The 144179-nt window shown below is 44.8% G+C and overlaps 3 protein-coding genes across 3 annotated transcripts in view; all 3 read left to right on the top strand.

The window, feature by feature from the left end:
- The window catches only part of LOC115092868, a 17454-nt gene extending 14194 nt beyond the window's left edge, over positions 1-3260 (top strand). Inside the window, exon 7 of the mRNA XM_029604244.1 lies at positions 1975-3260. Within this exon, the coding sequence (XP_029460104.1) occupies positions 1975-2229 (255 nt within the window). The 3' untranslated portion in view covers positions 2230-3260. The remainder of the gene's footprint in view (positions 1-1974) is intronic.
- Positions 3261-36175: 32915 nt separating this feature from the next.
- Positions 36176-42917, top strand: LOC115092867 (interleukin-1 beta-like). Its single transcript, XM_029604242.1, has 7 exons — positions 36176-36215; positions 36508-36572; positions 37008-37056; positions 38346-38562; positions 39187-39366; positions 40448-40587; positions 40896-42917. The coding sequence occupies exons 2-7, from the start codon at positions 36529-36531 to the stop codon at positions 41127-41129; spliced, it is 864 nt and encodes a 287-aa protein (XP_029460102.1). The 5' UTR covers positions 36176-36215; positions 36508-36528; the 3' UTR covers positions 41130-42917.
- Positions 42918-64393: 21476 nt separating this feature from the next.
- On the top strand, positions 64394-143908 carry CKAP2L (cytoskeleton associated protein 2 like). Its single transcript, XM_029604241.1, has 9 exons — positions 64394-64550; positions 81962-82037; positions 82248-82314; positions 95152-96350; positions 116937-117135; positions 122936-123091; positions 136121-136184; positions 138311-138515; positions 143628-143908. The coding sequence occupies exons 1-9, from the start codon at positions 64511-64513 to the stop codon at positions 143851-143853; spliced, it is 2232 nt and encodes a 743-aa protein (XP_029460101.1). The 5' UTR covers positions 64394-64510; the 3' UTR covers positions 143854-143908.
- Positions 143909-144179: the final 271 nt, after the last annotated feature.

The following is a 144179-nucleotide window of genomic DNA, read 5'->3' as shown; positions in this document are numbered from 1 at the left end:
AGGAAACAGAAAGTAGTACTAAATAATCAGCTCTCCTAGTAGAGAAAGGAGGAATAGTAGAGGGCCCCAGGGAACCTGTGCTGTTCAGCTTATTCATGAATGATCTGGAAAAGGGAGAGACGAATGATGCGATCAAGTTTGCAGCTGATACTAAAATGTTCGGAGTAGTTGAAACACAGGCATATTGTGAGGAATGGCAGAAGGGCCTTGCAAGATTGGAGAAGTGGGCATCCAAATGGCAGATGAAATTTTAATGTGGGCGAGTGCAAAGTGAGGCCCGCAGGGAGAACTAACCCCAATTTTAGATACACATTGCTGGGTTCCACATTAGGAGTAACCACCCAGGAAAAGGACAGTACGTCGAAATCCTCAGCGCTGTGTGGGGCACCGGTCAAAAACGCAAACAGAATGCTAGGAATTATTTGGAAAGGAACGGTGAATAAATCATAAAACATTTTAATACCTTTGTATAGGTCTAGGGTGCAAGCGCATCTTGAGTACTGGGTGCAGTTCTGGTTACCCCATCTAAAAATAAAAATGTATAGCGGAATTAGAAAAGGCACAGAGAAGAGCAACAAAACTGGTGGAGGGGATGGAAGAGCTCCCTTATGAAGAAAGGCTAAAGAGGTTAGGGCTTTTCAGCGTGGAGAAGAGACGGCTGAGAGGAAATATGAGAGAGGAGAGTAGGGTGGAAAAGATAAAAGGGGAACAGTTAGTTACCCTGTCAATAAATACCAGGACTAGGGGACACTCCTTGAAACTAACAGCTGATAGATTTTAAACAAACTGGAAGCTGTGGAATTTGTGGCTGGAGGATGCGGTCACAGCAACAGATACAGCAGGATTTATCAGGGGTTTGGACAAATTCCTGGAAGGAAAGTCCTTAAACAGTTATTAACTGACTCTGGGAAATGCAGTACTTGTTACTGGGAGTCAGCAAGAAGAAATTGGATCTACGTTTTGCAATGGGCCCTGTCACAGACAGGATGCTGAGGTTAATGGACCTTGATCTGGCATAGCACTTATGTTCTCAATCCCACTACTGCCGGGCATTTTTGACTCCTTGAGGGGAGGGAGGCAGAAATGTCCCTTCAGAAAACTGTGTGACTGATACGTACAAACACACCATGAAGGTGGCCCCTCTAGACAGAGCGACTAATGTGGAGAGCTTCGGTCTTCAGCTTTGTCAACCTGGTACCATTCACGAACACCAAATTCACGAAAGAAATGTAGAAAGAGAAAACATAGAAACATAGAAATGACGGCAGAAGAAGACCAATCGGCCCATCCAGTCTGCCCAGCAAGCTTTGCACATTTTTTTTCTACTTATCTGTTACTCTTGGCTCTTAGTAACCTTTTGGTTCTGTTTCCCTTCCACTCCCACCATTAATGCAGAGAGCAGTGTTGGAGCTGCATCTATGTGAAATATTTAGCTTAATTGGTTAGGGGTAGTAACCGCCGCAATAAGCAAGCTACACCCATACTTATTTGTTTTCCCAGACTATGTAATTCAGTCCTTGTTGGTTGTTGTCTGTATATAGATCCTCTTTTCTTCATTCCCCCTGCCATTGAAGCAGAGAGTTATGCTGGATATGCACTCTGGAAGCCTTTTTGCCTTTCCTTCGGCAAACAAGTGTCATTTAAGAGTAGAGAAGCACTTTAAAGATGCAGGTTTTGTTTATTTTGATTTTATTTTTTGAAACACCCCCAAAACAAATAGAGTTCCCTAATGTGCTAAGTGCCATGTAGAAGAAGACAGATACGTTAAAAAATTATTCTATAATCGCAGGACATGCAACATTAGTCTAAAAGTACAGCTTTAGCATTATTGGTACAATTCTGCAGCTTTTAAATAATGTTGTTTCACAATTTTGCTTTTTACTGCTGATTTTCTGGTGCAGCTGTATCTCATGATGCAGGTTAGTCTTTGCTACACCTTTATGTATACTGACCAACTTTCCTTTTCATATCTAGATGATCCCCAGTCTTCCAAATTCTCTCAGCGGAGATATGGAGCGCTTTATCTTTTGGAAGTCAAATGTAAGCCCACCCATCGTTTATTCCTTTGAGTCACAATCGAATAAAGGTTTTTACATTGCCACATCCCAGGATCAGTCGAAGCAGCCAGTCAAGATGGTGAAAAGCAAGTCACAGAATGACATTATGGAATTTAAAGTTATTGATCCATCTGTCGTGGAACTTTTATTTGTTTTGGTTATTTCAATTTAGCAAAACAAGCAGTAATACTATAACAGGTTGCAAGGTGCAGTAATCTGCTATCAGAAGTCTCCATTTGCTTTGCTAAACATTACAGGCCGAGACCCAGGTGCAACCAACAACAGGAGCCAAGCATCCTTAAATTATATTTCAAGAAGGAATCAAACAAGCAAATTTATGCTCCTCCCACCAAGTCCTCTCTCCATGCCCCCATAAGGAAACGCGCCTTCTCCACAGCGGGACCTTCCCAATGGAACACATTACCCCCAGATTTACGCCAAGAACACTGCCCGCTGACTTTCAAGAAAAAACTTAAGACTTGGCTTTTCAAACAAGCGTTTCCCTAAAGAGCAGCAGTTCTCTCACTGACTCTAGTTGCGGCCCAGCACTTGCCAGAATGTTCTAAGATTCCCTAATTAGTGACTCTCATGGCTGCCCGGTCCTTTCCAGAATGTTGTATGATTCCCTAGCACCATATTATAATGGTCTTTAGCATCATGTTATAATGGTCTTTAGCATCATGTTAATCTTTAACACCATCCCCGTGTTCCCTTACTCTTCCTCTCCAGCACCATGTTATAATGATCTTTAGCATCTTGTTATAAGGGTCATTCGCATCATGTTAATCTTTTTACCATCCCCGTGTCCCCTCACTACCCCCCCCCCCCATCCTTCCCATCTCCTGCACCCTTCCTTGCTATTAACCCCCTCTCATCCCCCCTCACCTGGTCCCCCATCCCCGGCACCCCCATCCCAGGTACCCCCTGCCCTGTGCTCCCTCTCCCTGCTCTCTTCCCTGCTTAAGGTTTAAGTAATTGTGTTTTAGCCCTTCCCTTCATGTTTCTCGCTTTTGTTTCTACCACAGTTATCCCAAATGTTTCTCGCTTTTGTTTTTACCACAGTTATTCACTTGTTATTACTTATTCTTGGAATCTCACCCTGGTCACCCATTTTGACCATTACTACCTCTTGTTCATGGCAGTCCCCTGTTTGATGTAACCCTTGTTCGATGTAATCTAACCTTGGTTCGATGTAAACCGATGTGATATGTCTTTTCATGAACGTCGGTATAGAAAAGTTCTAAATAAATAAATAAATTCTATGAAAAACACAAGAAGAAGCATAGCATATTTTGCTATAAAGCATTGTTATGTAATTTGCAGATTGATGGTATGTTTCTTGGTGGCCCAGGGCCTATGGTATTGACAAGCAAGAAAGCTGATACATTTCAGATAAAAGGTCAAGGATAGTAGCTCTAATTGCAACCAGGAACCACAGAAGTCTCTCCAGAACCCAATTAACATAGGCTCTAAGTTTGGCCTCTAGCTGTCACCATTGCACAATGGCCAATCTTCCCTGCTCCCATCCCCAGAGGCTATGAACACTGCCTCCACAGCTGTCTGGGGAAGCAGAACCTGCTCTAGTAATCAAACACAGGTCTTTCGCATAGCAGTGAGCCACTGAGCCGGCTAATCCACCTGATTTCTAACGTATTATGTCTTCTCGGTAAAGTAACTAAGAGCCAGATTTACATTTCAGGCAAATTATAGCCGCCTAACTTTAGATCAACTCTATGGCCCGACCAGATTTAGCTGGCTAAGTTCTCTGGCTAACTCTGAATATTGGAACTGGCAGGTTAACTTAGCTGGCTAACTCAACTCCTCCCAGTTATGTCCCTGGAAACCCCCTAAATTCTAGCCGTCTAACTTATTAGGCGGCTAGAATTTAGCAGAATATGTGTCCAAATATTCAGTTTGCAGACTAACTGCTGAGTTAGCTGGCTAAATGCTTTTGAATATGGACCTCTCCATGTTTAGAGACTCAATGCCTGTTCTCAGGGAGTGCACGCAGGATCTCCAGATCTTAAAGGTCATTTTACTCTCTCGAGCATGATGGTCTTTTTTGCTAATATTTGATGAAGACTCAGCAGGTACTAGGACCACCTTAGAGACAGGCAGGAGCTGTTACCGCCTTTCCTCTCTGATTGGATATTTTCGCTAAACAGAGCCAATCAACAGTGAGAGGAGGGGCCAGAATGGCTGTAGGGGTAGGAAGGACTTTTCCCCTACTGGTTTTCACAATGACAGCACTGACCAAGGGGATAATGGAGAAGAGAGAAAGAGAGAGAGAGACTGTTTGTCTGTGTGGAGGCAGTGAGAGGAGAGAGAGCACAGGAAGGGGCAGGGGAGCCAAGAGTGAATGTCTTTGAGAGGGGAGACCCAAGCACTGGGGGAGGGAAAAGCAAGGATGGGAAAAGAGAGGGAGCACGAATGGACAGAAAGAGGGGACAACAGAAGTGATAGTAAGGGTAAGAAGACAGCTAAGGGGGAAGACAGATAAGGGAGGAGGAAGTTAAAGAGGGAGAGAAAGGACCAAGGATGGCATTATCTGAATTATCAAGAAGATTCCTCACCCAGTAAAAATGTTACTCGCAGTAATTTGTGATGGCTTTGACAGTTGCTTGGTTTTGATTGCAAATATTACTAGCCTTATCATAAGACTTGGGGGTAGCTGCACGGTGCTGCAGTTACTAAACTTAAGAAAAACATGGGGTAACCTGCACGGCGCGGCAGTTTCTACCATAAGAAGCTTGCTGGGCAGACTGCATAGACCATTTGATCCTTTTCTGTGGTCATTACTATGTTACTATATATGTTAGGAGATGAGAAGGAGAGGACCCTGGAATGGGAGTGGGGCTCCAGGGAGATAATGGAGGAGGAAGGGGGGAAAAGAATGGAGGAAAGAGTGCAGAAGAAAGAGGTGGAGAGAGGAGAGAAGGCAAAAAGCAGAGAAAAAGAAAACAAACCAGAAAAAGGAGTAGAGGCAAGGGAAGAGAACAAGAGAGATGCTGAGCCAGAGACTCCAAAGGTAGGAACTATTTATCTGACAGAGAATATTAGTTAAGAAGAAAGTAGTTCCCTGGGAGGAAGGAGAGGAGGAAGAGAAAAAGTCTGTACTGCGATGTCCTGCTGCCCCCAACCCTGTGCTCCTCTCGGGTTGAGCAGTTCCCAGGTATGAACATAACATAGCGCTGCATTACTCCAAAACTGGGTAAGCAAACTGACCTGTAGGTGTTTTGTGGGGGTTGGGAAGGGTTTGCTCAAAACCAAATACAAATTCTGAAATTGCCTCTAAACTTCTGAGACCTAAGGCTCACCAGGCCTTGTTCAAAACTGCTCAACACCTCAGGTGAAACTGTCACTGCAACATACTGTGATCTAAATCCCTTGCTGATGTTTTGTCCATTTGCTGCTGGTTAAAAAAAAAAGTAAATAAAATAAAGAGGGCACTTTAACGTGGACTAATTCTTTCTTTTTCTGAGACCTTGGATAGTATTAGTAATGCAAACCCTTCTTGGCTTGGGGCCCACCTAACGGGAGGGCCACAGCAAAGTCCCTGGCCCACTCTTTCTCTCCCAGATCTCTCGCTTGCTCCAAACGCATCACACTTCAGCCATGGGTGTCGGGGTTCACCAGCGGGGGGGAGGAGGTATACAAATCCGGGGCCCTTGGTGCATTAGTGGGAATCTGTACCACAGTCATCTGCTCTCATACAATTCACAGTCACTCACAGGTAGAGGAATCCTCTTGATGGAGTAAGCACAGCATGGAGTCAGATGTTATGTTCAACTCAAAAATGTACTCTTCCGCGCTGAACTGATCTCCGGAGGTAGCGGAGTATAAGGAATTTTAAATAAAAATAAATAAAATCAAGTTGTAAAAAACAAAATTCAAACTAGGATTGCAAAAATCATAATTATTCATGGTGCCAGATCTTACAACTCCTCTACCTTCCTCTGAAACATTGTCCAAGCCAAAACCCTTCCCAAGAAGGGTGAGAAAGGTTTTCTTCCTCTACCATGTCTTAGAAGGGAACTGAAATAGAAAATTCTTCTCTCATCAGGTGTTAAAAAATCTCTTTCCAAAATAGCAGTCTCTAGCAGTTTCAACCCACTGTTGAGTGACTCTGGGAATGCAAACACCATCAAAAATGCAGTCCTGAAAAGATGACTTGTCAAAGAACAATCTCCAAGTGCCAATGCATCTAACCCCACTCTTTATTGGTCATGGAGTAGATTCACCTGTTCTCCAGCCCTTCCACACAGGGAAAAACTGACCTTTGTGTCAGACACTGGTGAAAAAAAACAGAATAAACTCCATGCTCTCAAAAACTCCTCTCAATAGCACTACATAGTGAGCAGAGACCCACCAAAAAGGTCTTCTCCTCCAACCTAGAAGTGGCTCTTGACCTTCATAGAAACATAGAAATAACGGCAAAAGAAGACCAAGTGGCCCATCCAGTCTGCCCAGCAAGCTTTCACACTTATTTTTCTCATACTTATCTGTTACTCTGACCACTGAGGTCAGGGCCCTTATTGATAACTTTTTGGTTCTAATTTCCTTCCACCCCGCCTTTGATGTAGAGAGCAGTGCTGGAGCTGCATCAAAGTGAAGTATCAAGCCTAATTGGTTTGGGGTAGTAACCGCCGCAATAAGCAAGCTACTCCCATGCTTATTTGTTTACTTAGCCTGTGCAATTTAGTCCTTGTTGGTTGTTGTCTGAATGTAAATCCTTTCTTCATTACCCCCTGCTGTTGAAGCAGTGAGCTGTGCTGTATGGGCCGGATTTTAAAAGGGTTATGCGCTTAAGTTAAGTGCGTAACCCTTAAAAAAAAACCCTGTGTGCGCCGAGCCTATTTTGCATAGGCTCTGCGGCACACGCAAGCCCTGGGACGCAAGTAAGTCCCAGGGCTTTGCTAGGGGAGCGTATCGGGGGGCGGCGCGACGTTCGGGGCGTTCCGGGGGGAGTGGTGCCAGCCCAGGGGCGTTCTGGGGGGCGTGACTGAGGCCTCTGGACCAGCCCCCAGGTTGGGTGATGGCACGGCAGTGGGCCATCGGCGCCTGCTTCAAGCAGGCGTAACTTGGGCGATAAAGTTGGGGGGGTTTAGATAGGGCCGGGGGGGGGGGGGGGGTTAGGTAGGGGGGAGGGAAGGTGTGGGGGGGGTGGAAGGAAAGTTCCCTCCGAGGCTGCTCCAATTTCAGAGCTGCCTTGGAGGGAACGGGCAGTGCGTGCAGGGCTCGGTGCGCTCAAGTTGCACAAATGTGCACCCCCTTGCGCGCGCCGACCCCGGATTTTATAAGATACACGCCACTACGTGCATGCAGGTTTTTAAAATGTACCCCAATATGTATTCAAAGTGAAGTATCAGGCTTGATTGGTTCAGGGTAGTAATCGCCATAACAGGCAAGCTACTCCCACGCTTATTTATTTACCCAGCCTGTGTAATGTAGTCCTTGTTGGTTGTTGTCTGAATATAAATCCTCTTTTCTTTATTCCCCCCTTGCTATTGAAGCAGAGAGCTGCTTGGCTATGCATTGAAAGTGAAGTAGCAGGCTAATTTGGTTTGGGGTAGTAACCGCCGCATCAAGCAAGCTACTCCCACACTTATTTGTGAATGCAAATCCTTTTTCCCACATTTCCTCTTGCCGTTGAAGCATAGAGCAATGTTTGAGTCGCATTAACCATGAGTATGTTTATTGAATAAGGGTATTAATCATCCATCATTCCCGCAAGCCACTCCCATGCCTCTGCTCTTCATTCACATCCTCTAAGTCTCATCAAGCTGGCCTTCCCTATGAATCTGAGCATGCTCACATGGGCATATCACTAGGAAGGTAGGGAAGGATCAAAAATGAAAAATCTTCCCAAAGCTGGCCAGAGGGAAAAACATTTAGTAAAAAGAGGCAAAGCCCTCTTTCCATTCCCCATTAACTTTGAAAAATAAATCTTTAGCAGGAGACTGATTCAGATTTTTTGCTGAGCAACAGCATTATGTCACACAAGACATCAATAACACATTCACAGAAATGCAGATATAATATATTCTAACAACCACTTGGGGGGGGGGCACTAAACCCCAACAAGGCTATGGTCAGCATAGAATAAAATGGAATTGTATCACAATGGTAATACATATTCAGACAACATTGATCACGCGACAAACAGCACTTTTTACTGGCTCTCCTGGAGAAAAGCCAAAAGCCCACTTTTTTACTTTACATGTAGGCTCTCAGAGAACAGCCTAACCATCACTTGTAATATCCACAAACAGAAACTAAACAGGTTCCTTGGGGAAAACCTTGCCAAATATACAGGCACAGAGAGGCCTCTTCCACTCAGGGTGTGGGGAACAACAAGCACACTAGGGCTCTTTCCATCCAATAGAGTGGAGAACACTGGGCAACAGCCCCTTCCACCAATCCATTACAGAGCAACCCACAAATTAAGGAGAGGACAGTTCTACCTATGGAAACACCCCAAACTGGCAGGGAATATTTACAGAAAAAAGGAACACCACCTCCAATGCAGTCCTTTGGGAAGAATGCTACGGAAAAAAAAGCATTTCTTCAAGTTCTGTACAGAATCCCCCTTGAGGAGAATACTTACGGAAAAGTCCTGTATGAAACCAGTACAGGAGCTCCCCTTTGGGAGGAACACCAAAATATTTCTCCAAAGACTGTACCAAAACCACTCAAATCTCCAAAGGGAGCATGGTGGAAAAACCTCCAAACTTTGCCACCTAGTGCATCACTGTGGAATATGCAGTGACACGAGTAGTACATTGGCAACTATGAATACAAGAGTAAAGGGGAAACACACTTACGGAGAAGTTTCCACTCACTGGAGAAGGGTGAACCGAACCACTAGCCCATGGCTCCGGATCTTTTTCTACAACGCAAATCAAAAATAGCAACATAATACCATTTACTAGGCAGAAAAACGGTCTCAGATAAATGTACTGAACACCAGAAATAATTTTGCAGGCTTTCAAGTTTTGTTTTTTTTGTTTTATCTTTTATAACTAAACCATCGAGTTATCAACTTTATACATCATTACAATTAATGCCATCTGTGTTTTAATTTTATTTCTATGAACTGTTCCCATAATTTCAAAAACCACCAATTAACAATCATCTGTGATTTTACCTTCTCCGAATGACTTGTGTTTAGAACCAGATATTTCAAAAACAGTTCACTAAAAGATAATTAACATTCCCATGCACATATGAAAAGTCAGTTAGTGCTCTGACTCAATCCTGATATAACAGTAACTTCTCCTTCGAGCTTCGAGGGTGCTTCTAGCTCAGGTGCCAGTTGCTTGAAGTCCAAATGGATGGATCTGTAAAAGACACAAAAACAAACCCAACACCTACCCATAGGAGGCATCAGCAAAACAGTGCAATAAACTTTTTCCAAATTTCAAAGAGTGCAGAAATTAGCAGCATCGACTCAGTTCAATACCAAGTCAATCAGCTTACGTGATGCCACCCGGGCAAACCAGCAAAATGCCAGCTCATCCTGGCAGAGGGTATTCACCCCAACAGACTGCAGCCAAACCCTCTGCCAGCAATCCTTCTCCATTGCTCCCTCGCTGAAAGCAACTGGTCCAACTTCCAAGCTGTCGGTGGCAGCAGGAGGGTCCTGGGGACAATTTCCACACTCCTTTTGTTCCTCCAACATCTGCCATCTCAGGCTAGGTGAAAAATGGGAACTCTTCTCTAAGCAGCAAGGTAATACATTCCTCATCCCTGTTGTCTCCATCGTGATCTCGCCCTTTTTCAGAAGCCATAATGCTTTGGGAGCTGCTCCTTTAAGAGAGGGTCCTCGGCTGTCTTCTCTCAATGTCTCAGGCCTTGCTAAGGCTCCAACCTTCCATAGCTGACTTTCTCTTCTGCTCCTGGGAAACCGTGGACAGATGCTGTTCCTCCTGAACTTCCACCAGCACTCCTCCTCTTTGCCAGCATCCTGCAAGAGCTCTTTTCCAGTGGCAAATTTAGGCCCCACAGCCATGAGGACAGCACTGTACCCCAAGAGGAACACCTGCTGCTGCCTTTCCTCAGCCACCAGGTGCCCTGTGGCTTCCCCCTTTGCCAGCCCCACTCTTCTCTGGCAGCGCCGGCCTCTCTTCTCACCATAGTGCCAGGCTTGATAACCCTAACCCAGTTCTCTTTTAGTTCAGTGGCAGCCCAGTACAGCAGAGACCTTCCTTCGCTCTGTGCGGGTCAAAAAAAAAACCAATAGAATAAACTCTAAACTCTCAAAAACTCCGCTCAAGAGCACTACACTAACACTTCATTGGTGAGCAGAGACCAGCCAAAAACCTCCTCTCTCTTCTCTAACCTAGAAGGGTCTCCAAACTCTAAGTCTCTTAAAGCTTGCCTTCCCTTTGAATCTGAGCATGCTTATCTAAGAATATATAGGGAGCGAGATCCATCCTGACAAGAGACATGGGCATGGGCACTAGAGAGGGATCAAACATGCAAAAATCCTCCCAAAGCTGGCCAGTTGGCATCACGTAAAAATATTACAGTAAAAAAAAAAAAAAAAGACGCTTGCAAAAAACTGGTAAACTTTAAACCGAAAGTCAGAGTCTCTAATGGTTGCGATGCTTTTTTTTTGTTTTATTTAATTTTATCATGAGAATAATAACAAGAGCAAACTAATGTATACAAGCAGAACAATTAGCAAAAAACCCCCAAAAAAAGCCATCATCTGTACAACTGTAGTCAACTATCAAATTCCCAAGACTATTTTACATGAACAAAAATAGAGACGCAAGCATCCACAATACAAGACAACCAGGCATACCAAAGCACAACAAAATAAATTAAAATACAGACAATTCCACTATCAGCACCATCGAATAATAAACCCCAATGGTCCTTAAGTGAGGTGGACAGAAGATTACAGAAAGATGTCCAAGCCTGTCTAATAATCAGCAGATAGTATACAGTGCGTGGGTCGTGCATCCAATTTTTCAATATTCATCCAATCAGCCATGATACTTAACCAGGATGCAAATGGTGGAGGCGCCAACTGGATCCAAGATTTCAAGATACAGAAAAATGCTACCAACAAGGCAACATAAATACATTTCAAAAAGCCCCTGGAAACTGGTATACGGAATAAAGAAGACCCCCAAGAATAAAAATTGACCAACAAATGAAAGTTGTATCTCAGTGACTTTATGGATCACAGAAAAAAATCTCCTCCCAATATGAGAATATCTTATGACATAAAAGAAATTTATGAATTAAAGAGCATCTTATGAATTCAAGAGCATCATTCAATTCTGCATCTAGGACAGACATCCAACTGTGGTGTACCAAATTTGCAGGTCTTAATATTGTCATTATAATTTCAAATATAACTCTTGAAATTTACCATCCAAAGATATATTTTTGTGCAATATTCAAAGCAAAGACTAACATTGTTAGGAGATATAGCAAGGCCAATTGTCTGAGACCAGGAGTGTGCAAGATCAGTTAGCAGAAACAGGTTCATTTTAAACAGACGTAGTTTGTACCACCAAGACTATCTATTTGACTTTTTCAAATAGATTCCAGTATCACCACCAAACAGTATGAATGGAGAACCCGGGAAACATCCATTGGCTTACATAATGTCTAGCTTGTAGAAAGACATAAAAATAAGGCATGTAACCAATTGATAAGGGAGGACGTTGACTTGGCATCCGCTAAATTAGGGGTACAGAAAGCATAAGAAGCAGTAATCCATTCCCATAAAAAACGTAGTTGACAGGCTACATTGTAAAATCTAATATCTAGTAAATTAAGACCTCATATTGTTTTTGGACATGTCAATTTATCATATCCAATCCTAGCTCGTTTCGCCTGCCATAAAAAATGTACTATTAAAGATTTTAAATTTGCTATATTCTTACTTGGAATCCAACATGGTACCATCTGCATCCTATATAGCAATTTAGGGAACAGTACCATTTTATACAAAGCACTCCTACCAAACAGTGGAAGTGGTAAATCTAAGCAAGTTTGAAATTTGGAATGAAGTTCTGTAAGTAATGATCCTATATTAGCAAAATAAAACATAGACTTGTCCCGAGTAATCCGAATTCCCAAATACTTTAATTTATTTTGTGCCCAACTAGCAAAATTCCCCCCACCAATTAGTCCAGAGTCGTTTATTGCCAATGCCTCAGATTTTGTAAAATTAGTCTTTAATCCCGCAAAGCTACCAAACTTAGTAAAAAGATTCATTATGTGAGATAAAAATGTAGATGGATTACTAAATAATCCTCTTCAGGTCCTGATGCCGAGGCAAAGAGGGCGCCTGGGAGCACCAGCGCGCTCCCAGGCGCCCTCTTTGCTGCGGCATCAGGACCTGAAGAGGAACTCTAGGATCCGGGGTAGAGCTGGGAGAGGGGCCCCGCGGCGATCGGCACTTGAGCCCATCGGGATAAGGCCATTACTCTCGCCCTACCTCCGTGGGCCCCCGCACCAACCACGTGGGAAAACTTGCTCCATCTTCGTTCCTCTTCCTCTCAGACAGGCCCTCCCACCGCGAGCTGACCTAACACCAAAGAGCCTATCATCCTCAAGTCGCACCACTTACCTCACCAAGATGCGACCGCACAAGAATTTAAAGCACCGGCGTGCTCCCAGGTGCCCTCTTTGCCTCGGCATCAGGACCTGAAGAGGAACTCCAGGATCCGGGTAGAGCTGGGAGAGGGGCCCGCGCAATCGGCGTTTGAGCCCATTGGGGTAAGGCCATTACTCTCACCCTACCTCCATGGGCCCCCGCAACGACCACGTGGGAAAACTTGCTCCGTCTTCGTTCCTCTTCCTCTCAGACAGGCCCTCCCACCACGAGCTGACCTAACACCAACGAGCCTATCATCCTCAAGTCGCGCCGCTTACCTCACCAAGACGCGACTGCACAAGAATTTAAAGCACCGGTGCGCTCCCAGGCGCCGCGCGCCGGGCGTCGCGTGCCGAAGGAGCGCGACAAAGGGGCCCGCCCCTTTGTGCGCCCTTTTGTACGGCGCCATTTTGTACGGCAAAACGATTCGAGTGCAGGAGGTCGCTCCCGGACCCCCGCTGGACTTTTGGCAAGTCTTGTGGGGGTCAGGAGGCCCCCCAAGCTGGCCAAATGTCCCTGGGGGTCTAGCGGGGGTCCGGGAGCGATCTCCTACGCTCCTGACGTCGGGGGACAAAAACCAAAATGGCGCCGGCGCCATTTCTACAACGCACCGGAGGCCCGAGAGTAAAAGATCACACCGGGACCCCCCCCCCCCCCCACTGGACCCCAGGTAATTTAAGGCATTTGGGGGGGGGGGTTCGGGAGGGTGGGGGATTTATTTTAAAGGGTCAGGGTGGGTTTTAGGGTTGTTTTAGTGTGCCGGTTTTCCCACCCTCCCCCTTCCCCTTCCCCCGATTTACAATTTTTGACGATAAATCGGGGGAATTCCTATTAAATATCGCCTCTAACGATTTTTGACGATTTAAAATATATCGGACGATATTTTAAATCGTCAAAAAACAATTCACATCCCTATTCATTATTATTGACTCTGACCTTGTAGAATATGTTGTGTAAGAAAGACTTGAACCAGCTAAGAGCCGTGCCTTTGATTCCGATGTCAGCTAGTCTGTCCATGAGTATTGTGTGGTTCACCGTGTCAAACGCGGCTGATAGATCAAGGAGGATGAGTAAGCCGGGTTGTTTTTTATCAAGGTTCCAGAGAATGATGTCTGTTAAAGAGATTAATAGAGCTTCAGTGTTTCGGGCTTTTTGAAAGCCGAACTGAGAGGGGGCTAGTATATTGTTATCGTCCAGGTACTCCAAGAGTTGCTTATTAACTATTTTTTCTAGAATTTTGGAGATGAAGGGGAGTTTAGCGATTGGGCGATAGTTGGCTGGGTCATCTGGGGACAGGTTGGGTTTTTTCAGCAGTGGTTTCAGAATTGCGAGTTTCAGGGGGTCTGGAACTACTCCTTGTATTAGTGAGCAATTAATGATATCAGCAATCGGTTTGGCGATGATTTTCGAGATGGAGATGAATAAGTTGGGGGGGATCGCATCTGTAGGGTGCGAGGCAGGTTTGATCTTCTTTAGGACTGTTTCAATCTCTAATGTTGATGTCAGATCATATTATTCCAGGCTTGTGTTCTGTGGAGTATATGTGGAGTGATTGGGTGGAGGAAGAGGAATGTTATTGGCTTTTAAAGGTCTGATCAGATCGGAGACTTTTTTCTTGAAGTAAGTTGCTAGTTCTGATGCTTTGGTAGCCGCTTGATCGTCTGGGATGGTCGTGGGGGAAGGTTTGGTGAGAGATGAGACGATGGAGAATAGTGCTCTAGGGTTGAATATGAAATGGTGAATTTTCTGTGAGAAAAAAATCCCTCTTTGTTTGTAGGATGGAAATCCGGTAGCGGTGCATGAGAGCTTTGTGAGCTTCCAGGTTAGATGGGGACGGATTTTTTCGCCATGCATGTTCCATTTTTCTAAGCTCTTGTTTCAGGGTTCTTAGTTGTGGGGTGTACCAGGGTTTCCTGTTTTTCACGTTAGATTGGAGGGCTTTTGTGGTTAGTGGGCAGGTCATGTCTGCAACATTCTTAGTTATTTTGGTCCAGGAGGACATGGCAGAATTAGCATCTGAGAGGTCTAATTTGTCTAACGCTGTGGAAAGGTGCTGGCTGAGGGTTTCTGGGTTGCATAATTTCCTATATTGTATCGTGGTTTTTTGTATCTGTTGGTGGATGGGTTGGATGAATTTCAGTGTTGTAGAGATCAACCGGTGGTCCAAACAGGGGATTGGAGAGCAGTTCGTAGATGATGCCGAGATAAGGTTTTCATTAATGAAAATTAAATCTAGAGTGTGTCCTGCTTTATGTGTTGGATCATTAATGATTTGTTTGAAACCCATAAATTTGAGTGTGGTAAGAAAGGTTTCACAGCTGGAGGATTGAGGTGTTTTGTCCACGTGGAGGTTGAAATCTCCCAATATTATAGAGGGGGTGTCTTGAGTTGATGTGTTTGGCTAGTAGTTCAATTAAAGGGGATGGGTCTGATTCTAGGCTTCTTGGTGGGGCATACGTGAGGCAGATTTGAAGGTGTTTGGATTTGAATATCGCTAATTCTAGGGAGGTTGAAGAGTTTGTTAGCTGTATGGATAGGCCTAGTTCTTTTTTTGCGGCTAATAGCAGGCCGCCGCCTCTTTTTTTTTTAGGTCTGGGGATAGAGAAGACGTCGTAAGCGTGTGTGGGGAGTTGGTTAATTAGAGCCGTGTCTTCAGGTTTCAGCCATGTTTCTGTAAGTGCGCAGCAGTCTGGTTTTGTTTCTATTAGATAATCGTTGAGAAGATGAGATTTTTTTGAGAGAGATTGTGCATTAAGCAGGGTTAAGGATAGAAGCGAAAGTCCCAGTAGTTGGTTCAATGGTGATGTCATGATTGGAATAATTCTTTTTTGCCGGAGTTTGGGAGTGTTGAGGGTTTTTACGAAACGTAAAAAAAATGGCGCCGTACAAAATGGCCCCCCCAAGCTGGCCAAAAGTCCCTGGGGGTCCAGCGGGGGTAGCGCCGGCACCATTTCTACAACACACCGGAGGCCCGAGAGTAAAAGATCACACCAGGACCCTCCCTCTGGACCCCAGGTAATTTAAGGCATTTTGGGGGGTTCGGGAGGGTGGGGGATTTATTTTAAAGGGTCGGGGTGGGTTTTAGGGATGTTTTAGTGTGCCGGTTTTCCCGCCCTCCCCCGATTTATGATTTACACGATATTTAAAAAAACAAAACCGCGACGATCCGATTCCCTCCCCCCCAGCCGAAATCAATCGTTAAGACGATCGATCACACGATTCACATCTCTAATAATGAATCACACCCAGTCTGCGCCTCTCTGGGAGTCCCCCAAGGCTCATCCTTATCCCCCACCCTTTTCAACATTTATCTTCTACCGCTCTGCCAGCTCCTCTCTAAGCTAAAACTAACACACTACATCTATGCAGACGATGTGCAAATATTCTTACCAATCACCGTTTCTCTACAAAATACCCTAGAATTCTGGAACAACTGCCTCCAATCCATCAACAACCTGCTCATGAGCCTTAACCTAATTCTTAATACCAATAAGACGGAAATACTCCTCATTTCACAAGACGGTAAATTTACTATGTCCAACTCGCACACCAGTCAACCATCCTTTTCCACTCAAGTTCGAAACCTCGGAGTCATCTTAGACAATCAATCAAACCTAAAAAGATTCATTAATAATACCACCAAGGAAGGCTTCTTTAAACTGCAAATCCTAAAGCGGATCAGACCGCTCCTCCACTTCCAAGACTATCGTGCAGTTCTCCAGGCAATCATCTTCTCAAAAATCGACTACTGTAATTCTCTTCTACTCGGCCTCCCGACTAATACCATTAAACCCTTACAAATGCTCCAAAACGCATCAGCCAGGATTCTGACTAAGACCAACAAAAGAGAACATATTATACCCGTCTTGAAGAACCTACACTGGCTCCCAATTAAGTATAGAATCACTTACAAAGTGTTGACTATCATACACAAATCCATGCACAACCTCATCCCTCTGGACCTCAATATACCTTTTTGATTTCACATACCATCCAGACCGGTAAGAGCAGCCTATAGAGACTCTCTCTTCACTCCACCCATCAAAACCTCTCTAAACAAACGAGCTCTATCCACAGTGGGCCCCGCAGAATGGAACTCTTTACCGCCAGAACTAAGGCAAGAAAAATGCCCGAACACTTTCAAAAAGAGCCTCAAAACCTGGTTATTCGAGCAAGCATTTAATTAATGCCAAGTAATTACTCTTACCTTACTTTACCATCCGTCAGACTACCCACTAGTTTATCGATCAGATTATATATTAGATTAACACTCCAACTCTATATTCTTCATCACAAATAAATGATCCATAGTCCGTATAATTTATTAACCTAATTCTCACCCAGAGCTATAGCCAATCTTTCAAAAGAATCGCAGTATTACTATTATTTTATAAGTTATGGTTTTATTACCCTGTTCACTCTTATCCTAGTTTACTCCCCTGTTTTAATGTAATCGCATTCTTACATGCTTGTTATTGTTATAATGTAAACCGAAATGATTTGTAACTTTGCTACATGAATTGCGGTATATAAAAATGTTAAATAAATAAATAAATAAATAAATAAATAAATAAATAAATAAATAAATAATAAACGACAGCATATCATCTGCAAATAAACAGAGTGTTTGAAATTCAAGAGTCCCGGAGATGATTGAGACTGGGAGTGTCAGTAGAGAAGAGGTTAGACCTAGGAAGAGTCCTCTAGTGGATCCTAGGTCTGCATGTTTCCCGGACAGATGGGTCAGGAGTGAACAGCACGGCCAGGTTGTCTGCAGTACATACAGAGACCCAATCTTTTACGATAACGCCTCTCCTTGGCGGTTAGGTGGCTGCGGCCTAATTGCATGGATTCATCTTCATCAATGGTGGGCGAAGCTATGGTCTGGGTTACAGGTGCTGGACATGAGCGCATACTCCCTGATGGATGTTTCTTAGGACTTTTCACCTCCTGAGAGCGCTCATGCAGGCGGCGATCAATCCACCCTGCGAGGTCAATAAGTGAGTCCAAGGTGTCAGGCAGTTCACTAAGGTGATGGCCGAGTACATTAAGGAAAACCTAGCCAAGGGCTTTATTCGGCCCTCCTCCTCACCTGCGGGGGCGGGCTTCTTTTTCGTAACCAAGAAAGACGGATCCTTGCACCCCTGTATTGACTACAGGGGCCTCAAAGCCATCACCCGCAAGGATAAATACCCACAACCCTTAATCAAAGAACTCTTTGACCGCTTGCAGGGCGCCACCGTCTTCTCCAAACTCGACTTGAGAAGTGCCTACAACTTGATCCAGATTTGCCCTTCAGACATCTGAAAGACCACCTTTAATACAAGAGATGGGCATTACAAGTACCTCGTGTTATCCTTCGGCCTTTGCAATGCGCTGGTGGTCTTCCAGCAATGATGAATGAGATATTCTGGGATCTCCTCTATACCAAAGTACTCGTTTATCTGGACGATATCCTGATCTATTCCCGGGACCTACAGATGCACCATCAGGATGTGCACCAAGTCCTTCAGTGCCTCTGTGATCATCACTTGAACACCAACTAGACAAGAGTGTATTCAAGAAGCTGAGCCTACCTTTCCTCAGCTACATTGTTTCCAAGAATGGCTTCACCATGGACCCCAGCAAGCTCCAGTCGATCTGGGACTGGCCTCAACCATCCAACCTAAATGCGCTCCAGCGCTTCCTGGGGTTCGCCAATTATTATCGCCAGTTCATGGCCGACTGCTCCCTCATCGTGGCACCCCTCACGACCCTGACCTAGAAAGTCGCAAATCCAAAGAATTGGACGCCCAAAGCTATCTCAGCCTTTAAGGCCCTCAAAGAGACCTTTCTCAAGAAGCCATGCCTGCAACACCCGGATCCCAATCGGAAGTTCATTGTCGAGGTGAACGCCTCCTCAGTGGGAGTTGGTGCTATCCTCAGCCAATGCTCTCCCAAGGGCAAGCTCCATCCGTGCTCTTTCTACTCCCACAAATTCTCGCCCATGGAGAGTTACTATGGAGTCGGCGATCACAAATTGCTCGCCATCAAGTTGGCGCTGGAAGAGTGATGTCCCTGACTCAAGGGAGCCCAACACAGTTTGTTATTTACACCAACCATAAAAACCTCGAGCATCTGAAACAAGTCCAGCGTCTCAACACTAGGTAGACCCACTGGTCACTCTTCTCACGTTTCAACTTTGATCTCAAGTATCGCCCGGGAGAGAAGAACCTGCAGGTGGACGCACTTTTGTGCTCATTTGAACCTAAAGATGTGCCTGATACATCACAGCACATCATCGACCCTGCATGCATTCACATGCTTGCCTCCACACCGGTGCCCATCAGGAAGACGGTAGTTCCTTGCAGGCTCTGTGAAAATGTCTTGCGCTGGGCCCACGATTCCTGACTTGCCAGGCACCCCGGGCGAGCCCGCACCTAAGTTTACTCCAACATACTACTGGTGGCTGAAACATGATACAGAACGCCCGAGCCTATGTGGACTCTGTGCCACATGTGCCCAACAGAAAGTTCCCTTGGGACAGCCTCAGGCCTTCTCCAACCTCTACCTGTTCCAAAAGCGTCGTGGGTTCATGTCTCTATGGATTTCATGGTGGACCTTCCCAAATCCGATGACCATATCACAATTTGGGTAATCATGGACTGCTTCTCTAAGATGGCCCATTTCGTCCCTCTTCCCACTCTGCCATCTGCTCCCGAACTTGCCCGCCTTTTCGTCATCCACATGTTTTGACTACACAGCCTGCCCAAATACATCACCTCTGACCATGGACCCCAGTTTGTAGCCCGATACTGGTGGGCCCATTGTCAAAGGTTCGGCATGAAGCTATGCCTCACCGCTGCATATCATCCCCAAGCGAATGGCCAGGCAGAGCATACCAACCACTCCTTGAAGACCTTCCTAAGAGCATACTCCAATGAGCGGCAGGACAACTGGTCACAACTTCTACCCTGGGCGAAATTTTCACATAATTCCCATGTCTGTGAATCCACTGGAGCCTCACCCTTCTCCATTGTTTTACGGCCAACAGCCGCAACCTCCTCTGCCTGTCTGACATTTTGTCTCTTCTCCAGTGGCCCAAGCCACCGCTCAAGCTGTACATACGGTGTGGATCCATACGACCAGGTTGCTCTAGGAGGCTGCCAACCACGCCAAGAGGACAATGGACACCCATCGTAGACCAGCCCCAGGGTTCCATCCTGGAGATAAAGTGTGGCTAAGCCACACGCCACATACGTCTGAAACTGCCCCTCTCAACAACTGGATCCGAAATACTTCGGCCTCTTCTTTGTCGCCAGATACTTGGGACCAATATCCTATAAACTTCATCTCCTGCGTTCCTTAAGGATCCACAACACATTTCATGTGTCTTTACTCAAGCCGCTGGTCCTATCGTGGCCTTCACGCAAGCTTCCTGAACCTCCTCCGCTTACGTTGGACTCGGATCCTACCTGCCAGGTACGAGAAGTCCTTGACGTCCAGAAGGGCCCAAACTCACAACAATGCGCTTTGACCCACACTGGCTGAAGGCCTTGAAACACTGAATCTATAGCTCTGGAGCAGTTTTTTAATCAGCCTAAAATTAGAGTGAATATCAGTTTAAACCAACTATCACCTTTGGAAAAATCCAGGAATTTATGGGTGAAAATTAGATTAAACTGAAAAAGAAGGACCCTAGCTATGACACTGAAAGTGGAACTCAGGTGAATCCTGTTTCCATTGATCATCCTTGAGATGTTGCTCCAACATGATTGAGTCCACTTGTGATAAATTCAATTGATTGGACATGATCTGAAAAGGCACACACCTGTCTATATAAGGTCCCACAGTTGACAGTATATATCAGAGCAAAATCAATAGCATGAAGTCTAAAGAATGCCTGTAGACCTCCAGGATAGGATAGTGTTAAGGAACAGATCTGGGGAAGGGTACAAAAAAATTGCTGCAGCATTGAAGGTCCCGAAGAACACAATGGCCTCCATCATTCTTAAATGGGAGAAGTTTAGAAACACTAAAGAGCTGGCCAGCCACCTGCCTAAAGTGGCTGGCCACCTAGAGCTGGCCAGCCACCTGCCTAAAGTGAAAATTCAGGGGAAAACCATTTGGGTTCTTGTCAGAGAAGTGACAAGAAACCAATGGTCACTCTGACAGAGCTCCAGAGTTCCTCTGTGAAGATGGGAGAACCTTCCAGAAGGACAACCATCTCTGCAGCACTCTATCATTCATGCCTTTATGGTATAGTGGCCAGACAGAAGCTACTCCTCAGTAAAAGGCACTTGAGAGTCCACTTGGAGGTAAAAGACTCTCAGAGGATGAAAAACAAGATTCTCTGGTCTGATGAAACCAAGACTGAACTCTTGGGGCTGAATGCCAAGCATCATGTCTGGAGAAAACCAGGCACCACTCATCATCTAGCAAATACCATCCCTATGGTGGAGCATGGTGGTGGCAGCATCATGCTGTGGGGATGTTTTGAGCTGCAGGAACCTGAGAGAAAAATGAATGGAGCAAAGTACAGAGAGATTCTTGGTGAAAACCTCCAGAGCACTCTGGACCTTAGACTGGGATGATGATTCTGCTTCCAACAGGACAACAACCCTAAGCATACATGTAAAATGGTTGAATCCATCATTCTATTTGTACACACCTACAGGACATTAAGATCAACTAATAAAGTCTTTTGCAGATTCCATCAGTGTTGGGCGCATATCTGAGAGAAGTCAGAGATAGATCTATTTCAGTAGCAGGATCAAGGTTATAGAACACCATGCCAGTTGAAACTGAGAATGGAACCAAATACTAAGCTTTTTTTAAAAAGTCTGAAAATCTGGCTATTTTGCAATACATTCTCAGTCACAAACAAAATATAACAGCAAGCTTAAATTAGATTGAAGGTCCTGGAAATTGAAATAATGGTCTTTTTATACTCTATGATATTGCGATTCTGTTTTATGTAGAAACAGATTTATGTATTGGTAAATTTTGATTTTATTGTAAACCGCAAAGATTGTATTACAGATTAACATTCACATCCAGGGATTTTTGGCCTGCACTGTCTTCCATGTCATCCTCTCCCTTCAAGAATCACTACCGTTTCTGCAAACGAAAACCATTTAAAATCTACCAATTTTTTTTTTATATTTCTGAGCCTTAAGAGCCCCAAATTTGAACATCAGATCTCAATAAGGTGATAGATGTCTACGAATCAGAGAGATTTATGCTTGCAAGGATCAGAGCAAGTCAATCAGGCTGCCACAGAGGCAGATGACATCACTTTTCCCTTGAAATATTTTTATTAGTATTGTTTACTTTCAATTGATTTTATATTTCTTGATTTTGTTTTATGAGGAATGGTGATATTTCAGTTTTTGCATTATTTTACCACATATGAATTTAGCTTGTAGTGGTTTCCAGTTTAGTTTTTTTCTCTCTATATTTCTATTTATACTTTAAGGCCTTTTAATTCTTATTTGGAGAGGGTCTATCTGTTCATTTTTTGTGACCGAGAAGAGGTAGTTTGCTAGTCGTGAAAATGCCTTGTACCTCTTGGGTTGAAGGTTTTGCTGATTTTTGGTAGAGGCTAGGATCCATGATTGAAGAGGCTCCTTGGATGCTAAAAATATTGGTGCATAAGCCTGATGGATGCTGAAATGCCTGCAGCAAGTGCTGGGGGTTTGGATTGTTGTGTCAAGGAGCTCCTCAGCCCTCATTGCAGTTGATAACTTGCGATGTAGCCCCCGACACAAAACCTTTGCCCACTCCTGATCTAGAGGACCTGGAGCACCGAGATGTAGTTTCTTCTCAACATTCAGTTTGAGATTCTACTTCCGCGAAATAACCAGGTTTTCAGACTTTTATCACGCCCTTATTATATGTAACTTTTGTTTTCAATGTAAACCGGCATGATGTCCCTACAAATGTTGGTAAAGAAAAAAAACCTTAAATAAATAAATAAATAAATAAATAAGATTCAGAGTGCTATGTGTAATACTATAAGCACAGCAAGTAAACAAGCAATGAGCCAGCTTAGATCCACTTACAGAAGCTATCAACTCCTGTCACAAGCATACCTCACTTCTTAACACAGATCAGTTCAGATGAAAGCTTGCAGGAGCATGATCTTCAGAAAAATATTGATCAGAGATTTGACAGTTTGATCATTGCTTGTTTACTTGCTGTGCTTGTAATATTACACATAGCACTCTGAATCTTATTTATTTATTTTATTTAAGGTTTTTTTATTTACCAACATTCATAGGGACATCATGCTGGTTTACATTGAGACAGGGTAACAAATGGAAAACAAAAGTTACATATAACAAGGGCGTGATAAAAGGAGAGATGATCAAGAAACAGGCATAGCAAAATATACGAACGAAAGCAGTAATATTAAACAATAATAACATTTCAAGGTCTAGGGGGAGAGGAATCAGGATCTAAGGGAGGAGATTCAAGATCTATGGGGAGAAGGATTCAAACTCTGGGGAAGAAATAAAGGGGTGGGGGGGGGGACTCCATTGGCAGGGGGTTAGCTGTGGAAAGACTAAGATACGCAGAGGTTAAGGGTAGGCTTGTTTAGCCATGTTTTAAGTTTTTTAAAAAATGTCTATGCACATTGCTCCTGTCTTGAGTTCAGGTGGCATGGAATTCCAGGTGTAAGTGCCTGAAATGGAAATGGTACGCTCTTTTGTGGAGTTGAGGTGGGAATGTTTCGGAGAGGGAGTGTGGAGGGTACCTTTATATGAGGATTTGGTAGGTCTGTTAGAGGTGCGAAAATGAAGCGAGTCTTTCAACCAGTGCATGTTCTGGTTGTGAAGAGATTTATGTATGATAGTGAGTGTTTTGTATGTTATGCGGTGGTAGATGGGGAGCCAATGCAGATCTTTGAGGATAGGGGTGATGTGGTCAATTTTGCGAGAGTTAGTGAGTATTCGGGCGGCGGCATTTTGGAGCATTTGAAGGGGTTTAATAGTGGCTTTGGGTAGACCAAGTAGGAGGGAATTACAATAGTCTATTTTGGAGAGAATAGTGGATTGCAGTATCGTAGGGAAGTCGCTAAGGTGGAGGAGAGGAGAGGCTTTATCTAATTTCTTGTGATACTGGCCTCTGACAATTTCATAGTTTTCTCTGGCCTTCTGAGAGACAGTTACAGTCTGCATAGGCCTTCCACTTTCCTGAATTTGCTGAGGCAGGATGTCAGGTTCTGTGATTTCTGAAGAAAGAATAGTGCTGTCTGTGGGCTTAGGTTTTTCCATGATGCACTTGCTTTTGAGACTGTAGCACCGGTAACAATTTAAAGGTAATTACCTTGCAGCAGGGATGAAAGCTGACAGAGTTCAGATGGCACTACTTAGTGTCTTGTTGTGGATCAGCTGGATACTGAGAGAAGGAACAGAGGTCATTGGAACAGTGTGGTTAGAGACTGCACTCCACTCTGGGATTTGATTGTATGTCTGATGTGCAACCATGAGAAGAGGCCTGGCGATAGAGACATAACCACAGGAGTGAATCTGCTGTGAAAGCATCAAGGTGCTGCTTCTTTTCTAACCCCATGGTTTTAACCTCTCATTTTACTATTCTGTCTCTGCTATGCACTTCCTATGCACAGCTTAAACATATAGCTTAACTCAGTCCTTACTTGCAAACAAAGGCCACATCTTCATTCCAGTGGGAGCATTGAGAGGAGATCATCTTGTAGTGGCTGAAAAGGATCACTAAGTATTGCTTTGGGAAATCTTAGGGGTAGATTTTAAAAGGTTGCGCACGGGCGTACATGTGCACGCGCTACCCTGCGCGCGCACACATGTACACACAATTTTATAACATGCGTGCGCAGGCGAGCGCATGTTATAAAATCCGGAGTCGGCACGTACAAGGGCTTGCGCGCGCCAAGCCGCACTGCCTTCCCACGTTCCCTTATCCCCACCCCACCTTCCCTTCCCTTTCCCCACTACCTTTTTTGTTTTCTTTTTGTTGTTTCCAAATTTACTTCAGCCCTGGGGCTGAAGTAAGTTGCGCACGCCGGCCAACTGCCAGCACGCGATCCCACGCACAGCGGCAAATGGCCGCTGGTGCCTGGAGCCTTGGGCCCAGCCCCGCCCCCAGACTCCCAGCTCCAAGAGACCTTCATACAATAGGACACACTTGTTTGCTAAATAATTGATCCATACATATAACCGGGAACATTTATAACAATTTTACTCTCTTAGCTCAGAATCATAAGTCTCAAATGTCCATAACTTTTTTCAAAATACTTATATTTTTAATTTTAAAAAATGTTTTAAAGCGCATGAAAACAGTCATCTTGCAAATGACACATTTGTTCCTTTTGTTGCGGAGCGCTCGGAGAGCGATCCCACTTCCTGAGAGAGGTGTGTCCTTGGGCCACGGCTCGACCCCAGAGGATTCCGAAGAGGGCCGCGGGAGGCGTGGCATGCCCGAGCATAGGTAGGACGGAAGCAAGACTGGAGTGATGACCAGGCGACAGGCCCTCCTCCGGGACCTGCACGCCTCGGAAGACCCAACAACGCAATGTTGGTCTTGTGAACAGTCCTCCGACCGTTCCCAGCCCTTTCGGACCTGCCGCAGGGTACGGCACGAAGCGGCAGGCCGGACAGAGGCCAGGACAGCGAAGGCTGGAACATAGATTCTGACGAGACTCAGGAACAGGTACTGGAAGTGCAGACGTAGACTCAGAAGCAGTGAACTGGGAGTGCAGACGTAGACTCAGAAGCAAGATACTGGAAGTACAGACGAAGACTCAAAGACAAGATACTGGGCGTGCTGACAGACTCAGGAACAAGGTACTGAAGGTGTAGAGGTAGATTCTGAAGTGAGGTATTGAAGATGCAGAGGTAGGTTCTGAAGCGAGATACTGAAGGTGCAGATGTAGACTCAGGAACAAGGACTGAAGGGAGACTTGAGCACAGTCCTCAGGGTACCCTGCTCAGACCACTCCTGGGACTGAGGACATAGGCCACCCTGTCCCACGCATCCCCAACACTGCCTTGGAGCACAGGTCACGGACCACGCAGAGAACGGGAAAATGCAGGAGAGAACCAGGCGAAGCGAACTCCGATGCTGGGATACTGACATCCGAAGCCCCGTCGGCTGGCAGGAAGGGAAGCTCCAAAGCGCAGGGGACGAATCCCACCTGTTGGCCACTCCAGGGCCCAACAGGCCAGAAGGCTCAGGAGCCAGACAAAGACGAAGGGCAAGAACATATGGGACTGGATCAGGAACTGGATCTGGCACCGACATCAAGGCAACAGGGAAGAAGCTGGATTGCTGCACACCGGCAGCCAAGGCAGGAGACAGGGTCAGGCACAAGGACTTCCCAGAGACTTAGAACGAGGGTACATGGCTTGCATCACAGATGGCCCAAATCAAGCCCGCCCCGAGGGCTGGTCACGGACCACGGCGTGGCTTGCCGCGAGGGTACCAGGACATTGGAGGATTGCTGCACACCGGCAGCCAAGCAGAAGACAGGGTCCAGGAACAAGGACTTCTCAGACTTTAGAAACGAGGTACATGGCTTGCATCACAGATGACCCTAAACAGCCCGCCCCGAGGGCTGGTCACGGACCACGGCGTGGCTTGCCGCGAGGGTACCAGGACATTGGAGGACACAGGATCAAGGTGCTAGCTTTCAAGAGGTTCAAAGGCAAGGTACTTAGCTTCAGGCGGAGTTTCAGGAACAAGGTGGCAAGGGTTATAATATCTGGACTGGATCATGGATACCGGATTAGGAATCAGACCTCAAGGCAGGAACAAGACAAGCGAACATCAGGACTGGAATGACTGAAGACATCAGGACTGGAACAACAGGAAACATGGGAACACTGGACCTTGCAGAAGGCTGGAACACAAGGCAGCTCCTGGAACGAGGGTCTCAGGAGGTGACCAACTCCTTGCGAAGGCAAAGACGACTGGACGCTGAATCCCTTTGTAGAGCTGAGGTGGACAACGCCCAGGGAGGAGCCAGCAGGGGGCCACACCTGGCTGGCCTTGAAGAACAGATGAGAGGCGCGCGCTCGCGCCCTAGGGAGCTGGAGTGAAGAGCTGGAAGCTGGTGGCGTCCTCAGCCACGTGGAAAACCCTGGGAAGCAGCGGAGCAGCCCTGGGCTAGAGCTGGGTGAAGGCAGGTCACTGGAGTGGCTCCCAGCCACCAGGACTGAAGCAGAGAGAGAGAAGTGCTGGCTGCAGGACGAGCAGGAAGCTGTAGCAGGCTGCAGGCAGAGAGGTAAGGCTGGCTGCAGGGAGCTGTGGGAAACTGCAGGCACAAGCAGGGACGGCCTCCCTGCTGGCTGAAAGCCCCGGGATCGGCAGAGATGCATCAGGGAGACACAGGGGCTGACACAGCTGACTCAGCCACATGGGAAGGCTCCCGGTGGGCAGACCCTGCAGCGCAGGGCTGGAGGCAGCCGGGGGGGGGGGGAGCCCGGAACACTGCAGCAGAGCTGCCCGCGGAGGCAGCAGCGTCAAGCGGCCCGACTGGCCGCATGGAGGTAAGAGCCTGCCCATGCTCCTTACGGGCAGGATCGCAACACCTTTTCTCCTCAGGAAAAATTAGCTGTGAGAAACTCTGGATGTTTAACCAAACAGAGTCAGTTAAGAGAGTAAAATAAATGCACAAAATGTTCCCATGTTTACCTAAGGAACAATTATTTAGCGAACAAGTGCACCCCATTGTGTGATAGTCTCATGGAGCTATGCTCTTACACTTTGGTTTTCACCTTCTTTATATATATTTACACACCTGGGTATTTTTTTTTTTCTGTTATTGATCTGAGTAGGTGCCAGCATTTGATTAAACAGAAAGATTAGCAGTGAGTCAGCCAGGCTCACTAACTAAAGCTGAAATCAGCAAAAGGTATTGCGATCCCGCTCGTGGCAGGGCCCCGAGCAGGCTCTTACCTCCGCGGCACAGAGGCTGCCCCGAAGTCTGGCTCCGTCCTGCAGCATGGAGGCCGAAGCTGCCGCTCCCTCACGGTCCGGAGACCGCCCAAAGCCTTCCTCAGCACGGCGGGACGTGCCGCCGTGCTCCAGCGTGGCAGGAGCCGCTGCAAGCCAGCTCTCTTCCTCCGCGGCCCAGAGGCCGCCATCTTCGCCGCTCCTGTGGCTGGCCGGAAGTCGCTGCCAGTTCTCACGGCTCGGAGGCCGTCGATGCCTTTCTGTATGGCTGGGGCCGTCCCCTTCATCGCCACGGCCTAGAGACTGCAGTCGCCGACGTTTCCCCGCGGCAGGGAGCCGCCCTTGGTCCTCCGTGTGCAGTCCACGACGGGGCCTGCGCAGAGGCCTAGCTCCTGCTCCTGTTCCTGCTCCTCCTAGGGGTGGGATCCGCCCGGGCTCCACCTGCAAGCTCCTCCTCGGGCGTTATCTCTTCAAGCCCTACAAAAGGGGCCCCTCCGTCACTTCCAACTTGCCTTCGCAAGGAGCCAGTTCACTTCTCTGGACGTCATTTTTCTGCTCCTGCCTGGCATCTGCTTGGGATCCCATTCCACGTTCCTGGTATCTTCATTTGATGTTCCATTCGTCTTGATGTTCCGTTCCAGTCTTGATGCTTTGTTCCAGCCTTGATGTCCGTGTTCCAGTTTGATGTCTCGTGTGGCTCCGCTGTCCCGTCCTTGCGTGATCCACGACCAGCCTAGAGGGGTTGTGTAAGACGCGCAGTGGCTGAGTGGTTTGCGACCATCCCGGCTGGGGTGTGTAGGGCGCTCGGTGGGATTCCAGTGGTTGTCACTGAGGAACCTCTATGTTTCTGATCTTCTCAGCAGTGCAAGTCTCCGAGACCTTGTTTTAAACCTGAACCAGAACCTGAACCAGAACCCTGCACCCATTCTTGGTTTGGAGCGCCTTGCACTTGCCCCTCTCCACGAATGAATTCTTGTGTATGCCTGTCCGTGGCGTGATCCGCGCCTGGCCTTAACCGGCTTAACTTGGCGCAGGTCCCTGAGAGTCTTCGTCTCTTCTGTGTCAAGTCCTCCTGATCTTCAGTTACAAGTCCTCATCCTCTTGGATCTTCAATTACAAGTCCTCATCTCGTCTCCTGAGTCCTTCCCAGACTTGTCTCACCGCAGGGGCACACACCACTTGTCCCACACTGGGGAGCTCCCCCTAGCGCTGCCATCCAATATGGGACATTGTGACAGGGCTGAGTTCAGCCATAAACAGACTTGAGACAAAAATCGATCATGTTTCTTCAAATTTCCAAGGAAAGTTTCAAGATATTCAACAACAGTGTAATGATATTTCTCATAGAGTTGGGGAGAATGAAAATAGTATTAAATCTTTCCAAAAATTAAATGCCATAGTTGTTAAAGATCAGCTTGCCTGTTCAAGACGTCTTGAAACGATTGAAAATCGTATAAGACATCTAAATGTTAGAATATTAAATTTTCCTAAGGTGGTGGGTGAAATGTCTTTTATTTCTTTAGATTCTTTAAGGAAGTGTTAGTATTTTCCGATGAAGATATTCCTTCAGTAAACCATGTTTCTTTTTAACAAAAAAGGCTTCTGCTCCACAAGTTTCCATATCCGCAAACCTAACTAGTTTCTTAGAAAGCTCAAGTTCAGATGTCTTAGATAGAAATACCTTGATTGTATCATTTATATCGTCACAAGATATTAATAAATTAATGCGAAGGTATTTTCAAAAATATCCGATATTATTTCATGGTCAACCAATTAAAATATAACCAGATTTGGCCCCAGTTACCAGGACAAGAAGAAGTGAATTTCTAGCCCTAAGACAAAAGGCTATTTCTTTAGGATTCTCATTCTTTTTGAGGTATCCTTGTCGCTGTGAAATTAAGAGAGGTGAACAAATATATGTGTTTTTTCAAATACAATTTCAACAGTTTTTGGAAGCTCAGTTACCTATTACATCATCCCCGTTGCCTCTAAATGAGTAGGCTAGTAATTAGGTAATACGCCAGTTGTGAGCTATGTTAATGTCTTAACCTTGTAATATTTCCTGACAATTTTCTCCTTAATTAATATCTTTGTCTCTTTTGCCCTAATATTTCCTTATAATAATGTGATTTCGTATATACAAATGTGAAATTTCTTTTTTCTTTTTGAAAGATTATCTGTTTGTGTTTATCTGCTTGAGATGGAAAGTTTGTAATTGGATGCATCAAATTTTATTTTTGAGATGTATTTCTTGTCATTTGTAAATTTAAAAAACTATAAATAAAGAATTAAAAAAAAAACCGCTCTTAAACCGATTAGACTTTAGAATGGTATTGCAGTTACTTATTTTCACCAATATTGATTATTGTAACTCACTTTCACTCGGTTTACTGTCTTCCACGATTCGGCTATTACAAATTCTACAGAACACTGCACAAGAATTCTAACCGGAACTAAGAAATATGACCATATAACCCTGACTCTAATATCATTGCATTGGCTATCGGTAAAATATTGAATAGAATATTGAATAGAATTCAACCCTGGTTCACACCTAAACTAAAACAGATGAAACAGGAGCTACGTCACAAGGAAAATATATGGCGTAAAACCCCCAACACAGCTACCCTGTCAACGTACAAAGGCTTTTTACATCACTACAGGACTTCTATTCTACTAACAAAAAGGGAATTCCATGCCAACAAAATACACCATCTCCAGTATGATGCCCAGGCCCTGTTCTCATACGTAACTCAAATCACGAAATCAACCCCTCCGTCTATTCCAGACAAACAAGCACTATCTAAGGCTAATGAACTTGCCTCATTTTTTCAACAGAAGATCCTGAATACGCTCGCCCTTCTACCTCCAAATACTATACCTCTCACCTCAGACGAGAATCCTCACTCCCTCATGAGAGCCAAGCTCGACAGCTTCGAATCAATATCCACCAAAGAGATTGAATCCCTACTAAAAAGACAGAAACCATCTAGCCATCCAGCAGATAATATCCCATCAAAACTCTTGCTTCTCATTCCAAATACGATCTCAGGACCTTTGACAAGTATCATAAATTGCCTTCTAACTCAAGGGAGTTACCCAGACAGTCTAAAAACCGCGGCACTCAAACCCCTCCTTAAGAAACACAATTTAGACCCTAATGAACCAGCCAACTTCAGACCCATCTCCAATCTCCCATTCTTAGCCAAACTAACGGAGAAGCTGGTAAACACCCAGCTTTCAGAGTACCTAGAAGATCACAATATCCTATACCCTTCACAATATGGCTTCCGCAAATCACGCAGCACGGAAACCCTCCTCATTTCACTTACAGACCATATCATAATGGGTCTAGACAAAGGCTACTCCTTTCTATTAGTCCTGCTAGACATCTCGGTGGCATTTGACACCATCAACCACTCCATCCTTCTGGATTGCCTAGCAGATATCGGTATCTCCGGACCAGCCCACAGTTGGTTCAAGTCCTTCCTCTGCAATAGAACCTTCAAAGTTAAAATCAATAATAAAGAATCTCCCTTAACAAAATCCACTCTTGGTGTACCACAAGGATCCTCCCTATCTCCAACCCTCTTTAATATCTACCTCCTCCCCCTCTGCCAATTGCTAACTGATCTTAATCTAATTCATTATCTGTACGCAGACGACGTGCAGATTCTAATCCCTATCACAGAATCTATCTCAAAAGCGCTCACCCACTGGAATAACTGCCTTATATCTATCACCAGCCTCCTCAATAGATTAAACTTGGTCCTTAATGCCTCGAAGACGGAGCTCCTCCCCATCTCTTCAAACGAAGAAAATATCCCCCCATCATCCCCACACAACTCCTACATCACCCATAAGCATGTGAGAGACCTTGGGGTACTTCTAGATAATCGACTAAACCTAAAGAAAATGGTCAACACCACATCCAAAGACTGCTTCTATAGACTTCAGGTTCTAAAATGACTCAAACCACTATTATTTTTCCAAGACTTCAGGACAGTCCTCCAAGCGTTGCTATTTGCCAAGATAGACTACTGCAGTGCCCTTTTCCTAGGCCTCCCTAAATCTACCACTAAACCACTGCAGATGATACAAAATACCGCAGCGAGATTATTGACCAACACCAGCCGTGGAGATCACATTTCACCCATCCTCAGAAACCTACACTGGTTACCAGTGAATTTTAGAATCCTTTACAAATCAATCACCCTAATACACAAATCCATCCATCATCAACTCCAACTCGACCTTGAAATCCCCTTCAAACTACACTCCTCCGACAGACCAATTAGAGATATTCACAAAGGTACTCTGAATTTCCCCCCAACCAAAGCCACACGCCTTTCCTCGACCAAAGACCGAGCGTTTTCAATAGCAGGACCATCTATTTGGAATAACATCCCCTCAAGCCTCAGATTGGAACCCTGCCTCTTAACTTTCAGAAAAGACGTGGCTCTTTCACCAAGCCTTCTCTGATCCTCCAGACAATCACTAGTCGCCATTATTCTCACCTGGACGAATGGTCTTTTATCCTCTCGAACGATGGACTCTGGCACTTCCAGATTAAAGCACTTTAAGCTTTAACCCATATTCTCTATTGTATTATGTTACAATTACTTCCTGCCTTACCTTCTTTCCAGCTATTTAAGCTTCCAAGTTTTTTACTCCTTGTTAAATGTAACTTTGCCTTATTCACCTCTATTGTTAATTACTTTAGTTATTGCTTCAGTTATACCCTTGTTCTATGTAAACCGATCCAATATGGTTATTACTATGAAGGTCGGTATAAAAAAGTGTTAAATAAATAAATAAATAAATAGAATTCAAAAGTTTATGCATTCTACATAAAATCATATATGGAGATCAAACCGACTGGTTTAATGCTGCCATTCGACTTACACACTCCCCAACTAATCTTTGTTCTGCTAATAAAGGTCTGCTCTCTATCCCCTCTGTATATTCTACTCATCTATGCCAAGTAAGAGATCGTGCACTATCGCTGTCAGGCCCCAAAATCTGGAACTTTCTCCCACAGAGTTACGTCTTCAGCTGGAGCTAAACATTTTTAGAAAAGAGGTAAAAACATGGTTATTCATGAAGGCCTATCAGGATGCAACATAATCTTGCAACGCTTTCCTTTTACTCTCCAGTCTGCTTTGATTATCCTTTTTCTAACTATGCTTACCCTGGTGTTCTTTTATTTTTTATCCTACTTTTATAGTTTTATTTGATAGTATTTTGTTGTATTCTAGGAAGATGACACTGTTTTATGTCCTGTCACTTAGTATTTTATTACTAAATCTATTGTACTTATGCTTTTATTTTTCCTGTTTTATAAAAATTTATGTAAACCATTATGATGGTCCTCAAACGACCGTATATAAACTGTATTAAATAAATAAATGTTTGGTTTAAACGCAAACCTCTGTGGATGAGTCAGAGTCTTGCTCAGCTGTCCAGTGCCAGAGCACACATGTAAAAGGCTACAGACCTCTGATCCAGAACTAATGGAAATATGAATCCCACTTGACCTCTGTCCCTGTCCCCATTCACCTGTTCTTGACCTTTGCCCTTGTCCTAATTCACCTGATCTTGACTTCTGCCCCATCCCTTCACCTGCTTTCCCCTCATACGAGCCCCCACTACAAACACTCTCCCCCTCTCTCCCTCCCACTCTGCACTCGCTCTCCTCCTCTCGTCCTCTTCCTCTTCCCCTCCTCCCCCCTCTCTCTCTCCCTCCTCCTCCCTCTCCAATTGTATAGTCCTGGCCTTAACATGGTGGACTGGACCTTGCTAACCTCGCCCGTGCCACACTGTCTCTGCTCCCCGCATGAACCTCGCCCGTGCCACGATACTTCCGCACGAACCTTGCCCGTGCCGCGATGCCTCTGCGCACTTCTGGTGATGCTTCCTCTTCCAGCAGGTGAGTATGCTAGCATTGCAGTTTCAGCGGCAGTATAGCCGAGACTGCTATGCTAGGTGAGAGAGGATATTTGCGATTCTGTGAAGTGAAGGAGGAAATCTGCAGGAAGGGAGAATTCTGCACAAATACTTCATTCCGCAGTAGCGCAGAATTCCCCCAGGACTATACATTGTCTTTTCCTGCAACGTGTGAGGCTGAGATCTCCTGAAGAGGCACTTCTGCCCATTCCATAAGCTGGGCTATTTCCTGCGACACTTGCTGGCTCTTGGTTCCTCCCTTCCAATTGATGTACGCCACCATCATTGCATTCTCTGTCATTATTCGGACTGTTTTGACCCTGCAATTGGTCGCCAAACTGCAAGCATGCCAACCGGACTGCACGGGCTTCCAGCTGATTGATACTCCAAAGAGACTCTTCTGCACTCCAGCGCTGTCAGCTCCCGACAGTGAGCTCTCCAACCCTGGAGGCGCGCATCTGTCATGAGTACTATCCAGTCTGGTGAGCTTAGGAAAACCACCTTTCTCAGATGATCTGCTTTTAACCACCACTGCAGGTGAGTGCAGATCTCCATAGGCAGGTGAAACCGAATCGAATAGTCCTGAGAGTTTGGGCTCCAACAAGACAGCAGGGAGTGCTGCTAGTAGAGGTGCATAACCCACTGTCTGTACACTAAGAAAACTAGGCTTTTTAACATTTCTACCATGGATTGCAATGAGCAGTGTGTCACACATGAGCACTGTCTAAGTGTGTCACGATGGGTAAAAGATTGAGAACCACTGGAGAAGGCAACCAGGAAGGTGTGCAAAACATGAGAAGGGAACTAAAATGATCTAGACTCTGGCAGCTAAGTTTAATGCTAAAAAATGCAGCGTTAAAGATTTAGGTTGCAAAAAATAAAAACAAAATAAGAGAGAGGTACAGTATGGGGGTGAAATTCTTTTAAGCACAAATGAAGAGTGGGATCTGGGATGATCATACCTGATGATTTTAAGGTGGTCAAACAGGTGGATAAGGCAACAGCAAAAGCCAGAAAATGCTTGGCTGCATAGGGAGAGGAATGGTCAGGAGAAAAAAAGAGGTAATATTGCCCCTGTATAAGTCCCTGCTGAGGCCTCACTTGGAATACTCTGTACAATTCTGGAGGCCGCACCTTCAAAAGGATATAAACAGGATGGAGTCGATTCAGAGGGTGGCTACTAAAATGGTCAGTAGTCTTCATTCTAAAGCATATGGATTCAAAGATTTAAACATGTATACCCTAGAGAAAAGATGAGATAGAGATATTTAAATACCTCTCAAGCAGGCCGATTCAGTAAAAGTTGCGGGAGAGCCGGCGAGTGCCCACTCTCCTGATGCGCGCCCAGGCCACTCTCCTGTGTGCGCGATTCAGGAGGGAACAACATGCAAATGGCCTGCAGTAAAAGGAGGCGCTAGAGACACGCCTCCTTTTTGACAGAAGCGGCGGCTGTCAGCGGATTTGACAGCCAACGCTCAATTTTACCGGCGTCTGTTCTTGAACCCGCTGACAGTTATGAATTCGGAAAATGGATGCCGGCAAAATTGAGCGTCCGTCTTCCGACCTGCGGGCCGATTTTTAATTTATTTTTTTTTACTTTTTACTTTTTTTTTTACTTTTGGGGCCTCCGACTTAATATCGCTATGATATTAAGTCAGAGGGTGTACAGAAAAGCAGTTTTTACTGCTTTTCTGTACACTTTCCTGATGCCGGCCAAAATTAACGCCAGCCTTTGGCAGGAGTTAATTTCTGAGAGTAAAATGTGCAGCTTGGCTGCACATTTTACTTTCTGAATCGCGCGGGAATAACTAATAGGCCCATCATGTTGCGGATGCTATTAGTTTCGGGCGGGGGGGGGGGGGGAATGGGGGTTGGCCGTATGTTTTCGACGCGCTATTACCCCCTTACTGTATAAGGGGTAAAAATAGCGCATCGAAAACGCGCGGCAAAAATGCTGGCTAACAGTGCGCTCTGGCTGGAGCACTGTACTGTATCGGCCTGAGTAAAAAATACTTTAATAGGTTTAGGAAGCTCCTTACCTTAATGCTATAGGAACAGTCACAGGAGGTGAGCCTATTTCAAAGGATGAGATAAGAGTGAAAGGGGGTAGATTCAGGAGTAATCTAAGGAAGTATTTTTTTACAGAGAGGGAATGGATGCATGGAACAGTCTCTCCATGGAGGTGGTAGAGACAAGGATATTATATGAATTCAAGAAAGCATGAGATAAACACAGAGGATCTGTGAGGGAGTGGTAGGGATTGTAAAACTGAATTAGCTGGTGTGGATGGGTGGACTAGATAAGCCCTATTGTCGTTTTCTGCCCTCATGTTAGGATGTTGTAATCGTGCAGTTAATTTATTCTGCTTGTTTGCTGTATCCGGCAGGCTGCTGCTGACATCTTTTGACATGTAAAGCATCTACACCCCTATTTCCATTTCAAAAGGGAAGACATCTGAACAGCCAATGATGGGCATGTTTTTACAGGATTTTGCAATTTGGCAGTACGAGAAAACCACTTCCGCACTTACCACAAAACACTGGGGAAATTCCAAAAAAAAAAAAAAAAAGACAAACGTTTGGCAATTATAAAAGCTCAGTGAAAGCCAGAAAGAATTCAGTTTAAGCCTGAAGGAATACAGAAAACAGTGTAGCAAGGACATAAGAGAAGACCAGGTTTGTGCAATAGGAAAAGTTTTGTCCTGCTCCACTGTTCAGTAGCCTTTCGCGCTTCTGATGTCTTTTTTGCGGCGTCTGTGTATTACTGCTTTGTGCCTCTTTAGCTTCTGCTCAGAAATGACCTGACCTGAGATTTAATTTGCTTTTCAAAACCGATTAGAATATTTTGACAATGTTGGTAATAACTATAGCATTTTAATTTCCTCTTGTACAGTTGAGTAACATGACTTAGCATTTGGTGAAGTGGGCTGTAAATTGTTGTGCTAATCTTTTTTATTTTTTTTTTCAGTCTTTTTGATCAGGTTCAGCTATGGCAACAGTTCCTGAAATGAACGAGATAGCTAGCTACTACAGGTAAACAGACACCTTCCAAATATTTTTCAGATTCAATTTGATTTCACTTTCTCCGGTTCGTGTTTTTGTGGTGCAAGTTAAAATATGCAAAAGAAAGGAGATTGCATCACATCAATAACTTAATGAGCAGGTTAAAAAAAACATCTTCAGAACTGTCAAAAGTGCTGTCTGCTACAATGATAAAGAGAGGTGCTCTGAAGCTGAGAAGAGTGGTATATAAATTTAAAACAGAAAGAAATAGTATTAGCTACAGTAATGTCCTGTTAGACAAATCATAGGATATTTCTTACCACAGCACATATATACTTGATGAGCACTAAGAAAGAATAATTAACAGTTTTTGCATTGAATGCACTGGATTTTCACATGTAGCATTATCTCAATGTGGATACACCTCAGAACTAAACAAAAAATCATATTTTATTTTTTTTCTAGTGACAGCGATGAACTTTTCTATGAAGCAGATTGTCCCTATAGCATTAAGGTAAGGAGCTTCCCTAAACCTATTAAAGTATCTTTACTCAGCCAGTAAGATAGTCAGACGGAAAGACATACAATGCCAACAAATCCTATTGGAAGTCTAAAGAGAGTTTAAATACGCCCATCTTTTACAGCTAGACTTTGCTATGCTCATTTTGCATCACTTACACTGGCTCTCTGCAGGAGAAAATTCAAAACGTTTTGCTTTGTCTTTAAATATGTGATTCAGCTGGCCCCTGAATATCTTTCCCAACTTCTGCTCTCCTTCACCCTGGCAAGGTTACTTCAGTCCTCCCAACAGCCTCCCCTCACCTCCCCTGGTTTCAGCTAAACCAATAAACGCAACACTTCAGCTGCTCTGCCCTTAAAATATGGAAGAAAGTGTTCTTTAACATTGAAGCGAGAAACTTCCTATCTCACCTTCCAGAAAAAAAGGTCAAAGCTTGGCTGTATAACCAAGCTTTCGCTTACTCATCCTAGTCCACCAGAAGCCTTTTTGACCACAACTACTACAAGGCATGTCTGCATCTGGACTACCTCTGTCCAGCTGGTTCTTTATATCTATCACATCACTCATCTTTCACTTCTTAACTACATATATATATATGCAATTTTTACTCCGTGCACCCACTTCCTTATTCCTAGCTAATGTACCCCACTTGGAGTCCACCTCCTATTTTGTTATCCATTATGTACTCAGTGCCTTGTTACTTTCTGTAATCTGCTCTGGATCTACCTTTAGGAAAAGGGTAGAATATCAAACGCTTATCAATAAGACAGGAGTCGACGACAGTGGTGTTTGCTCTCGTGCCGTTTCATCTTCCATAGCCACAGAGCAGGCGTTACCGTCAGCTCTGAAAGTTGTTCACAGCCGAGTGCAGAGGTATGGAAGTCCTGTAATGAAACTGTCAAGGGTAAAGAGACTTTTGCTTCCAAACAGAATCTGAGTGGGAAAGAATCTGTGAAGCAGCAAGGCACTGACAGGTGATTGCAAACAGGGCATGCACCAGTATGGGAAGAGTTGTCGCCTCCTGTGGCTGGATAATGTGTGAGAACTGACAGTAGGCATGTAGCAGCAGGGATAGAGATAAGCACAGACAAACTAAAACAAGCCTTATGAGAAAAGGTCATTTTCAGTTCAAATTGGAAAACCAGGCTCTTGCTTTCTGAAACAAGGAAGGAGAGGTCCTGCCATCCAGCAAGTAAATCACTTTTTTTTTTTTTTTTTAGAAGACAGAGTTGCATCTACTGGGCCAGAAACATGTTTGACAATATAATTATCTGTAATTGCAGAGTTCCTTCCATGACCAGAGCTGTTCCATGAATTGCTCTGTCTGCAAGTCTGGCATCCAGCTGAAGATCACTAACGAGAGGACATCTTCAATGACTTTCAAGAAGGCTGTGGTGATCATGGTAGCTGTGGAGAAGATGAAAAACAAGACCAGACCTTCTGTGAGACCATTTATGGATGAGGACCTGCTGGATATCCTGAACAGTATTTTTGTGGAAGGTAGGGGATCTTTCAAAAAGGCATATTTACACTGTGTGCAAATTAAAGGGCATAGTTCAGCTGTACATTCACTGTGGTTTAGATATCTGGAATTGCAACCCTTAGCTTTATGGTTCATGCTCTTAGAGCAGCATCCACCTATCTATCTGCTTGATTCTGGACACCTTTTGAGAGAGATGTACGTTTGTTTACCCTGCAGCTAAGTCATCCAATTATTTCACTTATAACTGTTATATCGTGACTTGGAAAAAGGATTTAAAAAATAATTGCACTGACTGTTACTGCCATGAAATTACTAAACCTGCACATTGAAAGCATAGTATCTCTTTTTCAAAGTAATCCCTTCATATTCTCCCAATGCATCCCCATCTCTCATTGTCATGTCTCCTTAACTTTAACTAGGATAATACTGAAATCACCATCTTTAAACATACATTTGATTCATTTTCAAATGCCAGTCTCTTTTGAACCATGACTCAAAATTGTTTTACCTACATAGTTCCCTTGAAACCCTGGTTTGGGGTAGTGTGTAAGAGTCTAAAGTGTAGACCACTGCTCTTAACAGAAGTGAAAAATTGCACCATTTTGTTAATTAAAACTTTTGCAAAATTTACTATTTTTCAGCCATCATTCCCTTTGAAAATTCTGACCTCGCCTATGTGACTGATTCTGCATACCGATACTTTTCGTCCAGTCCATACAGGGTTTATGACACCGAAAACAAGTGTTTTGCCTTGCAAGAGTTCCCCGGATCTGCTCATTTGCTAGCTTTACAGTTGCAAGGCTTGAACTCCAACCACGAAGGTAAGAAAACATCTTAATCCTGTGCAACAATTTTTCATTTCCTAGCAATAAACGGTGAGGAGTTACACATAAACATAGAAATTGTGCCAGCAGAAAAAGACCATATGGCCTATCTTGTCTGCCCATAAAGAGCTTCAGTGCCAAACTTATCCCATAGAACGAGCTGGAGAAAGCTAGTTGTACCTTCCCACACTTTCTGGCCAACATGGTGCAAGTCAAATCTGGAGGAAGCCAAACTTTCCAAGCAAGAGCAGACTTCAGCCTCATGGCCAGTATATATATTTTGGATTTTATTTTTCTTAAACAAGAGAAGTTTATCAAGCAGGTTTCATAACTTTGGCAGAATAGCCTTGCCACAATTGACTGTACCATTCTGCCAGCATTTGTAACCAGTGAGCAGAAGAAGGACGCAGTAGCAAGCCATAAGCTATTGTGAAACCCAGTACTGATGACAGACAGTACAAGCCAATACAGTATCCCACACCGTAAGAGTGCTTCTTTTGGACTCACTTCTATTATAGTACCCTGAGCCCACACTTTTCTGTATTTTAAGTGTGATTATTTTTAAGATCTTTAATTCTTTTTCCATGATGTGCACCACACCTTCCGTTTCAGCTGTGGTTTTTAACCGACGGAAGCCTTTCAGGGTCCTTACCGTGGCCGGTACGAACGAGCCTAGGTCACCATTGAAGGAGCTGTGTTCTGTCTGAACACAGAACTATTTTTTTGCATGCCAACCAACAAACTTAAAGTAAAGTCTAATTTATTTAAGATGTAACTGTTGTGGGCTATTTTCTTGCCACAATCAAACTCTAATGAACCAAGATGAGCTTGACAAGGTCTTATTTTCTGAGCCAGGTTCTTAATTCTGAGATCTAAGTATTTCAGAAAGACATATGAAGGCAGAAATAGACCGTATGGCCTAGCCAGTCTGCCCATCTGTCCAATTAATTTAGCATTATAATTCTCATCACTGCATATGAATCACTGGCAGAATGTTATAAGGAAAAGTGGAGGGGGGCTAGGAGAGTGCCTTTCCTTGTTACTGACTGCCTATTCCACTTGTGTTTTGTTTCCTCAGTGAAGCTGAGCATGGCTTCATACAGTTCACAGCCTTTTAACTCAAGCAGCCCCAAGAATCCAGTTGCTTTAAGTATCCTAGGAAGAAATCTCTATTTGTCATGTGTTAACGTTGGAGATCGTCCAGAGCTGCGGCTGGAAGTAAGTGTGAAATTTACTAGGGTTTTTGAATCCTTATTAAAAATGATGGTCACTCCTATAAAACAATTTAGATGATGCTATATATCAACCCTGTGATATCTTAGAAATGATCTTTTTTTTTTTTGGGAAGGAATGGGTGAATGGAATTTGTGATGGGGGTGGGAGGTGGAGAGATTACTGTACTTCATTCACTTATATTCATCTGTACACATCTTTGCAGCCAGAATACAGAGAGAGATACAATTATGAACCAGTTATGTTTAGAACATCTTCCTTACTAACAAAAAAAATTCCCTTTTCTTACTTAGGAGGTGAATAACGTCATAAAGGACGTCAGAGACGATTCATTATTGCGGTTCATATTTTTCAAGTCTGACAGTGGTGCCAGCACTTCAGTGCAGAAGATCTCCAGCTTCGAATCGGCAGCCTGTCCCAACTGGTACATCAGCACCTCTCAGAGGGAGAATGAGCTTGTCAGTATGGCACAGTATCATGAACAGTCAGCGATCTTTGACTTTAAACTCATTTCTGACAATCAGTGATTAACATAAAAACAACTAACAATATGGTGTGTCAGCTAGTGTCACAGAACCATATTTTGAGATCCTTTCCTCTACAGTTGGAGGATGTGTATCATGTAATTACAATGTATAAGCTTGAGTTTTTCCTCAAGATGATTTTTCAAGTAGAAGAATGTCCCAATGGGAACAGAAAGTAAACATCCATTTGCAGAAGCAAAGGATCAAGTTAAAAAATATTGGGGGGCCAATAAAATTAAGGTCCATATTCAAAAGATATGTCTAGGCAACTTTGGGAATTATCCAGACAAATCTTTGGTTTCAGTTTATCTGCGCTCTCCATTTCAATTTTGTCAGAGTAACTCATAATCCGGCTAAAAGAGAGGCGGTGATGGGGCATTCTGAAAGCTAAGCTTAACTTCAGTTGGTTAGCACTGGAAAATGTTATCGGTTAGTCTGGCTATGGTAGACGTCAGGTTTAAAATGTTACCTGGATAACTTTGACTTTAGCTGTTTATATTCAGTGTGATGCATAATTGTGTATGTTCCTCTGAAAATCCAAGTAAAGTTATCCAGGCAATTTTCTTTTGCAGTGTAGATCTCATAGGTATTATATCAAGTTAGTTTAGTCAAACTTGTTTTCGAAGCTCTAAAACCCCCATCGAAATGCCTCTTTTTATTGCAGGTAAAAATAGGCAATTGTGAAAGTATGCACATGCTTTCAAGCAAATGGAAATGAACTAGGGTAGATTCAGCCAATGTATCCAAGTTACTGCCCAAGGTACACACACAGGGCTGGGTTTTAAAAGCTCCAAGCGTGTAAATCCAGTGGATTTACGCACGTAGAGGGAGTTATGCGTGCTGGGCGTATTTTATAAAGGCCCGGCGACGCGCATAAAGCCCTGGGATGCGTCAAAGTCCCAGGGCTTCAAAAAAGGGGCAGTCCAGGGGCGGGGCCAGAGGCCTCGGCACATAGGCCATTTGCCTCTGTGTTGTAGGATTGCGCATGTTATAAAATCGGGTATCTATGTGTGCGTGCCGCGTAGTGTGCACACATGTATGCCCATGCGTACCTTTAAAAATCTACCCCACAGTTCCTTACAAATGCCTTTGAAAGTACACCCTCCCCTCCCCCGCAGCACACAGCACTCTTCTCCACCTTCATATCTGCATGGCCCCTTTTCCTTCACCTTTTATTTCTCCCAGTGCCTTCATTCTTCCTTCCGTAGTCATGAGGATGGAATTACATAAAAAGTGAATTCCAGCACAAGAAAGTGATATTTTCTCCATGAGAATGTAAGATAAAAACATGTGACAGTTACCACCACAAAGATATGCATGACTCTTCCTTCCTGAACACATTTCAGTGCTGTTGTTGATTCAAGAGGGATCCATTTTCTGACAAAGTTATTTAAATTAAAAACCAAAAAAATTCTGGACAGAATTCAAATACCTCCATTTCAACTACAAAAAAGGACCAAATATGTTTCAATCCCTAGTGAGTCTGCATCAGACATTTACAATTTCTATTAAAAAATATTCTTTGAAATTCATAGTAATGTTTGTGGGATCTTTGAATCAACAAGAGATGCATCAAAGTTTATATTTATTTTACTGTGGTGATTTATAATTGTTGGACTTATTTCTGTACAAAGCATTATTTATTAATATTATAAATATTTATATTTATATTTTCAATGTTTAAAGTGAAGAATGCATACTATAACTTTTAATTATATTAATGGATTTTTATTATCAAATGGATATATTTATACAAAATAAATTAAAGTAATAAACTTGTATTTAAGAACACTCGCTCCTGTTCATGATTTGCCACTAAGGGAAGGCTGCGCCATGATGTGGTTCTGGCAGGAAATGGAGGGCAGAATTTCATAGGCTTCTGAAGTCATGCTTGCTTTTCCAGCGATGCTGAATAGAATTTTAAAAGATTCAAGGATTGTGCACACATAAGAAATGCCATGCTGGGTCAGACAGTGGCCAGTCCAGGTCGTAAGTACCCAGCAGATCCCAAAAAGGAGAGCGCTCCCAGGGAGAGTGGCTAATAATTTTTTATGGACTTTCGCTCCAGGAACCTATCTAAACCTCTTCTAAAGTCTGCTATGCTAGTCACCTTGAGCACGTCCTCTGACAACAGACAGCACACTGAGTGAAAAAATATTTTCTACGATTTGTTTTAAATCTGCTGGTTATTAGTTTCCTGGAGTATCCCCTTAGTATTATTTGGAAGGGTAAATAACCATCATTTATTCACCCATAAGGTAATATACTTCTATAATGTCCCTTCGAAGCTGTCTCTTTTCGAAGCTGAAGAGCCCTAGCCTGCATAGTGTCTCATCATAGGGCAATCAATTCATGCCCTGTATAATTTTGCTGCCCTCCTCTGCACCTTTTCTAGTTCCACTCTGTCTTTTTTTTTGAGATGGGGGGTGACTAGAATCGTACACAAAACTCAAGACTCGGTTGCATCATGTATTGCCACATAGGAAATAGGATGTTTTCCATTTTATTTTCCATTCCTGTTTGGACCATTCCTGTTTGCTTTTTTGGCTGCTCCCACACTGTCACAGATGTGAGCACTTGGGCTGAGGCGTGGCTGACTCATTCTTAGGACTGCTTCCAGGGCTTCACCTATACCAGCCCCGTTCTCTGCAGGTTGAGCTCTTGAGTTCAAGGGGCCAGCAGGGTTTAGGCAAGAATCCTGTATGAAGCGGTCAGACAAAGTCAAGCAGCAGGCAGAGATCAGGGCAGGCAGTGAGTAAATGGTGTTGAGATCCAGGCCAAGGTGAGGGCAGGCGGCAAGCAAGCAGGGTCGAGCTCCTGGCCAAGGTTGGGGCAGGCAGAGATCAGGCAGTGTCGAGGTTCAAGTTGTGGTGAGGGCAAGCGCCAGTCGATTTTCTCACTAAGGATTGAACTGCTGTGTGCAAAACCTTTTGGTTTAATTACCCTGCAAGTACTACTGTCTTTGATGCAAAAAGCTAATCAATTTTATGCTCACAGCAACCTAATCCTTAGGGGTAGATTTTCAAACCGCGCAATTTGGCCTACTTTTGCTGGCGCATCAGGCGCAAGCAAAAGTACGCTGGATTTTAGCGGATACGCGCGGAGCCGCGCGTATCCGCTAAAATCCGGGATCGGCGCGCGCAAGGCTATGGATTCTGTATAGCCGGCGTGCGCCGAGCCGCGCAGCCTACCTCCGTTCCCTCCGAGGCCGCTCCGAAATCGGAGCGGCCTCGGAGGGAACTTTCTTTTGCCCTCCCCTCACCTTCCCCTCCCTTCCCCTACCTAACCCACCCGCCCAGCCCTGTCTAAACCCCATCCTTACCTTTGTTGGGGGATTTACGCCTCCCAGAGGGAGGCGTAAATGGGAGGCGTAAATCCCTGCGCGCCAGCGGGCCGCTAGCGCGCCGGGACGCGACCTGGGGGGGGTACGGAGGGCGCGGCCACGCCCCCGGACCGCCCCGGGCCGTAACCACACCCCCGGACCCGCCCCCTAAACGCTGCCGACACGCCCCCTAAACGCCGTGATGACCGGGCCCGCCCCCGACACGTCCCCCTCGGAGAACCCCGGGACTTACGCGAGTCCCGGGGTCTGCGCGCGCCGGTGAGCCTATGTAAAATAGGCTCACCGGCGCAAAATAGGCTCACCGGCGCAAAATTTCTCTCATGCATATTCATTGTGGATATCCTGAAAACCCGACTGGCTGGTGGGCCCCCAGGACAAGGTCGGGGACCACTGCCCTAGAATACTAAAACACCACCCACAGGGGTTAACAGAATAAAGCCTTACAGAAAAACTACATGCAAGCAGAAATACTGCATCTCAGTTACACAAGCAGAACATAGTCAGATCCTTGCCTAATATAGAATAAGGGACTACAAATTAGAAAATGAAACAAGAGGACAAAAATAAAATAGAAAGCTTGAGAAACCAGACTCTGAACAGTGGAATACTGAAGAAAGAACATATGCCAATCACAAAAAATTCATTATAATTTTTGTTTTTATCTTTGTTGTCTGATCTTATTTTTCTAATCGGTTGGTCCTAGATTTTTTTTCTCCACTTTTCTTCTCTTTCTCCATCCTTCCACACCCACACACTGGCAGTTACACATACATACATCCCCATACACACACACAGGCTCTCATCCAGCCACCCACTCCCCCCCACACACACATACAGGCTCTCAAACCCCACCTCCACACACACAGCCTCTCACTCACCCACAAACAGTCAGGCTCTTACCCACCCACAGGCTCTTATCCTCACCCATACACACAGAGGTAGACAACACACAGGAAGTCACTCATACACCCCTACCCACAGGATCGTACCCTGCCACACACACACACACACATACACACAAACAGCCTCTCCCCACCCACCCCATACACACACAAGTTCTTAACCCCACATACATACAGCCTCCCTCACACCCACACACACACACCCACAGCATCTCACCCACCCAGGTAATCATCCACGTCCCACACATAACACACACAGTCTGACGCTCACAGCCAGGTACTCATCCACGCACACGCACACACACACACACACACACACACACAAGCAATCATCCACCACAAGGCAGTTCCCACGTAACCTAGGTTCTCACTCAGCTACATACATGCACACACAGGGTCTAAGCTTCGTCTTCAGCTGCTAGCGGGATGGCGTCCGCTGGCGGCCTCCGCGTCTGTTGCGTCCGTTGGTCGCAGAAGGCTGCGACCGCTCTGCCTCATCTCTCTTCTACCCTTTTCCTCCTCCCTTGGAAGGATGGCTGCCTTCGCTGCTGGTTGCTGAAAACCTCGGTGTCTCCGAGACTGCATGGGCATCCCTGTCCGCCATGCTTCTTGCTGAGGCCTCCTAGGGCACGCGCACGCACGCTGCCTACGTTTTTGAATACATCATGGCGGGAACCTTGGGGGCGGCCCCACCGCATGACGTCTGTACCTCCGGGTATTTAAACCTTCGCTCCATTACAATGAGATAGCAAGGACTTCGGTTTTGCTACTCTGACCGCTTCTAAGCTGCTCGCTTGGATTTCTCTCTACCCTCCGGGGTACCTCGCTCCTACAGAAGCTCGGGGGCCTCTCGCTTCTACCTGCCCTTCGGGGTTCAACTGCCTAACCTTAAGGACACCTGCTCCTCGGGGGTCCTGTCTGCTTTCTTTCAGGAACCCTCGGCACTCTTAGGTACTCGCTCCTCGAGGGCCTATTCTGCTCAGGGTATCCTGCACCTTGACCCATGGGCCCTTCTCTTCATTCTACTACCGAAGGAAGTTTATTAGCACTGCCACTCTGTGAGTATCACTACGCTCCAGCTCTTCCTATTCCACCCTTCAGGTTCATGGCCTATCCCGTTCATGGCCTGTCCCACGCTGCGGAACACTACCAGACCTTTGCTATATCTGGGTGAGACCATTTACTACAGAGATTATCTGAGCTTACTGTGATATCGCTGGTCTACAGTACTGTCCGTTCCTTGGGCAAGATTCAACCTTATCTACAGCAGTATAATAAAGCTTTCTTTCATCAGTGTCTGCTTACTACGAGTCTAGCCAATCGTTGTGGTTCCCCACGGGGCCCCTCCCCATGGGAGGAGTCATCGCCACTTCGACCAAGAGTCCACAAATATGCCACAAACCCAACAGCGTCTTCTCTTACTCTCTCTTTAACCACCGCAGGACAGACTCTGTGGTGGTCTGTTGAACTGGTGGCAGCAGGAGTCTCATTTATCCCAATGTCACTTCTGCTACCACGAGGCTGATCTCGCAATAAGAGCTGCGAGACTGGTCCTGCAGCAGCAGGAGAAGTCGTTGGGATAAACACAACTCCTGCTGCCTGGGATAAGGTATAGAGAGGTGATGCCACTGATCAGATCAGGCAGGGGTTTGATTTATCCTGCCTGATCCGATCCCTGCGCAGGGGCTAAAAGCTGTGCACGGCCACGAAAAAAGTTGTTTGCGGCTGCACACGTGAGTAGAGTTGCACGCATGCAGCTTAGAGGGAACAGTGGCAGCAGTCTAAGGTGTAGTCACGGTCCAAGGCCAGGGTTAAATCCAGGAGTCAGGCAGAGATGGACAGACAAGGCAAGGACAGGAAACCAAGACAAGTAGAATACAGAGGAAAGGCAGGGCTAGGCACACTGAAGCAAGGAGAAGACAACAAAGCAGGGCAAGGCAAAACAAGGAGGCAAGGCAGGCACAGGACAGCAAAACAATTTGAACTGCAAGAGCAGGAGGACCTGTTCCTGAGGCAATGGGAAGGAGTGAGGCTGGGGTTTAAATACCTGTTAGTGTCTCTCTGCTGTTGGGGGTCCATCGTCACAGGAGCGGTACAGGACTGCAAGGCAGTATACAGGGTAGGGCTAGGGCCAGTCTTCTGCCTAACAAGCCCCCTCCCCCTCAGGTTGAGCCTTTGGGTAATGGGGGCCAGTAGATCTCTGCGGCAGCAGTATATCAGGGTGAGTCTGTACTATACAGCAAGACAGGAGCAAGACTTGGATGGGCTGGTAAGGCTGGAAACAGGTATCAGCTGGAGGCTTGGACACAGAGTGCAGCTGTAACCCAGTGGTTAAGATAAAGAAAGGGGGAGGGTAACTTTTTTTTTCTTAAATATAATAGGTGGGAAAATGCTTTAAAACTATTGAAAAATTGGCTATAAGGTTGCAGGGTTCCCATCTCCAGTTCTCAGTAAAAGCTGGCAGCTGACTGGCGCTGTCATAGCTCATGCTGGAACCTAGGAGCTGTCAGTGTACCATACCTTTGGTAACCCACGTTGCTAAACTAATAGTAAGAATCAGTTTTGCCTTCCTCGCTTATTTCCCACGAGTTTGGGATTGTTTTTATAGCGATTTGTGGGTTGCTCATAACCTGTAAGGGAGTCGGTTGGACCGTTGATCGAGGGGTTAAAAGGGCTCTTAGGGAAGATAAGGCCATTGCAGAAAGACTAAATGAATTCTTTGCTTCTGTGTTTATTAATAAGGATGTTGGGGAGATACCAGCTCCGGAGATGGTTTTCAAGGATGAACAGTCAGATGAACTGACCCAAATCACTGTGAACCTGGAAGATGTAGTAGGCCAGATTAAAAAATGACTAGCTCCAGATCTCACAGTGTTTTAGTTTAATGGCTTGGAATCAATATTGTCCTGACTGTAGAAATACCAGTGCACAACTGGAGCTAGTCATTTTTGAATGTACCTGAAGTATGCACACTGTTGCGAGTTGAAAAGCTTCTTCATACTCATATTGGAATGAGCACATCAACACGATAATTACAGACCTGCTACCAATGTTTTGGGATTCTAGTTGATGTCAATTTGAACGAGGTATGAGATAACTACAATGCTTCCTGTCAAATGATAAAATCTGTTATGAACAGCCCCTGAAGCAGCCCTCCATTGTGAGAAACTCAGGCCTTGAGTCGGGCATTTAATTAATTAATATTGTTTTACCAATAAATATTTTTGAGGACTTTGGCTTCTCTGTTTTAATATTCCTCACGGCTTTACTAGACTGACTTCCTTCTTGTTTTTTGGGCCCGAACAATTCCTTAGCCATAGTTGATGTCTGGATGCTATTACCGAAGCCACCCCTCTTGCTGAGGTGCAGACCAGGTCACAGCCCGCATCTGCCAAAAAGGCGGCTGCTGGTTCCATCACTGCCCTGGAACTCACACCAGATTTCTTGAGAGAGAAGTAAACAAGAGCGAGCCACTAGGGAGCAACACGAAGCTATCTGAAAATTCATTGCCATTGCTTCAAAGGCTTGCTTAAAGATGGCCTCAAGTCTTCTATCTTGAGCATTCTTCAATGCTGCTCCCCCTTCCTTGGGAATAGTTGTGGGCTTGGTAACAGCACACACAAGCGCATCCACTTTCAGAAAATGCAACTGTTCCCTCGCAGTCGGATCCAAGGAGTTCAGCCCTTCCGAGGTTCATCCCCCTTTAAAATTAGCCCCCGTCAAGATCAATCAATTCTTGAATAGCCTCCATAATAGGAAAGAAATATAAGGCTTTATGCAAATAAGTCAAAATGGGATCTTTCTTTGGCTCAGACATTTATTTATTTATTTATAGAATTTTATATACTGACATTCATCAATGATATCACATCGCTTTACAGTGTAACAAAAAATAAAACATATGCTTGGAGAGCGTTTGACATAGAACAGTAGTGGGTAAATTAAGCATCAAACTGGTATATGGGGGGGAAGGCTATTTACAGGGATTATATGAATAAAACTGTAAAATTATATACAGTTGAAGAGGACTGAAATTATATAAGTTGCTGGAGCTAAGGTGGTTTCAGAACGGGATAGTGGGAAAGGTAAAAGATAAATGTTGTATACATTCCAGACATGGAATCAGCCCTCTGGTACTCCCAGCATCTTCGACGTCTGGGAAATCAGAGCCAGTAACTCATCTCTATGAAAGAAACGCAACATCGATCTATACGGCTCCAGCCCCAGAGGAATTTCCCAGTCCTCCTAGGAATAAGGATTGGTTTTCATCATCCATGCCATATAGGTCACTATTGGAGCAACCTGCAGCAGGCCTGGACTTTCTCCGATGCTGGCAGACTGCGATCCTGGATTGCTATTAACTGGGGCCAATGACTGTGCCTGAAGAAAAGACTGCAGCCCCTGAAAATCTTCCACCCAAGAAAATGTAGATGGATCCAGGCCAAAACCAGGGGACATTGGTACTGTGCACATTGAACTACCTTCCCCTGCTGAGAAACCAGTTAGGGGAGTTCCAGGCGAGATCTCTGGCAACTTTTTTTTTCCATTCCCACAACAAGCTGGGAAGGTCCAGGCTTAGCAAAATGAGACTGTGACAAGTCTCCTTGAGCCTCCAAACAGTGCTGACACAAATTAGAGGGAATGCCAGGCTGAGATGATCGAATATGGCAAGCAGCACCCAAGGCAAGGTGCTTAGGCTTCTTTGCTATTGGCGCCATAATAAATCACACACTCTAAAATGACTCAGAGAAGAGTGTGCACCCGGCTGAGCGTGTCGTTTGAAAAAGACTGATCGCCCAAAAATTAGGTGCCCAAAAATTAAGCATTCAATATACCCTATCGGCTGGACGCCCAACTCTTAGGCTCCCTGAAGTACCCCACTGGGCGTCCAACTAGGCACCTCCAGATGTACTACCAAGCGCTCCACAAGGCATCCTATGCTCACAACTGTGTGTCCATATGCGCCCAACTGGGCATCCAGTTAGGTGCACTATTAGATGCACAGCCAGGCATCCAGCGGGCATTCAGTGCGAACAGACGTCCTGAAGAGGGCAGATTTATGCGCCAAGGAAAAGCACACGAATGACGCTGTGGCCTACCACACGGCAAAATTTGGAGCCTTAGAGTGGTACCTAGTCTTTTTTTTTTTTAATTCTTTATTTATTAATTTTTAAATACAATACAAGTATATACTTATTGTATTGAAAATACAGAAAAAAAAAGTCAATGATAAAAATATGAATGTAAACCTTACATGTATTTCATTTTCTGTAATCAATTGCAAGAAAATAAGACATTAGGGGGGGAGAGAGAGAGAGAGAGAGAGAGAGAGAGAGAGAGAGAGAGAGAGAGAGAGAGAGAGAGAGAGAGAGAGAGAGAGAGAGAGAGAGAGAGAGAGCGCCTTACTATAGTGCTTATGACCTAGACAGGTATTTGAATCCCTATGGGAGGGCCACCTACTAACTCGGGGTGGGGATTAGGTAAGAGCGTTGGGGGCCACTTTCGCATTCCACATGAGACGTACGGAAAGAACAGTGGTCCCTAGTGAAGATTTGCTGGCCGTCAGAGTGAGGACGCTCACTCCAAGAAGAGGTTTGGGCAATGAGTGAAACATAGATGGGCAATGAGTGAAACATTGCCCAAACCTCTTCTTGGAGTGAGTGTCCTCACTCCGACGGCCAGCAAATCTTCACTAGGGACCACTGTTCTTTCCGTACGTCTCATGTGGAATGCGAAAGTGGCCCCCAACCCCCAACGCTCTTACCTAATCCCCACCCCGAGTTAGTAGGTGGCCCTCCCATAGGGATTCAAATACCTGTCTAGGTCATAAGCACTATAGTAAGGCGCTCTCTCTCTCTCTCTCTCTCTCTCTCTCTCTCTCTCTCTCTCTCTCTCTCTCTCTCTCTCTCTCTCTCTCTCTCTCTCTCTCTTAATTTGCTGGTAATCGGAAAATTAATAATCCTCAAGTTTAATATTCGGGAATAGTTTTCTATATTCTCCATTTTCCTCTGTATTTCACTCTCGCCTTTTATCTGATGTAGTTGAATCTTCTCTACTTGTGATAATCGTTGCTCTATATCATTTATATCCTTCTGTTGTGCTACCATTACCTCAGCATTACTTTTCACTACTAAATTAGTTTCATTCACTGCTTGTGTTAAATTATTAATAGAAGAGTCCAGTTTAGACAGACAAGTCCATAAGGTTTCCAAAGTTATGTTTGTCGGTCTCATTATTATTTCATGACATATTTTCTCCTTAATTACAACTCCTTGGTTATCTTTGAGAACCTTGGAAGAAGTTTGATCTCGAACAGATTTTTGATCCACTGTTTTAGGCGACACAGTCTTTACTTTTGGTATCTCCAATTCATCTCCAGTAATTTCACCAATTTCCTCCAGGCTCTTAGATTCACCTTGAGAATTATCTGGCATACTAAGGGATAACAACCCTTCTTTGCCAGGTGGTGCTGGTACATCTGGCGCCCCTGGACTTAATGAGATGCCCTCGGCCAATGGGGATGGGTTTTGCTCCAAATCCATCCCCATAGCGGCCCCCTCAAGAGGGGTGTTCTGTGGGGAATTCAGCCAATCTGCTACAGTCCTTTGAATCAAGTTCACTATTGGGGTACTAGAGATAGGCCTTACTTTGGCCTTCCTTTTAGTATGAGGCATGTAATTGTTATCACTTAATAACAGGAAAGGGAACTGTGATCTAGAAAGGCAGAGGCAACTTACAATATCGGATAAACTTCTCTTGTGAAGGTCGAGGAGTTACTTTATAAGAAAAAAAATTGCCTACCTGCGGCTTTAAAAGCTGTCCAAGGATAAATACGTTTCTCCTTTATCTTTCACCAGAACTTACTAAGTGTTAGTTATTTCCCATACGTATCCAGGCGGATCCGGTCGGAGCCGGGCAGAGCCGCGTGCCGTAGGAGGGCCGGTTTATAATTCCTTACCGGCCCCTCGTATTGACGTAAGAGCTGGTGATTGGCTGTTCTGGATGCCATCGGGGCAGACTCGCGTCTACCCCCGGAAGTCCGATTTCATTCACACAGCAAACAATAAGTACGGAGCTGTTTCAAGTAGGCAGCCGCGGGTAGCAAATCAAGGAAATAGCTTCAGACAGTCACAGAAAAAGTCTCCTCACCTCCGGGACCTAGTCTTAAAGACTGCTCAACCTACCCACTCGAGTTCCCCAAACTCCACCAGAGGCGGGAATTGACATTGGACTGGCATGCCAAGCACAGAGACTGGAGGGGAGAGGAATCCCTAAAATCAACTCCTCCTCTTTCACATCCTTTTTTTTTTTTTAAACACTTTACCTGAGCTCAGCCCGTCCTGGCTGAGAATGGAGTTGGTCTCCAGCTGCTGGGGGAAAGGGCATGTATCTTCACCGCCACGCTTGGTTTCCTGCACCCACTTGTCTTTCAGCTTTTTTTTTTGTTTGTTTGGTTGGTTGTTTGTTTGTTTGTTTTTTTACAGCTAAATCCACACTGGAAAAACCAGTTACCAGATTAAGTAAAAAAATGTCCAAGAGGCGTGGTCATTGTTAAAAAATACCATTCTAGAAGCACAGTCCAGATGTATTCCACACATTAAGAAAGGTGGAAAGAAGGCAAAACGATTACCGGCATGGTTAAAAGGGGAGGTGAAAGAAGCTATTTTAGCCAAAAGATCTTCATTCAAAAATTGGAAGAAGGATCCAACAGAAGAAAATAGGATAAAGCATAAACATTGGCAAGTTAAATGTAAGACATTGATAAGACAGGCTAAGAGAGAATTTGAAAAGAAGTTGGCTATAGAAGCAAAAACTCACAGTAAAAACTTTTTTAAATATATCCGAAGCAGAAAGCCTGTGAGGGAGTCAGTTGGACCGTTAGATGATCGAGGGGTTAAAGGGGCACTTAGAGAAGATAAGGCCATCGCGGAAAGATTAAATTATTTCTTTGCTTCGGTGTTTACTGAAGAGGATGTTGGGGAGGTACCCGTAATGGAGAAGGTTTTCATGGGTAATGATTCAGATGGACTGAATCAAATCACGGTGAACCTAGAAGATGTGGTAGGCCTGATTGACAAACTGAAGAGTAGTAAATCACCTGGACCGGATGGTATACACCCCAGAGTTCTGAAGGAACTAAAAAATGAAATTTCAGACCTATTAGTAAAAATTTGTAACTTATCATTAAAATCATCCATTGTACCTGAAGACTGGAGGATAGCAAATGTAACCCCAATATTTAAAAAGGGCTCCAGGGGCGATCCGGGAAACTACAGACCGGTTAGCCTGACTTCAGTGCCAGGAAAAATAGTGGAAAGTGTTCTAAACATCAAAATCACAGAACATATAGAAAGACATGGTTTAATGGAACAAAGTCAGCATGGCTTTACCCAGGGCAAGTCTTGCCTCACAAATCTGCTTCACGTTTTTGAAGGAGTTAATAAACATGTGGATAAAGGTGAACCGGTAGATATAGTATACTTGGATTTTCAGAAGGCGTTTGACAAAGTTCCTCTTGAGAGGCTTCTAGGAAAAGTAAAAAGTCATGGGATAGGTGGCGATGTCCTTTCGTGGATTGCAAACTGGCTAAAAGACAGGAAACAGAGAGTAGGATTAAATGGGCAATTTTCTCAGTGGAAGGGAGTGGACAGTGGAGTGCCTCAGGGATCTGTATTGGGACCCTTACTGTTCAATATATTTATAAATGATCTGGAAAGAAATACGACGAGTGAGATAATCAAATTTGCAGATGACACAAAATTGTTCAGAGTAGTTAAATCACAAGCAAATTGTGATAAATTGCAGGAAGACCTTGTGAGACTGGAAAATTGGGCATCCAAATGGCAGATGAAATTTAATGTGGATAAGTGCAAGGTGATGCATATAGGGAAAAATAACCCATGCTATAATTACACAATGTTGGGTTCCATATTAGGTGCTACAACCCAAGAAAGAGATCTAGGTGTCATAGTGGATAACACATTGAAATCGTCGGTGCAGTGTGCTGCGGCAGTCAAAAAAGCAAACAGAATGTTGGGAATTATTAGAAAAGGAATGATGAATAAAACGGAAAATGTCATAATGCCTCTGTATCGCTCCATGGTGAGACCGCACCTTGAATACTGTGTACAATTCTGGTCGCCGCATCTCAAAAAAGATATAATTGCGATGGAGAAGGTACAGAGAAGGGCTACCAAAATGATAAAGGGAATGGAACAACTCCCCTATGAGGAAAGACTAAAGAGGTTAGGACTTCTCAGCTTGGAGAAGAGACGACTGAGGGGGGATATGATAGAGGTGTTTAAAATCATGAGAGGTCTAGAACGGGTAGATGTGAATCGGTTATTTACTCTTTCGGATAGTACAAAGACTAGGGGGCACTCCATGAAGTTAGCATGGGGCACATTTAAAACTAATCGGAGAAAGTTCTTTTTTACTCAACGCACAATTAAACTCTGGAATTTGTTGCCAGAGAATGTGGTTCGTGCAGTTAGTATAGCTGTGTTTAAAAAAGGATTGGATAAGTTCTTGGAGGAGAAGTCCATTACCTGCTATTAAGTTCACTTAGAGAATAGCCACTGCCATTAGCAATGGTTACATGGAATAGACTTCGTTTTTGGGTACTTGCCAGGTTCTTATGGCCTGGATTGGCCACTGTTGGAAACAGGATGCTGGGCTTGATGGACCCTTGGTCTGACCCAGTATGGCATTTTCTTATGTTCTTAAGACACTCATCTGAGGAAGAATCCATCAAAATCACCTCAGGAAATCTCGACTGAGGGAGGGTCCATGAGGTATCATCACAGGAGAGCAGGTCAATAAACGTCTATCCTTCTTTCTCCTTCTATTAAACTCCAACGCAATCCCCGGTAGGGAGATGCACGTTCACCATCTGCTGGAGACGGAGAATACTGGCGGGCTGATGTCACTGCAGGGGTATATATATTGTGATGTCAGCTTTGCTCTGTCTGCATCTGCTGGTAGAAGTGCATAACCCATTGGTCCCCTCACAGCATATGCAGGGACCTCTTAGCCAAATCTGATAGATAATGCTAGATAAAGACCCTATCTCAGAGGGGTAAAAGATGACAAAAAATCCAAGTGTGAGCAGGAGCTAGCTAGGGGAGCATCCACCTACAACTAGTGCATCACGTGACCGATTTTACTTTTATCATGTTCTTTTTATGGGTAGTCTTTGATTTTCCCCTTCAACTTTGGGAAGTGTGCATCTCTGATTGTCACAGTTGGTGAACCCTTGTACTGAGGCATGATTGGTACTGCCTAGAAGGCAAACCCGCTAGGCCCCGCCGTCAATAGGCAGACACGTTCGGAGACAGGAGCTAGACTTCACCTTTACCAACCCCTTTCCCCGCAGGTGGTGCCCTTGGGTTCGGGGGCTGGCAGGACTTAAGTGAGGTCCCAGCGAGCAGAAGTCCAGTGGCAGGCCAAGGATCAGGGCAGGCAGCATAATGGCAAAGACCGCGGGTCAGGCAGAAGTCGATGCAGACACTGATCAGATAGAGGCAGTTACCAGGCAAGGGTCGATACAGGCAGGTTTCAATCGAAAATGGAGTACCAAGCTGGAGTCGGGGCAGGCAGTGAAGAGAGAAGTCCAAAAATATACAGGGGTCAAGTGTAAGGAATCAGTCGGAACAGTAAGGGAACAGAAGGAAGCGGGAATCAAGGGCAAGGAGGCTATAGAGACAAGGCCAGGCAGATAATGGAGGCAAGGTCAGGACTGGAAAAGGGCAGGATCCAGAACAAAGGCAAGAGCAGGAACTGGAAGAGTTATGGGCAGGCACAAGGCAGGAAGTAAGCAACATGCACTGCGACAAGCAAGAGGACCTGTTGCTGAAGCGTCGTGTGTAGAACAGCTAGGGTTTAAATACCCAGCATGTGACGTTATCAGGAAGTGCTGCCACTGGGCTTTCCTGCTGTGGGCCCTCATAGCCCGGCGCATGCACCTGCCTAGGGGGAGCTCCGGGCCAGAAGGAGGCAGGAGATGTCAGCGTTCTGGCCGTGAGATGGCACCTGCAGTGTCCAGGGTGAGTGGGGCCGGTCGTGGGGATGTCCTGTGGTTGGCCCAATGTTACACTGATATTTTAGAATTTGTATACTACAGGAGGAAATGCATTTCTGTTTCTATTTCTCCAGTGTTCACTGCATGCAGAGTCTGGCATCTGGGGCTTCTAGTCCGGATTTTGTCTCTATTTCTATTTTGTGATCGCTTTGCATTTGGTGAGAGTCTGTCTGTGTGACTGAGGTGAGCTACTTTGCCATACTTTCTGAATAGAGAGACTGAAAGCAGTCTGGCTTGTTCTGTACTCCAGTCTGCATCTCTGAATAAGTGCATTGGTGTTCTAGGGCCCAATGCAATATTTATAATGCTGTCTTTGCATAGGGAGGATTTTTGCTGTTTGAGTCCTGTGTGTTATTGCTATTTTGGTATAGCAAATTTGATACATAAGTGCCCAGTGTGTTTTTGCAGGTTTTTATGTTACGTCAGAGTGCCTGCTAATGGGAGGAATACATGTTATTATAACTGAAGAACGAATCAATGAAAAAATAAAACCCTTACTAGTACATGACTCTCATGAGAACGCTAAACCTTAATATGGAGCAGATTTTAAAAGGTACGCATGCACAAATGTACGCCCAATTTTATAACATGCGCGCACAGCCGCACGCATGTTATAAAATCAGGGGTCGGTGCGCGCAAGGGGGTGCAGACTAGTGCACCTTGCGCACGCCGAGCCCTCGGGGAGACCAGCTGGCTTTCCCACCCCCCCCCCCCACCTTCCCCTACCTGTCCTGCTCCCCAGCCCGAAAAAACAAACAAACCCGTACCTTTATTTGACAAGATACGCCTGCCCATTTTTTTCAAGCCCCAGGACTTACACGCGCCACCGGACCTTTTGAAACTAGGCCCGGTGCGCGTAACCCCCCCTACGCGCGTAAATCCTCCGAAAACCTGCCCCATATGTATATATACCTTCATAATAAAGGCAAATTTGCTTGCCAATAGATGGCTAGTGCACCAATCTCACTCTGAAATGCTCTGTTAGAATTATAAGTCCAAACAGTCTCATTTGCTATTTTTTAATATTTTCTTTATGCATTTAAAAATATTCAGAACAGTCCAAAACTTAACTTGACGTGCTCAGACGTAGTCTATGTTTCAGAAAGATTCTTCTGTTTTAGGGGGACTATTCGATCTGAGAGTAGACAGCATCTCTTTAAAAAAAAATCAACAGATTTATGTGTAATTAAGGATCTCTGACCAATGAAAAACTGCCACATTTAAATGCCTGATAGGAGGAGACAAATCTTGGTTACTAAATGTACTCATGATATAACCCAATCCAAAAATAAAAAAAAATAGCTGTATCAAGATCAAATCAAGGAATACCATGCTACTTTCTGATTCAAGCCCAAAGGGCAAACTGTATTGAGTGTACAAATCCAGTATTGTTCTCTGTGGTTCAAAATTGCCTCTGTATCCCTGCCACACTTAAGGATGGCACATAATCAATAACCAATCACTTCAACAACGAGAACGTGTGACAATGATCTAAAGAATGTTGAACTTTTTGTGTAATAGACAACTTCAGTGTTCATTAAGCCTGATTTTAATAGCTCTTCTTGTTCGTCCAAAATATAACATTTTACATGGGGATGATATTACATAAATAATCCCTATTGATAAACAATCAGTATAGGGGCGGATTTTAAAAGGCCTGCGCGCCGGCGGCCTATTTTGCATAGGCCGCCGGCGCGCATAAAGTGCCGGGGCTTTGGAAAAGGGGCGTGTCGGGGGCGTTCCCGAAACGACGTGGCGTTTCGGGGGCATGGTTGAGGCCTCCGGACCAGCCCCCGGGACCGGAACACGGAGCGGGGCTGCCGGCTGGCGCGCGCAAAGTTACGCCTGCTGAAAGCAGGCGTAACTTTGCCAACAAAGGTGGGGGGGGGGGAGTTAGGGAGGGGAAGGTGGGGGGAGAGCGAAGGAAAGTTCCCTCCGAGGCCGCTCCGAAATCGGAGCGGCCTCGGAGGGAACAGGCAGTGCGCGCTGGGCTCGGTGCGCGCAGGTTGCACAAATGTGCACCCCCTTGCGCGAGCCGACCCCGGATTTTATAAGATACGCGCGTATCTTATAAAATCCAGCGTACTTTTTTAAGATCTACCCCATAATGTTTTAGCTTCATATTGCAAGTGGATCTGTTTGGAGGAGACCATTCAGTCCCTGTGATGGCTTGAATGCAATGTGTACATGAGTTATGAACATGGTTTCCTCTTTGTCTTATCTCCACTGTTATATTCTCAATGCTAATATCTGGGCTTGATATTTGAAATCATTAACATCAGAACAAATACAATACTATTTGTCCACAGAAAAACCCTTAATAATGGGTGCAGAGCAGAATTAGGATGCCTCCCTTACTACTCACTATGAATATTCAAATTCTGGTGTCATCTCAGAAACATTGAGACAAATGCCCTTCATGGCATACTCCCAGGTACCACTAATATTATAAAGACAGTATAATCCTCTTGGTGATCAACGACTCCAATATGTTGTTTAAACAAAACGTTGATTGCTCTATATTCAACTTCTATTTTTCTTTTTACTGTTTACCCCAAAAGATATTTATTATTTTAAAATTTTATTCATTTTTTCCCTTTTTCTAGGACCTTCATAACAGCCACAGATATAGAGCAATGCTACTCCATTTTTTTCACCGCATAGGGTCATTTTAAATCATTTGGCCCAGTATGGCAACCAACGGCCCAAGAGCAGGAGATCGCTCCCGGGACCCCCACTGGACCACCAGGGCCTTTTGGATAATTTGTAAAGGAGAACAGTCCCCAAACAGAGTTGATAATACCGGAGGTGTTCCTGCTGAAGTGGGAAGCGAAACATGATTATGTCGGACTAGACAACTGAATACTCACCCGAAAAAAATATTTAAAAAATTGTGTGTGGACATTTTGGACCAAATGATTAAAAATGACCCTATGCGGTGAAAAAATGGAGTAACATTGCTCTATATCCGTGGGGTGTTATGAAGGTCCTAGAAAAAGGGGAAAAAAATGAATAAAATGTAAAAATAATAAATATCTTTTGGGGTAAATAGTAAAAAAATAGAAGTTGAATATAGAACAATCAACGTTTTGTTTAAACAACATCCTCCCAGGTACACCATGAAGTAACACAAAATCCTGGAAAAAAAACTCACACTCAGCATCTATGTAGAAAACCTACTGCACCAAACAGCACTAACACCTGGAACTCAAACAACTTCAACCTGGCCCATGAAAAGACAGCAATGCAAATATTGCAAAGGCTCTAAAACACCAATATACCTCCTATTGGGAGATGCAAATTGGAAAACAGAACAAACTGGACTGCTACACAGAAAATACACATGAGAATACCTCACTTCGGTCACATGTGCAAAACAAAACCAGACAGACTCTCAAATACAAAATAAACAATCACAGATTAGAAACAGAAAAAAAGCAGACAAAAACTGAACTGGACGTCCAGGAAGTCAAACTCTGCATGCAATGCAACATTGAAGAAATAAAAATAGAAATACTTTTGTATCTTACACAGCACAGGAGGAAATGTATCAGAGATGTACATTTCCCAAAGCTGACAGAGAAAATCAAACACTCCCCACCAGAATGAGCAGGAAAATTCTATATAATCTTGGGGGATATAGGAGAAACAGCAGATACAACAGCAAAGTATGTAGTATCCAGCCACCACGCCAGAAATGAAATCTAACCAGGGATAATACAAGCCAGAACCAAAACCTGAGACATGTCCCAGATACCGTACTTCTGTAACTTTATTTGATAATTTTTTCCTTTCTTTTTTTCTCATTTTAATCATTCTGTATATTACTTTGGTACTACATGTAAAATTCTTATGCCAATAAAGTTATTTGAATCTGATCTAGATGTTAAAGAGAGGAGACTCGGGTACCTCTCTTTTAAGAACATAAGAACATGCCATACTTGGTCAGACCAAGGGTCCGTCAAGCCCAGCATCCTGTTTCCAACAGTGGCCAATCCAGGCCATAAGAACCTGACAAGAACCCAAAAACTAAGTCTATTCCATGTTACCATTGCTAGTAATAGCAGTGGCTATTTCCTAAGTCAACTCTATTAATAGCAGGTAATGGACTTCTCCTCCAAGAACTTATCCAATCCTTTTTATACACAGCTATACTAACTGCACTAACCACATCCTCTGGCAACACATTCCAGAGTTTAATTGTGCATTGAGTGAAAAAGAACTTTCTCCGATTAGCTTTAAATTTGCCACATGCTAACTTCATGGAGTGCCCCCTAGTCTTTCTATTATCCGAAAGAATAAAATAACCGATTCACATCTACCCGTTCTAGACCTCTCATGATTTTAAACACCTCTATCATATCCCCCTTCAGCCATCTCTTCTCCGAGCTGAAAAGTCCTAATCTCTTTAGTCTTTCCGCTTAGGGGAGCTGTTCCATTCCCCTTATCGTTTTGGTTGCCCTTCTCTGTACCTTCTCCATCGCAATTATATCTTTTTTGAGATTCAGCGACCAGAATTGTACACAGTATTCAAGGTGCGGTCTCACCATGGAGCGATACAGAGGCATTATGACATTTTCCATTTTATTCACCATTCCCTTTCTAATAATTCCCAACATTCTGTTTGCTTTTTTGATTGCTGCAAGCACACTGAACCAACGATTTCAATGTGTTATCCACTATGACGCCTAGATCTCTTTCTTGGGTTGTAGCACCTAATATGGAACCCAACATTGTGTAACTATGGCATGGGTTATTTTTTCCTATATGCATCACCTTGCACTTATCCACATTAAATTTCATCTGCTATTCGGATGCCCAATTTTCCGGTTTCACAAGGTCTTCCTGCAATTTATCACAATCTGCTTGTGATTTAACTACTCTGAACAATTTTGTATCATCTGCAAATTTGATTATCTCACTCTTCGTATTTCTTTCCAGATCATTTATAAATATATTGAAAAGCATGGGTCCCAGTACAGATCCCTGGGGCACTCTACTGCCCACTCCCCTCTGTTTCCTGTCCTTTAGCCAGTCTGTAATCCACGAAAGGAGATAGCCACCTATCCCATGACTCCCTACCTTTCCCAGAAGCCTCTCATGTGGAACTTTGTCATACGCCTTCTGAAAATCCAAATACACTACATCAACCGGTTCACCTTTATCCACGTGTTTATTAACCCCTTCAAAAAAGTGAAGCAGATTTGTGAGGCAAGACTTGCCTTGGGTAAAGCCATGCTGACTTTGTTCCATTAAACCATGCCTTTCTATATGTTCTGTGATTTTGATATTTAGAACTCTTTCCACTATTTTTCCCAGCACTGAAGTCAGGCTAACCGGTCTGTAGTTTCCCAGATCGACTCTGGAGCCCCTTCCAAACACCGGGGCTACATTAGCTACCCTCCAGTCCTCAGGTACAATGGATGATTTTAATGATAGATTACAAATTTTTACTACTAGGTCTGAAATTTCATTTTTTAGTTCCTTCAGAACTCTGGGGTGTATACCATCCAGTCCAGGTGATTTACTACTCTTCAGTTTGTCAATCAGGTCTTCCACATCTTCTAGGTTCACCGTGATTTGGTTCAGGCCATCTGAATCATTACCCATGAAAACCTTCTCCATTACTGGTACCTCCCCAACATCCTCTTCAGTACCTCACTCCTTCCTGAAGCTGTCTGCCAGAATGTTGTTTATCTTTACCTTACATGGATTTAGATGTATCATAGATTTTTACCCCAGTTTCAGTTCGCATTAGCTTAAGATTGAAGCCAGAGTGTCAGACAGAATCAAAAGCTTCATTTCCTAGAAATTAAATAAAAGGACAAGTATCACCCTAAAATGGGCTAATCTTCATCCTTACTTACAGTGGGCCGATGCTATACAGTGTGCTCGGACACAGCTTAAATAGGTGCTAATCCACCTCCTAATGCAATAGGGGGATTAGCGCCTATTTAACGTGCGGAATGAGATAGCACTCATCAAATGCAAATGCATGTGAATGAGCCTATTACTCATTCACTCCGAATGCAAAAAGATAAATGTGGAGCGGGCGTTAATAGTTGAGCACATTGAAAAGAAATACAGAAAAGCAGAAAAAACTGCTTTTCTGTACTTCTTTTTTAAAGTAAAAAAAATAAAATAACTCAGCAGAAAGCCAAGTTATGAAGACCGACGCTGGTAAACTCGGCATCAGTTTTCATAGCCTGCCATCTGCCATTAATGAAAATGGCCACCGACAAACTTCCTTCCTTGCGTGACCTTCTAATTTCCATATTGCATGGCGTGGCCGCCATGCATGCAATATGGAAATTAGGAGGTCGTGCTGAAGTTAGCGCCTGCTTTCAGCGCACATAATTGCATCGGCCCCAGTGCCTTTTTGAGTGCTTGCAGTTTGTACTATTTTGGTAAGGGATTTTACTATAGTGTCATTCATTTTAGTCAAGGCTATCCAAGGACCTAACCCACACCCATCACATTACAATATGGGTTTCCAAATGTCTTTTTTTGCAGGGTTTTCTGGGTGGTGCCCTGTAACCAACTGGTGCTGGTTACCGGGCCCAACTGGCACCAATTTTATGTACTGGTAGATGGGGCAGAGCACTTAAGAATCTTTCATTCCTGCACAATTTAGGAATTTTTGAACCTGTGGATGGGGTAAAATAGATTCGGGGGGGGTGTTAAATTTTGACAGATTGGATTGCCATAGAGAATAGGACTTTTTTTGGTCAGTGAAACAGAGCAAGAGAATGACAGTTTCTATTGTGCATTGGTTATTGGGGAAAAAACAATAATTGTGTTAAAAAACAAAACAGAGGGAGGGGACAGCACAGGGCAGCAAAAAAATGCTAGCTTCAGCCTTGTTTCTTATAGATCTGGGTTAGCCACCATCAGAGATAGAATGCTGGGCTCAAAGAACCCTTGGTCTGACCCAGCATGGCACTCCTTATGTTCTTACATAACAGAATGCAAAAAAAGCCAAAAATATGCAAAGTGGATCTTTCATCATGCAAAGAAGTGAAGGGAAACCGGGGTCTATGGCTATACGCTAGGAATAGTATTGGACAGATCAGATGTGCCTTACAGTCCTTACCTGCTATCACTTTTTGTTTCTTCATTTCATTTGCTTTTTGTAAAGAGGCAATTGAAGCTACTGGTTTTGTCTAAGTGCATACAAAGTCCCAAGGCTTGTCAACAGGAAAAAAAAATTAGAAAAAGAAAAACGGGTAATGTTTGAACTGTAACACATTTTTAATAAACCCTCCACAGGCTGTAACTTCAGACGTCCTTCTGCCCGGATTCCTCCTACAGCACCCTGGTAATCAACCAGTCCCAACAACTTCAAATCATAATACGTACTTGTAAGAAGCACTTTCAAAAGAATATCTCCAATTTTAAATAGACTTCCTGAAGCATGCTCTTTTTCCATTATTTTTTATTAGTGTAGTCCCAAACTCTACGCAAACAGTAAATGAAATAAAAATTAATAACTCCCAGCTCCCCTTTATTTCTTAATCTCAAGCAAACTGCCCCCAACATGAAATTGTATAATGCTAGTCACACCCAGGACCATGTCATATGGTAACGTCCCACATATACTTCTTGAGCTCAACCCAGGAAGATCTGAAACAATCAAAAATAAATACAACACTCGCCACCCCCCGGAAGACAGAAGGGGAAACACCATCCCACAGCGCCCAAACCGAGAAAAGTAGAGCCCTGATTGACAACTGAAAGCCACCTCTTGTGTGCTTAGGTTACCCAATCAAATTCCAAGAGGGGTGGGTCCAGCGTTGAGTGAGAAGGAGGTGAAAGAAGGCGGGAACTTCTGCCTACACGTCAGCTCAGAGCCAATCATTTTAGCGCCAGGCGGTAGCTCGTGACCAATCATCTCAAGGGCTTAGGGCGAGCTGGCGGAAGTAGCGCGTTGGGGGACGTTTGTTTCTCTGGTTTACCCGCACGTTCTGATTGGAGGGTTTGAAACGGCCTCGGCGGCTAATGAGCGGTGTCAGGCGCTTGACATGGCAGCTTGAGAGGGGGAAGGAGAGTTGGGTGCAGAATGGAGGGTGGCGTTGTTGTGAGGAAAATATCCGCGGAGGGTGAGTGAGTCTTTAATGATAGTAATGTGATGGCTGATAATTCTTCTTGGGGTGTAGTGAGCATGGATGCGGTTCACCTTCCCGTTCCTCTGTTGGTGGCTCGCGGGGACGTGCCTGCGAGTGTTTTTAATGAAAGGGAGTTTCCCCACCACTATCTTTTTAGTAAAGCCGCGATTTATAACTAGCACGCTCTTTTTTTTTTTTAAATTTGTATTTCCCCACGTTTTGTTACATTAATTAAGTAACTTTATTTGGAAGGCAAGGAATATTGAAGGAAGGGTGGGGGGAGATGAGCAAACTCACGAACTCTGTGAACTTGGCCCATGCAGTAGGAGCTTGAGTTCTATGTCACTTAGGAACCAACTTTACAAAATGCTTTGCGGTACTAAGCTCAAAACCACTGGCGTACCGGGGGGCGCAGCAGGGGCCTCTTCTGTTAGCAGGCATCGAATAACTGCAGTAGGGCCCGCACCGGTGCTGTCGTCAGGTACGGGCATATGGAGCGCATGTCCTGAGCCTTCCAGACAGCCCCGAGTCCCCCGAAGCTCTTTCATCTACCTCTTCCTGATCTTTCAGAAGCTTGTAACCGGTTTCTCTTCCCCTCGTGCCGGTGCGGATCAGTGACAAGTTTGAAGAAGAGAGGCCAGTTATAAGCTTATCTAAAGAGGATGCAAAGATGGGGGCAGCCAATTTAAAGTTTAAAAGCGGCTCCTGGGGACTTGGGAGACTCTTAAACTTGGTTGGATTGAGAGTACCTAGATTGAGAGGAGGGAAGTGTGAAGACTTTGGGATGATTTTGGTGTGTGTGGGGGTGAAGACTTGGGGATGACTGTGTGTGTGGGGGGGGGGGGTGAAGACACCCAGCTTGGGGGTGAAGGGAAGATTCTGGGATGGGGGATGAAGAGGATGCTCAGATTTATTGGGTGGGAGGAGGGGAAAGTGTGGTAGAGACAGGGATGGGGAAGGAAACAAGGACTACTAGATGGGGGGCAGAAGAGGGAACAGATAATGTGTGGGAAAAGTGGGCACTCAGATTGAATGAGGGGGGAAGTAGGGTCTTGGGGATGGGTGGGGAGAATAGGGACTCAGCAGGTGTGTGAATTGTAAGCAAGGAATTATGAGATGGGGCTGTTAATGTGAAATGTGGTGATAGGGTGTGAACTTGGAAGGCTGGAGAAGGGCAAGAGGCAATGAATGGGACTAGGAGAGGAGGTGGAGTAGGTGGTTAGAAACAGAAGCAGGGGGAAAGGATGAATGACAAAGGAAATTGGGCTAATGAGGGGAGATGGAACATGCAGAGGAAAGTATTTGAGAGTTGGGGAAGGGATGAGTATAGAGTGTGGAAACTGGGAATTAGGGAATGTTTCTTATTTCTATGAATAATAGATGAAAGTGGGAAATGGGGGCTTGGGGAAAATGGACTAGGGTGAATGTGAAGATGGGTTGGGAAGGGGATGAGTGGAAAATGCAGATGAGATGACAAGAGATCAAGGACTGAATGATGGAGGAGAGAGGATGGGTGAAACCTAGCTAGGAGTAGATAAAGGTAGAAAAAACTGAGAAAAGAGATGTAATAGTTTGGCTGCTGTGAGAAAAGAATTGAAAGCAGGAGAGAGGAAACAATGAACATGAGACAGGCAGGCTGATATGGAACTGTGGCTTGGCTGCGTGTACTGTTAAACACGCGATTGGCTGCACATTTCCCACCAGTGTCTATTACCCCTTATACCAGAGCTTGCCAAACTTTTCATGTTGGTCACACACTTTTTAGACAAACATAATTTCGGGACACAGTAATTAGTCTACAAGCAAACCGGAGGTTAAAGGTTAAATGAACGAAATGTATTTCGACAATTTATGTATGTTTCCTTAAATATATACATAATAAAATGTTTCACAACACAACATATCTTGTGAAAACCTTTCATTTATATTAAAAATATATAATATTCCAAGATTAATGTTAGTTATAATTTATGAGTAACAATAATAAAACAAAGTTATTGTGTTATTCAATTTACCTCTTTAATGAGATATATGAGCTTGATGGGATGAACACAGCTTTTGAATATTTGGTGTTAATAAAAAAGTCCAAAGGGTCTTCTGCATAATTTTAAAAAGCTGGCCAGTTTCACACTATATAATTATTTGATAGCCTCATTCAACTAATTCTATATGGCTATGAGAGTGAAATCTGGAATATATAGGAAGGGACAGAATGTCAATATAAATCCTGCACCTCCAGTTCTGTAACTCTGTGCATCCACTGAAATTCCCCCAAACAATGGAGCTTGGATGTTTCCCTTACAGCTCATCATACTAAAAGATATTTTCAAATGCTGGTGTCACCTCACAGTAACAGAGGCACAAACACCTTCCACTGCCAGGCACATTGTGAACTAAAATAAAACCTCGCAAAAAAGACACTCAAAATCTATACTGCAATCCCATTGTAACATAACAGTAATAACACCAAGGACTCAAACAACAATAACCCTACCTGTGAAAAAGCATGGGTAAATATTACACTGGATCCTAGAATACCAATACACCACCTATTGAGGAAACAAAACAAACCCGATTGCTATAGATCCCTATGCTAGCAGAATTTCTCATCATGGTCATACACACAGAGCAGAGACAGACCCTCACCAAATACAGAATACAAAATAAAGGAGCACAAATTAGACAAAAACTGAAATGGAAACTCCAAGAAGCCAGACTCTGTGTATTAACAATGGAAAAACAGAACCACCATTCCTCATAAAACAAACAAAATCAAGAAACATAAAGCATCAGTTATAATAGTAAAACCATACTAATAAAAGAATATTTTAAAACTACTGATAAATAGAATTTCTATTAATTAAAATCATATACATTTTTTACAATTTCCCAGAGGTTATCCTCTCTCACACAGACTCACATGTCCATTCTCTCTCACACATACACTGTCACATACATACACATTCATGCTCTTATACCCACCATAACCTCTCGCTCTCACAGACACTGACACACTCTCAGGCTCTAAGACACTCTCTCCCCCTCCACACACACCCCACACACAAACTCTTACTCCCCTGGATTTTCTCATACACACTCTGGCTCCCTCACATACACACAAACACACACACCCAGGCAAGCTCCCAGTAATTCTCACACACTAAAACTGACCCCCAGGCAGGCTCCCTTTCATTTTCACACCACTCCCTCACCATCCCCCAGGCAGGCACCCATCCATTCACACACATACACCCCCAGGCAGGCACCCATTCATACACATGCACACACTAAAGGCAGACCCCCTCTCTTTCTTTTGCCAGCAACCTCGGAGCCTCTCATTCCTCTGCTGCCACTGATGCCGCATGGCTATTGGGGAGGCGCTGATTGCTGCTATTGGCACTGAAGCCCATTGTGCTGCCTCCTCTGTGCAGGCCCTGTGGGTTTCCAGTTCCTCCATGTTGATCTCGTACGTTGTGAGATCCGCATAGAGAAAGTGCTACTCTTGACATTAACAAAGATTACATGTGCCAATCAGTAAAAAGTAATTTATTTCTTTTTTTTTTTTTTACCTTTGCTGTCTGATCTTAGTTTTCTAATTGGTTGGTCCCAGGCTTTTTGGTTCCACCTCCCCTTTCTTATTTTTTTGCCAATTCATTTCATATTGTCTTTTTTCTATTTCTTTTCTCTCATCTATCTTCTTCCCTCAAACATACAGTCAGGTTCTCATTCTCACATGCTTTCTCTCTCTCTCACACATACACACAGGCTCTCACTCTCACATGCTCTCTCTCTCATACAATCATTCATACACAGTCTCTCTCTTGCACATGCTGTCTGACTCTCACACACCCAGGCTCTCTCTCACTCCCACATGCTGTCTTGCTCATGCACAGGCTCTCACTGTCACATGCTGTCTCTCTCTCACACACAGGCTCTCACATGTTGTCTCTGCAAACATTGAGATCCTCACTCCCACACCCAATCTCTCAACTCACACAGGCACCCAATCTCTCAACTCATCTCATCTCATACACGCACACAATCTCTCAATTCAGCTCATACAGGCACCCAATCTCTCAACTCAGCTAATACACGCACTCTACGGGCCCTCAGCCTCTCTCTTACCTCTGGGCCTCCTCTTCACGGGTCGCTGCAGGATCGGCTCTGCAGCGGCCCTGATCTTCTCGGGCCGATCCGATCCGCGGTGGGGGCCCTGCTACCGGGCCTCTTCTCGCCCGCTGCAACAACGCGGCTCCTCTTCTGCACGCGGCTGCTTCATCTCCTTCCTGCCCGTGCGGCTCCGGCAACAATTTTCTTCCGGGGCCGCGTGGGCAGGAAGGAGGCGGAGCACCTGCACGTTTAGACGTGCCCTTTTTCTTCGGGCCGTGGTGACGTGAACTCACCACGGCCTTACCGATCTTCCGGCTGTGTACGATTCTTCGCAGCTCAGCCGCCAGTGGGATGAGCTCCACCGATGGCCGCATTGGCTCCCGCTTGCCGGTGTGTCACGTGCACCGGGCTTGCGCGGCACACCTCAGGCGACACACCAAAGTGTCGCGACACACACTTTGGAAAGCTCTGCCTTATACTGTAAGGAATAATAGTGTATGGAAAATGCACGGCTCCCCCCGAAACTAATAGCGTTCATCACATGCATGTTGATGAGCCTATTAGTCGCCCGAAAACCTGAAAGTAAAATGGTGGCCAAGCTGCATATTTTACTCAGAAATTAACGCCTGCCCAAGGGCAGGTGTTGCATTGTAAGTGACCCTGAAAAGTGTACAGAAAAGCAGAAAATACCAAAAACAAAAAAAAAATCTGCCGGTCGGCAGGTTAGAAAACTGACACTCAGTTTTGCTGGTAAAATTGGCTGACAGCCATCCCTAATGCTAATAAGGAGGCGCTAGGGACATTCTATTGTCCCTAGCGATTCCTTATTAGCACATGGCCTCATTTAAATAAAGAATTGTGCATTGGGGAGAGCTGGCGCTCAACAAGGAGCGCCGGCTCTCCCGCACTTTTTAATGAATCAGCCTATGGGAAAGGAGTTAGAAAACAAGACTGGGACCAACATGATTTGAAAATGGTCTGCGCGAACAGGCCACTCACCTGTGCGCGTGATACAGTATTTAAATGAGGCCCGGCGGTAGAAACGGGCAAAAAGAGGCGCTAGGGACACTAGTGCGTCGCTAGCGCCTCCTTTTGGCCCAGAGTGGCGGCTGTCAGTGGGTTTGACAGCCGACTCTCAATTTTGCTGGCGTCGGTTCTCGAGCCCGCTGGCAGCCACGGGCTCGGAAACCGGACACCGGCAAAATTGAGCGTCCGGTTTTCGACCTGACAGTCGCCGGCTGACTTCAAATTTTTTTTTTTTTTTTACTTTTTACCCTTCGGGACCTCCGACTTAATATTGCCAAGATATTAAGTCTGAGGGTGCACAGAAAAGCAGTTTTTCCTGCTTTTCTGTGCACCACTCTAGGCTCTACCTCTACCCAGTTATTTGTATCCAAGTTCGAATCATCCTGTTTTTTGTAAGACAACTTATTGTCATGGTTATTGTTTTGAATGTAAACCGACTTGATTAGTAATTCTGTTACTGGAAAATCGGTATATAAAAGTGCTAAATAAATAAATAAATAAATACCTGTCCGTCCACTGTATCTCCACTCCCAGAGTTTGACCTCTCTCAGTACTGCCCCTCCCTCTGTCCCTCTCATACATCAGCCTCCCTCTCTTTAGTACACATACAGACCCCCCTCTCTCTCGCATGTGCCCCACTCCTTCATATGGGCTCCCTCTCTCTCACACACATCCCTTCACACAGGCACTTTCTCTCATAAACAAGCACCCTCACACATACAATCCCATTTTCATACACCAGCTCCCAATCTCTCACACACATTCCTTCACAATTTCTTCATATAGGTTCCTTCTCTCTGGCACTCTCACACATGATCTCTCTCACACTCACTCATTCACTCACTCTCTCACTGTGGCCTGCTCAATCTTCGCTTTGAGTGGGATGACCTCTTCTTACGGCATGCCAGGGCCTGCTCCATCTTTGCCACGAGCGGGGTGGCCTGCAGAATTCTGTGCTCTGCAGTGGCGTGGAATTCCCCCAGGACTAATGGGTAAGGTTGTTCTATAAGTCTGGCAGTTGGTCTATTTATGGTATGGCAGGTTTGCTCTCTAGGTTCAGTGTTCATTCTTTGCAGGGTTTTGTTTTACTCATTGTTGGTTGCAGAGGGAGTTTGTGTTGCAGTTACTGAAATGACGACAGAATATTTTTTTATGATGAATAGTAAGGGAAAATGTCCCAGTTTTGGGCAATGGGGTGCAATGAGGGAGGCAGTACAAATGCATTGCCCCCCCCCCCCAAGTGCCAGAGACCCTTGGTACACCTCTGCTTAATACAAATTACTACTCCCAAGACATGGTGAAGGAGTTGTTTTCAGTATTGGGGTTGCTAAAACACCCACAGAGATGGCACCCAAGCTACATGCCGTAATTGGCATTGATGTGTGGATTTCCCACCTATTTAAGGTAAACTATTAAACTGATGATTTGCCCTACCAGTTCTTCCCTTTCTTTCACACTTTTGAAAACAGACTAATAATACAAGTAATTTACTTGTGTACTTGAGCAATCTTCTGCTTAGCTCGTCTTAATGTTGACCTGATGGAGGGAAGCGGAGTGCTTAAAAGCTAGTCACAGATGTATTAAGTCCAGAAAAAGATATCAGCTGGTTGATGTTTACTTCTGAAATGATTTTGTAACTTTAAGCCTGTCTGTTTTGGGAATCTGCCAGTTACTTGTGTCCTGCATTGACCACTTTTGGACATAGGATATTTCCTAGCGTGTAGCCAGATACTCAGGACCAGTGATTATGCTCCCTTGCCAACAGATGGAGACAGTCAGATTTCAAAGCTGATGTCACCCTAGATATATACCTGCAGTGACCTCAGCCCTTCAATATTTCTCCGTCTCCAGCAGACTGTGGACTTCTCTCCCTGTGAGGATTATATTTTTTGGAAGGAGAAATTTTACATCTAAATTGGAGAAAAAAATAAAGTCCCCTGGTGATATCTAAAGGTCCCTCCCCCAGCTGAGAATTCCTGAGGTGATTTCCGAGATCCCTCAGAGTGTGCCTTGGTCCGATCACCGGTTCCTGGTGTGGACTTTGCTGCTTAAGCAGCTGAAAGGCAGCAGGTGCAGGAAAATAAGTGCGGCAGTGATGGCCAAAGCCCTCTCCCCCCACAGCTGGAGACAGCCTACATATTCAGCAGTAAGCGCTGAGTCCAGGTAAATTTAAAAAAAAAAAAATTACCTCAATTCAGACATTTGGAGGGGTTTCGATAAGACTTCTTCCGGTCTTCTTGCTCAGTGTGCCGTACAGATGTTCGCAATCCTGTTGGGGTTAGGCCCTGCTTTAGGCTTGGTCGGCACACCACGTGATAGGCTGCAGCAACGTCAGCTTGCGAGCATCTTTGTGCATGCCGTACTGCCATCCATAGAATGTTGGTATGTGCAGTGCGTCGGCTCCGCACACACGTGTGCATAGAATTGTGCACGTACATATGTGCAGAATACAGGTAAAGCCGGGTGCATGGGCTGTGTGTGCACCTTGCCGCATCCTGTCTAGGCGCCTGAAATCTGTGCGTATAACATTTTAAGCGCGACCTGACAACATAGTTAACGCCGCCAGTGGCTGTGGCAGTCAAGAAACATAAGCGCCTTTCTCTCTGCGCTGCTTGTCAAATTAGGACTTCACAGTCTGACCTGGATTCCAACTTATGTCAGCACACTGAGGAAGCCCAGGGAGAGCTGGCCTCCCCAGACTTTGCTAACCCCGGCTCCTCCCATTCAGAGGATGGGTTAGCCACAGCCTTAACTGGAAAAACCCCCGATCTGAGTATTCCTGTCATCCACGGGAGAGGGAAATTCAGCGGCCGAGAATACCTCAGTACCTCCTGGGCTAGGCGTGGACTCGGCTGCCTTCTCTTAGGAGGAATTTTTTCCAGGGCCTTCAAGCCTTCATATAGGCACAGTCTGCTACTTCACTTGCCCTTGTCTGGATGGAATCTGAGCCGCTAAGCCCTCTCAGTCCTATTGGCAGACTTCGAGGCATGCCTCACCAAAGGTATCCCTGGTAAGGACCCGGACGGCACAGCCAAGAGGAGGATACATATTCCTTGGAATATGGGGAAATTCCCCCTGGTTTAGAACCGTATTAGACTTATGTTCTGGTTTTTCCATAGACGAAGTGCCAGCCCTGGTTTCCCAGACCCCTGAAGATCCTGGGAGTTCCTGGGGCAGACTGACAGAAACAAAGAATCCCATTCTGATTTCCCAACGGAAAACCTTTCTACTTTCCAGTACTGGAAGCCATCCAGGAGTTGATTGACCTGGAATGGGATGCCCCAGAAGCAAGTTTTAAAGGGGGACGAGAGTTAGAAGCTCTATACGCACTGGATCAGGCAGTGAGAGCATTTGCGTTTCTCTAAACTGGGTGTGCTGATCTGTGCTATCTGTAAGTGAACAACTATCCCAGTGGAGGGAGGAGTGGCCTTAAAAGATGCACACAATAGACAGATGGAGGCCATCCTTAAACAGGCCTTTGCAGTAACAATGACCTTACAGATTGTTTCTTGTTGTGCTCTGGTAGCTCATTCGTGCCTCTCAGGAGGTGGATGACTCTGTAAATTCCAGAGCGGTTATGGAACCTACTGCCTTCTTAGCTGACATGGGCTCAGATCTAGTCTGTACTTCGGCCAGGGGACTGGTGACAGCCAGAAGACAGCTATGGCTGCGGAATTGGTCAGCAGACTCAACCTCCAAGGTAAATTTTACAAAGATGCCCTTTAAAGGATTACTCCTTTTTGGAAACAAATTGGAAAAGCTGGCCAGTAAATGGGGCAAATCTCCAGTTCCCTGGCTATCAGAAGATAAGAGAAAAGTTACAGTGCCCCTTGCCTATGAGGGATCGATCCAGGGGCTCCCAATGCTTTCGTCTCTACAGAAACTCTACATTTCAGAGGTCTTGGCCCTTTGGGAGGTCTGTCCTTTTGTAGTCGACAGCCCAAGAGAGTGGCAGGTTTGGGTTCAGGTTTGTCCCTAACCCCACCAGTGAAAATTTGCCAACTCACCCTTGGAATGAGGAGATAGGGGGTCGACTGTTCCTCTTCTAGCAGAGTTGGGTCGAGATCACTTCGGATAAATGGGTACTGGAGGTCGTACAAGAAGGATATGCCCTGGAATTTCACAGCACTCCTCGGGACATATTCATGATGTCTCCTTGCCATTCCCAGCCAAGAAGCAGGCAGAGGAGACTACTCCTTTTAAGGCAGCTCAGGATGAGGGCTATAATCCCAGTACCTGAGTCCTAGGAAAATACAAGGCGTTATTCCATCTATTTCATCGTACCCAAGAAGGACCCCCATCCTGGATCTCAAGAGCATCACTCGACATCTGAGTGAATCATTTCTGCATGGAAATCCTACACTCCATGATAATCGAGAGAGTTCTTAACTTCCCTGGACCTATCCAAGGCCTACCTACATATTCCAATCCGTCAAAACAGTTTCCTATGCTTTGCAGTACTGGGTTGCCATTATCAGTTCTGGGCACTGCCCTTTGGCCTAGCCACCAACCCCAGAACATTCTCAGACTATGGTGGTCGTAGCAGCAGCATTGAGAAAAGAGGGAATCCTGGTGCACCTGTACTTGGATGACTGATCTGGGCCAAGTCCGTGGAAGAGTCTCCAGGTGATCAACAGGGTGATCTCCTTGCTTAAGCACCTCGATTGGGTCATAATCCTGGACAAAAGCAGTCTCAAGCCCTCCCAGTCATTGGAATATCTGGGAGTCTGGTTCGAAACCAAGCAGAGCAAGGTCTTCCTTCTGACCACACAGATAAGTGGATCAGTTGATCATGATACGCCCGACAATATGGAGCTGTCTCCCAAGTTCTCTGATGGTGGCAACCCTGGAAATAGTGCCATGTGAGAGGGCATACATGCAACCACTTCAACGCTCACTATCACATTGGAACCTGCTGTCTCAAGACTATTTGTCTCGCCTCCACTTACTGATGGGAGAATGATCTCAGTTCCAGTAGTGGCTGCAGGAAGCCACTACTGGAACTGAGATCAGTTTGGAGAGGACAGGTGTACACCCCTGCTCATCTGAGCAGGGGTGTACACCTGTCCTCTCCAAACTGGCTGGTTCTCACAACAGACACGAATCGGGGTTGATGAGCTCACTGTCAGGAACTGGAAACCCAGGGACATTGGATCGAGGAAGAGACCCTCTGGAACAACAATTGCCTAGTAGCCTGGGCAGTCAGATTGGCACATCTGCAATTAAGCCGAAGACTCCGGGGTCAAACGGTCCGTGTAATGTCTAACAATGCAACGACGGTAGCCCTCATCAACTGCCAGGGTGGAAGCAAGAGCCAACAAGTCTCACAGGAGATAGAGCTCCTTATGGAATGGGTGGAAATACTTCTACAGATCTCAGCCTTCCACATCGCAGGAAAAGACGTCAGAGCAGACTTTCTAAGCAGAGAGAGAGTCTGGATCCAGGAGAGTGGACTTTGTCGGCCATAGCCTTTCAGTTGATAGATCGCTGGGGACTTCTGTCCATCGACCTGCTGGCTACCTCTCACAATGTAAAGGTTCCCTGATTTTCTTCAGTTGTAGGTCATCGATCCCTTGGGATTGACACTTTTTTTTTTTTTTTTGTTCGGACCTGGTCAGAAGAAGAGTTGCTATGTCTTCCCTCCATGAACCCTGATGGGCAGGGTCATTTGCAGAATCGAGGACCACAGGGGATTAGTCCTACTAGTAACTCCAGATTGGCCCATGGTATGTGGACATGCAGAGACTCCTGGTGGAGACCTCCCTGTGCCTCCCATCACACAGGGACCTGCTACAGCAGGAATCTGTCCTTCACAAGGATCAAACTCTATTCTGTCTTACGGTCTGGCCCTTGAGAGGGCTCGCTTGATGAAGCAATGATATTCTGCGGCAGTAATTGCCACCTTATTCTGCGCCTGGAAGTTCTTTGCATCCCTAATGTATGTGCAGGTCTGGAGAGTGTTTGAGGCCTGGTGCAAGAAATGTGGTGTCGTCCCCCCCCCCCCCCCCCCCCCCCCCCCCCCCCCCCCCCCCCGGCAGTCCAAAACCCACTAATTCTGGAATTATTTTTTTTTGCAGTACTTGGATAAAGTTTTAACCCTTAACTCCTTGTAGGTTCAGGTAGCTGCGCTCTCCTGTTTCATGGGCGAGGTGAGCGGAACCCACCTATCGGCTCATCCAGATGTGGCTTTTCTGAAAGGGATGAAGCACCTACGGTAGCCAGTTCCCTTGTAGAATCTTAATCTAGTATTCAAATTTTTGGCAAGGTCCTCCTTTAGGCCGCAGTCTTTCCTTGCATTTATTAGCCTTAAACTGTGTTCCTGATGGCTATATGCTTGGCACACCGCATCTCTGAACTATAGGCATTGTCGTGTCGAACCTTTCCTATGCATGACTCCAGGAGTGTTACAGCGTTGTACCGTTCCATCCTTATTGTCCAAGGTAGTCTCTGAGTTTCATTTGAATCAGTCTATTTCGTTGCCATCCCTAGATAAGCACGAGGACACAGAAGAATACTGCATCCATCATTTGAATGTCAGACTTTTGGGGCGGTATCTGGAAGTTTCAGAAGCGGTCTGAAAGACTGACTGCCTGTTTGTCCTTCGCGGGGCGAACCAGTTTTGTGGGCTACCATAGCTTGCTGGATTAAGGAGGTGGTCATGGGAGTCTGTGGAGATAGGAAAGCCATTACCTTCTCAGATTAAAACTCATTCCACTTGGGCTCAGGTGGTCTCATGGGTGGAAGCTAGCTGAGAGGCGACATGGTCCTCCTTGCACACTTTATCCAGGTTTTTTCGCCTGGACGTACAGGCCCGAGAAGATTCAGCCTTTGCAAGGGCGGTGTTAACAGTATTGCAGGCAGCCTCCCGCCTCGATTGGGAGTAGCTTTTGTACAACCCATTGGTCCTGAGTCCATCTAACTACATGCTAGGAAATGGAGAAATTACTTATCTGATTTTCGTTTTCCTTAGTGTAGACAGATGGACTCAGCATCCTGCCCATGGCTGCCCAGGAACGGTGCCAAGGATTTGCTTGTGGAGTGGATACAGATTCCAAAAGATTACAGGTAAGCAGTCATCCGGTTCCTAGATCAGGGCGTCTATATTTTTACTGAGGTTTGGTGTTTGGTTGAGTACAGTTATGGTTATCCATTTTAAATCATTTTCTTCAATATTATGTCCACAGTGGCTTTTGGAGAGAATACTGAAGGGCTGAGGTCATTGCAGTGGTGTATCTAGGGTGACATACGCTTTGAAATCTGACTCCGTGTCTATCTGCTGGCAGGGGAGTATAACCCATTGGTCCTGAATCTGTCTACACTAAACAAAATTATCAGGTAAGTAATTTCTACGCTATGCTTGATGGACCCTTGGTCTGACCCAGTATGGCAAGCGTTATGTTCTTATGACAGAACTCCATGGGAAGAACCCTTGGAATTTATACCAAGTGGACCTCCAGTTTCAAATATTGAGCTGGCAGCTATTCTGCCATCTAGGAGCAGTAGATGCCCAGTTGCTTCACCGTCTTGCTAAACAATTTCGGTAAGCAAGACGTCCCCTCTGTCTACAGGATCTAGGTCCACAAAGGCAATAGAACAAATTTTTCATTATTAAAAAAAATCTATTAGCTTCTCTGCACCTGTAGGTGCAACCACCAAGATCCCTGGTGCGGGTCCCAGAACATAATTTAGAACATGAGTCTCTCACTACCTAAACAGACTGCCCAGGTATGACAGTCCACCATGTTCTCCACCATGAAATCTTGGGACTCTACCTACTCCGGTAGAAGAAGGTGGTCCACCATCTTCTAAGTCTGAGTGATGTCAGGAATTTTGACCTTCTCGATCTCAAGTTAGTTCCACAGGATTCCCTTTGTATACCCCTGATGACCCTCCAGGACATTCATCTCCACCAGAACATCTTACTTATTCAAGATTTGTGGATAAGTTGGGCAATACCTTAAAGGTAGAAGTCCACAAGATACCTGATCTGCATTCGGAGGTATTCGACACTTTAAAGATTCTGGAATCCCATCAGAACAAACTGCTTTGCCTTTACATGCTGTCCTAGATTCAGTCTTAATGAAATCTAATCACTAGTAGGCCCATTTTCTGGCCTACTAGTTTTTAGAAAACTAGACTTTAAGTTCTGCCTCAAAGTTTCCAGGATACAGAATAGTCCATTTACTTTACGTCTTGGTGGAGATGGAGTCCACATTGAAAAAAGCAAAGAAAATGACTCCACTCCCCCAGGGAATAAGACTTTGGACCTTTTGGTCAAAGTATTCCAAAGCTCCATGTTAATATCTCAGATTCCTCGGCACCAATATTATATGGTACAGTACATGTATAAATGCCTTCAACAACCAAAGCCATTCATTCAGTCAGAGGCCGGAGAACAGAACACTTCAATTACTCCATGATTAGAGGAGCTCAGGCACTTACTGTGTTCAGTCTACAAAGCTTTTGAAGATACCTCCCCCTGTTCTGCAGTGGCTGTAGCACGATCAGAGTGGATGTTTATAAAAAGCTCGCTGATCTACCATGCCTGGGAGACAACCTCTTTGGAGACAAAACTGAGTAAGATAGTCTCCCAAATTAAGGAGCAAAATGTAGTAGTACAGTGTCTGACGATGCCTACTGAACAATAGGGCACATACAGACATTATTTCTCACAATATTAAAAAACTGTTCTATTAGAGGATACCATACAAACAGTATCCTCACTATCATCTGCTGTTGTACACGCAATCGCAACCAAGAGGCCGTCAATGGGACCATAGGCCACAGAAATAGCAGCAGCAGGATTTTTGAGATCTAACCAGCCACTCCTGGGGGGGGGGGGGGGGGGCAGGATAAGCAATTTTCTCAGCATGGTCCCAAATAACCATTGAATCCTCAATATTCTGTATGGATACCTTCTGGATTTCACCAACCACCCCTGCCTCCATGAAACTCTCTTCTCAGCTCCCTCTTGCACTTGGAAGCAGAGAAGCTATTATCACAGAGCAATTCAGCTTCTCCCAAAGAATCTGATCAATATGGGCTTCTTTTCCCAACGTTTTCTCATTCCAAAATGCATAGGAGGTCTTTGCCCCATCTTGGACTTCAGATCTCTCAACAATTATCTCTGAAGGGAGAAATTCAGATTAACTCTCAAATCAATTTTACCTTTCATACAATTTGATCCTTTCTTGACCTAAAGGACAGACATACACACATTCCGGCCCTCCAATCTTGTGGGCAATATCTCTGCTCTCAGATAAGATCCACTCATTCGTAGTAAAAGGTATTCCCCTTTAGACTATCCTCTGCCCCAAAAGTCTTCATGAAGTGCTTAGCAGTGGCTGTGGCCCATCTCCATTGTGAAGGGTAATGAATTCTTCCCTACCTAGATGGCTGGCTTATAATTTCTCCAAACCCCAAATTCCTGCAGACAAACTTAAGAATCATCATAGAATGTCTGGAGGCTTTGGTATTACTGATAAATTATGAGAAATCAGAACTCAGACTGACTCAAATCTTACAGTTTATAGGAACAAAAATTGGTTCCATTTAATCAAAGGTTTTTCTTCCAAAAGAGCAAAACGACTGTCACCTTGCCTTACAACTGAGACGTTGGTCATTCAGTATGCAAGTTTCTGGTGATCCTGGGTCACATGGCGGCAGCCATTCATATAGTCTCCCATACTTGACTCCACATGCATCATTTTGCAGTGGGGTCTGAAGATTTATTGGTCACAGATCTGACAACCTCTCACTTAATATTGGTCACAGCCTCCATGAAAAAAAAAAAAGATACAAATTGGTGGCTCAAAGAACATGCCTTTATACAAGGGAGCCCCTCTGCGGCTGCCTCTGAATCAGTTGATCCTCACCACCGATGCATTTACCCAGGGTTGAGCTCCTCATGGTTTTCAGTACCAAAAGCAAGGTAAGTGGTCCCTACAAGAAGCGGCTTTTCAAATCAACCTTCTAGAACTGAGCCATCCGCAATGCTCTGGTCACATTTGAACACTTGCTACAGGGCAAACCTGTTATGATACACATGGACAACAAGTGGCCATGTTCTATATAAACATCAAGGGGAATCCGGTTCCTAGATACTAGACAGACAAGCAGTTCAAATATGGGAATGGGTGGTCAGCTGCTCATCTCACTCCAAACGACATACTTATAGCATAGTGAACATACAGGCAGACAGACGTGACAGAGTGTTTTATCCACACAAGTGGTCACTTGACCAAAAACTAGCCAACAATATCTTCTACCGATAGGGCATGCAATGGATAGATCTCTTTGCAACAGAACACAACAAAAACCTACACCAATTTTGTTCTACCCAGAAATCACAGGATGTTTTCCTTTCGTGGTTGACTGGTCTGCTATACACATTACCTCCAATTACTCTACCCGACTAGGCAGAGATTTTCATAGCTCTGTTGTGCCAGTCGACCATCTTATGCCTATCTTGTACAATTCAGTCCAACCCAAAAGACATCTGGGCAATTACTCGAATCTTTTTCTCAGGGGAGAAACACTCTACCTGCTTCATTTGTCGCTCCACCTCATGGCATGGATGTTAAATGTGAAATCTTAGCTTGGCTGGATTTACCACTACCAATATAGGACCTCGTCCTCTCTGCAAGAAAACAAGACTAGTCTCAATTACTCTTTCAAATGGAAACTCTATTCCAATTGGTGTATCTCTCATTCTATTGACCTTTCATTTGTTCATCAGAACAATTGCTCAACTACTTACACCAATTTTCCCAAACGGGTCTCAAAACCTCCTTGGTCAGAGATCATTTGAGTGCTATTGCAGCCTATCCTTGCTAAGATAAGGGACTATCTATTTCTATGCACCCTCTCATTTCACATTTCATGAAGGGCCTGCTTTATTTACCACTTTCAATACAAAATCCACCCGTTCCTTGGAATATTAACATTGTTTTGACGATTCTCATGACAACCCTATTTGAGTCCTTAGAAGCAGCATCGTGGAAATATCTAACATAGAAAGTGGTGTTCCTAATAGCTGTCGCATCTACAAGATGAGCAGGTGAAGTTCAAGCCTTGGTTCATGTCTCATCTTACCTGCAGTTCTTCCATGACAGTGGTACTTTGTCCGCATCCAAAATTTCTGCCGACAAGTAGTGTCCGCCTTTCATCTCAATGAAGCTATTATGTTCCCAACTTTCTTCCCCAGACAACACTGGAACGAAAGAGAGAATATTGCAAGCAAGCCTTAACTTACTATAAGCAACGAACACAAGGCCACAGGCATGCCCAATAGCTGTCTCCTGCAACCTAACAACCTAGGAATAGGAGTAACAAAAGAACATTATCCAACTGGATCACAAATTGTATTCAATATTGCTACCACTCTACCTCTTTGCCATTGTCCAGTGCAGTTAAGGTGCATCAAGTTCGAGCTACTGCCTCTTCAGGAACATACTTACAAAATGTTCTGATTGCTGACAATCGCAAGGCAGCAACGTGGTCTGTGTATACTTTCGCATCCCACTACTGTCTGGATAGACTATTAACTTCTGATAGTTGTGTGACTCATTCAGTTTTGAATACAGTAAGAGGCAAGTAGAGGCTGTCAATGTACACAGATGGGTTGCGCCAAAAAAAAAAAAAGAGAGATATAGAACTGGGCGAAGCACTAACAGCAGTCCTTAGCTTGGGATTCCCCAAAACAGCATGGCTAATTCAGCCTGCTTATCTGGCGGGGGGGGGAAGCAAGTTTGCTTATCGTAAACAGTATAGGGCATAGATAGAAGGATCAATTAGCCACGCATGCCCTGGGCAGTCCCTCCCTATCATCATTCTGTACACCTGATTAACAGATGTAGAATCTGTTTATAATCATGGGGGACATCAAAGCTCTGTGTACTTGGAGAAGGCTCAGCATAGTGCACTGTCAGACATCACCCAAGTCAGCATGGCTAATTCATCCTGCTATCTACAGAAAATACTGTTTATGGTAAGCACTTATTTTTTATTGTTGCTTAGAAACCTCCAACTTCTTCTTTTTTTTTTTTTTTTTTTTTTTTTCTGGGAACAATAAGATTTGCCATATTGGGTCAGACCAAAAGTCCAAGATCAGTATCCTGTTTCCAACAGGGGCCAATCCCAGGTCACAAGTATGTTATTTACAGTTGCAGTGGACTCTTTAGCATATTGTTCTCTCTTTAAATAAAAGCACTATATTCAAAACAGTTACTGTTTGCTGTTTGATAGTATCTCTTTTCTCTCTTCTGCAGAAGAGCGCAGGAAGAAGCTCCTAGAATATTTAGCGGCTAAAGGGAAGCTTAAACCGCAGGACAGCCAAAGCACAAAGTGAGTCTGAATGGGGAATGTCTGGTGATTAGTAATATGTTACAGGGAATTAACATGCGTTAATATCAGCTGAGAATTAAAATGTTATGCTTGGTTTGATATACTACTCGTAAGTAACATAGGTGCAGAGTTCTGCTTGAATACACTGCTTGTCAGAATATACTGCTGTTCTTTTGAGAAACTCATTCTGTGTGTTTTTGGCCTTTCTAGATACTACCTGAGAGACGTCACTAATCGTCAGAATGCACGATTACCACCAGTTTCTAAACTTGCACCAGTAAGTAGAAAGGATTGACCTAAATGTTCAGTTTATCTTCCTTTTCTATAGGAAACTGGTATTATCTGTATTCCCCACCTCCCCTTAACTTTAACTGTTCATCCATTTCAATCTAATTCATATGTAGGCTGCAAAATACGCACCATGTGACACTTTTCATGTGCTCGGTGCACTTCCCAGCAAAAGTGCAAGACTGCCTATTGTCCATGCTTAGTCTGTCCATTCTCATTCGTTTATTAGAAGCTCTGTGGCTGTATTTGTCTGCAGTTTGGTAGGAGAGCCTCTTACTTAGGTGCTAACACTCTTGCCAATTTTCAGCCATATCTGTCTAGTAGGAGGGCTCTGGATGTTCCAGGAGATTGGGAGTATGGGAAAACAGAACTTAAAACGTAGACTATCAAATGCACTCTATTCGTCTTGCACTATAAGCAAACCTATCCCCAACTTACATTTGCTTTCCTATAAGAAAATGGACCAGTTCAGTTAATCTCAGGGAGATCAGAGCACATTGTGATGCCATTGGATTTTTTTTAAGCTGCTGTGCAATTGATTGCCTATGGTTACCAGGTGACTTCATTTCTTTCCTTGATTGTTTTTGTAATTTTTATTCATGAATAATAACACTAAAACTTATAATACATATGCCACCAGTTATATTCACTGAACAATTGAGTACACATTGTTTATACCCCAGATCTCTCCTCCCCCACTGAAATGCCATTTTGCAATATTTGAAAGTGAAAAAAATATGAAAAACTCAGACTTAAATAGTTCACAGAATGCAGGAGGTACCTCTTGTATCATCCATCCATTGCTGAAAGGGCCTCCACATCTCTCTATTTGATAAGGTTATTCTTCCACAAAGCAGTTAGCTTTTCCATAGATTGGATTCATTTTAGCCTAGCTAGCACCGCTAGAGTAGGAGACTTGTTTTTATTTCCTTCACAATGCTACCACACCTCTTGTCACACTAATTGCCAATGCAGTGAGTTTTTTTTTTTTCCCATTGGTAAGTGGGCTTATGCTGTCTGGGTGTCACGGGATGGAGCTCTCTCTATGCTCTCTCTATGCTCAAAGCTTTTCTCATTTGTGGCTGCATGCCTCTTCCCATGTGTCTCGTGAGAGGCTCCTCAGTTGTACTTTTTTCTGTGCTCTGCAGAAATTTTTTTCTCAAACAAAAATGCTTTTAAGTGCTATAATGCCTAAAACTCCTGGCTTTAAATACTGCCAGTGTGGGAAAAATCATGGCTGTGACCGGGCACAACTGTTGCTATTTGTGCCTCTTTCCTGAACATGACCAAGCAGCCTGTAGGGACTGTGGAAAAATATGTAAGCAATTATCACAGGGAACATTCTGTATAGGTATTCTGTGAGCTCATTCTATAGCAATGTCCTCGTTACTCAGTTCCTCGCCATTCTCTCCACATATATTCAGGACAGCTGGGCAGATTTTAGACTACCATATCTGTTGTCAAAGGCTTCTGTTTCCGGTAGGCCCTTTATACATATATTTGATCAGGATCTATTTTCCAGATCTTCTAGTACAGCGGTTCTCAACCGGTGTGTCACAACCCACCGGTTTTGCCAAGAACACATAGGTGTGTCGCCACACTTCCCAGTCCCCTGCTGCACCAGCGAAATAGGAACTCTTCCTCTGCCTGGGCTTAAAAGGCTGATCACCTGGGCAGAATGTGGCAGGAGAGCTGGAGTCAGCAGCACCAGCCTGGTATCTTCCTGTCCGAAACAGGAAGTGCTGTGCAGTGGCCGTGAACAGGAAGAAGAGACCATGCTAGTGTGTGCAGCATCAGCCTGAAGACACACGGAACAAGAGGAGCAATGTCAGCCCCTGCAGCAGATGGGAGTCCTTTCTTGAGGCCGTGAGGGCTGGAAGTGGAGGAGGCTGCTGCTGCCACTAGTTCGATGGGAAGAGAGAGTGAGCAACGTGTTTGAGATCCTGTGTGTGACAGCATGTATATAAGTGAGAGCCTGTGTGTAAGTAAGAGCATGTGTCTGTGACTGAGAGCCCATGTAGATGATGTATAAGTGTGTGAATGAGTCTGTGAGAGACAGTGCATGTGTGGGTGTGAGAGCACTTGTGTGTGACGGAGGAGAAAGTTGCAAGCAAACGATCCCTCCTGAAAATTGAAAACAATCTCAGGGCACCTGGATATCAAACATGCCTAGGTATGCAGATCAAAGCATTTTTTATCCTTTTTCATTATTGGGTTTTTGTCTATTTGGAAATATTTTATTGGAATCTAGAAACTCTTTGAGTTTTTAATTATTGGATATTCCATTCATCAACTATTCTGAAATCTGTTTTTTGTTAGTATGACTTTACTGCTATTGATTTTATATTTCTTACTTTATTTTGAGGACTGGTGATGTTTCTCTTTTTCCTTTGTTACACTGCATACAGTCTCTCTGGCTTGTTGCAGTTTCCAGTTCATTTTTTGTCTGCTTGTTTCTAGTTTTTTATGGTCTCTCATTCTTTTAGGTGAGTGTCTGCACATGTGACCGAGGTGAAGTATTTTGCTGGCATGTAGTTTGTGTAGGGCTCTATTGGCCTGGCTTGATCTCTTTTCCTAATAAGAGGTGTGTTGGTGTCTTAAGGCCTGGTATATTTTCAGTGTTTCCTTTTCTTAGGTAAGGTGGTTACTGTTGGAGTGCTGGAAATTGGTGTTTTGGTATGGGATGCTTACTATTTATGTAATTTGTTCAGACACTTTTCTAGTCATTCTTAATAAAAATACTGGGCATTTTATTTTTTCTGCGGTGAATTGTAAAGAGCAGTGTTTTGTGAGCATGGTTTGTCAGATGTCATGATTTGGGGTGGGAAGATTGAGAACCACTGCTCTGGTATAAGGGCCATCTCAGTATTGGTTTTATTTATATCCATTATTGCAGTCACTGAATTGTCCAGAGACCTCTACATTTTCCCCTTTGCCCAAATTCCATAAGGTCAGAGCAAAGCTCAGTCTCAACTCTTTGATAGATTTTATATCAGATTGGATTTCCTGAAAACATGTTTGAAAATACTTTAACAACTCTTCTCCTTTACTCAGCACGGCATTATCCTTCATTTCCCATGTCAGATGCCAATGGCTCATTCTCCACAGGCTTCACAATGCTGTTCAAGGCCTCCAAGCATGATCCCTGGCATCATATGAAAAGTTTTAAATCAGCTTTTTTTTTTTTTTTGAGATATGTTTTCCAATAAAAGTAGTTGTAATTCAGTTCTTACCTTTTTTTGTAATTAACGGTTTATTGGTCAACCCAAATAGAAAAACCATAATGTAGGATCACATATACAGTCCCAATGCAATAATATTGTAAAGATTAATAAAATACACTATGGAATAAAGCATAACTTTACTGGTGTTGATTTTTCCTTTTTATCCTAACCCAAACCCTTCCCCACACCCCCATATACTCTACACAAGGTGGAAATATGGTGCAGACAAAGAAAAATCTAGGCAGGCATCAAGAGAAGTTGCCTAATAGTAAAAAAGGAAGGAATAATTAACATATATATACCTAGACTCAACAGCTATTGCCTGGAGTTGAGATTCCAGTGCTGAAACACAGAATCCAACCAAAGGAGGCAGGAGAAATTAGGTAACCGTAGATGGAGGCATGTAATAATTACCCCGAATCAAGAGCTTTCCCCAAAATGGACATCCATACGTGTCTGAGACTACCACATCTTCTCAAAGCTGGCACCTTGTCATTACGAATAGCAGTTAATTTCCCCAAATCATACTCTATCCAAATGAGATTGCACATCGGTTAAAGACTGGACACTAGTCCTATGCCACCAAAAGGCAATTTAGCATCTGACAGCTGTAAATACCTGCTGCACCCATCTTTGAAAAAGCATAGACTCCATAGCAGGTGGAATGGATAATAAACATACTTCGCGTTCCTTAGGCACCCGATTACCAGCTATTGAAAACCAAAAATCCAGTACAGTATCCCATTACAGCTAGGCACTCCACAAGTGCAGGAAAGTACCCTAGCCCTAAATCCCTTCCAACAATGGTCACCTGAGCCTGCTAACCTCTCGCTGAGTCTAGCAGGGGGTAAGGTACCACCTATGAAGTACTTTATACCCATTTTCTTTTTTGGTAGAGGATAAACCCCCGATTAACTGCAAAAAAACATTGGTCCCATTCTTTATCCTCCAGAGCACCCCCCCCCCCCTTCTCCCAGCTCCTGCTCCCAAGCGATTTGGTATGCCATCGTCCCCTGGGGTTCCTTACCTAATAAAGTAAGAATCTTGGAGATAGGTTTAGTAAGCTTATTGGCCTGCATGCAGTAATTTTCAGAGAGACCTGATCATTGTCGCAGTGCATCAGAAGGGAAAAGTCTCTAGCTATCCCACAATTTTTCCCTTTTAAACAAACCCTTGCCCATCCAGCACTCTATCTCCCTTGATTCTGTCCCTTGAGGGAAGCGTCTTATAAAGAAAGAGGTCCAAATGGTAGGCCTGTTTTATCACCCACTAATCTGGACCTTCATTTCCCCTATAACTTAAATTAAACTGGAGAAAGGCGACAGCCCAGAGAGATTGACCCCATGCTGTTGCCAAGCTCTAATATGTAAGGGGGGATCCCCAGCACCCTATGGAACTATTCTAGCCCAAGGTTTCAATTCCTCACCTTTATGACAATGTATGAATGCACTCAATTGAGATGCAGCAAAATATCACATCAACTGAGGGGCTTGCAGGCCCCCTCTCCTTTTATCCAAGTAAAGGACAGGTTTAGCAACTCTGGGTGGCCTGTGTTTCCAAATAAATCTGAGGAGCTTGCATTGCCACAGAGTCAACAAAGAGTCTGGATATGCACCGGTAAGGTTTGAAAAAAAAAAAGTAACAAACGGGGCCGCACATTCATTTTGATGATGGCTATCCTCCTAAACCATGAGAAACCCCCTATGTCCCAGCTATTTAAGTCTTTTGAAGGCTAGAAAGTAAAGGAGTATAGTTGAGACCTTTACTTCAGGACTGAGTTTTCACCTCTAAACATTTCACCCACCCCTTTGCTACATGAAATGGGAGAGTAGCCCAAGGTGGTCGAAAAGGTCACCTGGAGCTGAACTATTTAAAAGCTCTGATTTCTCCTCATTAAATCCAGAAACTGTACCAAACACTCAGATTCTGCAGCAAAGCCTGCAATGAGGCTTCCAGAGGTGGTCATCTGCAAACATAGAAAGCTTGTAGTGAGATGAGCCCACCCACATCCCCTGAAAGAGAATTCTCACCTTCTCTGCAAACAGTTCTAAGGACAGAGCAAAAAGAAGGGTGATAGAGGGCAGCCCTGTCTAGTACCTCCTTACCACAAATGGTGAAGTATATTCCCCATTTATTTTTAAGCAACCTCTAGGATTCTCGTACAGGCGCTGGGTCCACCCAATAAAAGTTGGGGCCTAGGTTCATTTTCTTTAATACTTTAAATAAATATGGCCAGTGGACCCTATCAAGTCTTCTCAGCATCCACTGCCAGCAAAACTAAAGGGGTACTACAATGTGCCCTCCAAATCAATACCAGCACTGTCCTCATGTTATCTGAGGCCAGTCCCCTTCCAATTATAAAAAGACCTAATCCACCAACTATACTCGTAACCTCGTGTCCACTCTCCAAAACCCCCCTGCTCCCACATCCCTATTATAACGGGTCCACTTCCTGCCTATTTTGACAATCTCCTTAGGGAATGAAGTCACAATACCAACCTACCACACCTCCCTGACTCACTGTTACCTATTCAATATGCAATATATGAGATTGAGAGAATCCCCTTTACACTTTAAATGAAAGATACAATGCTATTTAGTAGCCCTTGTCCCCACCATAAACCAGCCCCATGCCAGAACGGCCCAGTCAGTAAAAAGTTCATATCAGACTAATCACACCGGACAGTCTTTAAATAACTGCGATCATCCAGAATGGTGGTGTAGCCTCTTGCCACCTTTATCCACTCGCTGCCATCTAGGGTTATCATAGAATGGCCGATTGCTTCCACTAGCTGATGTAGGGGCATCTGGTAAAGCATAGTCCATACCAGTTGCTTGCAGTATACCTGCTGCTTCGTTAACAGTGGCAGGGGGGAATGAAGAAAAGTGGATTCATATTCAGACAACCAACAAGGACTGAATTGCACAGGTTGGGTTAACAAATAAGTGTGGGAGTAGCTTGCTTATTGTGGTGGTTACTGCCCCTAACTAATTAAGCTAGATATTTCACTTAGATGCATTTCCAAAACTGCTCTCTACATTAATGGCGGGGGTGGAAGGGAAATAGAACCAAAAGGTTACTAAGGGCCAAGAGTAACAGATAAGTATGAGGAAAAAAGTGTGAAAGCTTGCTGGTCAGACTGGATGGGACGCTTGGCCGCCTTCTGCCGTCATTTCTATGTTATATGTAACATGGGAAGTCATTCCAGCGATTAGTGAAGCTCAGTCCAAATGGGGAAAGCCAGCGCTGATGTTGTGACTCTGAAGGGTAGTGATGACAGCTCTAAACTCCTGTACTTGTAAATTGTCGATCGCCAGATCCTTGTAGATTTCCACATCACAGGTCCCGATCTTTGAGCTGCTGTAATAACAGCCTTTTCTTGAAACTGTGGAAACAGGTGATTTGTCTTGTGCGGGGTTGTTGCATGCAGTTCCCAGAGTCCTCTGCACCCTTTCCAGCTTTACCAGTGCCTCAGAAGTCTCTGCGTCTGGGCCTAAGACTTGCGCACTAATGCTGGATAATACTTGCCTGCAATTAGCAAATTCAGGATCTTCTGGGATTCCTCTGAATCTCAAGTTCGCCCTCCGTGAAATATTTTTCTGGTCTTCAAGGCAATTGAGTAGCTCATTATTAGCCTGCAAAAGTTTATGGTGGGAAAGCTTTAAAACTTTCCAACTCCAAGGCCTGGTCTTCCAAGTGGACCTCTGTTTCCTCGACCCGCCTCCCCCCCCCCCCCCCCCCCCCCCCAGATCCACTACCTCCCATTTCAATTCTGCCAGCAGTCCGTGGATTTCCTGCTTTAAGCCGGCCATATACCTGTGAAGGACCCCGCTCCAATTCAGAGAGACGGTGCGGCTCGGCGCACCTTCCCTCACTCCGGCACTGATGTCTCTGCTCATCTCTGAGGGCACGTGTTCGGCCTGCTCGCCGCTGTCTATGCTAGACTTTGCAGCGAGGGAACATTTGTGGAGACATTTTTTTTAGTTTTCTTTTGTGCTGTCATCTCGCTGCACTTATGGACTGCAGCAGTGCCAAAAAATCTTATTTATGCTCTCGGTAGGATCGATGGAGGAGGATTTTAATAAGGTTGTGGTGGGAACACAGGGATTATGTGGCCATTGCTGATGGTGATATAACCCCCCCCCCCCCCCCCCCCCCCCCACTGCAGAAAACTCATTCTGAGATATTGGAGATGAAATTCAAAGAGCATGAGGAGAGCCCTAGATTTAAGCATCCATCTTCTAGGGATGATATCACTACCCCTCTGCCCCCATTTCCTTACTTTGCTTTTTTTTAAATTTGAGTCAACAAATGTAATACACAATGCAATCTGATCCATAGCAAAGTGGAACATAGAATTATTGTAGAAAAGAATATCCCCAGAATAATGGAACCCTTATTTATTTAAATTTATATTCTGCTTTTTCCACTTCAAAGTGGATTACATTCAGGTACTGTAGGTATTTCCCTATCCTCAGAGGGCTCACAATCTTAAGTTTGTACCTGAGGCAATGGAGGGTAAAGTGACTTGCCCAAGGTCACAAGGAAACCCTGGTCTCCTGGTTCATAGCCCACTGCTCTAACCACTAGGCTACTCCTCCACTCCCGTAGGCTCAAACAGCATTTTGCAATAAGGAAAACAGAACCCCTAACACACTCCCATTCACCCACTTGTTCCAATGTCTAAGATTGGGAAGCGGTGCCAGATCCATCTTGAGCATATGCAAGGAGATGGTTCACTTCACATTTCCGTAAGACTTTCCCCCAATACCGCAAAATAACCTTTAAAGGCTAGAAAAGTCCTTTTTGGGGATGAGTCTTTCTGCCGCAAGCACTCAATCTGCGAGCTAGACCGCATCAGCGCTAACCACTGAGCAAATTCAGGGGCTTAGTCAGTCTTTCAACATGATAATATGGTTTTCTTAGCAAGTAACAATGTTACTGCCAGAAACTGTGTACCCCCGCCCCCCCTTGGGAGCTGAGTGCTTTTATCAATAATATGCAACTAGATTAACTTCCCAGACCAGGGAATTCCGCTTCCCAGAATCTCATCCAAGAAGTCAGATACCTCGTCCCAAAACCCCTGCAGCTTTACACACCCAGTGAACATATGACAGTCCCAGTGTGGGATTTACATTTGAGACACAAATTGGATTCCCAAAGTCCCATTTTGACCCCTAGAGCCCTAGTGAAAAAAATCTCTGTGGAGTAGTCTACGTTGGATTATCCGCAGCCAGAAGAAACTTGTAAGAGAGTGTAAAAGCCAAGCTCAAAATGCATAGATCAATAAGGTTCCCCAGATTGTCACGCCACTTCACCGCTAAATGTTTCAAATGCAAGCAGGCAGGAATTCTCTCAAGTAAGAGACCCAGATTGAAATTTTATTAAATTTGGGTCTAGTATAAAAAAAAAGCTTTCCTCTTCCATAAAAGTAAGCTTAGACAACTCTCCAGCACAAACACTTGGTCTGTAATGACAGGCCTGTGAATATGCCAAAAAATGACTCTTCCTTCTGTAACTGCAGAAAGGGTAACCAACAGAAGGCATCCTGATCCACTAAAGATGCCAGGTTTCTCACCCCCTTGCTGGCCCAGACACGGCACTCTGGATCCCAGGTAAAAACTCTGGATTCTCCACTACGGTAAGAAAAGGCGACGCACAAGCCTCCCGACCCAGAAGATTGCGCCACCACCTCCACGCCTTCTGTGATGCTGTCAACTAGAAAGCAACAATTCCTAATGATTTAAGGGCACTTTGTTGTGCAAGAGCCAAATTAATTGGCAAATAAGGGGAGGTCCAATCATCCAACAGCCCTTGTATATCAAATTTCCACTTGCCTGATACCCACTCCTGTAAAAAACAGAGAAGGCAGATCGCATTATAAATTCGCAAATCCATCAGCCCTACTCTACCCTTTTTTATATCCAGTCTCAGCACATCATACTGGATCCATGCCCTTGTATTATTCCAGAAAAATGAGCCCACAAGTGAGTGAAAACTGTGAACCCTACTATTATTAGTCCACAAAGGCAGCATTTGTAGTGGGTAGATCAATGTGGGGAGAGCTACCCTATTAACCAGAGCACTTCTCCCCAACAAAGAAAGGGGCAAGCATCTCCACCGCTGGAGAAGGGATTTGATTGCATCAAAACCCTATCAAAATTAAGACGACACAAATCCTCCACAGTATGAGCTAAGTAAATATCCAGGTACCAAAACTGGTCTCTGGCCCAGTGGAGTGGAAACTGACCCACCCATCTATCCATTAAGGCAGTAGCCAAAGGAAAAGCCTCAGAGTTATCATAGTTAATCCATAACCCAGAAAACCGCCCGAAATCAGTGATCATATCAATAATCTGAATACTGTGGGTTACCTATGAAAAGAATAACTTGTCTGCAAACATGCTAAGCTTTATTTACTTGCGCTTGACCCAAATCCCTTGAAAAGAACCCAAGCTGCAGAGCTTGACTGCTAACAGTTCTAATCCCAACATGAAAAGCAGGGGCGATGAGGGAAGCCTGTCTGGTTCCCAATCCCAGCTCAAACACTTTGGACAAAGATCTATTAACCAAGATCTGTGCGAGCGGTCGATGATATAAAAGACGAACCCATCTTAAAAAGCAAAATCTGACATTGAGTCGTTCCAGCACCTGCTGCAAATAGGGCCACTCACCACAAATGCTTTTTCAGCATCTAGACTAGCCAATAGTTCATCCCTATTCCCAGCTTGAGCAGTGAAAATAGCTGCATAAGCCTTCAAAACATTGGAATTCACTAGCCATCCCTTAACAAAACCTGTTCATGGGAAACCACATTCCCAATTACCACATTCAACCAAGAGGCCACTACAGCCGCCAAGATTTTTACAGCCTGGTTCAGAAGAGAAATGGGCCTATAAGACTGTGGGGAACAGGGATCCTTACCAGGTTTAAGCAATAAAGTAATAGATTATGTCCCTGCTCAAACTCTCCTTCTGTGCTGCATGTTCCATGCAGCACATGTTTAAGTGGTGTGAGACAAAAATCCCACAACATTTTATAAAACACGGGCCTGAGCCCATCCAGCCCTGGCGCTTTCACAAGTTTCAAGTGTGCAATAGTATATCGGATCTCCCCCTCAGATATGGGAGTCCCTGGTGCCAATTGGTCACTGTCACTCAACCATGAGAGTCCCTACCGCCTTCAACGCTAGGCCCCATGGTATATAACTTTTTGTAAAATGTTTCAAAGATCTGGAGGATATGCAGTGTGGAGAAAAAACACAGTGAATTATAATGTATGTGGGACACAATACCTGTAGCATGGGAACCTGATTTAACCAAACAGGCAACAAACTGCCAGATTTATTGCCCCATTTATAAAACAATAAACTATGCTTAGCCCTCTCCTCTAAAATAGCAATGAGCTCTCATTTGGCAGCAAGTAACTTCTTCTTTGATAGCTGTGACAACTCATGAGCATGCAAACGCCACAGCGCTGCAATCTTTTTAGTCAATTCCAATACTCTGGCATTGCTCATTTTTTGACCCCAGCTAAGTAGGCAATAATGTGTCCATGCATAACCACTTTGGCCGCATTCCAAAATACTATAGGGTCAGTATCAGGAAGCAGGTTAAAATCTACATAATCTTTCCGTTTACTATGGAAGTAGGCTGCAAAGCCTTTATCGTGCTATAGATGCGGGAGCATTGACCACCTACAGGAACAACATCTGTCAATGCCACCACAGTCGTTACCACAGCATGATCAGAAAATGGAACATCACGATTGGAGCTAGAAAATCTTGCTAAAGAGCATTTCAGAGATTAAAATGGAAGTCAATACGGGAATAAACATTGTGTACATGACAATAAAACATGAAGCCTGTGTCATCCATGTGCAAAGAGTGCCAACTGTCAATCAGTTGCAGCTGCTGGCACACAAACCCCATCCCAGTGTCGGCCTGGTTCTTTCTGGGAGTCTTTGCTGGCCTACAGTCCAGAAGTGGATTATCCGTCAAATTAAAGTGTCCCCCCCCCCCCCCCCTAAAATGATAGCATAGCTTTCCCAAGCAGCCAGCTTCCCCACCAAGGTTGCAAAAAACCCTTGAGGATATTGATTGGGGGTGTAAATACTGGCCAAGATGACTTTCCAGCCTTGCAGCTCCCCCACAACTATGACAAACCTGCCATTGAGGTCTGTGAAGACTTTCTCTTTCTCAAAAGCCACATTTTTATTGATAAGAATAGCAACTCCTCGCTTCCTAGCATTGAAGGATGAGAAAAAACACTGACCAACCCACTCCCTGTGCAACTTCTGATGCTCACCATCTTCCAGATGAGTTTCCTGGAGAAAGGCCACATTTTCATTTCCCCTCCTTAACTCAGCGAGTAGTTGGTTTTTTGTTTTTGTTTGTTTTTGGTTTTTTTTAAATAGGGGGAATGCAACCCATCTACATTGAGAGTGCTAATAGTGACTGTGGTCAGGATCTGTCCCAGATGCTTTACCAACGCTGCTTAAGTTAAGCATGTTTGAGGACAAGACCCCCGAGCTCAGGTCTCTCCCCTAATTCTCAGAAGGCCTCTTCCTAAACCCAGCAGGCTTCTCCCTCTAGGAAAGTAGCCAGACACACCACTTTGTCTCGCAATTCGTTGGATCTTCTGTAGCTGGCCCGACAGAGCTGCAGACACAGCGCGAGTGAGGTCCCACAAAGCCGCGTTGGACAGGCCACCGGAAGTTGGGCCTGCCTCCGGTGCCATTTGGTCTTTACCACTGCTCACTTTTTCTGCTCCTGTTTTCTTTGTGCACCCTTATATCTGTGCTGCCGAGTTGACCTCCAGTACGCCACTGCCGTCTGCAACTGAGACCTGGAAAGCGGGTACCAAATCGGGCACAGGATCCATTAAATAAAAAGCACTGCCGGCTTCAAGGGAGCAGCGGGGAAGAGCAGCTCTTCATGATGACAGATTCGCTGCAGCTCCCCCCCCCCCTTCCTTGTTTCTAAAGAGAAAAATCTACTTATTACACCAATTTACAAAACAAAGGTTGACATAACCATGTGTGAATTTTTCTGTGTAAAAAAGGCTAGGTATCATTCATATATCTTGTTGCACTAGAAATTCTTATAGCTTAAGATTCAGATTTAAGTAAGGAAGCTCACATTAGGTAACCATTCTATCTATTTTGCTGAATATATTTTCCATTGTTGTTTAGTGACGTATTCAATATTTGACCTTCATAATGTGGTTTGTTTGTTTTTTTTTTAAATAGTGCATATGGTTAATATATACAGCAGATACATATCAGTAGTCTATTTTTCTTGCCTTACCAGAAAATTCTCTTTAGCTATTGAGAATACTTTTCTTCATACTGACTGACAACTTAAGTCATGGCCAGCAGACCCCTCTGTAGTGAGGATCATTGTGTAATAAGCTCTCAAAACATATCAATACATCTCTCCCAAACATGGGAGTAATAGAAGCTACCTTAAGCTTAATTGTATTAAAAAAAACTGTATCTCAGAAGCAAGCTATTACCTAAGCACTGGGCCAGGTTTGTTTGCCTTTTAAATGATAAAACCAGAGATTACTTTCTAAAAAAAAATTCCTGCTTTTTCTTTCAGATTGTGAAACAGAAGGATAAAGTTCCCTCAAAACATGCACCTGCTGCAGTTCCTGCTAGAAAGGCAAAGCCTGTAAACCCTGCCCTTCAGTCCATCTCAAATACCACAATATCCCAGAGACTTTTAGGCAAAGCGGTTCCTTCTGTTCTGTCAAGACCTAGTAGCATTGGCAAGTTACCAAGCAGAAAGTACTCCCAGCAGTCAGGTGCAATAGAACAGCTAAAGAAAACCACGCTTTTGAATGAAAAACAAGTGGTGAGGACAAAAAGGCAGCAGACTGTCGGAAATCGCAGTGATGGTATGTTGACTGGCACTATAAATCATCTTCAGAATCAGAAATTGTCCACAGTGGTGAAGTCTTTGCAAAAGAAAAGTTTCTGTGTCATTGAGACTCTTCCAGTTGTACCTACGTCTAAGAACAAACCTAAGTTAGAGATTAGCACAACTGTACAGACCAAGATTGGTTCAAGTAATCCAGGAACTAAGAGTAATTCAGTCCACAGAAAAACTGTGGGTCCTACTGCAAAAAACCCTGATCCAAAATACATACATAGAAATTTTGCTAATAAGACTCAAGTTCCAGCCAAAGTGGATAAATCTAAAAACATCTACCAAAATCCCTCAAGAGGCAAAGCAAATGGGCCTTCTGTTTCTTCTTGTCAGACATATACCATATCTAGATCTCTGCCATCAGAGAAACAAATATATCCAAAGAGCAAGACCAGTTTAGCAAAGCCAGGCGTGCAGACTCAAAGACCAGGTCCTTTTCAGCCTGGCAAAACTATCAATATAGTTAAGACCGAAAGGCCCAATTGTTCAAAAGATCTCCCACTCAAAAAACAGCAATCCAATCCTTGCGTCTCAAAGAAGCCTACGGTGCGAACAGTGTCAAAATCCAAGGCCACCACTGATGGAACCGGTTCAGTGCCAGTCAAGAGCCAGCAGTCAAAGGGCATAACGGTAACTAAAAAGAACAGGTTGCAAGAAACTGCACTGACATCTGAAGCCAGGGCTAGAAAAACTTTCCACAAGCAGCACACTAGCATATTCAGAGCCCAAGATTGTATCGCAAAGGCAGATGCCACCAGGAGTTTTGTAACCCCCAAATCTGTGACATCACGTATGCCAATAAGAAAAGCAACCACTGAAATCAAGGCCGGCCCACGAACTACAGGCAAGAAAGCAGAGGAAGAGCGAAGGTATAGTACTTAAGCCTGTTGCTGATTTGATAGTTTCTTCTGAAATTTAACTGCCATGAGAAATCAAAAATGTATCTTTGGAAACCTGTAGTAGGTTTGTCCCTTGTTTCTTTGGGACCTGCAGGGTCTGAGGTCCCAAAATAGCAGTAACTGATAGTGTTTGCTGGTCTAGAGATCAGGTTCAAATATAAATTGGATACAAAGGCCTTTCTCTTGGCCTTTCAGCTCAGTCAGAACCAGGGTTGTGATCTGGTTCCATACGAGTCTTCAGTTATGGACCATGCACCACAGCCCTGGCACCAGTCTGCAATAAGACGTCTCCCACTCCAGGAGCTATGAATGCTGCCTCTGCAGCATCCCTAGCCAACCCATGAATGGAAGACCTGTGTTGATAATCTAGCCCTGGTCCTTTTACCGTGCAGAGCAGTGCTATTGTGCCTGCCCTCAAATGTCTTATTTACTGATTTTATAATACTGTCATTCGGTGTAGCCATCACAACAGTTTACAACAGTAATAAAAATACAATAAAATACATTAAAATTGCATTAGCATAAAATCAACATAATAAAATAGAAACTACAGTAAAATAGTATAAAAATAGCATGTAAATGAATGGCATGTCTAGTACCTAAAAATAAATCTTAAGATATTAAAACATGGAAGTTAGTGTGTTTGAGTAGGTTGGTTAGATTCCTTGAATGCCTTTGTGAAAAGCCAGGTTTTAATCTCTTTCTTAAATATCTTTAAGTTTTGTTGTAGGCGTATTTCTGTGGGTAGTGAGTTCCAAATCTTTGGACTAGCAAGAGATATTGCACGTTTCCTTACTTGCGTAAGCTGTGCTGATGGAATAGATAGGAGGCCTTTATTCACTGAGGGGCGGATTTTAAGAGCCCTGCTCGCGTAAATCCGCCTGGATTTACGTGAGCAGGGCCCTGCGCGCCGGTGCGCCTATGTTCAATAGGCCTACCGGCGCGTGCAGAGCCCCGGGACTCGCGTAAGTCCCGGGGTTTTCCGAGGGGGGCGTGTCGGGGGCGGGGCCGAGCGGCGCGCCATTTTCGGGGCGGGACGTGGTGTTTCGGGGGCGGGCCCGGGGGTGTGGTTTCGGCCCGGGGCGGTCCGGGGGCGTGGCCGCCCCCTCCGGAACCGCCCCCGGGTTGCGTCTAGGCACGCCAGCGGCCCGCTGGCGCGCGGGGATTTACTTCTCCCTCTGGGAGGCGTAAATCCCCCAACAAAGGTAGGTGGGGGGGTTTAGACAGGGCCGGGGGGGTGGGTTAGGTAGTGGAAGGGAGGGGAAGGGGAGGGCGTTAGCGAATTCCCTCCCAGGCCGCTCCGATTTCGGAGCGGCCTCGGAGGGAACGGAGGTAGGCTGCGCAGCTCGGCGCGCCAGCTACACGGAATCGGTAGCCTTGCGCACGCCGATCCAGGATTTTAGCGGATACGCGTGGCTACGCGCGTATCTACTAAAATCCCACGTACTTTTGTTTGCGCCTGGAGCGCCAACAAAAGTACGCCAACGCGCCGTTTTTGAAAATCTACCCCTGAGCGTAGGTTCTTTTGAGAAACATGTATTTTAATTGCCATGTTAAGCCAATCCGTTTGTTCTCTGTACATAATTTTATGGATAATTGTTAATATTTTATATTCTATTCTATATTTTATTGGTAGCCAGTGCAGGGAAATCAGAACTGGTGTAATATATTCGTGTTTCTTGGTACCGGTTAGGATTCTGGCTGCTGAGTTTTGCAGTATTTGAAGTGGTCAAATTTTCTAATAATAAAAAAAAATCCCAAAGATTTGCCCATAGGACTTTTTAGTTGGTATTAGAAATATGGTGTATGAAGCAGAATGAACCAAGCTGCTACAATGAAACGGCAGAGCAGTCCCAGGTGTAGAATTTAAACATGGAACAGGTGATTACTAAACTTTTAAACTCTTTAACAGCATGAAATCAACATTTTGGACTTGTATTCATTTTGGTTGTTTCATTTCTGCTGTCAATTTGACTAGCAAAAAAAAAATTGCAAGCAGTGGTTCACTCCTTTTTTTCTGTTAATAAGCAGGCTGAATTATCCATGCCATAAGCGCCATGCTGGGTCAGACTAAGGTCTATCATGCCTAGCATTCTGTCTCTGATGGTGGCCAGACTGGGGCACAAGTTTCCTTCAGATTCTCAATAGTTGATCTATTTCTTATTTCACTCCCAGTGATAAGCATCAACTTTTCCATGTCTATCTGGCTAATGACTAGTTATGGACTTTTCTTTTAGGAATTTGTCTAATCCTTTTTGAACCCCACTATGGAGCCGATTAACTATCAAGCCTGAAAAAACTTGCGTCCAAAATGGACCTACGTTTTTTCAAAGTGCTCACATCCCCTCTCTCCTGGACACCTGATGGAATAGGCAAATGAGCAGACACACTGTAAAGGATGTGCTAGTGATAAACTGTATGTCCCTAACACGTCCATGGCATCGGGCGCCCAGAAAACTGACACTCAATGAGCTGTTAACCCACGTACAGTCACGGGTTAGGAAAGCAGACACTTGTAAATTGAGCAGCCGTCTTCCTGACCGCCGTCAATTTTTTTTCATGCTGCTTCCCGTGGTTCCTCCTACTTAGTATTGCAACGATATTAAGTAGGAGGAACCACAGAAAGCAGTATTTTTTTGCTTTTCTGTGTTGCTTTGGGGCACTTCAATACTTAATGGAAGTTCCACTGCCAACATTAATTTTTGCATGTGAAAATATGCATGCCAGGTGCACAGTAACTTTTTTTTTTTTTTACATTGGGGTAATAGCTAATAGCCTCATTTACATGTGATGAATGCTATTAGCTATGCGCTGGTTTGGATGCACTAATCGCATTATTGTATCAGGAGTCATTCTAATGTGTCCAAAATGTGCATCTAACTGCACGTCAGGCTGTTCGCTGGGCTAAACGCACTGTATTGTATCGGCCTCTGTTAGCTGTGTTGACCTTGTCCTCAGCATCAGGGTCCATAGTTTGAAAATTACTTCCTAAGATTTGTTTACATTGGTTGGTTGCTAGTTTCACGGAGTGTCTCCTAGACACTCCATGAAAGGGTAAACAACCTTTCCCTATTTATTCATTCCACCCTACTATGATTTTATAAATTTCAGTCCTTTCCTCTGTTTCTTTTCCAAGTTAAGAGCCCTAATCTGTTAGCCTTTCCCCATAATGAAGTTTTTCCATTCCCTTTATCATTTTTGTCACCCTTCTCTATACCTTTTCCATTTCCTCTGTCTTTTGAGATGGGGCAAGTGCAGCTGTATCCAATAGGCAAGGTATGGTTGCACCATGGGTTTATGCAAGGGCTGGGGCCGTGTATGGAGCAATAAAAGGTTAAATGGTAAGGATGGCCTACATTTGTTTGTGGCAGGAAAGAGGATGCTAAGTGAAAAGTTAGTTCAGTTTCTTAGCATCCAGTCAGATGAATCCAGAAATAGTGGGTTATGCACCTCTACCAGCAGATGGAGACAGAGCAAACTGACATCACAGTATATATATCCCTGCAGTGACATCAGCCTGCCAGTATTTTCCATCTCCAGCAGATGATGAATGTGCATAACCCTACTGGGATTGTTTCTTTTTGTAAAGGAGAATTGAGGATATTACATTGCCCCACTCTCCTGAGGTGATACTAAAAGGTCCCCCAGTTGAGAATTCCTGAGGTGATTTCCATGGTCCCTCAGATGAGTGCCTTCGTCCGGTAGCTGGTTTTTTCAGCCAGCATGGACTTAGCTGCCTGAAGGAACTGAAGGGTAGCAGGTGCTGGAAGCTGAGTTTGGCAGTGACAGCATATGCCCAACCCCCTGCAGCTGGAGACAGTCTCTGTACTCAGCCAGGTAAGACTGAGCTCAAGTAAATTAAAAAAAAAAAAAAAGACAAAATACATATTTACAGAGAAGTAAAATGAGGCTTTTGTAGCGTAGGGCTTCTTCCTGTTTGCCAATCTCCGTGCCCGGCACGCCGTTCCAACATTCATCCTCCTTTGTAGGAGGTCGAAGGACATGGGCAGCCTGGCAGGTTGAGCAGCCTCTGTACACTAGGCCCCACTGTGAGGCTTTTTCGCTGCACGCCATGTGGTAGGTCACATCAGCATTTCACATGCTTTTCTTAGGCTGCCCTCTACAGAATGGGCATGCTCAGTGTGCTAGTCAAAGTTTCTAGAAACTTTGAAAAAAGTTTTCTGTGCCAGGCTCCATCTGATGTCACCCATGTGTGAGGATTAACATCCTGCTTGTCCTTGAAGAAAAATAATTTAAGTGCACAATGTAACCTGTGTGCACAGGTAAGCGTGCGGCTACTTAAAGCGCCGCTTAACTTAGATGCACAAATATAAGGCCCAGTGAAGCATCCAAAAACTGGATGCAAAACCTGGATGCACAGCTAGACGCATATGCCGAACAGACAAGTATGCTGCTAACCACACTTCCATGTGCAGTCCCTCTTCAGTCTTCCTTTCTGCAAAGCTTTCACCTCATGGGCATGGAGCTCACGCTTGTTTCTATGGTATTTTGCAGTTTTTTCATTGCCAGCATTGCATCGGGTCCCTCTGCATTCTCAGGGTTTTTCCCTATGGTCTCTGTAAGTTTCTCAGGTTCTTGCGGTCCATCACCAGCATTGCCCCCAGGTGACTGCCGGCCATCGATGTGTGCCGTGTTCTTTTTGCTATGGTATCGTCCGGCTTTCACCGCTGCCCCCGGACCATGTCCATCACAGACCCCCAAGAGGTCTGTGTCCTCTGCCTGGGGGCATCACACAATGTTTGAAGTTGCAATATCTGTTCCCCAATGACCCTCAAGGACAAAATGGAGAAGCTGTTTGGCCCTAAACATTCAGATTCGTTGTTGGCGTCTGGAACTTCTACTCCGCTCGGGAAGGAAGTCTTGGCCTCGACCCCCCTCGGGGTCACCTCCACTGCCACTTCTCGGTCCCAAGGTGGGTGCAGCGGACCGGGTGCAGTCGATATCTTCCCGTTCATGATCGGGTTCTTCTCCATTGCCATCTGTCGCAGGTAAGGACAGAGTTGAGCATTGGGAGAAGTCAAGGAAGCATCGCCACCGTTCATCTTCCTCCAAGTCGGACTGTGGGCAAGCAACGACCGCAGTGGTGCCTCCCCTGAAGCGGTCTCGTGTGGAGGAAGTTACTCCCTCCGAGGACTCTCGGCAGCCTGCACCGGTGGAGGTTTCGGTGTCTCCCCATGATTCGGGGGACACTCTGATTATGCTGCCACTACCTCAAGCCATTTTATCCTCCAACTTTTGAGGAGGAATTGGAGATGCGTGTGCAGTCGGCGGTCAGCCAGGCCCTGCAGAGCATCAAGCTTCTGGTTCTATTGGGACTGCCGCAGGAACAGACTCCAATGGTACTTGCGCCTCTTCTGGAGTGGCTGGATAAGCTGCTCGGTATCTTGCCAATGCAGGCGGCTCCAATGCCCCAAGCCCCTTTGCGGCTGAAGGGAGCATCTCTGCTGCCTCCACCAGTTCCCATCCCAGTGAGAGATTCCTCGGATGAGGACAGGCTGTCGGGATCGGCGATGCCCTTCTTGCGCACAGCACCTCACCACACTCTGGCTTTCCTGGGGCCATCGGTGCCCCTGGCATTACCGAAGCTGATGGATTCATTGGCACTCATACGGCCCCGAACCCTTCTGGTGCCCTTGGTTCCCTCTTTGGTTCCGATGGTGCCTGCGTGGCCCCCTGGCTCGATGCTTAGGCACGGTTGGGTGCTTGGGCCCCCACATCTCTGGACATGCAAAGTGAGGGGGAGGCCCCTTATGATCCCTGGAAAAGGGAGGCATCCATTTCCTCCACTGAGAAATTGGAGGATTTGCCCTCGGAGCCCTCTCCTCTGGAAGGGCGGCGAAAATACCCCTGGAAGATCTCTCATTCGCTGGGTTCGTTAAAGCCATGGCAGAGTTGGTGCTTTTCTAGCTGTTAACGGAGCAGGACTCTCGGCACAAGATGCTGTAGATCTTGCAATTTCTGGATGCCCTGAAAGAGGTGGTGGCTGTCCCAGTCCATGAGATCTTTAAGGAGCTGGTAGCCCAACTCTGAGAGTACCCTATATCCGTTCTTCCGGTGAACCGCAAAACAGATGCAGTTTATCTGGTCCAGCCTATCACCGGGTTTGAGCGCTGACAGCTCCCCAGCAAATGAGAGATTTTCCAGGGGGATTTTCGCCGCTCTTCCAGAGGAGAGGGCTCAGAGGGCAAATCCTTCAATTTCTCAGTGGAGGAAATGGATGCCTCCCTTTTCTAGGGATCATAAGGGGCCTCCCCCTCACTTTGCATGTCCAGAGATGTGGGGGCCCAAGCACCCAACCGTGCCTAAGCATCGAGCCAGGGGGCCACGCAGGCACCATCGGAACCAAAGAGGGAACCAAGGGCACCAGAAGGGTTCGGGGCCGTATGAGTGCCAATGAATCCATCGGCTTCGGTAATGCCAGGGGCACCGATGGCCCCAGGAGAGCCAGAGTGTGGTGGGGTGCTGTGCGCAAGAAGGGCATCGCCGATCCCAACGGCCTGTCCTCATCCGAGGAATCTCTCACTGGGATGGGAACTGGTGGAGGCAGCAGAGATGCCCCCTTCAGCTGCGAAGGGGCTTGGGGCATTGGAGCCGCCTGCGTTGGCAAGATACCGAGCAGCTTATCCAGCCGCTCCAGAAGGGGCGCAAGTACCATTGGAGTCTGTTCCTGCGGCAGTCCCAATGGAACCAGAGGCTTGATGCCCTGCAGGGCCTGGTTGACCGCCGACTGCACATGCATCTCCAATTCCTCCTCAAAAGTTGGAGGATAAAATGGCTTGAGGTGGTGGCAGCAGAATCAGTGTCCCCCGAATCATGGGGAGACACCGAAACCTCCACCGGTGCAGGCTGCCGAGAGTCCTCGGAGGGAGTAACTTCCTCCACACGAGACCGCTTCAGGGGAGGCACCACTGCAGTCGTTTCTTGCCCACAGTCCGACTTGGAGGAAGATGAACGGTGGCGATGCTTCCTTGACTTCTCCCAATGCTCAACTCTGTCCTTACCTGCGACCGATAGCAATGGAGAAGAACCCGATCATGAACTGGAAGATATCGATTGCACCCGGTCCGCTGCACCCACCTTGGGACCAAGAAGTGGCAGTGGAGGTGACCCCGAGGGGGTCGAGGCCAAGACTTCCTTCCCAAGTGGAGTAGAAGTTCCAGACGCCAACAACGAATCTGAATGTTTATGGCCAAACAGCTTCTCCATTTTGTCCTTGAGGGTCATTGGGGAACAGAGATTGCGACTTCAAACATTGTGTGATGCCCCCAGGCAGAGGACACAGACCTCTTGGGGGTCTGTGATGGACATGGTCCGGGGGCACCGGCAAAAGCCGGACGATGCCATAGCAAAAAGAGCACAGCACACATCGATAGCCGGCAGTCACCTGGGGGCAATGCTAGTGATGGACCGCAAGAATCTGAGAAATTTACAGAGACCATAGGGAAAAACCCTGAGAATGCAGAGGGACCCGATGCAATGCTGGCGATGAAAAAACTGCAAAATACCATAGAAACAAGCGTGATCTCCATGGTGATGGAATCTGCTTTGAAGAAGGCAAAGAGGCTTCACACTCATACCTCAGCCCCCTCCCCCCCGGGCTGAGAGCATAGGGATCTGGAAGCTCTCTGACACTAGGTGTTTCAAGGCACTATGTTAGCAGCCAGGATCGCTTGTTACCAACTCTGCATGGGTCAGTACTCCAGGAACCTCTGGAAGCAGGCCCAAGAGTTAGAGAACGCCTCCTTCAGTAAATTCATGAGGAATTTCAGAGGGTAGTGCAGCAGGGCCTTGAGTGTGATAAACACGAGGTCTGCTCTGCATACGTGTTTTGAGACCACCATGAGAATTGCTGCACTAAGCATTGGAGCTGGCCATATGGCTTGGTTGCGCACTTCTGATCTGCACCCAGAGGTCCAGGAATGCCTGGCAGATTTATCCTGTACAGGTGAAAACCTTTTCATGGATAGGATTAAAGAGGTGGGGGCGCAACTGAAGGACTATCATGAGACCCTTCCAACAGTTGTCAGCCAGTATTTCTGACATCCAGCCTCCCAAGAAGTCCCCTAGGCAGTATCCAAGGCGGCCTTTTTTTTTTTTTTTTTTTTTTTTTTTTTTAAATAAAGATTTTATTGTTGTCCATGTTAAACTTGTACAGACACAATAAAACCAACTAGACATAAGAACTGTCAAGATGTTCCTATAAATTCAATATATTCCCCCCACCCCAACCCTCTCCCCAACATGCACATCCTACTAGAATATGTTATGGATAATCAGAAAAAGAAAGGGTACAAATAGTGTGATAAACAAAGTATATCTATCTACATCAAGCACCAAGAGTAAAACATGCCCTTCATCAGTGGCTATTAAAAGAAAACCATAAAAATCCCACAAATCAAGATGAGGCTGCAAGGCAAGTCTCAGCTTCTAGAGAGACCCGTAGCCGCGCGTATCTTATAAAATCCGGGGTCGGCGCGCGCAAGGGGGTGCACATTTGTGCAACCTGCGCGCGCCAAGCCCGGCACGCGTTGCCTGTTCCCTCCGCCCCCCACCTTCCAGCAGGCGTAACTTTGCGCGCGCTGGGCCGGCTGCCCCGCTCCGTGTTCTGGTCCGGAGGCTGCGGCCACGCCCCTGGAACGCCCCTGGGCTGAAACCACGCCTGTGGCGCCGCCCCCGAAACGCCGCGTCACTCGGGACACGCCCCCGAAATGCCGCGTCATTCCTGGCATGCCCCCGACATGCCCCTCCATGCAAGCCCCGGGACTTATGTGCGCCGCCGAGCCTATGCAAAATAGGCTCGATGCGCGCAGGGGGGATTTGGGGTAGGTTTTCGGGGGGTACGCGCATATCCCTTTGAAAATCTACCCGAATAAGTCTTGGAAAAAAACGGAGGTTTCTGATCAACTATCCAAAACCCCATCTCCAGCCATAGTTATGACTGGACTTCATTGGGGCTCAGCTGGACACCGTCCAGAAGAAGGCCTTTCTACCTCAGGACAGGGTGGAGACCCTTGCTACCTTCGCTTGGGTAGTTTCCAGTTGCTTCCATGTCTCAGCAGTTTCTCTCACTGCTGGGCCATATGGCAGCTACGGTATACATTATGCTGTTTGCTTGACTTCACATGCGCAGGGCTCATTGAAAGATCCGCTCTCAGTGGTGTCAGGCCACCCAGGATCTTCGGACTCGTGTCCTGATCACCATTCCCCGAGGGCAACCCCATCAACTTTGGAAAAGGGGATGCCCTTCTGGAGCCCTCAGCCCCAGATTATCCTAGCCACAGATGCATCCTACATGGGTTGGGGGGCCCATGTTGCAGGCCTCCATATTCAGGCTCTTTGGTCCCTGCCGGAGATGCAGTCCCAGATCAACTTCCTGGAATTATGGGTGATCCGGTATACCCTGCAGATATTCTGGGAACAACTTCTCAACAAAGTGGTCCTTGTTCAGACTGATAGGTGACTATGCGATATCTGAACAAACAGGGGGAACATAAGAACATGCCATGCTGGGTCAGACCAAGGGTCCATCAAGCCCAGCATCCTGCTTCCAACAGTGGCCAATCCAGGCCATAAGAACCTGGCAAGTACCCCAAAACTAAGTCTATTCCATGTTACTGTTGCTACTAATAGCAGTGGCTATTTTCTAAGTCAACTTAATAGCAGGTAATGGACTTCTCCTCCAAGAACTTATCCAGTCCTTTTTTAAACACAGCTATACTAATTGTACTAACCACATCCTCTGGCAACAAATTCCAGAGTTTAATTGTGTGTTGAATGAAAAAGAACTTTCTCAGATTAGTTTTAAATGTGCCACATGCTAACTTCATGGAGTGCCCCCTAGCGTTTCTATTGTCTGAAAGAGAGTAAATAACCGATTGACATCTACCTGTTCTAGGCCTCTCATGATTTTAAACACCTCTATCATATCCCCCCTCAGCCGTCTCTTCTCCAAGCTGAACAGTCCAAACCTCTTTAGTCTTTCCTCATAGGGGAGCTGTTCCATTTCCCTTATCATTTTGGTCACCCTTCTCTGTACCTTCTCCATCACAATTATATCTTTTTTGAGATGCGGCGACCAGAATTGTACACAGGGTCGTATGTCCTCTGTCAGGAGGCAGTCCAGATCTGGTCATGGGCCATTGAGAATAGCATTCTCCTCCGGGTGATGTTCCTCCCCGGGGTGGACAACATCCTTGCGGACTCCTGAACCGGGCCTTCCAGCCTCACGAGTGGTCACTCAGTCAAGAAGTAGTGAACTGCTTCTTTCGCTTGCTTCCCCAGAGAACAAGAAAGTAGATCGCTTCTGTCTCTGGGTTGGACGAGCAGAATATCGGTATCAGATGCCTTCTTGCTTCACTGGGGCACCAGGCTGCTATATGCTTACCCTCCCCTTCCGCTCATCTCAAAAACATTCCAAAAGCTCCAACAAGACTGGGGTACCATGATCCTGATCGCACCCTCTTGGTCTCGCCAGGTCTGGTTCCCACTTCTACGGGAGCTGGCTTCGTGCCCCCCAATCTGGTTGGGAACTACTCCGGACCTAATCTCTCAGGACCAGGGCAGGCTCTGCCACCCCAACCTCCAAGCCCTGTCTCTCACGACTTGGATGTTGACCAGGTGACTGTCCAGGATGATATTCTGCAGTGACTGCTGCCTTACTCCGCTCTCGGAAGTTCTCCACTTCTTTAGCATATGTGCAGGTTTGGAGAGTGAGTCCTGCTGCGAGGAGCGTGGTGTTCTTCCTCATTTGGTTAAGATCCTGCTTATTCTGGATTTTTTGCAGGATGGGTTGAGTAAGGGATTGGCCCTTAATTCCTTGAAGGTTCAGGATGCAGCACTTACCTGTTTCAGAGGCACGGTAAGTGGTGTCTCTCTGTCGTCCCATCCTGATGTGCACCGTTTCTTGAAGGGAGTGAAGACCTTCGGCAGTTGCTGGTTTCTTTGTGGAGTCTTAACCTGATGCTGAATTTTTTTAGCGGGCACTACATTTCGACTGCTGCATAGCCTTTCCTTGCTGTTACTAACCCTGAGGACTGTGTTCCTGGTGGCTATATGTTCTGCGCATCGCATTTATTTGATTTGATTTGCTTTGATTTTCTTGTTTTAGAGGTTATTTATTTTTTTTATATGTCAAAGGTGTATTCATTGATATATATTATGCTGTATTTAAATTTTGTAATATTTTATCTTGTAAACCAATGTGATTGATCCAGAACACCGGTATATAAAACCAAATAAATAAATAAAATTTCCGAGTTGCAGGCCCTGTCTTGCCGGGAGCCGTTCCTTTGGGTGACTCCAGGGGTGTTGCAGTTGCGTATTGTTCCCTCTTTCTTCCCTAAGGTGGTCTCTGTGTTCCATTTGAATCAGTCCATTGCCATCCCTGGATAAGGTCAGGGACACGGAGGAGCATCGTCTTCTGCGTTCCTTGGATGTCAAGAGACTTGTCATGCAGTATCTGGAGGTTTCTGAACCTTTCCGAAAGTTGGATAATCTGTTTGTCCTTCATGGTGGAAGGAAGCAGGGCCTGCCAGCTTTGTGGGCTATGATAGCTTGCTGGATTAAGGAGGTGGTCGTGGCCTTGTATATGGATGCTGAAAAGCCGTTGCCTATTTAGGTTAGGGCTTATTCCACTAGAGCTCAGGCAGTGTCATGGGCGAAGGTTAGATTTTTGTCTCCCATCGACATTTGCTGAGCTGCGATGTGGTCCTCCTTACCCACCTTTTCCAGGTTTTATCATCTGGATGTGAAGGCCCGGGAGGATGCAGCCTTTGCACATGCGGTGTTGACTGGACCGCAGGCAGCCTCCCACCATGTTCGGGAGTAGCTTTGTTACATCCCACCGGTCCTGAGTCCATCTGTCTACATGCTAGGAAATGGAGAAATTACTTATCTGATAATTTAATTTTTCTTAGTGTAGACCGATTGCGTCTGTAGTCCTCCTGGGGAGATATGGATCCCAAGAGATTACTGGTAAGTGTTCATCCAGTCCCTAGCTTGGGGGGTGCCTATGTTCTTACTTGAGTTCAGTGTTTATTGTTTGAGTACAGTTATGGTTAACTGTTTTTAATCATTTTTTACTAGTCTGTCCATAATGACTTTTGAAGAGAATACTGGCAGGCTGGGGTCACTACAACATACACTGTGATGTCAGCTTGCTCCATCTCCATCTGCTGGCAGGGGAGTAAAACCCACTGGTCCTGAGTCCGTCTACACTATGGAAAACAAAATTATCAGGTAAGTAATTTTTTCAATGTTCTCCAGATGTTGCTGTGTTGGCTCAAGAGCAAGGATGTCCATCCTTTGTGGCACAATATTGTCAAGTTCCTGTAGAAACATAAGAAGTCAAGGATAGTTATTCCTAAACTATATCAAAACAAAGATCCAGGGGGGCATTAATTTGCCATATATTCATATGTACAATGCAGCATGTCAAGGATACTGGGGGACTAGATGTTAGGAAGGAATTTATATACACACAATGCCATGGAGTTATCCATAATGGCTCCCTTCTATCCCAATTAATAAGAACATGCCATACTGGGTCAGACCAAGGGTCCATCAAGCCCAGCATCCTGTTTCCAACAGTGGCCAATCCAGGTCATAAGAACCTGGCAAGTACCCAAAAACTAAGTCTATTCCATGTTACTGTTGCTAGTAATAGCAGTGGCTATTTTCTAAGTCAACTTAATAGCAGGTAATGGACTTCTCCAAGAACTTATCCAAACCTTTTTTAAACACAGCTATACTAATTGCACTAACTAATTCAAGTATCTGGGAAGAAGTCGAGGAATATGAGGACACATCCATTAATTTGGCCTGTTAGGAAAGCATGGATATACCTTTGGAATAAATGGTCATTACCTAGTAAATTCTCACCATTGCTAAGTTTTCAGAATAATCTAGAGTTGCAGTATGGGGGAGGGAGAACAAGCGTTTCAGAAAGTCAGACACAGACCTGGTCTGTGTCTGACTTTCTTGACTAAGGATCTCCAAAGCGAGTCCTTTTAATGCATTGAAAAAGAAAAGTATGGATTACATCACTCATTGGTTTGCATATTTGCAGGCCCGACATTGTAATGACACATTTACAAATATTCACTTGTTTCTGAGAAGTTATTTATAGCATCTATTAAACTATTAGGAGGTAAAAATATTTACAGCTGGTACAAATTTTATCAAGCGGCCATCTCAGATGACATTCTGCAAGCACAAAATAGATATTGGTCAAATGTATTAAACTTTACAGTAACTACAAAAGATTTATCTAGGTATGAACAGTTACAGAGACAAATGCAATTGAAGGTATTTCATACAGCATATTTTGAGAGTACATTTGTGGTACATGGGGTTGGTAGATTCAGATATTTGTGTTTAAATACAAATCCGAAAAGGGAACCTTTATGCATAATTCTATTCTCTGTGATAACTTATTTCCATTACTTTTGAATATGATCTCTACTAGAAACTGTCAGATCAATTTGGATGTTACTAATCCCCAAATGTTACTGTTTGGCCCATCAGAAATGGAAGTAATTTGAAAGGTAATACATCCATGATAGCATTGTTATTGGTAGTAAGGAAATGTATCTTAATACCATGGATAAAAGAAGACAGTCCTACTAAGGAGATATGGTTATGGTTGATGACAGAAATATTCCAAATCGAAAAGTGCCATTTAGGATATGCTTCACTGAGTACCTTTAAAAAAACCCAACAAAAAACAACTGAGTAAATGGCAAGGATTTCTGAAAGTATTACCAAATAATATACAAAAATCTATGGACTGGTTGTATGAAAAGCACAAATAGAAACATAATTAGCCTAGACTACTATGCTTTCTTTTTATTCTTAAATATCAGACCACGGTGGAAGAATGGAAGAGTTAGACAGAGTGGATGAGTGTATGCATGTGGAATGAGATTTGGGGTTAAAATAATAGGAAATGGAAAAAAAACCTGCTGGTTGTCACTAGTTGTCATTTGATCCAAGGAAGTATGTACAGGCCACAGTAATTTGGTGTTTTTGTTTTGTTTTATTTTAACAGTGTGATGTAATGGAGATATATTTGTGAGGGTTATATATGGTACTGTTTCCTGTATCAATAAACAGTATTTAAAAAAAAAAAAAGAGGTGATACATAGTTTATGCCAAGCCATGCTATGTTATTTATTTACCTGGTAGTTTTTTTAATCATAATCCAAGTATAGAAGTTTTTTGATAACTTATTCCTCTAATCACTGTCTCTTCAACATTTGAAGCATAAATGAGGTTTAGTATTTACCACTCAGGACTAATAATGCAAACTATACATAGGTGCTTTTAGTTTTCTTCTCATTTTAATTTCCCCCAAAGTGAAAAGCACACCTGTATGCTGGAAGGCTGTCATGGAACTCTTAGCATCCAGTGGTTAAATTTAGGCTTAATAGGTTTAATAAACCAGATTCACAAACTCTTGTTTAGTTTCCTTTTTTCAAACTCTAATAATCATAGGACACATCACAAACTACAGTAATTTGAAAAACAAATGAAAATGTGGACATCTCTGCTGTGATTCATGGTTTCTTGAAATATAGAAATTATATTATTCTAGGACAAGCAGGATGCTAGTCCTCACATATGGGTGACATCAGTAATGGAGCCCTATACGGAAAAACTTCTGTCAAAGTTTCTAGAAACTTTTGACTGGCACAATGTGCCTACTGAGCATGCTCGGCATGCCATGATATTCCTGGCCACAGGGGTCTCCCTTCAGTCTTCTTTTTTCCACGGAGCCGTTAGCCTCGTGGTTATTTGGAGTCCTATGAGGTGAATTTCACCACATCAAAAAGTTATTAAAATTAATAGAAAAACTATAGAACCGCAGGGGTCTCCCATTTTCACTGTACGCGGTAAGTTTTTCTCTCTGTTCCGTCCGATTTTGTACCATCTATTTCGCCTGCAAGTCGTCAACGGCTGTCCAACTTTGCCATGGCCTCGGGTTTTAAAAAATGCCATGTTTGCTGCCGTATGATGTCCATTACGGACCCACACTTAGAGTGTGTTATTTCCCTCTGCGAAAAGCACGATGTTTTAACATGTGCCGAGATGACGCCGAAAGGCAGAAGACTCCGGATGGATAAAATGGAGCATCTTTTTCACTTACAACTGATGCCCTCAACGTCGACGTCAACACAGTCGTCTCTGGCTGGAGCGATTCGTAAAGTTGTCCTTAAGAAAACACCAGACGATGCGGGAGAGAGGCCGTCACCAACTCCGTCTAGGTCCTCCATACAATCGATGTCTAGGTCTAGGCCCTCCATACAATCGATGTCGGCCATCGAGAAGACCACCGAAGGTAAACAAAAACATCGGCATCGACATCGGAGGTCGCACGAGTCTGACACCGACCCGATATCCGGTGGTTCATCGAGAGACTCTGAATCAGCACCTAAAAAACCTCTGGGACCGGACGTTTCACCGAGGCCTTCCATGCCGAGGCAATCCCCACCGATATCTGTGCCGGGAACCGGCTCTGTGGAGGTACCGGTATCGCCTTTGCTGCCTTCCCCCATAGCTGCTCTAGTTTCACCAGCAATGCTTGCGGAACTGGACGGATATATCCGCCAGGCAGTACGGGTTGTGCTCCTCGATATGATGCCAGCGCCATTGGCATCGGCAGTGTCACCGGTTCCGTCGGTGCCACTTCCGATAACATTACCGGTACCTTCGCCATCGATGCCATCACCGAGGCATTCACCGATGCCACAGTCGATACCATTGATGCCAGTGCCGGATTTATCTTTTGGCACCACTAATGGCAAAACTAGAAATCCTTTCTGAACCATCTCCTCCAGAGGAAAGGAGAAAATCTCCTCCGGAAGACCTCTCATTCTCAAGTTTTGTAAAGGATATGGCTGATACCATACCCTTTCAATTACAAACTGAAGAAGATGCCAGGCAAAAGACCCTAGAGGTGCTCCAATTCATGGATCCACCTAAGGAGGTTTTAGCCATTCCAGTGCATGACGTTCTTGCTGAACTATTACACAGATCATGGAGAATCCCTGCTCCATACCTCCGGTAAACAAAAGGACTAATGCAACATATTTGGTCCAGCACATTCCTGGGTTCCATAAGACTCAGCTACCTCATCATTCAGTGGTAGTTGAGTCAGCGCAAAAGAGATCAAAAAGAGTAAAGACTCACTCTTCAACCCCACCAGGCAAGGATAACAGATTCCTAGACAACATCGGCAGAAAAATGTTTCAAGGGTCTATGTTGGTTTCCTGGATTGCGGCCTAACAATTATATATGACCCAATACCAACGAAACCTATGGAAACAGATACAAGACCTCTCCGAATCTCTCCCTCTACAGCTTCAAGTGTCCTTCTCATCCATAATTCACAAGGGCCTAGAAGCCAGTAAACATGAAGTCCGTGCAGCAATCGACTCCTTCGAAACTGCATCTAGAATGTCAGCCACCGGAATCAGTGCTCGAAGATGGGCCTGGCTCAAGGCATCTGATTTGAGGCCTGAGATACAGGACAAACTGGCTGATCTCCCGTGTCTAGGCAACAACTTGTTTGGAGAAAAGGTAAAGGAAGCTGTTTCCCTCTTCAAAGAGCATTCAGAGACTCTCAAACAACTGCCCTCTGTGCCTCAGGAGTCTCAAACATCAAGGAGACTCTCAAGAAAAGAATCAAAACGCCCATACTATAGACCAAGTTGTTGTTATCCTCCTCCTGCCCGTGGACGCTCATCTAGGCCAGCTCAAAGATCACAGCCTAGACAGCCAAGAGTAACCAGGCCTCAACCCCCTCCTCAGACAGGATCCACTTCGGGGTTTTGAACCGTATCCAGGGAACAGCAGTCTGTCTCCCAATCCAACACCGGAATTACCAGTAGGAGGACGGATAGCATTTTTCACCACAATTGGTCATCCATCACCACGGACCAATGGGTACTCTCCATCACAACTCAAGGGTACCACTTGGACTTTCTCATTGTACCAAACGACACTCCTCCCACTGCGTTGTAGACAGCAAACAACCAATCCGCACTTCTAGAAACAGAATTATCCACCCTTCTGAGAGCCAGGGCCGTGGAACCAGTTCCCCGGCCTCAGCTGGGCAGAGGATTCTACTCCCGTTATTTCCTCATTCCAAAGAAAACAGGAGGTCTACGTCCCATCCTAGACCTCAGAAATCTCAAATTTCTGAGAAAAGAAAAATTCAGGATGGTTTCCCTAGGGACCCTGTTACCTCTACTTCAAACAGGAGATTGGCTTTGTTCTCTGGATCTTCAAGATGCTTATGCTCACATTCCCATATTCCTTCCTCATTGAAAGTACCTTCGATTCCTAGTGGATACTCAACATTACAAATACAAAGTTCTACCATTCGACCTTGCCTCAACACCTTGAGTGTTCACAAAATGTCTAGCAGTTGCAGCAGCTCACTTGCACAAGCAGGGCGTGCACGTATTTCCTTATCTGGACAATTGGCTTATCAGGAGTTCAACCAGACAAGGAGCTCTCAATTCTCTCAAGCTCACATTCTGCTCCATTCCTTGGGATTCCTCATCAATTATCAGAAATCCCACTGTACGCCGTCTCACCTGTTGCAATTCATCGGAGCAGAATTAAACACCATAACAGCAAAAACTTTTCTTCCAAAGGACCGTGCACAGACACTAGCTTCATTAACAAGCTCTCTACAAGGGAGCACACGAAAAACAGCGCATCAATGTCTCACACTATTGGGTCACATGGCCTCCACAGTCCACGTCAGTCCTATGGCCAGATTAGCCATGAAATTCACTCAATGGCCACTCAAAAGCCAATGGATACAAGCCATTCAACCAATGTCTTACCCTATTCATGTAACGCAGGAGCTACAGTCCTCGCTCCTGTGGTGGACAAACATAGACAACTTGCTCAATGGCCTGCCCTTTCAACAACCAGTTGCACAAGTAACGTTAACTACAGATGCATCCACCTCAGGCTGGGGAGCACACATTGGTCATTTACAGACCCAAGGTACTTGGACAAAACTCGAAGCTACATTTCAGATAAACTTCCTAGAGCTTCGAGCTATACGTTATGTGCTATATGCGTTCAAGGACTGCCTTTCCCACAAGACTGTTCTGATACAGACAGACCACACGGTAGCCATGTGGTACATCAACAAACAAGGAGGTACGGGCTCGTATCTCCTTTGTCAAGAAGCTGCACAGATTTGGGACTGGGCCCTGACACACTCAATACTTCTATGGGCCACTTATCTAGCAGGCATTCACAACGTAGTTGTAGATTGCCTCAGTCGTCAGTTCCGACCTTACGAGTGGTCTCTAGACCCCCTAGTGACGGCCAAGATATTTCAATGTTGGGGACAACCAACAATAGACCTCTTTGCGTCTCCTCTGAATCACAAAGTGGACAAATTCTGTTCTCTACACAAACAGAAGAACCAGCCAGCCAAGGATGCCTTTGCTTGCCCTTGGAACTCAGGCCTTCTATACGTGTATCCTCCAATACCGCTCATAACCAAAACTCTAGTGAAGCTACAACAGGACAAGAGGTCCATGATCGTCATAGGCCTGTATTGGCCTCGACAAGTATGGTTTCCCACACTTCTGGACCTCTCAGTCAGGGATCCCATTCGACTGGGAGTAGCTCCCACTCTCATAACTCAGGATCAGGGTCGGTTGCGCCATCCCAACCTTCAATCCCTATCCCTGACAGCATGGATGTTGAAAGCTTGATCTTACAACCACTCAATCTCTCAACCAATGTATCTCAAGTGCTTATAGCTTCACGGAAGAACTATTCTTCAAAATGGAAAAGGTTTACTTTGTGATGTAGGCAAAAGAGTATTAATCCTTTCACCTGCCCCACAACTTCTCTGCTAGACTACTTATACCATCTTTCAGACTCTGGTCTACAGACTTCATCTGTAAGAGTCCATTTAAGTGCAATCTCAGCTTACCATCATAAGATGAGAGATGCACCAATATCCATACAACCTCTTGTCAGTAGATTTATGAGAGGTTTAACTCAACTTAAACCACCAATTCGGCCGCCAGTCACAGAATGGGACCTGAATTTGATCTTAACAAGACTCATGTGTTCTCCTTTTGAATCCATGAATTCCCATGATCTTAAATTTCTCACATGGAAAACTATCTTCCTCATAGCCATTATATCGGCTAGAAGGGTTAGTGAATTACAAGCACTTGTCACGTACTCACCCTATACAAAATTCCTACATGACAGAGTGGTTCTCCGTACACATCTAAAATTCCTCCCCAAGGTAGTTACGGAATTCCATTTGAACCAATCAATAGTTTTTACCAACATTTTTTCCATGGCCTCATTCTCACCAATGGGAGCGAGCCTTACATACCTTGGACTGTAAGCGTGCACTAGCATTTTACTTAGACCGCACTGCAGTCCATAGGAAATCCACCTAACTCTTTGTATCTTATGATCCAAACAAACCGGGTAAGGCAGTGGGTAAACATACTCTATCCAACTGGTTAGCAGATTGCATACAGTTTTGCTATGAAAAAGCAGGCCTTCCTCTCCAAGGGCGAGTAAAAGGCAATTTCAGTAAGAGCAATGTCAACCTCAGTAGCACACTATGTTCAGTGCCAATTCTTGACATATGTAAAGCAGCAGCATGGAGTTCTCTTCACACATTTACAGCTCATTACTGTTTGGACAAACAAGGACGACAAGATTCAGCCTATGGACAATCTGTCTTACAGAACTTATTCCCAGCATAATCCAACTCCTTCCACATCCAACCATTCATGATTTCAGGCTGCCTCATTTTCCCCAACAATACACCAGTTGTTGTGCTTATTGCACAAGTTGTCTGTTGTTGGTCCAACACAAATATGACGCAGCCTGTAGCTTGCTAATCACCCATATGTGAGGACTAGCATCCTGCTTGTCCTGGGATAAAGCAAAATTGCTTACCTTGTAAAGGTGTTCTCCCAGGACAGCAGGATGTAGTCCTCACGAAACCCACCCGCCACCCCGCGGAGTTGGGTCAGATACGTTTTATTTTATTTTTGGTTAATGCAAATTGCTACAAAACAAAAGACTGAAGGGAGACCTCTGTGGCCAGGAATATCATGGCATGCCGAGCATGCTCAGTAGGCACACTGTGCCAGTCAAAAGTTTCTAGAAACTTTGACACAAGTTTTTCCGTATAGGGCTCCATTACTGATGTCACCCATATGTGAGGACCTCATCCTACTGTCCTGGGATAACACCTATTACAAGGTAAGCAATTTTGCTTTCCATTATATTTTGTACTTTTGATGCTTTTGGTTCAGTGACTGTAGTGGCACTTCTGGCTTGTCCAGACTCATACAATGTGTGAACCTCTTGTCATAAACACTAATTGCATGCTAACACATTGCATACAATAGTTCAATATTTAATATTGAGTGCTTACATCTTAGTGAATATGCAAGGTCAAATAGCATTTGTGGTGTAATGAAAAACTCAAAGCTAAATATGGCATCTTTTCCATCTCATCAGAAAGAAGCTAGAAGAATGGTTGAATTCTAAGGGAAAGACATATAAACGCCCACCAATGTTGCTGGTTCCCCCAAAAAAGCCAGAAAAAGAAAAATGGGTCACACCTTTCTGGGATGGGATTGAGGATGACGAGGAGCAGCAGTGCCTGACAGATAAAATTCATCACACGCTGGATGAGTGCCTCAAACTGATAAAAGAGGTAAGTAGTAGTCAAACTAGTGAGAGTGAAAAATAGTTGGTTTTCAGGGCCCATTCTTTCTGTGCTTCAGTCTCACATGGTGGTAGAATAAGTACACAGGATGCAACATATAACCATCTTAGAGCCTAAGAATGCCTTCTAGTGGTCCTAGCTTTACTGAGTCCTAAATTGCATTACAAAAAAGTACTTTCATAAGAATTTCCATATGCCATAAATTCAATGGGAAATATTGTAGCAAAAATAGCATAGGTATCTACTATACCTAATTTGGTCATTTTATACAGAAACTTTCATATTAAATTAAGGCAAATAATGAATATGCAGATCTTGTTATATTTAAAAAATCTTTGTGAAAAAAAACTGGAAGGGAGTTTTTTGGTCCTATTTAGTCTTAAGGTTGCTTCTGAATTTGGGTCTCCTTATGCTTATCTACTGGCTCACTAAATTAGGGACAGCTGTTTCAGAACCAGAAATCCCCCAGCTTTCTTAGCGTACAGACAGGTGAATCCAGAACCAATGGGTTATGCACTTCTACCAGCAGATGGAGACTAAGCAAAGCTGACATCACAGTATATATACTCCTGCAGTGACATCAGCCTGCCAGTATTCTCAGTCTCCAGCAGATGGTGGACATGCATGTCCGTATGGGGATTGCTTTAAGTTTTTTAGAAGGAGACCTTATGGTCCCTCTCTCAATTGAGAATTCCTGAGGTGATTTCTTCAGATGAGTGCCTTGGTCCAGTAGCTAACTGGCGTGGATTTAGCCTTGTGTAAAAAAACAAACAAACCAAAAAAAAAACAACAACCCGCTGAAAGGCAAGCGGGTGCAGGCGCAGCGGTGAAGGTTTATACACCCCCCCCCCCCCCTGCAGTCGGAGACCGTCCTTGTACTCATCCGGGATAGGCTGAGCCCAGGTAAAGGGTATTGAAAAAAACATTGGTAAAGAGAAGGGGCATTGAGTAGAGATTTCCTCCCCCACCCCCACTCCCAGTCTCTGTGCACGATCCAACGTTCGTTCCCTTCAAAGGACCTTCAGGCCTGTCTGCAGTCCATAGTACAATTTCTTTGGGTGGCAACCCTACAATATCACGTTCTAGATCTATCCCGATTTTCCGTTTGTTCTGATTATGCCACTTCAGTACCACTTGCAGTTGAGGCAGCATAATAAGCCAATTTCGGTAGCCCTAAACCTCCCAGGTTTTTAGATTGGATCAGAACTTCACTAGCCACCCAGGGAGGCCTTCTTTTCCAGATGAAACAAAGAAGCTTCCTTTGCCATTCTTTCAACACTCTTGCCGGTATTGCCACTGGCAGAATTTGGAAGAGGTAGCAAAATCTCGGAAGCATGTTCATCTTAATGACAGAAATTCTCCCAAACCAAGATAATAAAATACGATCCCACCTTTCCAGGTCCTTGAAGATCCTATCTACTAGAGAGCCATAATTTAGATCGAATAGGACCTTTAAATCTGCCCCTAGCCACATTCCCAGATATTTCAGACTCTTTCACCCATTTGAAGGGTAGTTGTTGTAAAGTCCTCTCCAAATCCCCAGTTAAGGTTAAGTTTAAGACTTCTGATTTGTCTTCATTGACTTTAAACCTTGACACTAATCCAAACCTTCTCTTTTCTGCCAAAAGCATGTTAAGAGTTTTCTCAGGAACTAAAATGGTAGGTCAAATCATCTGTGGATAGGGTCATCTTATATGGCTTCCTGCAAACATCCACCCTTTTAATAGTTCTGTCAATCTGTCCTGCAAATGGTTCTAGGGAAAGCGCAAACAAAGGTGAAAGTGGGCAACCCAGCCTCGACCAATCGTAAACAAGTCTGAATATCCCCATTTACCCTGACAGATGCCTTAGGTTGATCATAAAGGGCTCTGATCCATGTTATGAATCCAGCCCCCAAACCCATTTTGTGTAAAACCTGGAATAAGTAGGACCAGTGCATTCTTTCAAAAGCCTTTTTGGCATCCACTACCTGCAGGACTACAGGTATGTTATGGTGTTGGACCTACCAATTAAGAGTCAAGACCTTTCTCATGTTGTCTGCAGCTAATCTAGCCGGGACAAAACCTGATTTGTCACCATAAATAAGAAATGACCCAGGTGAACTGCCAGAACCTTTGCCAAGATCTTTAGATAGAAATTTTTGAGAGAAGCTGGAAGAGTGGTCGAAGATATGGCAGCTGATATTCAATGCCAAGATGTGCAGAGTCATGCACATGGGGTGTGGAAATCTAAAAGAACTGTATTTGGGGGGTGAAGGGCTGATGTGCACGGAGCAGAAGAGAGACCTTGGGGTGATATTGTCTAACGATCTAAAGTCAGCGAAACAATGTGACAAGGCGATAGCTAAAGCCAGATGAATGCTGGGCTGCATAGAGAGAGGAATATCTAGTAAGAGAAAGGAAGTGATGATCCCCTTGTACAGGGCCTTGGTGAGGCTTCTCCTGGAGTACTGTGTTCAGTTCTGGAGACCATATCTCCAAAGGGACAGGATGGAGAGGGTCCAGAGAACGACGATCAAAAAAAGGTGGATGGACTTCATAAAATGACTTATGTGGAGAGATTGAAGAACCTAAATATGTATACCCTGGAGGAGAGGAGGAGCAGGGGTGATATGATACAGACTTTCAGATATTTGAAAGGTTTTAATGATCCATGGTCAACAACAAACCTTTTACGTTGGAAAAAAATCAGTAGAACTTGGGGTCACAACTTGAAGCTCCAGGGAGGAAGACTCAACCAATGTCAGGAAGTATTTCTTCACGGAGAGGGTGGTGGATGCCTGGAATGCCCTTCCGGAGGAAGTGGTGAAGACTAAAACTGTGAAGGATTTCAAAGGGGCATGGGATAAACACTGGATCCATAAAGGCTAGAGGATGGGAATGAAGAGAAGAGCCATGGGGGTGGATTACTGGAGTGGAGCTACTACCTGGTGATTACTACCCTTACTCAATAAGCCTTTGTAAGGTTAATGCAACTCCAACATTGCTCTCTGCTGTGAAAAAGAGGATTTGCATGGAGTTAATGCAACTCCAACATTGCTCTCTGCTGTGAAAAAGAGGGTTTGCATTCAGACAACAGCCAACAAGGACTGAACTTCACAATCGGGGTAAACAAATAAGCATGGGGGTAGCTTGCTTATTATGGCGGTTATTACCCTAAACCAATTAAGCCTGATACATCACTTTGAATCCATATACAGCGTTGCTCTCTGCTTCAACAGCAGGGGGAAATGTGGAAAACAGGATTTACATTCATCCAACAAGGCAATGATCTGTGCAGTCTGGGTAAACAAGCATCAGGGTTTCTTGCTTGATGCAGCGGTTACCACCCTTAACCATTAAGCCTTATGCTCACCTTTGATGCATCTCCAACATTATTCTCTGCCTCAATGACAGGGGATGGCAGGAAACTTGAATCAAACAGTTATCAACAAGGGCCCTGAAATTGGTGGTTGGTGAAACAGATATGTATGGGAAAACCAGTGTGGGAGCTTGCTGAGCAGACTGGATGGGCCGATTGGTCTTTTTCTGCCGTTGTTTCTATGTTTGTCTGCTGAATACTGAAATGCCTGCAGCAAATGGTAGAGATTTGATTGCTGTGTCAATGCCCTGCCCTGCGCCACCCTCTGGCCCTTGTTGCACTCCATAACTTGTAATGTGGCCCCAGCACAAAGTTTGCTCACACCTTCTCTAAACCAACAACAAGAGTGCTGTCTAATGAAGTGGTTTCAGCACGGTTTCTGATTTTACGAGACATACAACATGGTTCCCCTTTGTTTCCTATTTTGTTTGACCTATCAATTGATTGTGATAAATTGCAGGAGGACCTTGTGAGACTGGAAGATTGGGCTTCCAAATGGCAGATGAAATTTAATGTGGACAAGTGCAAGGTGTTTCATATAGCGAAAAATAACCCATGCTGTAGTTACACAATTTTAGGTTCCATATTAGGAGCTACCACCCAGGAAAGAGATCTAGGCACCATAGTGGTGTGCTGCTCAGTGTGCTGCGGCAGTCAAAAAAGCAAACAGAATGTTAGGAATTATTAGGAAGGGAATGGTGAATAAACGGAAAATGTCATAATGCCTCTGTATCAATCCATGGAGAGACCGCACCTTGAGTATTGTGTATAATTCTGGTTGCTGCATCTCAAAAAAGATATAGTTGCGATGGAGAAGATACAGAGAAGGACGACCAAAATGATAAAGAGGATGGAACAGCTCCCCTATGAGGAAAGGCTAAAGAGTTTAAGGCTGTTCAGCTTGGAGGAGACGGCTGAGGGGGGATATGATAGAGGGGTAAATGTGAATCATTATTTAATCTTTTGGATAATAGGACTAGGGACACTCCATGAAGTTAGCAAATAGCATATTTAAAACTAATCAGAAAATTATTTTTCACTTAATGCACAATTAAGCTCTGAAATTTGTTGCCAGAGGGATGCAGTTAGTGTAGCTGGGTTTAAAAAAAGGTTTGGATAAGTTCTTGGAGAAGTCCATTAATTGCTATCAATCAAGCTGACTTAGGGAGTAGCCACTGCTATTACTGGCATCAGTAGCATGGGATCTGCTTAGTGTTTGGGTATTTGCCAGGTACTTGTAGCCCGGACTGGTCACTGTTGGAACAGGATGCTGGGCTTGATGGACCCTTGGTCTGACCCAGTATGGCAATTTCTTATGTTCTTATGACCCTATTATGTCATCTTTATTTTTTGAAGAGACAGATCATATCTGCCCACTTCAAGGAAATTGATTAATCAACTCTGGTATGTTGTTCCACTGACTATTGCATATACATGGAAAGAATCACTTCAAATTACTTGTTAGGAAAAATAAAATAGAAGTGATTTCTATAATAGAACCAGGGGCATAGCTATGAAGCGGCCTCTGCCCCCTCAAGTTTATGAGGCTCCTCCCCTAGCAGCAGCATCATGGCACACCTGAGTCTGCTCTTAAAGATGCAGTAGTTAGAGGGCCAAGATGCAATTATCCCCTGCATCTCTAAAATGGCTAACGTGAACAGGGAAACACTGCCCTTGGACTAGTCCTGTAAAGATTTGAGGCCATCAAAGTCTCTCTTTACTTTTTGGTAGGTAATTTTTCCCCCCTCTTCTCTGTATTTTAAAAGGTTTGGAATGTCTGGCATGGTTGGAAACCAGTTTACATAATTACTGTATAGCAGCCTGAGAGATTAACACTTGGGTGCCATAAACACAACGGGATAGTGAGGGACTGCCAGGGCAAGGAGATTGAAAAGACAGAAGATGCAGAATGTATCCATAAAATATAGGGCTTTGTAGCCACTGCAATGCAGATCCACATAGGGTAGGGTAAGGTATGGGGTCAGGGTTAGAAGCTAGCAAAGACCCTGCATATTAACCTTGAGGCCCCCCCAAAACAAATTCAGTTCTGGCTATGCCCCTGACTAGGACATCTGATATTTGCATTTAGGAAACAACCAGACACACAAAGTCTGGACTCCATAGTAGGTCTGGAGACGGAAGTCACAGAATATATATTAAGTAGTTCTTATGAAGAATTTACAATGTCCTCTTCCAATGCATTTGTAACCTTGCAGACAGTGATGTGTTTGTTATATTTGGATTGTACCTGTGTTCTGTATACTTTGTGCCACGGTAAAATAAAAAGTTATGTAAAAAATAAAATCTAATTGTCTTGGTAGGGGTGGAAGGTTTATCTTTCTTTTACTCATGTTCATTTTACAGGAATTTGGTTTCCCATTTCTACAGTCTTTGTCTTAAGTGGGTATTTTCTTTTCTTTTCCTTGAGGGATACCCTTCTGAGCAGCTGTCTGCTATCCTGTCCAGGATCCCTGAAGGAGAGAAATTTGCCAAGTTCTGGATCTGCAAGGCAAAACTTCAGGAGCGAGGTGGCCCCTTTGATGTGTTTGGGTTGTATGAACTGGCAGTTCGTGCAGGTGCTGGGGTGAGTCACCAACTTAGAAATTTGGCACACGCAGTAAGGATCTGTTTGCTTTGATATTTGGAATTTCCACCTATTTGAATATGTAGTTCCTGTGCTTTGGTGATCCCGCTTTATAATTACTGGGCTGGGAGCCATCAAGTTTATTATGAAGTTTGTGACAGAATGTAGCACTTAACAAGAATACTAGGATTAACTTGAATTTGTTATAAAGAGGAGCTGACATTTTAGTTATGCATGCAGAGACCAGCATGTGAAGCTTCCAGTCACCAGCTTCCACTGGTGACTAAATGTAACTCGCAAGAACTGTCAGCAAGTTGTTGCTAACAAGACCACAAGGGCTGGCAGAGCAGCCATGCTCAAAGGAAGTACTTCTGCCCCTTCCTTGTCCAGCCTGCTAATACTGATTCCAACTCTGTACAGAGGAGGAGGAGAGGGAGGAGAGGGGTAAGATCCTGAGGCACTGTGCCACTGTGGGAAGGAAAACCTTGGACTCAGCATAAGAGGAGGTGCACAAACAGACCTGAGGTAGGGAAGGGAAGAGGCAGTAGAAAGAAGAAATTAGGAGGCTGGTGCTAGTAAAGAAGTAGGAAAAGTAGAAGAAATATCTAGGAGAAGGATGAGTATTTCATAGCTTTTCTCTTGATACTGATATCGAATATTTAGCTGTAATCTTTGGTTCCCATAAGTCAAAGAAGAATTTCTGTAAACCGTTTTCTCCAAAGACAAGCAGGATGGTAGTCCTCACACACTTGGGTGACTTGAGATGGAGTCCCGACAAGAAAAACTATGTCAAAGTTTCTAGAACTTTGACTTGCCAGTCTGGGCATGCCCTATACTACGCGTCCATGCGGGATCCCTCTTCAGTCTCTTTCTGCAGAGCTGCAGCATTACGGTTTGTGAGCTCACTTTTGGCCTTTTTGGCCTCTATTGAAAAAATGTTCCATTTTTTCGCTTTGACGTAATTTTCTTCACCTGGGTTGGACGCCAGATCCTTCTCTGTCCTCCCTGTAGTGTTCCTAGTCGGGGTTTCGACGTTATTGTTAAGTGGTTTTTTTTTCCTTTCGCATGGTGGCAGTGCTTCGGTGCTGCTGGCCATCGACGCCCATTGCTGTCTATTTTGATCTTGCTTCCCATTTATTTTGCCCTGTCATGGCCATGTCCGGTTTTAAGCAATGCTTTCTGTGCCTGAGGACCATGTCCATCATGGACACCCATGATGAATGTGTCCTCTGCTTGGGGGCATCGCATGACGTCTGGGATTGCTGCAAATGACCCCTGAGAGATGACACCATGGAGAACCTCCTTCAATGGCTCTAAGGGCCTCCCCTCAGAACATTCTCCTTCAGAAGAGTGAAAGAAGCCTCCACCTGAGGACTTAACCTTCACAGGGTTGTGAGGGCGATGGCAGAGGCCATCCCATTTCACTTACTGACAGAGGAAGATGCCAGGCACAAAATGCTTGAAATCCTCCAGTTTGTGGAGCCTCCTAAGGAGATCATGGTGGTCCCGGTATACAACATCCTTAAGGAGTTACTACTGTATGTGGGGACATCCCCCTTGTCTAAAAGGATCCCAGGTTTGATAAGCAATAGCTTCCTCACCAGTCAGTGATAGTCAGATCTGCTCTCGAGAGTCAAGGGTCTCAGACCCATTCCTCAGCGCTCCTGGGGAAGGAACACAGAGCGATATATATGCTTTTGGGAAGAAGGTTTTTCAGGGAACCATGCTCATTGCCCACATAGCTTTCTACCAGCTCCACATGAGCCAGTACTTGCAGGACATCTGGAGGCAGGTGCAGGAGTTGACTGAGCATTTGCCTTAGCAGCAGCAGGACACCTTCATGTCGCTGGTGAATAAGGGCTTGGAGTGCAGAAAACACAAGGTCCGAGCGACCTACGATCTTTTTGAGACAGCGTTGAGGGTGTCTGCAGCAGGAATCAGCACCCGCAGAATGGCATGAATGTGGGCCTCTGATCTCCGACCAGAAGTACTGGAAAGACTCACTGACATACTGAGTACTGGAGAGAATCTCTTCGGAGATAGAGTTAGGGATGAGGTGGCCCAGCTCTGGGACCACTATAAGGCTGGGCATGCTCAGTCTGCTGGCCAAAGTTTTTAGAAACTTTGACAAAAGCTTTCCATGCTGGGCTCCATCGGATGACGTCACCCACATGTGAGGACTATCATTCTGCTGTCCTATTAGAACACCTATTACAGGTAAGCAACTGTGCTTTCCACCAGAGCAAAGAGGGTGGGGATTTGGTCAGTTCATCCTGCACAACCTGTTCCAGACCTGAACCCAACTCTCTACTCATGCTCCTTATGGGACCAGACCGCCCCTGTTTTTCCCCATAGCACCGCAGTTTTGTTGTGCTCGTTGGCACCTTGTTTGGCCGCTTTTGGTCTCTCTGGTTACTGGAGTTCTGTACTCACCCACATGTGAGGACTACCATCCTGCTTGTCCTAGGAGAAAGCGCAGTTGCTTACCTGGAACAGGTGTTCTCCTAGGACAATCCCACCCACCTCCCCATGATTTTGGGTTCACTTCCGGTTTCTTGTTTTAGTTTTTCACTCGTATTATTACTAAGTTTCGAGACTGAAAGGGGACCTCGCGTGGACACGTAGATAGTAGCAGGCTGGGCATGCTCAGTCTGCTGGCCAAAGTTTCTAGAAACTTTGACAAAAGCTTTCCATGCTGGGCTCCATCGGATGATGTCACCCACATGTGAGGACTATCATTCTGCTGTCCTATTAGAACACCTGTTACAGGTAAGCAGCTGTGCTTTCCACCAGAGGCCCATCACCGTGGAAAGACCAGGCTGAGAATTGGAAGTGATCCCGGAAGCACCGGCACCGTTCCCCGTCTTGGCACGGTTCTGGAGCAGCCATCGAAGCGGCACCGGCCACTGGAGGTGCCATCCTCCAGTGCTCCCCAGTAGCTCGAGGCATTCCCCACCGATATCGGTGCAGGGCACCGCGCCGCTTTGGGGACCCAAGGATGAGCCAGACACGCCTCGTCCCCCTCCATCAGTCCTGACCACTCAGGACTTCCAGGAGGAGCTGGACAACAGAGTGCAATTGGCAGTGCTCAAAGCGCTGCAAAGTGTTACCGGTGCCACTGGTCCCCACACCGGTGCCCAAATTTGGCATCCCTGATAGTGTCTGGATGTCCTTCTGTGCACCCTTCTGACGCAGCCGGTGCCCGAGGGGCCGTCGATGCCCCGTCAGCCACTGATGCCCTCCACAGGAGCGATCCCAATACTCGGGTCCTCCGAGGAGGATGAGGATTTTTACTCCAGGTACTTCCTGAGTCTAAAGAAAACAGGAGGACTCCATCCCATCCTAGACTTAAGGGCCTTGGACAGATTTATAAAAAAGGAAAAGTTCCAGAATGTTTTCTTGGGCACCTTGATCCCCCCCCCCCCCCCCCTTTTACAAAAAGGAGATTGGCTACGCTCCCTTGATCTGAAGGACGCATACACAGACATCAAGATCTTCCCCAGTCACTTGATATATCTCCAATTCGTGGTGGGAAAACAGCAGTTCCACTATCAGGTGTTGCCATTTGGGCTTATGTCTGCCCCACGGATTTTAACAATGTCTGGCCAAGGTGGCAGCATACTTCTGCAGGCTGAGAATGCATGTTTTCCCTTATCTGGACAACTGGCTGGTCAAGAGTGGGCAGTGGAGTGCATCAGGGATTTGTATTGGGACCCGTACTTTTCAATATATTTATAAATGATCTGGAAAGAAATATGACGAGTGAGATAAATTTGCAGATACAAAATTATTCAGAGTAGTTAAATCACAAGCAGATTGTGATAAATTGCAGGAAGACCTTGTGAGGCTGGAAAATTGGGCTTCCAAATGGCAGATGAGATTTAATGTGGATAAGTGCAAGGTGATGCATATTTAGGGAAAAATAACCCATGCTATAGTTACACGATGTTAGGTTCCATATTAGGAGCTAGCACCCAAGAAAGAGATCTAGGCGTCATAGTGGATAACACATTGAAATTGTCGGTTCAGTGTGCTGCGGCAGTCAAAAAAGCAAACAGAATGTTGAGAATTATTAGAAAGGAATGGTGAATAAAATGGAAAATGTCATAATGCCTCTGTATTGCTCCATGGTGAGACAGCACCTTGAATACTGTGTACAATTCTGGTTGCCGCATCTCAAAAAAGATATAGTTGCGATGAAGAAGGTACAGAGAAGGGCGACCAAAATGATAAAGGGGATGGAACAGTTCCCCTATGAGGAAAGACTAAAGAGGTTAGGACTTTTCAGCTTGGAGAAGAGACGGCTGAGGGGGGATATGGTAGAGATGTTTAAAATCATGAGAGGTCTAGAATAGGTAAATGTGAATCGGTTATTTACTCTTTCGGATAATAGAAGAACTAGGGGGCACTCCATGAAGTTAGCATATGGTGCATTTTAAAACTAATCTGAGAGAGTTCTTTTTCACTCAACGCTATTCCTAAAACCATAGCCACTTCACTCTCCAAAATTGTGAACTGTTCCCTTGAACACGGCTTGGTCCCTAACTCCCTAAAACAAGCTGTGGTCAAGCCCATCCTAAAAAAAACTCCTCCCTCGATCCCTCCAACCTATCTAACCTCCGTCCCATCTCCAATCTCCCTTTCCTCTCCAAAGTCATTGAGAAACTAGTAAACTCCCGTCTCTCTGACCACCTTGAACAATCCAACATACTCCAATCCAATCCATACACAATATGGTTTCCGAAAACATCTCAGTACGGAATCCCTACTCCTCTCCCTAACAGATACCATCATCAAAGGAATGGATGCTGGTAACTCCTATCTCATTGCCATGTTAGATATTTCTGCCGCATTCGATACCGTAAATCATAACATCCTCATCAACACCCTCATCAGCATAGGAATCTCAGGCACTGCTCTTTCCTGGATTAAGTCTTACCTCCAAAACCGTAGTTACACAGTCCTCACCGACAACTTTACATCCTCCCCTGCTAATCTCGACTGTGGCGTCCCCCAAGGATCCTCCCTCTTGTCCACCCTATTTAACATTTATATGCTCCCCCTTACTAACCTCCTCTCCAACCTTGGTGTTACTCACTTCATCTATGCGGATGATGTGCAAATCCTCATCCCCTTCACAAATTCCATTCTCACTGCACTCCAAAACTGGGACACTATTCTTGCCTCCATCAACCAGCTCCTCACTGACATGCACCTAGCCCTCAATCCACAAAAAACTGAACTCCTTCTTATCTCCTCTAGACATGCGTCAATACCCATACCCTCTACCCTCTATTCCACCAACTTTCCCTCCTGACACACGAAACCTGGGTGTTATACTCTATAACCAACTCACTTTCAAACCATATATCAAATCTATCCTCAGCAGCTGCTATTTCAAATTACAAACCCTCAAAAAACTCAAACCCCTTCTCTATTTCTCTGATTTCCGTACTGTACTCCAATCTATAATTTTTTCGAAGATTGATTACTGCAACGCTCTCCTCCTTGGACTTCTTGCTACCCACATCAAACCTTTACAACTCCTTCAAAACGCTACTGCACGCATCCTCACTAATGTTAATAAGAAAGACCACATCACTCCCACCCTCATTGATCTCCACTGGCTTCCCATTCACTCACAAATTATTTACAAGACCCTTACCCTCATTCACAAAAGTATTACTAATGAACATTACAACTGGTTAAACCCACCTTTCCTCCCTCGCACCTCCACAAGACCTACCCGTTCCTCACCCCGTGGAACTCTAATTTCTCCCTCCATAAAATCTACGAGACTTATCTCCACTACCAACAGAGCCCTTTCCCTCGCAGCCCCCACCCTTTGGAACTCTATGCCTCTTGACCTACGCACCGAAACCTCCACACCCACATTCAAAAAGAAACTCAAAACCTGGCTCTTCCTCCAAGCATATCCCCAATCATCATCACTTACTAACACTCTAACCCTATCTTCTTCACTTACCAACACCCCCCTCTCAGGATCAACATCTAACACTTACCCCCTCTAGCCCTCCCCTCCCGCCCTCCCCCCTACTCAAAAAAAAAAAAAAAAATCAGTAAGGAACTATAAATGTTTCTCTTAACCTTTGTATATAAAGAATGTTATGTTATATAACCTCATATATAACCTCACCTCAACGAGTGTTGTATTCGGGGTTATATAACTTTGTATATAACCAGTGTACATAATGAATGTTTCTCTAAACCCTGTACATAACCTATCCCTTTGTGTCATTGTTTACACCCTCCCCCCACCCCCTCCCTTGTCACGCCTAATCTGAACCCCTCCCTCTTCAATTTATCTAGTTTTTGTTCTGTTACTGCGTTCTTTTGCATACTGTTCTTTGTAAAGGCTATGCCTATATATACTTTGGTTGTAAGTTACTTGTAAACTGACACGATGTGCAAACGGTTGTCGGTATATAAAATCATTTAAATAAATAATAAATACACGCACATTTAAACTCTGGAATTTGTTACCAGAGGATGTGGTTAGTGCAGTTAGTGTAGCTGTGTTTAAAAAAGGATTGGATAATTTCTTGGAGGAGAAGTCCATTACCTGCTATTAATTAAGTTGACTTAGAAAATAGCCACTGCTATTACTAGTAACATGGGCTAGACTTAGTTTTTGGGAACTTGCCAGGTTCTTAGGGCCTGGATTGGCCACTGTTGGGGACAGGATGCTGGGCTTGATGGACCCTTGGTCTGACCCATTATGGCATGTTCTTTTGTTCAGTAGCGCAAGACAAGCAGCCTCTAATGCTTCTTCTGAATTGGAATTTGAAGATACACGTCCCTCACATGCAGAGAGTTGAGGAACTCCTCTTTCTGCATCACCATGATCACCAACTGGATGGTTGGCTTAATTGTGCAAAGTCCTTCCAAGAGGCAGGAATTAGGTTGGATGGTCAACCTTGCTAAGATCAATTTGCAGCAGTCACAGGACCTGTTGTGTGTCTCAGTGCTCGAGCTGATACGACCTCTGGCCAAGCTTGGAGAGCCATGTCTGTGAGCTTCCAAGTGGCCAGCTTGGGGTTATTATGTCTCTTATGGTCTGGTCCTTGAGTGGGTGCAATTGATGGCAGAGACATTTCATACACTGATAATGGTGATGTTGAAGACGAGGAAATTTCTAATTTCTTAGCTTACATGTGAATAGGGAGAATTTTGAATTTAGTGTTCTAAGTGTCGGTTTGTGCCAGGATGTACCTCTGTGCCAATTTGGATTTATTTTGGAATTTCTACAGGAGGGAGTGTCCTTAGTAGTTTAAGAGTATTTCATTCTGGTTAAAGGGGCTGAATTTGAGGTCTATTTCATTTGAAGGGTCAAGCATATCCAGTCACCTGTTCAGATTTCAATTCCTATTTGAGCTTTTAATCTGGCTCTCTCCTTTTGTCAGAATTACAGTTCTCTTTTATTACAAATGTTCCCTTAAAGACAGTTTCCTCATTACCAGCAAGGTGGGCTTCGGAATGGCAAGCACTCTCTGGTTGGGAACATTTTCTCATGGTTTCTTTGGCTGTCATTCAATTTCACACAGTACCTTCCTTTCTTAAAAAGGTAGTGTCAGGCTTCTACATGAGTCGGTCTATTTTTTTGCCTTCACCAGGCAGGAAGGCAGAATATGCGCTGTTTCTTCCCTTGGATATGCAAAGACACCTTGCATGTTTTTTTCAAGGTGGCCACAAGTTTCCAAATTCAGAAAATCTGTATGGCGGGATAATGGCCTCTAGAACAACTATGGTATGATGGATTAAGTAGCAGATCAAGAATGTGTATGTGGAGGATACTGGCCTCTAATGGAGCAGATTCAGATGTATTCCACATGGGCGCAGACCGTGGATGGGTATCTCCATTGGAGATTTGCAGAGCGTCAGCTTGGCTGTCAAGGCACTTTTTTTTTTTCTGGAAGTCCAGGTAAAGAAACTCTTGTTTGCCGTGGCAGTATGGTGAGGTCACGAGCAGCATCCTGCCCTATGAGGGAGTAGCTTAGGTACATCTCACAGGGAATAGACTGGCCTGTACGGATGAAAAGGAAGTTGAAATTACTACTTACCTGATAAATTTCCTTTCTCTAGAACAGTCAGGGCAGTCCACGCTCCCTCCCAATGCTGCCTTTTGTTTGCGTGTTTTAGATTTTTTGGCAGTTTGTCAATAGAAAGTACATGAATGCCGTATCAGTCAGAATCTAAGGACTTGGTAAGCATGGGGGGCGGGGGGCTCTTTTCCTTTTCCCCATGTTTATCCTTCCTTCTATTGGTTTCCCAATGTTTACCAGCCTTGGTGCTTTGGTTAGCCTCATTTCCTTATTTTACTGGAAGTTTAAAAGAAAAAAAAAGCCAAACTAACATTGATGAAAGTTCCAATCCACTTTCCATATAGCAATATTATTTGAATCATGTAACCGAAAAATTTATTGGCACCTTCTAGATAATTTAGAAACCAATACAAACTTATTTTACGTGCCTATCTGTGAACAGTTGAGATGGTATATCACTATACGACGGTATAGAAAAGTTTTTAAATAAATAAAATTTATGGTTTTAAAGTTGTCCACAAATAGCTTTTACAGAATTTACTGGCAGGCTGATGTCAACATGGAGGTATGTGAAGGATGACATCAGTGAGCCTTTGATCTCTTATCTCCATCTGCTGGTTGGTGTGCATAACCTACTGGTAATGCACTGACCTGAATCTTTTAGAGGAAAGGAAATTATCAGGCAAATAGTAATTCCACCTTTTGAGGCTTCTAGTTTTGCTTTCCAGGCAGCAGTTTGTAATTGCACTGTGGACGGAGCAGGGTTGCATCTTTTTCAGATTGTACAGGAAGTGGCCTCAAAGGTGCTGCTGTAGAGTACACAGCTCAGATGGAACCAGTGTGGCCTTCTTGGCTGATGTCTCATATGATTTGGTGTGAGCCTTAATTATGGCAGCAAGGCACTTGCTGTGGCTGAGTAATTGGTCAGCAGATTCAATCTCCAAGACTGTTAGTTTACCTTTAAATGAAAATGTTACTGTTTGGAGAGTATCCGAAATTTATAAAGGCCTTGGGGGAATCTAAGGAGCCTAGATTACAAGAGGATAAGTCCAAACGCACTGGCGGTCATTGTTCAAGAATCTGTTTTGGGATCCGAAGCGAGGAAGGTCAGGAAGGTTGTCTTCTCAACAGCCTAGAATTATAGTAGATTTTAGTCCTTTCATAAGAGGTAAAGACACTGGTCATTCAGAACTCTCGGTGAAGGTTTGGAGACCCAGTCTCTAGTACAGGTATTAGTCGGGTGTTTATCAACCTTTTACTGAGTGAGATTCAAATTAAGTCAGATCAGTGGGTTCTAGAGATAGTTGAGAGCAGCTATGCTATGGAGTTTGGGTTTTTTTTGCTCTCTTAGATGCTTTTATTGTGTCCCCTTATGCCACTCAAAAGGCGGAGGGCTATACCAGAGACACCTGAGCGACTTTTGTTAGGAGCCAAGGTTCCATTTCCTTTTCATCAGAGGCCAAGGGAGGTACTTAGTATACTTATAGTGCCAAAGAAGGAAAGGACATTTCATCCAATTTGGCATCTAAAAAGGTATCAGAGCTCTAGGATGTCTCAATTTGAAATGGAGACTTTAAAGTCAGTCATGGTGGTAGTGAGACAAGGGGAATTTCTGACTTCCTTGGATCTGAACAAGCATATTTGCATATCCCAATAAGGGAGGACAATCGGAAGAATCTTCATTTTGCAATTCTGGGAGATCATTTCCAGTTTTATTCCCTGCCTTTTGGCTTGGCCACTGCTCCGAGAATGTTTTTCCAAGGTGGTGGTTGTGGCAGTGGCTCTTTGTTGTGAAGGAATTCTGGTGCATCCATATCTGAATGGACAATTGGTTAATTCGGACAAAGTCGACTCAGGAGAGCATGGCTGCTATGTCCAGGTGGTACAATTTTTGCAAGATCTATGCTGGGTGGTGAACTTTGGCAAGAGCAAGTTGTCTGTCTCAGTTATTGGAGTATCTAGGGGGAAACTTTCGACATGACTCTAGGTCAGGTTTCTTGACCAAAGAGAGAATTCTGAAGCTAAGAGTAAGGTGAAGTCCTTATTGAGAATCCGAGGCCCACAGCTTGGGAGTATCTACAGGTTCTGGGCTTCATGGCAACAATGTTGGATCCTGGTTCCTTGGGTAAGAGCGCATATATGTCCCATTCAGAGGGCCTGATTGTCTAGATGGTCTCCCCAGTATCAGGAGTATTCCCAGACGCTGGTGCTTTGAAAGGAGAAATTTGGAATGGCAGTTGATTCCCAAGAACCTGGAAATAGGGGTAGAAAACCGCCCCTCATGGATTACAGTAATGGCCAACGCCAATCTCATAGGCTGCCGGAGTGCACTGTCAGAGTCCAGTAGTTCAGGGTTTTGTACACTGGAAGAGAGTAAGTGGTCAATCATTTGGAAACAAGGGCAGTAAGATTGGTGTTTCTCCATTTGGCTCCTCTTTTGAGGGGGCAAATGATCAAATTTCTTTCAGAAAATGCAGTGGCGGTGGTGTATGTGAATCACCAGAGAGTAACCAGGAGTTTCAGGTGGCCCTGGTCGGAAGGCTGTTAATGGAGTGGGTAGGGGAGAATGTAAGGATGATCTTGGCAGCTCACGTAGGGGTAGAGAATGTATAAGCGGACTTTCTCAGCCAGAGCTCTAGATCCCAAGGAGTGGTCTCTGATGGAGGAGGCATTCTTCCTGATAATGAACAGATAGAACCAGTGATAACCTTCAGCAGTTACACAAAGGAAAGAAACTTTTTCAGTTGAAGAAAGGAAAAATGTTTCTCAGGGTTGGGCTCTCTGATTCAGAAGTGGCCAGAGCGAGGTCCGCTTTGTGATCTGCTGTGGCTGTTAATAAGCAGAGTTGTGCAGAGGATTTCTGAGCATCTGGGCCTTGTGATATTTGGTTGCTCCTGATTTTCCCAGGTGGCCCTGCTAGGCAGATCAGATAAAGATGTTGGAAGGGAATCTGCTGGTATTTCCTCTGTTCAGGGGTTTCGTATTTCAGGGGCCAGTGTTTCTTCATGAGGAACCGAGAGAGGTTGTTGTAATATTCTTTTTACAAGCAAAAAAGACCTCCACTTCTTTGGCATATGTGAATGTGGACAGTTTTTGAAATCTGGTGTGAGGACAGAGGTCTTTGTTACCTTCAGTCTTTCTTCAAGAGAGCTTAAAAATAAGGGTGTGTTTGATTTGTTTGATTTATATTCTGATTTTTTTGGCACTTCAAAGCAAATTACATTCAGGTACTGTTGGTATTTCCCTATCCCCAGAGGACTCACAATCAAATTTGTACCTGAGGCAATGGGGGTTCAAGTGACTTGCCCAAGGTCACAAGGAGTGGCCGTGCCCTAAATTCTTTGAAGGTGCAGATAGCAGCTATTGTTTGTTACAGGAGACATCCAGGAGGTAGATCTTTGTCTTCCTATTCAGATGTGTCTTGGTTCCTAAGCGAGGTGAAACACATTTGACCTCCCATAAGAGATTTGGTCCCTTCATAGGATCTAAATGTAGTTTGGGAATTTTTTTTACCATTGAGGAAAGCTTCAAACAAGCTGCTTAGTTTTAAGGCTGTGTTTTTGATGGCAATCTGAATAGCCAGACAGGTCTCTGAGCTTCAGGCTCTCTTGTGGGGACCCCTTTTTGAAATTTACAGAAGCAGTTTGTTTGTACTGTGCCTTCGTACCTTCCCAAAGTGGTGTCATTCTTTCGTCTTAAGTAGTGCATCTGCCCTCTTTTTGGAGGAATGTGTTTGGGGAGAACTAGGATCAGCTACATCATTTGGATACAAGGAAATTTTATTGAGATGCTTGAAGATGACTGATTCAGAAAATATGACCATCTTTCTTCCTTTTTTTCATGGTTGTAATAGAGGTGAGGCAGCTTTGAAGGCTTCTGTAGCTCACTGAATTAGAGGTTATAAGAGAGGCCTACATTGACAGAGGCTTCCCTCTTCCTAAAAGCTTGAGGGCCTATTCCACAAGAGCACAAGATGCGACTTGGACTGAGCTACGTTTAGTGTCACCTCTAAATATTTGCAAACAGCAACTTGGTCTTCACTGCAAGCCTTTTTTAAAATATCATCTAGATGTCCGAGATGGGAAAGAATTAACCTTTGGTTCGACAGGGTTGACAGTCCTATCCAGTTGAGGGGTAGCTTGGGTACTTCCCATGCATATGAACTGGTCTGGCTGTATAAGAGGAAGGTGAAATTATTTCTTAGCTGTGATAATTTCCTTTCCTTGAGTCCAGCTAGAGCAGTCCAGAATCCTCCCTATCTGCTAAAATGTTTCATCCCTTTATTTGCTATTTGGGACCTTGCTGAAGAGTTAGGTCCTCACAGATAAGGAACTAGATCTTGTTCTTTGTTATAAAGGTTTCTATCTTTTCCTTTTTCTACACGTTTGATTTCAGGAAGTCCTCTGGTTACAGGTGAGTTTGGTTTAAATTTTATTTTAGCTTGTTACGTAGAATACTGACAGGCCACGTGCAGAACAGGACCCTATATGGGGGGTGATGTCAGCAAACCAGTTCTGTCTCCATCTGCTGGCTAGGGAGCCTAACCCATGCATCTGGGCTGGTCTGACTGGACTCAAGGAAATGAAATGAAGTAAGAACTAATTTCACCATCTCTTTCAAGAGCCATAGTGTGCTCTCTGCTACAGGAGCATCTGGAAAGAGTGGGCCAGTGGAGAGGATGTATGAGAAAAATGGAAAACAGTGAGTGTGCTGCTTGCTAATTCTTCAATAGGAATTGGAGGAGGAGTTAGAAAGCCAAGCAGAAGAAAACCAGACTGAAATCTGAATGTTAAATGAAAATGACATTGCCTACACCAAATGTCATTCAGTGCAGGGTGTATGAATGCAACATTTCAACTTTGAGAGAACACATTTGAGCATGAAATAAATCATACAGTACTTAACACAGTAACTGAATGGTTTTTATAACTTTTATTTTTTAATCTTCCTCTCCCCCTTCTCACAGCCAATTCAGGAGTTAAGAGAGGTTGTCTTTGGTATTTTGGAAAATACCACCACAGAGTCCAAAGGTAATGCATGCTTCATATTAATTTATCAACTAGAGTAGGACCAGGGTGGATGGCTGGTGGTGAGATGACTTCTGCCAGTCTGGCTGCCTTGCTGTAGTTACAGATAAATACCATCCACTGCTCCAGTAACCTTGTGAAGTCGGTTGTAATGGTTCTCTGAGGTTAACCAATTTATTATATAGCCTCATAAGCTGAAAAGTGCAGAGATCTATTGAGTCCAGCCATCTTCTGACTACCTGACAGTGTGTGCTCTGGTAATCCAGAGAGAGGCAAAAATCATTGCATTTATAGTCAGCTCTGCAGAGGGGAGAGTGATTTCCTGACCCTAAATAGTAATTTTATTTGCTGGTTTAGTGCTTTCCCCAAGTGTTTAGTTATATCCAGCCTACCAATGTATTTCCTCTAAAAGCCTGTCCTACCTATGTTTTGAATTTTGGTGCTGCCTGAAAAAATGGAAGTACTGTTTATTTCTTTCTCTGGATCATTGATACAATATTAAACTGGGTCTTTCTAGTGGCTCAGTGGCAATGCATTTAATCCCTGGGATGGGTGGCTTGAAGATGCTGTATGGGCCGCATTCACAACCTATACATTTGGAAGGTAGCAGGGAGTCTATCACTTGGCCATTAAAGGTTGCCGTTGGGTAGATTTTAGGGCAGTGTTTCTCAACCACTGGTCCATGAACAGGCAGCGGTCCCCAGCAGCATTTTTGCTGGTGTGCAGAATGGCAGTCATTGCAGGAGGAAGCAGGCCCATGCTGTAGCCATCCTCTGCAGCCGCGCAGGTACTGGCTCCCACCTGGTTGCCCACATCCATTCTGTACCTCCCTATACCTCTGGGCCAAAATGTCCTGGTAGCGATTTCACTCCAGCTTTCATTCTGCTACACATTGCTGCTACTTCTGGGTGCATGGGCAGATTGCCTGCATGGTTCAGCTTTTCACTACCACTGGCAACAAACAGCTTATTGGATTAGTAAACTAAACATGAACCTTGGGCTCATCTGAGTCTGGAACTTCTCTCACACTTGCTGATTTAAACATAAAAGACTCTAATGGGTTGCTAGCTATGCAGTCTTGAAGGCTGTTGAAAGCACCAGACCTTTTAAAGAGGTTCCATCTTCCCCCCACTACCACCAATATGTTTTTAACCCCTGGCTACATTATCTTCTGCATTGTAATGGGTGCAAGGAGCACAGCTCCTGCGTCAGAATTCTTGTAGTGGGTGGCTGTGTTGAGACTGGGAAGGAGATTCCTGAAGAGGGGATGATGCATGTACACCCAGCCCAACTTGCACTTTATGCATGGAGGGGATCCACCATGCGCTTCAGCCACAGGAGGAAACCCTTTATTCCCTTAACTCTACCTGCCAGCCAGTCCACATTTTAAAGTGGTCAGCCAGCCAGTCCCTGGCACCAGAAAGTTTGAGAAACATTGCTAGCCAGAGTGCATTATGGTTTGATCCCTGCCGAAGAATACTTGCTGCAGCTGCTGGGCTGAGTTAGAAGGGATATAAAATCGGGACAAATCCCTGGATAGTTGGGAATGAAGATTCATGGCACCATAGCCTGTTAAAGGTCAGTTTTGATTTAGCTGGAAGCCCAAAGAAACAGAAGGAAACTGCCAGACCAAAAATTCCATTGAAAAAAATTGCTATTGTAGCCCAAATTGCAGGGAATTACACACATTTGTTATCTCTATGATATACATCTGTACTGGAGGCTCAATCCCAAGCTTCTGTCAGACCTCCTTGGCACGTCATTGAGCCAACCATAGAATATAATATTCCTCTGCGCATAACCCAATCCACCCAAATGGGTTATGCTTTGATTCCATGCAGCCTCATTGGCTGAAATAACACCAAGTTTCAGTGATTTTCAACGTTTAATACGATCTAGTTATTTTTATAAAAATATTGCAAATCTAAAATGTATAATTTATTAGTAGTTCCAAAATGGATTTAAATCAGTCAGATGCCCCTGTTAGGGTAAAAGGCTTGGGGCATCACCTCTGGCCTTCCTCTCCTCCAGAACGTTTTTCTGTAACTGTCTTATCTGGGCTTGCTTTGTCACTTGCTAAAAAGCTGCTTTGCAGCTCCCTACTTAAAAGAATGGTTTCTCTTCCACAGCAGTTACGTTTGAACCTCTTCCTGGTGAGGACATTGCCACTGTACCCAAAAATGCTGCAGCCAGTGAAACGACTTCTGAAGAATTTCAACCCTCCTACCTAACAAAGAAAGCGCAGGCTGTGAGGACACCCGGAGCCAATCTTGCAAAGGGATGGACTGCTGAACAGGGTTCATACCTAAGGTTGCAAGTTGGTGAAATCCCCAGGCAAGGAAATTTAAAACTCTTCTTATCAGAATACTGCAGGCTTTCAATTACCAGCCTGGAGCTTCCCAAACTTTTAGCAAAGTGACCCCATTTTAGCACTTAAATTCAAAGACTGCAGAGGACAAGCAAAACAAATTAGCAGAGGTGTGGTCACTCTCCAACAATCATGCTGCTGTGACTCTCCTTGCACTCAGTTGATCCTTCTCTCTAACCTGTTCTCTTAACCTCATCCCCTCCAGTGGACCCCCTTGCTCAATCTCTGCTCCTCCAGTTGATCGCTTCTTTCACTTCCCCAGCCCATCCCCTCCAGCCTTCTTTAGCATCCTCCCCAACTGTTCCTCCCACCCCAAGTCCTTTTTATAAACCCCAACTAATCTTCTGTTACATCCCCCACACTGCATCCCCCCTCGCTTTCATCCCCCATTCCCTCTCTCACCTCCCAGCCTTACCGCATCCCCTCAACTCTTCTCTTACATCCCCCAGTCAATCTTTTCTTTCCCCCCTCATACTCCACAGGGAGTCCCTCTCCAGCTGATCCAATCCTCAAACCCCTTCTGCATCTGATCCCTCCCTTCAAATGGCCCTTCTCCAAGCATCCACCTAGCCAAGGTCAGTGGCAATGTTTTCTTTCAAATCTGGGCACAAAAATGGATGACAAATGGTAGGAAGAGAGGGCAAGCTGATAACAGGAGCAACTTTTTTCTCTTGTGTGGGTTCAGCAGTGGGCGAGGAGAGTTGAGCAATGGCAGTCTCCACTGGCCCATGCACACTCAGCCCTCCCCTGAATCATGGTTGGTCCCAAGCCTGACAGTGATCTGCAAACAGCAGCAGAATTTGTAATGAAAGTCACCATGGGGCCCGTGAGCTACTGCAATCTCATAGGCCCTGCAGCGGCCCCAATCCTTCCTCATACTGAGCTTCTTGTTACCACAGAAACTCATGCAAGGGCAGAGACACTGCAGGGTCTGTGAGAGCATGTGGCCTGTGAGCCAGTACAGTCTTCCATTATGAATACTGCTGATGTCTAAAGATTGCTTGTGACCCCAGCTGAAAGTGGTTATCCCATTTGGAGACCTGACCGACAGTTTGGGAAACCATGTACTAGCCTCTCTCTGCCAATTCTTAGTCAGGAATGTTACGTTTTCTAGTATAGAGCACTCTTAATTGTTTAACTTTATACCAGTTTTTGGGGTGAATTCTTTTGTTGCATTATTAGGTATTTCAGAATGAGACTTGTACTAATTCTTATGATCTGGAGGTAAGAGGTATTGCATGCACAATATAGAAAGCAATGTTTAAATCCCTGATATGACACAGGATGACATCAGGTTGGAGATCTGGAAAATTGCATGGGATTTTGTCACTTATTGTGTTCAATGCAATAATTTTCAGGAGGCATTGATCAGTTCTCCTAAGACAAGCAGGATGGTAGTCCTCACACACATGGGTGACATCATCGGATGGAGCCCAGCACAGAAAACTTGCGTCAAAGTTTCTGGAACTTTGACTATATTGAGCATGCTCGGCATGCCCTATTCCATGTGTCCACGCGGGGTCCCTCTTCAGTATATTTTTTTTCCCCACGGAGCTTTTACCTTGTGGTTCGATGAGCTCATGGCTTTTCTTTAAGAAATTGCCTTTGGCAACTTTTCCACCATCCTTTTTGGGTTTTCTCGCGATTTCATCGAACAAAGGTTCTTTTCGGTTCCCTCTAGTCTCAGTCAGGTTTTTCAGTGGTTCGGTACTTTTAATTTTGCTTCCATTTCCCCTGTGGTGGCAGTGCTTCAGTGCCTGCCGGTGTCAACCGCCAGCTGTCACTCCTATTCACAGAGGGTGAGCTCCCATGGCCATCCCAGACAACAGAGCTCCCAAGCCCCAGCCAAATCTGGAGATGGGGTTTTGACTGGATTATATGGAGCATTTATTTATTTAGATATATATTCTGCTTTTTGCATATTTTTTTTTTAGCGCTTCAAAACGGATTGCATTCAGGTATTTCCCTATCCCCAGAGAGCTTACATTCTAAGTTTGTACCTGAGGCAATGGAGGGTAAAGTGACTTGCCCAAGGTCACAAGGAGCAACAGTGGGACTTGAACCCTGGTCTCCTGGTTCATAGTCCCCTGCTCTAACAACTAGGCTGCTACTCCACTGGCATAAGCCAGCCACCTGAAGCCCTGGTCAGGGGACAGGCTATGGTTCTTTGCAGATTGGTGGCCCAGTATAACCTTGGACTTTTGGGTTCTGACCATCGTCCGATAAGGATACCGATTAAATCTATTGGGTATGCTACTAAATTGCCCCCTTGCCCGTTTTGTGGGCCAATAGTGTATCAGGTAGTACTGTTACGGGAGCTCTCTGCCCTCTTAACAGCCAGAGCGGTCAAGCCTGTCCCACCAAGGCAAAGAGGGCAGGGGTTCTACTTGGGATGGGAGCTCAAGAAGAGAGGCTCCACAACCAGGGCTTATGGTCCGCCCAGGAAGCATAGTGTCAGATCAACTTCTGGAGCTCCGGGCGATCGGGTACGTGCTATGGGCTTTCAGAGTGACTGTATCAGGACAATTTTTCTGGACAGCCGATCAAGTTGCTATGTGGTATGTCAAGCAGGGAAGCACAGGGTCATACATCCTGTTTTGGAAAACGGTCCAGATCTGGTCTTGGGCCCTGTCCCATGGGATGGTACTCAGGACCATGTATCTGGCTGGAATGGAGAATGTGACAGGGGACAGACTAAATTGTGCCTTTAGACCCAAAGTGGTCTTTGGACCCAGGGGGTAGCAAACCTGATCTTCCGCATATGGGAGAGCACGGATGTGGACTTTTTCGCGTCCCCCTGCAACAGGAAGGTGACTCAATTCTGCTCCCCGTACAGGTCAGACGGCAAAACAGCCTCGGACGCCTTTACCCAACATTGGAGCAGAGGTCTTCTATATGCATATCCTCAGATTCCTTAGCAACGAAGACTCTTGAAACTTTGCGAGGACCAAGGGATTATGATCCTCATAGCCCCTCATTGGCCGCCATAGATTGGTTTCCACTCCTTCGGGAGTTGTCCATCTGGGGACTTCCCCAGATCTCATCATGCAAGATAAGGGCAGGCTGCAGCATCCCAACCTCCAGGTCCTGTTTCTCACAGCCTGGATGTTGAGAGGTTAATCCTGTTGACGCTCAATCTTTCTGAGGATGTCTCGAGTCCTGGTGGCTTCCAGAAAGCCTTCCACTAGAAAGTCCTACAGACTGAAGTGGAGTAGGTTTTTTGTGTGGTGTGAGCAGAAAGCTCACACCACACCTGCCCCATGCAAAAACGGATTGTCTGCCTTCTACACGTATCGGAGGCTGGCTTGAAACCCAAATCCGTTAGAGTTCATCTCAGTGCAATTGGCGCATACCACCGAGATGTAGATGGTGCGCTCATCTCTGTACAACCAATAGTTGTATACTTCATGTGGGGCCTGCTTAAACTGAAGCCTCCCCGCTGTGCCTTGGGACCTCAACGTGGTGTAGCTCAGCTGCTGAAAGCTCCTTTTGAGCTGCTGCGCTCTTGTGACCTGAACTACCTGATCTGGAAGGTCATCATTTTGGTGGTGGTCACTTTAGCGCGCAGGGTCAGTGAGCCCCAGGCCTTAGTGAGTTAACCACCTTATACCAAATTTTATCATGTTAGGGTGGTCTTGTGTATGCATCCTAAGTTCCTGCCTAAGGTGGCAACAGATTTCCATCTTAACCAGTCAATCATCCTGCCAACATTCTTTCCCAGGCCCCATTTGCCCCAAGCCGAACGAGCCTTGCACAGTTTGGATTGCAAGAGAGCCTTAGCCTTCTATCTAAAGTGGATAGAAGCCCATAGCCCACCCAACTTATTTATTTTGACAGGAATAGGTTTGGAGTTGCTGTTGCCAAAGAGACACTATCCAATTGGCTAGCAGACTGCATCTTAGGGGTCATGTCAAGGTTCATTCTGTTAAAGCCATGGCAACATGAGTGGGCCTACTTATGAGCAGATTCTGTGGAGGAGATCTGCAGGGCTATGACGTGGAGTTGTACACACATTAGCATCTCGCTACTGTCTGGATAGGGATGGCCGACGTAACAGTAGTTTTGGCCAGTCTGTCCTTTGGAATCTCTTTGAGGTGTAGAATCCAGCACTACCTGCCTAGGGCCCATTATTTGGGTTCAGGCTGTCTCCCCCTTTGTTACCAACAGCACTGTGGTCATTGTGCCCATTGGCACCTGGTTGGTGCTTGTTGGTCTCCTTTTGCTTGGGGAGCAGCCTGTAGCTAGGGATTCACCCATGTGTGAAGACTACCATCCTGCTTGTCCTAGGAGACAGCACAGTTGGTTACCTGTAACAGGTGTCCTCCTAGGACAGCAGGATGTTAGACCTCATGAAACCTGCCCACCACCCCGTAGAGTTGGATTTCTCCTATTTTTTTTATTTTAATTTTTATCGTAATTCTATGTTATGAGACTGAAGAGGACCACGCGTGGAATAGGGCATGCTGGGCATGCTCAGTATGCACAGTCAAAGTTCCAAAAACTCTGACATAAGCTTTCCTTCCTGGGCTCCATCTGTCACCAGTGTATGTGAGGACTAACATCCTGCTGTCCTAGGAGAAAACCTGTTACAAGTAAGCAACTCTGCTTTACTGGGAATCTCCATTGTTATGCTTTTTAGTTGGAGGATAAGTGAAAAGTTTGGGCAAGTTAGCATCTTTAATAGTGGTCAGTGGCTAGTGGTCCAGTATTTGCCCAGATAATGGGTTGTTTTTTTTGTTTTGTTTTTTAAATAGACTGCCATTTTGGCTAGGATCCTGTTCTGGGGGGAGAGGTCCTGTTGAAAGACAAATCTAGGACAAACATGATAAATCTGTTTAAAACATAATCTGCAGTAGTTTTGTGCTTCTCCCAACTATTGTAATCTGTGTGGCTTGGTGGGGAGGCAAGGAATTTGTGAGATGTTAGTTTGGATACGGGTTGAGGGACTGGGAATGTAACAGAAAAGTCTTGCGATTGCTGAACCCAATTAGAACAGATCCTTCATTTTGCAGCTGTAGTTTCTGTAGCTTGGTGAAGAGCAGTTTTGTAAAGAGCTGTTTTTCTCCCCATGCATATAGATTGAAGGGAAAACCTGCCCTCCAGGACCTGAAGTTATTGACCCCAGTGCGACGTTCTATACGAATCGAACGTTCTGTTTCCTGCTATCCAGAAATCCTGCAGGAGCATGATACTGTCGTGGGTTCTCTGAATGAGCTACTAGACTTGGAAGAAACTAGCTCGTTTGTGTACCGCCAGAATGAAGCCCTGCCAAAGGAAATAAACACTCAGATCCTTGGACTGTAGCTTGTCTTTCAAAAAAAAAAAAAAAAAAAAAAGCAGCATTCTCAAAGGACAAGCAGGATATGAAGTCCTCACAGCTAGGGTGACCACATCTGATGGAGCCTGACTGAAGATGTTTACTTCAAAGCATTTAGAAGCTGAAGCATTTAACACACTCTATTGAGCATGTGCATTCCATCCCAGCATTGTGCAGGCCTTTCACTTCTTCTTTTTCCAAAGAGCCAGATAGTTGGGTTTTTTCTCTCTGATGAAAACATTGAAACATTTTCAGTGTTCTTCCTCCTCCAGATTCATTAGTTTTTTGGTCCTCTTAAGATTATTAGCTTTTT

Source organism: Rhinatrema bivittatum, chromosome 5 (assembly GCF_901001135.1).
Source record: "Rhinatrema bivittatum chromosome 5, aRhiBiv1.1, whole genome shotgun sequence".
Classification (NCBI taxonomy): Eukaryota; Metazoa; Chordata; class Amphibia; order Gymnophiona; family Rhinatrematidae; genus Rhinatrema; species Rhinatrema bivittatum.
This window is presented reverse-complemented; position numbering and strand designations above follow the sequence as displayed.

Bases quoted from the DNA above. Each gene is read 5' to 3' on its own strand.
- LOC115092867 (XM_029604242.1), top strand. From the start codon at position 36,529: ATGGCAACAGTTCCTGAAATGAACGAGATAGCTAGCTACTACAG. The intron at 37,057-38,345 runs GTAAGGAGCTTC...CTGTAATTGCAG, and splicing joins ATTGTCCCTATAGCATTAAG to AGTTCCTTCCATGACCAGAG. The intron at 39,367-40,447 runs GTAAGAAAACAT...TTGTTTCCTCAG, and splicing joins CTTGAACTCCAACCACGAAG to TGAAGCTGAGCATGGCTTCA.
- CKAP2L (XM_029604241.1), top strand. From the start codon at position 64,511: ATGGAGGGTGGCGTTGTTGTGAGGAAAATATCCGCGGAGG. The intron at 82,315-95,151 runs GTAAGTAGAAAG...TTTTTCTTTCAG, and splicing joins CAGTTTCTAAACTTGCACCA to ATTGTGAAACAGAAGGATAA. The intron at 138,516-143,627 runs GCAAGGAAATTT...CCATGCATATAG, and splicing joins CAAGTTGGTGAAATCCCCAG to ATTGAAGGGAAAACCTGCCC.